This window comes from Chrysemys picta, chromosome 16, assembly GCF_011386835.1.
Source record: "Chrysemys picta bellii isolate R12L10 chromosome 16, ASM1138683v2, whole genome shotgun sequence".
Taxonomy (NCBI): domain Eukaryota; kingdom Metazoa; phylum Chordata; order Testudines; family Emydidae; genus Chrysemys; species Chrysemys picta.
The window spans coordinates 4917145-5018463 of record NC_088806.1 but is presented as its reverse complement, the minus strand read 5'-3'; the positions used below and the strand labels follow the sequence as shown (position 1 = coordinate 5018463).

Below are 101319 nucleotides of genomic sequence, written 5' to 3'. Positions count from 1 at the left end.
ATTTGATCTTAACTATATTGTTTAATACAGTTTAGTATTTTTATAGTAATATATAATAGTTTAGCCTTAGTGCTAAGTGTTCTCGGTTTTATTTGTTGTTCATCTGCCCTGTATATTCCTCCTTGAGTGTCGGCTTTGGTTAATAGTAATCAATTCCCTCCTTTGAATTTGTATAGGGATATGAGGCAGGTATGATCATGGCAGTCCAGGGGCCAGCTTATGGTAAGTCCCCCATGTCTGAAGTGGACACTAAGAGATACTGGAATCTGTCTTGTGGGATACTTTTGATAAAATAGATATTAGAATGCTAAGAAAGTGTGTAATGTTTAGACTCTGTCGAGTGCCATGCATTAATCTTAGTTGTTCTATCTGTTCCATGTTGTAATATGTTGAGTGTGCATCGTGTGAGCCTCTGTGACTGTACGAATCACCATACAGGAGAGGGATATTAATTAGTGTGAAGGGCTGCTCTTCTACAGAAATTGTTCCCCCTTCCCCAGCCCCCCTATAGCCAGAAGGGCTATGGTTGGATCTTACAACTGGAAACTCTACATCTGAAGTGAGAAGCCATGAACGAAAGGACAAAAGACTTGTTGTTCCACTCTCATCCCCATGAAGATGAGTTCTGCGCATGGACTCATCCCATCAGCTGAGTTTAAAGCTCAGAACACATGGCAGGAGGGGGATAAATACCCCAAACAAAAGGAACTATGGATCTCGATGATGCTTGGATTCTTGGGGGGAGCAAGGTGTTTCTAGACATAAGTGAGAGATCCCCAGTTGCTTAGTGTGGGTTAGTCCTAAAGGAGAAATATGGCAGAAACTGAAGACTGTGTAACTCATTCGTGCATCTGTGTTTGCTTGCTTTAACCTTGTAAGTAACTCTCTGACTTCTTTTGCCTAGTTAATAAACCTTCATATAGTTTACTATAGGATTAGCTACAAAAGTTGACTTTGGTATAAGACCTAAAGTGTAATTGACCTGGGATAAGAGACTGGTCGTTCAGGATCAGGGCTAATCTGAATATTGCTGTGATTCTTGGTGTAAGAGACCACTCAGAGGAGATGCATGGGGGAGGGGGGAAGCGAGCATGTGGGGTCATGTGCCCCCTCCCCAGATTTGCTGCTTGGCTTGTACTGAGGATGCTCTCACAGACTGAGCATGCTCAGTAGCACTGCTGAAGCTGCCTGCCCTAATTCTGACCCCCACTATTAGTAGGCACGGGTCATCTCTGGGGCCATTTATCGCAGAGAGATGCTCACCAGGGTGGCAAGACAGACTGGAATACCCAAGGGGACTCTCTGTGACTCCGGGTTAAGGCAGTTAATATGCCTGAGGACTTTGCCCTTGGTGCAATAAGTTTAGCACTCACAAGGGATAGCTCAGTGGTTTGAGCATTGGCCTGCTAAACCCAGGGTTGTGAGTTCAATCCTTGAGGGGGTCACTTGGGGATCTGGGGCAAAATCAGTACTTGGTCCTGCTAGTGAACGCAGGGGGCTGGACTCAATGACCTTTTAAGGTCCCTTCCAGTTCTAGGAGATGGGATATCTCCATTAATTATTATAATTAATTATAACCAGTTTGCGGTTTGTGCCCTGTTTTTTATAGTTTGCTCCCCCCCCCCCTTTGCTATGGCAATGGAACCATCTGCAGTAAAAGATGAGAACGAGCCAGTTGGTAAAGGGCATCAAAATGCCTTCTGGGCTAGAAGTCAAAATAGAGTTGAATGCTGATAATATCTTGTTATAGTGGGAGGAGCCAGAAGCCTCATTAAATGTTATAGAACAATGGATTTTGGAATTTAAGTTGCTATCAGGCTTCAAAATAAACTATGATGAATCCAAAATGTTAGGAATTAATATTCCCCAAATGATCAAAACCAAACTGCCATCAGCTTCATAAATTTAAATGGGTGAAGAAATCTTTAAAATGTTTATGAATAAATATGGTGGAGAAACATACAAATCATTCTAAGGCAAATTACACTCCAATGTGGAATAAAATAAGACGACCCAGGACAATGGAAGAAATAGGAATTTTATTGGCTAGGTAAGGTAGCCTCGGTACAGAGGAATTGTCTTCCCAAAGTTGTTTTTGTTTCAGTGCATCCTTGTTGGTATCCCTGCCATGACCTTGAAAACATGGAAGTATGTGCTATTAAAATTCAGATGGAAACATAAAAGACACAGGGTGCATTCTAAAATTCTGCATAAGCCTACAATGTGGGATGGAGTAGATTTCTCTGATTTGGCTGATTATTATGATGAATCGCAATTAAAAGATGTGATCAACTGGATTAACAATTGTCCATCCAGGCACTGAGTAAAACTCAAACAAGACTGGAGCCCAGATATAGCTATTCATAGTAATGGTTGGGTTCAAAGCAAATGTAGCTAACCAAAAATAAAAGACCACCCATTCATCCAGACCACCTTAGCAGCTTTGGACCATTATTTTTTTTTAAATCTGTTGTGAAGGCCCCCTCCATTAGCTAGCTTCATTAATAATCAGGAAATTAATAACCAGCAAGGTAGGGCATCCCCCCTCTTCCCAGCACAATGAGGTGAGAAGATAGAGCAGTGATCCCCAAACTGGGGGGTGTGCCCCCCCTAGGTTTGGGGTGTGTGTGGCCACTCTGCCCCCAGGTCCACTCTGCCCCGCCCCCCAAGCTGCAGCTCCAGCCCCAGCTGAGGCTCTGCTCCTGCCTGTGGCTCCTGGCCCCAGCCTACTTCTTCCCTCCTTCCCTCTCTGCCCCCAGGCCAGCTCCACCTCTAACCCCAATCAGCAGGCAGGGTCGTCTCTGGGGATAATGGAAAATAACATGAAAATCCCCCAACCTGTGGAGGTTATAGAATGGCAGAATCCTAGAAAGGTAGCACTGGAAGGGAATTCAAGCGGTCACCTAGACCAGCCCCATGCACCGACTCAGGACCAAGGAAACCTAGATCATCCCTGACTGGTGTTTGTCTCAGCTGTTCTGAGAAACCTACAAGGATGGGGCATCCATGACCTCCACTGGGAGCCTATTCCAGAGCTTACCCACCCTTAGAATGAGAGCGCTTTTCCTAACATCTAACCTCAATGGGCTGTGCGGCAGATGAAGCCCATTACTTCTTGGCCTGTCTTCTCTGGCCAGTGAGAACCATTGAGCCATATCCTTATAGCAACCCTTAATATATTTGAAGACTCATCAGTTTTCTCCTCCTCCCACCCAGTCTTTTTTTCTTCAGACTAAACATGCCCCATTTTTTAACCTGTCCTCATCAGTTTTTTTTAACCCTTCCATTGTTTTTGTTGCTCTCTTCTGGACTCTCCAATTTGTCCACCTCTTTTTTTAACATGCGGCGTACAGAATTGTATGCAATACTCCAGCTGAAGCCTCACCTGCGCCAAAGTAGAGAGTGACAATTAATGACCACGTCTTACATAGGACGCTCCTGTTTGTACACTTGTCGTCAAGTCTCTCCTCTCCAGATCGCCTCCTTGTCTCCAGGTGCAGCACTGCAAAGATTGTCCTTGGCTAGCGGGCCATTTTACCATTCTTGGGGCTACAACCACCTGGTCTTCTGTGTGGCTTAGCCGTGCAGCCAGGTCACTGCTCAGTTCATTCCCCTTCTTGGGTTGATAGAAAAGTCCTAAAAACAGGAAGTCTAACAGCTTCCAAGCCTGTCTCCTGTCTCTATCTTGTACTTGGCTTCTTTTATCTTTGTCACCCACTCTTCCCCCCCACCCCCCATGGTCCAGGGAAGAGGTAGGGGACCCCCAGGCCCACCCTCTCTGGGTTCCAGCCCAGGACCCTGAAATCTCAGGACAACGAAATCACAGGGAAGATGAAAGGAAATCAGAAGTAGCAGCAGAATTATTATCATGCCATGGAGGGATCATTTTGTGGCTGGGAGGAATATAAAGGGCTCGGAGATAGTAGCTCAGGCCCCACTGGGAAGGGAGGAGGTGGGAGGAGTAGGAATTGAGCTGTAGTGAGATAAGTGAAAATATTTTGGGGGAAAAATATGACTGCAGACAGGGATCTGGGGGTCATAGTGGATCACAAGCTAAATATGAGTCAAAAGCGTAACACTGCTGCAAAAAAAGCAACCATCATTCTGGGATATATTAGCAGGAGTGTCGTAAGCAAGACACGAGAAGTAATTCTTTGGGTCTACTCCGTGCTGATTAGGTGTCAACTGGAGTGTTGTGTCCAGTTCTGGGCACCACATTTCAGGAAAGAGGTGGACAAATTGGAGAAAGTCCAGAGAAGAGCAACAAAAATTATTCAAGGTCTAGAACAGTGGCTCTCAATCTTTCCAGACTACTGGCCCCCTTTCAGGAGTCTGATTTGTCTTGCATAGCCCCAAGTTTCACTTCACTTAAACTACTAGCTTACAAAATCAGACATAAAAATACAAAAGTGTCACAAAAAGAAGAACAGGAGTACTTGTGGCACCTTAGAGACTAACAAATTTATTAGAGCATAAGCTTTCGTGGACTACAGCCCACTTCTTCGTTTGTTAGTCTCTAAGGTGCCACAAGTACTCCTGTTCTTCTTTTTGCGGATACAGACTAACACGGCTGTTACTCTGAAAAAAGTGTCACAGCACATTAGTACTGAAAAAAATGTCTGATTTTCTCATTTTTACCATATAATTATAAAATAAACCAATTGGGATATAAATCTTGTACTTACATTTCAGTGTATAGTTAGAACAGTCTATAGTATAGTACAGGGGTGGCCAACCTGAGCCTGAGAAGGACCCAGAATTTACCAATGTACATTGCCAAAGAGCCACAGTAATATGTCAGCAGCCCCCTTCAGCTCCCCACCCCGCTCCCAGCACCTTCCACCCACCAGCAACCCCACCGATCAGCGGCCTCCCCTCCCTCCCTGCACCTCCCGATCAGCTGTTTTGTGGCATGCAGGAGGCTGGGTGGGGGGAGCAAGGGCACAGCAGGCTCAGGACGGGGTGGGAAGGGATGGAGGGGGTCAGGGCCCATGGCAGAGCCAGGGGTTGAGCAGTGGGTACCTCCCGGCACATTGGAAAGTTGGTGCCTGTAGCTCCAGCCCCGGAGTCGGTGCCTATACAAGGAGCCGCATATTAATTCCTGAAGAGCTGCATGTGGCTCCGGAGCCACAGGTTGGCCACCCCTGGTATAGTAGATAGAGCAGTCTAAACAAGTCATTGTCTGTGTGAAATTTTAGATTGTACTGACTTTGCAAGTGCTTTTTATTTATCCGGTTGTAAAACTAGGCAAATCTCTAGATGAATTGATGTACCCCTGGAAGACCTTTGCATACCCTTGGGTGAGAACCACAGTTTTACACCACATGGACGGTGGCTTAGCTTAAATCTCTGAAAGCCAGGAAATGAAGAGTGAAGGTACACAACACCTCTTCAATGCAACTTTAACTTTACCCCCACTCCCTAATCCTGGAGCTGGCAGGAGCCACTGGGAATATGTCAGTACGGGTGGAGCAAAGGTTTAAAACTACCAAAGGAAGTGGAGGAGTCTCCATCTCTTGAAGTCTTCAGGTCAAGACTGGATGCCTTTCTGGAGGAGGATTTAGTCAAACACAAGGTATTCAGCTCAGTAAAGCACTAACTGCATGAAATTCTGTGGCCTCTGTTGTACAAGAGGTCAGACTATTCCCTCCCAGCCTTTCACCCTCCCCCCCAAAAAACAAACAAACAATGAATCCATAATAGATATGAGGACAGACTAAGAGAATATGTCATTGTGTTGTGTTCACAGATTGGAATACCAACATATGTCCTCATGCCCTCCTGTGTGCACTGGTCAGGTGTAGCTGTCACTGAATGGGGGAGGGAATAGTTTGGTAGAGCTGTGACTGTGATATCAAGACAGGTGCATGTGAAATGTGAAGGAGCAACTAGGCCTCATTTCAGAGCTGAGTGTTGTCAGTAATGGTGCAAAAGATTATGCTCTTGCCATGAGGATTGTCAGCAGGCTTATTTGTCTTAATGCCTTCTTCGGTGTCTCTCTCCCTTATCTCCTTCGCACCTCTAGATGGGAGATGTGGTCAAGGTAATAAGAAGAGGGCCTGAAACATAAGGACTTGTATTAGAGGCTTGGTATGAGGCCTGAGGCCTGGGCTAAAGTAATGGTCATAACTTGTTAATATAAAGCAAAGTTAAGTTGTGAGCAAGAGGCAGGCCCTGCTCACAGAATCTGGCAGGATCAGCGCTGATAGTGCAGAAACACACATTCCTAAGTAGTGCTAGGCATAAGAATATATACGCAAACACATTCCAGAAAGGTGGTACCCGAATACCCCGATGGACACATTCCCCAAAGAGAACAGGAACATGCTGACCCATCTTAAGGATAAGGTCAGGATGACGGCATGATGGATAGAGATGGTTTGATCAAACCTACAGGTACAAGGCAATGGGTGGTGCCCTAATACGTCAGAGGGTGGCAGCCAGATACGTCAGGGGCAATAGGTCATTTGTTTGTTTGTATTGGTGTATAAAGATGTATCTCAGAGGGAGTGTCTTTGGCCAGCCGAGGGGGCAGTGGAAAGTCCTGCCACTGACTGAGTTGCATCCATTGTCATGCACGTACATGTTTTAGTATCCTTGTAGAGTCTGCCAGGTGCTATTACTATGCTTCGTCAGCAATAAACCTGGCCTGGCGCCTTCACACTGTGACGTTATTGACATAAACTGGGACCATATAGATCATTGTTGCAACCAAGGTCCTGTAGTGGCACCCAAATCTTGTATAAAGGGGGTCAAATGGGGTGTCTAGGACAAGGTTATGGTTTACTGGTTATGATTATGCTATCTATATGTATGTATCAGTTTTGTAGTCGAAGTTATGAATATTGGCTCTATACGGTCTGTATGGCAAACTTATGCTATGCTTCTGGGTGACATCCCAGACAAGCTGAGATTAGCTCTGCCTAGCCTGCTTGATGGCCCATTAAGGACCATCAGCTATACAATGGACCCATTGAGAGAAGGCAGATACGCCTTGTACCTCAGCAAAGTATGCAGGGACTGGCCCATGTGACTCCAGACTCCATTTTGCTGTAATTTTCCACAGTAAGAACAAAGAGGTGTTCTTACACCTGGAAAAGACTATATAAGGCTGATGCCTGATTTCCATCTTGTCTTCAATCCTGCTTCTTACCTCTGGAGGGACTTTGCTACAAACTGAAGCTCTGAACAAAGGACTGAATGACCCATCCCAGCTGGGGATGTATTCCAGAGACTTGATTTGAACCTGCAGTTTATTCCATCGCTGCTGCAAGCCTGAACCAAGAACTTTGCCATTACTGTATGTAATTGATTCCATTTAACCAATTCTAACTCTCATCTCTATCTTTTTCCTTTTATGAATAAACCTTTAGATTTTAGATTCTAAAGGATTGGCAATAGCGTGATTTGTGGGTAAGGTCTGACTTGTATATTGACCTGGGTCTGGGGCTTGGTCCTTTGGGATCAGGAGAACCTTTTTCTTTTACTGGGGTATTGGTTTTTATAACCATTTGTCCCCATAACGTGTGGCACTGGTGGTAATACTGGGAAACTGGAGTGTCTAAGGAGATTGCTTGTGAGACTGGCGGTTAGCCAGTGGGGTGAGACCGAAGTCTTAGTCTGGCTGGTTTGGTTTGCCTTAGAGGTGGAAAAACCCCGGCCTTGGGCTGTAACTGCCCTATTTTAGCAATTTGTCCTGAGTTGGCACTCTCAGTTGGGTTCCGCCAGAACCGCATCGTCACACACACCTTAACGGATCTTGTGGTCATTGGGCAGTTCGCATGGGATCTGCTGTGCCAGCTATCTGCGCAGAGCTGGGACAGCACATGGGGAGAACACACATGCAGCCAAACATCTGACGACACCTGCTATACTGTGAGAACATGAAACCTGTCCTCTGCCCTCTAGACTGGCTTCCCATAGAATTTCAAGTCAAGTTCAAGTTCTAGATAATATTTAGTCCTGCCATGAGTGCAGGGGACTGGACTAGATGACCTCTTGAGGTCCCTTCCAGTCCTGTGATTCTATTGTTCCTCATCTTCAAAGTAAAATATCACCTAAAGCTTCTGAAGGATGTGTGGTTGACAGATGTGCCCCTCTGGTACAGTGAAAATCTGCATAATGCAGGTAAAGCTCATAGGAACAGCCATGTTGGGTCAGACCAATGGTCCATCTAGCCCAGCGACCTGTTCTCCAACAGTGGAGAATGCCAGATGTTTTAGAGGGAATGGACAGAACAGGGCAATTAGTGAGGGATCCATCCAGTTGCAGCTTCTGGCAGTTGGAGGCTTAGAGACACCCAGGGCATGGGGTTGCCTCACTGACCATCTTTGCTAATAGCCATTGATAGACTTGTTCTCCAGGAACTTATCTAATTCTTTTTTCAACCCACTTATACTTTTGACCTTCACAACATCCCCTGGTAGCCCATTCCACAGGTTGACTGTGAGTTGTGTGAAGAAATACTTCCTTCTGTTTGTTTTAAACTTGTTGGGAAGGCCAAAAGTATAAAAGATGCTCTGGGATACAACCCCATGCACTGGGTGTTCCTAAAACTCTGACTGCCAGAAGCCAGGACTGGACAATAGGGGGTAGATCACTCAATAATTCATTCCTACTGGAGCATCTGGCAACAGCCACTGTCGGAAGACAGGATACTTGGCTAGATGGACCGTTGGTCTGACCCAGCATGGCCGTTCTTATGTTGTTATGTATAGACAGGTAATCCAACCCTTCAGTCCCCTGGCAGCTCTGAGGTTGGGGATATTAGGCACACAGCAGAGACACCGAGTCCCTGCCCCATGGGAGGATGCATGGAGGGGCCAGTCTCTCCCACTGGGGTGCAGGGCCCTGTGCTGATGTGCCATCCCCTCAGCAATGAGAAAGGAGAAACACACCAGGCCCTTGCCCGCTGGGGAGGGAGGGACCAAAGCAACAGCTGCCAGTTGCCATATGGCCCTGTGAGAGGGTGGCCCTGCAGGGAGCGTGTGACACTGAGCCGAAAAAGGTTAAGCAACTAGCAGGCTAAACTACCCAAATTCAACCTTTAAAGTCACATTAGAAAAGTATGTAAATGGTAATTAGGTCTATTCCTTATCAATAGCTAACGTAGCCATGTGCCATAGACTAGAGCTTTGAAATGCAGAATTGGAGGCAATACTAACTGTATGTGTTTACTTATATCTTGTTAGATGTTAGCCATGTAAACAGACGGTTCCTGTCTGTCACTATATTCTATTGATTCAGAGATCAAAAAGGGAATATTCACATTTAGATGAAACTTGGGTGTAATGTCACCATCTTCATTTCTCTTTGAAATTTGTAGTAAATGGTCTATGAACTGCTCAATGGAGAATTACCTTATGCTGATGAATGCAACTGTGAATATGTAGGAAATAGGAGGTTTTATGCCAAAGCCACAATGCTGCACCCAAGGAATGCCGGCTGTCAAGAGGCTGCCAGAGAGCTATAAAAAGAACTCTTGGGTCCTGATCCTGTTATTGCAGGTCTGCTTAAGCTTCATTGGGGAAGTTTGAGTCACAAGGCTGAGGTCTCCAGCTCCAGTCTGGGTCACCCCGATATTGGACATTGACCTATAACCTATTAAACTAATCCTGGAATAACTATTTGCAACTCTAAAGCTCACCATCTCTATCAGACTGACCTAAGAACTCAACTCATATCTGTATGTATAAAGATCTTTTAACCTATACTGTCTCTCTTTTCTTTTTCATAAATCTTAGTTTAGTTAATAAGAATTGGCAGTAAGCATGGATTTGGGTAAGATCTGATCTATTCACTGACCTGGTGGGTAATGTATCCAATCCTTTGGGATTGGTAGAACTTTTTATAGGATGAACAAGATTTTCAGTAATCCTCAGCATATTTAACTTGGCTGTTTGGGTGGGAGGCCAAGGCTGGGTTGCTTTAAGGGAGCTGTGTTACTGGCTTCTGGGTAGCCGGGAAGGTATTGTAGAAGCTGTTTTGTTGTTGGGTTTGTGAATTTAAGTATTAGAAATAACCACCGGTTCCGGGGATTGTCTGCCCCATTTGTTGCAGTTTGCGCTGACTGAGCAATCTCAATGCAGTGTGGTTCCCCCCACTCCCCCGGACCCTAGTCACAGAGGGAGCTGCAGAATATTACCCAGGAAGGTGCTCTGGGAAAGTGTATTCATTGGTGCTGTGCCGGTCATCCTTATTCATTATTACCCTGCAATATTGTGCTGCGTATTACTGAGCAGGGTTGTGGCGGGGATGGGGATGTCTTTATACTAGCATCCAGGCCCTTAATAATCTTCTTTCCCTTAGCAAACAGCTCCCCAGAAATTCCTTTGCTCTCCATCACGGGGTTGACTACTCACTGCCACCGGTGCCTCCTCCTGGCCACTCCGGGGATTAGTTCTTTTCAGCCCGATGCCCTTGTCTTGTGGTTTCTCGGCCCATCGTCTCGCTCTGCAGCCCCTCTCTCGGGACTCATCTGCTGTCACTTCATGGCTTGGCGTTCCAGCCAGGTCACAGTACCCCTCCCCTTCTGGGGTTCTGTCAAAGTCCTCCACGGCATCCCAGGCAGTCCTTAAATCCACTGTGCTAGCTAAATCATTGCCTCACACTTTCTTTGCCACCCGTCTCACTTCAGGGTATGCCTTTCCCTCATGGCCAGGCTCCTAGGCTCCCTCCTTCCCTCTCTAATGCACAGAGGATGGCTGCAGACTTGCTCGCTGCAGCCCTTTCTGCTGCCAGCTTCCTGGCTTTATCCAAGCCCAGCCCATACCTGCTCAGTTCAGCTCCACCCTCTAGTCAGGGATTGCTCCTCCTACCTAATCCCCTCATTTGGGGCCCTATCACACTAATTGGCCCTTTCTGAACCCCCTTAACCCTTTCAGGGTTGGAGTGGGGTGAACACCCCACCACATCTCCAGGCAAACATCCGAGCTTCCGTGCAAAATCATCTGAGTTTGCTTTAGAGGTGTGAGGGTGGGAAGAGGAAACAGAGCAGGGTCAAAATTTTCAGATGTTGTTGCTGTTTTAAAAAGTAGTTAAAAGGACGTGATACTAGAGTATTTTAAACTCAAGATTTAATTCCCTCCGCCCCTCCCAAGAGATCTATTCTATTGCAGGCAGGAGTTATTTCAGGAGAGTTCTCTAACGAAAGAGGGACAAACCCTGAGCTGAAGCCAAGCTGAGTCCTTTAGAGACCTCACAGCAGCTAATAACAGAGGGGATGGGAATCCTTACCCAACGAGGTCACGTTCTCACAGTTCTCCTGCATGATGCCTCTCTAGAGAGCTCTCTGAGTGGGGTCCAGCAGAGCCCACTCTTCCCTGGTGAAATACACAGCCACCTCCTCGAAGGTCACCGGCCCCTGAAAGAGCAAGAGTCCAACACTCAGTGCCTGCTGCCCCACTCACAACCCCACTATTCACGGAGGAGAGGGACCTAGCAGATGGAAGCTCTGGGAGGCTCACAATCAGCAGGTCCCTCCTCCACCCTGCTCAGAGGAGCCAGCAGGCCTCAGAGTGAGGCGAGAAAGAGCATCCAGGAGGCATGAGGGTGAGGGGATAAGGAGAGAGCCCATCGTCCTTCCCAGCAGATCGTGAGGGCAGGGTCTTCATATTTATCACACACCTACTAGCCACAAACTGATACAGGAGATGGGGCTCCTAGCAGGGTCCAGGGAGAGTTCCGTGGTAGGAAGCCCAACACCCTCCTCATTGTGAGGAGCTGGATATGAAGGGAGGGGCAGCTCCCCTAAGCCTGACTGGTGGGTGCCCCCTTCATATCTCACAGCAGCTGTTGGTTAGTCGGGTCAGGCTCCAGCACTGGGAACCTGGTCCGTTTTCCTACCTAGGTGGGTTGTTTCCTGTTCCATAAAAAGAGAGGAATTTCCACCTCCCACCCCCCTGAGTCTTTTCCTAGAATCTAGCCACCAGGTTAAACAAGTCTCAGCATGTTTGTTATACTTTATCCCCCTCCCTTTCTCTAGCCTGTGTATTTTCTGCCCCCTCTCCACCAGCTCTCACCTCCTATCTATTTACCCCCTGCAGCAGGAGCCCTCCCAACAACTTCCTGATAACAGTGGAGCTACTTCAAGCAGGGATTCTCGTCCCCGGTACTCAGGGCCGACGAGAGAGGGGGGGAAGCAGATACAAATTACTGGGGCCCGGCGGTCCGGAAGGGGGCCTGGGGCCCAGCTTCCCTGGCTTCGTCGGCCCTGTTTAGCCAGTCCGTCCTTGCTGGGGGGCCCAAACTTGCTCCCGGCGGCCCGGTAGTGGGGAGGATGGGACAATCTCACCCAAAACGTGGGTGTTGTTCTGCAGCCCCTCAAGGGCAAAGGGGTGACTAAAGATATTTCAGCAGGAGCTTTTGACACCCAATTTCCCCCCAGTCTCTTTCCCGGCCAACGGACCTTCTAGACTCCACCTTGCTGGGCAAACGCACAGTTGCTTTTTTGCAGCACGGACCCAACCCTTTGCACCTGGGCTAAACCCACTTAGACTTTTTTAAACCCTCACAGGAACAGAGTCTGAAGAAAAGAAGCAGAAACATTAGAAAGGAGCAGAACCAGAGGAGCTGCTTTGAGGTGGCTCCCTCAGCCGTAGTCCTTGGCCACTCTCCCGCAGCGGCAGGAACTGGCTTTTCCTCCATCTGCTCCTCACTTTGTTCCCAGGAACATGATGCTGCAATGTGTGTGTCTAGGCTCGTTTGAGAGCTGGGATCTCTCTCCTCACTTATTTCTCCTGCTGCCTCTTTCAGTGTCTCTCTCCTTTTTCCCCTTTCCACCTCTTTCTCTCTCTCCACTCTGGCTGGGAGATTTGATCACTGATCCATTTCCAGGGGTATTCGATCTGCAACTGGATTGGCTCCTGCAAGTTCTAACGGGAGCGAGATCCTGTGGGCGTCAGTGACAGCAGCAGCTCTGGGAGCTGAAGACACACGAGGAGCAGAGACGGGGCAAAGAGGGGCTGTCTGTGCAGAGAGTCACTGTCCCCAGCACTTTCCTCAAAGTGTCCCTCAATCACCTGGAGTCTCTGGCTCCGGAGCTGGTGTCAGCAGAGCCCGGGGCTGCACTAGGGACTAGTCCTTGCTGGAGAAAGTCCCCACCTTGGCTGGGCACAGAGGGAGCTTTAATGAAGGTCTCTCCCAGCATTCCCACTGGGGGACCAGCAGCTGTTCGGTCCCAGATCCCACATCTCAATGGAAGCAGCATCTGACTGTTGACTAATATATGCTGGCTAGTCCCTCCCTGCAGCTCCCAGCTCCTTTCACTGCCTCTCCAAGCGGAGCTAACACCTGGGAGCTGCAGGGAGGGGCTGCTGAGGTTAGGAGAGGGGTGTGCCGGGGGGGGGGAGGTGTCATTCAAGCTGTTGGGGGGCTGAACCTTTAAATTGTGCCCCGGCACTCTCAGCATGCACCAGTCATCTCTGGCAAAAGCCTCTAGCCCCACCACCCCACTGCAGGGCAGAAACCCTGAGCCTCCCCTCCCCCCAATTCTGGTAGGCCGAGGATGGGGGGAGGGTGTGGGGGCTCTACAAGCCAGACTTTAACTGTAAAAGAGCCACAGTTTGGCCACCCCTGCCTTATAGCAACAGGCAGGCAGTTACCCTCACAAACCTATTTATCCAGGTACAGCCCAGGTGGGGTTTTTGTACCCCTTAGTGCCTGGAATGCGTGTGCCCAGAGCTCAGATAAGGGTGCACCAGGACCTGGGATGCATGGTGGGTTCAGAAAAAAGAGAAGGGGTACACCATGGTACCAGATAATTAAGATAAAACATAATTAGTTGAATCTAGTTTGAAATGACTTATATGGGACCTTTTACTGGTAAACCAGTAGGATATAAAAAGATAGCTTTAGGGATGTAACTTTGGCATAAGGTGACTATAACATTATAGGCGGTGGGTATCACAGGCCAGGGGAGGTTGAGCTTCCCCAAACAGCCAGGTGTGGCCCTACCAATGCTCCGCCCCCAGACTCTCTCCCCCATCCCCACCCCAGAGGTATCCCACTCTTCTCCCATGGCCCAGGCTGGGGATGGGGTGGGTCGGCCTGCGGCCCGGGACTCGGGATGGCTGGGATCGGTGCTTGCACTGCCTGGTGCTCTAGGGCTGGGGACACTGGGGCCACCTGGGGCTGCTCTGGGCTCTGGCGGGGTAGGGGCATTGGGCAGAAGGGGCGGGGCCGGGGGCTAGGCTCCCCGAACGGGCAGTTCATGTGCCGCCCTGTGTAACATCACGGTACGGGATGGGTCTTCAGACACTGGTATCATACAGAACCTTTGTCCTGTACCATATTCATCCACATGACTGACATTGGCTATTTGGTCTCTTGCGTATATTTCATAATGAACCAAAACGTGGTCAAGCAGCAGCTATGCAATTTATCATTATGACACTGGAAGCTCAATCCATATATCCTAAAAATATAGACAGAGGCAGAGCGATTGAGAAGTCTCCATTCCCTTAAAAATGATGGCAGGTAGCTAATGAAACCACCTCCCACCAATACAGAACTGTTCTCCGTCCCAAAACCTGAACTTCCTGCAGTTTGAAAGAGAGGAAAGTGGAAATATCAGAAGGAATTTATATCAATAAATAGGTAAAGTGATCAACTTGGAGTGGCATTCATAGCAGTATTCGAGCATTAGAGAGGGACAAAATTGGCCAGAATTTTCTATCATTATTGGAATTTGCCAGAAGATTGAAATCGAAGGCAATTTTGTTGATGCCAGATAATCAGAGAGATGGGGAAATCGCAGGGGATATTAAATCAGTAATAGATAACGAGAGAGAACAATGGGGTGATTTTTTAGGGTATTTTACATCAGTCTGTGAGAATGGGGGAGGAAAGGGGTCACGCTAAATATCTGACAGAAACCCACCAATATCTGTGGGGATTGTGTAGGGATAGCCAATAATCAGAGGGAAAAGTCAGAACGTTTGAGGAGGCTGTATAGGGATGATCAGTAATTAGACAGAAAGGGATGGTTTCCCTGCTGCCCTGCCATTCACATGGGCAGCAGGGAGACCTGGGAAAGGAGGGGTGAGGAAACCCCAAGTTTACTTTGCAGCAGGGTGGCAGTAGCAGCAGGGTTGGGCAGGTGACTGGCAACTGGTGGGAGCTGCGTTGGGTAGCAGTCTAAACTGGCTAACCTGGGGCTGGGCAGTCTCCATAGGGGTCATTGGCTCCTCCCTTCCCTTCCTGCGCCCCTGCCATGCCCTGTAGCTGGCAGAGAACAGCCACCCCATCCCCACCCCAGAGGCAGCCATGTCTCAGGGGTCCCCCAGACAGCACCTGCTAACTCCCGATCCCAGTTAGGGAATGACTCAGGGCAACAATTTCCCACCTAACCAAGGACAAAGCACTGCACAAATCCCCAAATCTGAGGAGACCTGAAATTGACATTTGAGACCTGGAGAGGAAATGGGACACAATCTGAAAGGAGAATAGAGAAAAGGCGGATGGCTTGAGAGCAAAGGGGAGAAATCGACAGATTGTATTACCGAGATTCTGCAATGGTGGAGAAAAGGGGCAAAACTGGGCAGGGTGGGAATTTTATCAATATTTGAGACCGAAAGGGCAAGATCTGAGGGAAATTCACTGCCCCCATTTCTCTCCCTGCTCCTCGCCCTAATTTCCAAAGACTGCAATTCATACGGCCCCTCCCCCATCTCTATCTTATTTTTTCATCTCTTCCCTCCCTGACACCTCCACCATCAGACACACAAAGGGGACACACAAAGGGGAACCCCCCCACACACACACTGGGGCCCGATCTCTTTCCCCTCCTGAATCCCCCTGTCTGCTTTGCATGGGGCAGGGGGCTTTAAGGAAGGGCTCTCCCCAGCACAGACCCCACTGGGGAAGCAGCAGCAGCTGCTCAGCTCCCAGCTCAGAATGGAGGCAGCAGCGTCTGCTCTTTTCCAGCCTAGGAGCTGCCTGAGGTGAGGTCTGATGATCTCGGTTCTTCTCCCCAGCTCCTGCCTCCATCCTCCCAGCACCCACTGCAGCCAGCTGCTCCAGCCCCTTCCTGTGCCCTGCAAACCCCACCCGGGCTGGGGCTGTCTGCAGTGGCTGGAACCAGCCCCAGCTCTGCAGACACCATCTGCTGAGCCAGGCACTCCCGCTAATGGAGAGAGAGCTGGGGGGGGGGGGGGAAGTTCTGGGGATGGGACAGGGATCAAATCTCCCAGCCAGAGGGGGAAGGAGAGGTTAGACAGGGAAGAAGGAGAGAGAGACACATTGGAAAAGGCCTACCGGGGAAATACCTGGGGAGAGAGGTTCCCAACTCCCAAATCTGCCCTGCTCCATTTACTGCCCAATCCGTGGGTTGATCTGTGCTGTGCTGTGGGGCAATATCTCCAGTGTCAAGCATATCACATATCATCTCTGTCAAGCGAGCTTGTATAGGGGTTTCCTTCATCCCAGGCACCCACCTAGCTGAGTCAGTGCATACATAAGAATGGCCATATTGGGTCAGACCAAAGGTCCATCTAGCCCAGTATCCAGATATGCTGGAGGGTAGGGATAGGATACAGAGGGACCTATACAAATTAGATGATTAGGCCAAAAGAAATCTGATGAGGTTCAACAAGGATAAGTGCAGAGTCCTGCACTTAGGACGGGAGAATCCCATGTACTGCTACAGACTAGGGACCGACTGGCTAGGCAGCCGTTCTGCAGAAAAGGACCTAGGGGTTACAGTGGACGAGAAGCTGGATATGAGTCGACAGTGTGCCCTTGTTGCCAAGAAGGCTAACAGCATTTTGGGCTGTATAAGTAGGGGCATTGCCAGCAGATCGAGGGACGTGATCATTCCCCTCTATTCGACATTGGTGAGGCCTCATCTGGAGTACTGTGTCCAGTTTTGGGCCCCACACTACAAGAAGGATGTGGAAAAACTGGAAAGAGTCCAGCGGAGGACAACAAAAATGATTAGGGGGCTGGAGCACATGACTTATGAGGAGAGGCTGAGGGAACTAGGATTGTTTAGTTTGCAGAAGAGAAGAATGAGGGGGGATTTGATAGCTGCTTTCAACTACCTGAAAGGGGGTTCCAAAGAGGATGGATCTAGACTGTTCTCAGTGGTAGCAGATGACAGAACAAGGAGTAATGGTCTCAAGTTGCAGTGGGGGAGGTTTAGGTTGGATATTAGGAAAAACTTTTTCACTAGGAGGGTGGTGAAACACTGAAATGGGTTCCCTAGGGAGGTGGTGGAATCTCCTTCCTTAGAGGTTTTTAAGGTCAGGCTTGAGGAAGCCCTGGCTGGGATGATTTAGTTGGGGATTGGTCCTGTTTTGAGCAGGGGGTTGGACTAGATGACCTCCTGAGGTCGCTTCCAACCCTGATATTCTATGATTCTATCCTGTATTCTGACAGTGGCCAATGCCAGGTGCCCCACAGGGAAAGAACAGAACAGGTAATCATCAAGTGATCCATCCCCTGTCTCCCATTCCCAGCTGCTGGCAAACAGAGGCTAGGGACACCATCCCTGCCCATCCTGGCTATGCCATTGATGGACTTATCAGTCATCGGTGCTCCTCTCCCCTGCTGCTTTCAGAAGGACTCATCTGTCATTAGTTTCTCTACTGTAGGAGGCAGGGGCTGCATCATTTATCTGGGAGCAGAGGTGGGAAACTCGCACACTTTTGCACTCTGTTAAAATCATACAATCGTAGGACTGGAAGGAACCTCGAGAGTGCATCTAGTCCAGTCCCCTGCACTCATGGCAGGATTGAGTATTCACTAGACCATCCCTGACAGGTGTTGGTCTAACCTGCTCTTAAAAACCTCCAGTGATGGAGATTCCACAACCTTCCTGGGCAATTTCATGGTCATATGAGGAGAAAATATTGCTTCTTGGATACGCCCAGGGGTGGTGTGTAATTTCCCCAGATCACTGGGTGGGGTTCAAACTGGTTCTGTGTTGCATTGTCAAATGGAACCCCTAGCTACTGAACCTGGCAGAAGGGTTACACATAGATAATGCGGCACTGTTGCAGTTTTCATAGCTACGATGCTACGGGGTTAAAAAAAAAATTAGACACATGCACAGCGGATAGGTACATGCATGTGTATTAGCCAGGATTTGCCTGGGAGTGGAAAGTGGTGGGCAGATGGGCGACGGGGTCTGGGGGAGGGGGCGAAAAGGTGCGTGGGTATGGTGAGAGGCTGGCTGGCTGGCAGGCGGAGGGACCTTGGGGAGGGGGCAAAGAGGCGCTTGGAAGTGGTGAGGGGCTGGTAAGCGGGTGCAGTGGGGCCATGAGGAGGGGGCAAAGAGGCATGTGGGAGTGGTGCAGGGCTGGCTGGCTGGCAGGGGGACCTTGAGGAGGGGGCAAAAAGGCGCTTGGGAGTGGTGAGTGGCTGGCTGGCTGGCTGGCAGGCGGGATGGGGTCAGGAGGAGGAGGCAAAGATGCAGGTGGGAGTGGTGAGGGGCTGGCTGGCCAACAGGCGGGGTGGGGCCAGGAGGAGGAGGTGAAGTCAGGTGGGAGGCTGGCTGGCCGGCAGGTGGGTGGAGGGCCCTGGGGGAGGGGGTGAAGAGGTGCACAGGAGTGGTGAGGGGCTGGTAGGTGGGCATGGTGGGGCCATGAGGAGGGGGCAAAGAGGCACGTGGGAGTGGTGAGTGGCTGGCTGGGGGACCTTGGGGAGGAGGCAAAGAGGTGTGTGGGAATGGTGAGTGGCCGGCTAGCCAGCAGGCGGTGGGGCCATGAGGAGGAGGTGAAAGAGGCACGTGGGAATGGTGAGTGACTGGCTGGCAGGCGGGGGGACCATGAGGAGAGGGCGAAAGAGACGTGGGAGTGGTGAGGGGATGGCTAGCAGGTGGGGGGACCTTGGGGAGGGGGCAAAGAGGCACATGGGAGTGGTGAAGGGATGGCTGATAGGCAGGCGGGGGGGGGGGGATGAGGAGGGGCGAAAGAGGCACGTGGGAATGTTGAGCCCTGGAAATAGGGACTGAAGCTCCATTCTGTATCCATGGCAGGTTCAGAGTGACTAAAGAGTTGGCAGTGGTGGGATTCAAACCTACACCTCCAAAGAGACTAGTACCTTAAACCAGCACCTTAGACTGCTCAACCACACTACCAACTGGGAAAAGCTAACTGTCTTGTCCTCTAGGTATGAGGGCTTGTCTACTTAGGTCAACACTGTAGAGTGGAGGAGGGACCCCCCAGCAGCTCAGGGGAGGTTCTCATAACAGAAAAAATTTCTTGCTCACAAAGATGCAGCAGAGAATCTGATGATTTCAGGAGCCTGGGGGGAGATGGACTTGGGGAGACAGGTCAGGTTGCTAGGAAGATAACAGGATGCTGACCCCATCAGGAAAGGGATAGATAAGAAGACAGAAAAGATCCAATTGCCTCGCCCCCTTGCTACAAGTCCTCTGGAAGGGCACAGTTCAGGGGGGAATTAGCCCGGGTGTGACATTGCCCTCTATATGATTTTATGAAAATATGCTAATGAGTGTGAATATAATGTAACTGGAATATACTTCTTGCAAAAGGCCTCTTATAAGGTATCATTACAAAGCTTATAACACTGGTCTACAATTTTTGAGAAGTCGTCTGCTTCAAAGATAAAATGTGCTATTTATTATGTATTTTGATGTGCTGAATTCAAATATGACAATTAAAACAACTGATTGGCTACTATTTCTAAGATATTTAAGTTTTTATATTTTATGTCTATGTATATTGTGTAAATACTAGTTTTAATCATAAATCGTAAAGCTAGGTCTTTTCATGTGTTTATGGTTGCTTTACATGATAATATTTCACCTGTCCTGTTTATGTAACACTTTAAAAATCAGTAAAAGGGTTATATAAATAAAATTTATTATGAAACAAAAGGCAAAAAACTATTCTGTACATAGTTTAGTCCTATTCAGTGTCTACTCGGCGCTTCTTGGCTTGTCTCTTGTATTCATTAAATGGAGCATCTCTTGTCACTGTCCAGCAATAGTCTGCAAGCATTGATGGGCTCCAGTTGCCCTGATAGCGTTTCTCCATTGTTGCAATGTCCTGGTGAAATCGCTCGCCGTGCTCATCGCTCACTGCTCCGCAGTTCGGTGGAAAAAAATCTAGATGAGAGTGCAAAAAATGTATCTTTAGTGACATGTTACAACCAAGGCTTTTGTATGCGTTGAGGAGGTTTTCCACCAACAACCTGTAGTTGTCTGCCTTGTTGTTTCCGAGAAAATTTATTGCCACTAACTGGAAGGCTTTCCATGCTGTCTTTTCCTTGCCACGCAGTGCATGGTCAAATGCATCATCTCGAAGAAGTACATGAATCTGAGGACCAACAAAGACACCTTCCTTTATCTTAGCTTCACTTAACCTTGGAAATTTTCCATGGAGGTACTTGAAAGCTGCTTGTGTTTTGTCAATGGTCTTGACAAAGTTCTTCATCAGACCCAGCTTGATGTGTAAGCGTGGTAACAAAATCTTCCTTGATTCAACAAGTGGTGGATGCTGAACACTTTTCCTCCCAGGCTCCAATGACTGCCAGAGTGGCCAATCTTTTTTGATGTAGTGGGAATCTCTTGCACGACTATCCCATTCGCAGAGAAAACAGCAGTACTTTGTGTATCCAGTCTGCAGACCAAGCAAGAGAGCAACAACCTTCAAATCGCCACAAAGCTGCAACTGATGTTGGTCATAGTTTATGCACCTCAAAAGTTGTTTCATGTTGTCATAGGTTTCCTTCATATGGACTGCATGACCAACTGGAATTGATGGCAAAACATTGCCATTATGCAGTAAAACAGCTTGAAGACTCGTCTTCAATGAATCAATGAACAGTCTCCACTCATCTGGATCGTGAACGATGTTGAGGGCTGCCATCACACCATCGATGTTGTTGCAGGCTACAAGATCACCTTCCATGAAGAAGAATGGGACAAGATCCTTTTGACGGTCACGGAACATGGAAACCCTAACATTACCTGCCAGGAGATTCCACTGCTGTAGTCTGGAGCCCAACAGCTCTGCCTTACTCTTGGGTAGTTCCAAATCCCTGACAAGGTCATTCAGTTCACCTTGTGTTATGAGGTGTGGTTCAGAGGAGGAGGATGGGAGAAAATGTGGGTCCTGTGACATTGATGGTTCAGGACCAGAAGTTTCATCCTCTTCCTCTTCCTCGTCTGACTCAAGTGAGAATGATTCTGGTGCATCAGGAACCGGCAGTCCTTCTCCGTGGGGTACTGGGCGTATAGCTGATGGAATGTTTGGATAATGCACAGTCCACTTTTTCTTCTTTGACACACCTTTCCCAACTGGAGGCACCATGCAGAAGTAACAATTGCTGGGATGATCTGTTGGCTCTCTCCAAATCATTGGCACTGCAAAAGGCATAGATTTCCTTTTCCTGTTCAACCACTGGCGAAGATTTGTTGCACAAGTGTTGCAGCATATGTAGGATTTGTCCTGATCTCCAATTTTGCAGCCAAAATAAAGGTGATAGGCTTTCTTAACCATAGTGGTTATACTGCGCTTTTGTGATGCAAAAGTCACTTCACCACAAACATAGCAGAAGTTATCTGCACTGTTCACACAAGTACGAGGCATCTCTGCTCACTTTGGCTAAACTGAAAGTGTCCCTTTGCAAAATCAAACACTGACAAATAAGAGAGCACGACACTGTATGATTTCTAGAGCTGATATAGGGCAATTTGTTCAGCAGAGTGATGTAAGCTTCGTTATGATTGCATCATCCATGACTTCTAGGAATAACATGATGCAATTCATATCATGTATGACGCAATACCAGCTTCAGATTGCATCATTCATTGTTTTGCCTAAAAAGCAAGTACTGTCCAAACCCAGTCATAGATTTATTCATAGATCCAGTCAAAGATGTATTTTAGTCATTTCTGGTTTAAATTGAGATCCCTTCCCTTTATAACTCACTTATCCTCCGCCATTCCCACGTCAAGGGTCATATATACTGACTCAATAGCATATCTTGAAAACTAGAGCCAATCAACAATTTTAAGCATCATTTTCATTCTCAGTGACCCAGAATTAGTAAAGTTTGACTACATTTATTTCAGAAGCATTTTGGCTGTAGAGCAGTGTAATCTACTGAGTGTGGTCATCCTATTTGTATAAATGTATCACTCTTGTATCTGAAACTAGAAATATGAAAGAAAACTCTGAGGTCCTATTGTAGCTATGCAAAGTGTGGGCCATTAATGGTGGTTTGGAATCTTGATGGCTCCCATCAAACAGGACAATTGTCTGTAGATGGCTCTGTTTGCTTGCAGGCCTTCCTGTGAGTCAGGCTGGGAGGAATGAGGGCTTGGAGTCTTACAGTGACATGTGATCATGTCACCTGGCCTGGAATCCATCTTTAACCTGGTGCTTTTCCATTTAGAAGGAGGGGTGGGAACCCAGAGAAGGGCAAATGATTCCCGCCTTATGCAAAAGATATATAAGAGGGTGGTACAGAACAAAGGGGGCTGGAATCATGAGAAATCCCCTAGCTACCACCTGAGCTGGAACAAAGACTGAAGCAGGGGAAAGGATTGTGCCCAGACTAGGAAGGCATCCAGTCTGTGAAAGAAAGTTACTGAAACATGTTTGAGGGTGAGATTTTGTTTGTATTCAGTTTTCTTACTGTATTAGGTTTAGACTTGCATGTTTTATTTTATTTTACTTGGTAATTCACTTTGTTCTGTCTGTTATTACTTGGAACCACTTAAATCCTACTTTTGTAGTTAATAAAATCACTTTTTATTTATTAATTAACCCAGAATATGTATTAATACCTGGAGGGGACGGGACAGCTTTATACAGGGTAAAACGGATTTATTTGGGGTTTGGACGCCATTGGGAGTTGGGCATCGGTGTGTTGGAGACAGGAACACTTCTTACGCTGTTTTCAGTTAAGCCTGCAGCTTTTAGGGGACGTGGTTCAGACCTGGGTCTGGGTTTGTAACAGGCTAGCGTGTCTGGCTCAGACCAGGCAGGGCACTGAAGTCCTAAGCTGGCAGGTAAAACAGGCTCACAGGTAGTCAAAGCACATCAGGTGGCAGTTCCCAAGGGGGCTTCGGGGATCTAACCTGTCACACCTGGGGTCTCTTCCACTCTGCAGGGTAGCACAGTACTGAGGGTAGGGTCCCCTGGCCCTCTGACAGGGTGGGGCACCAAACAGTTACAGAGCTCTGGCCTACAATCAGGGTAGAGCAGCAGAGTTCATAAGCAGGCAGGGCAACAAACAGTTAGGAGGTTCTGGTGCATTCAGGACAGTGCAGTAATGGGTCTATATGCCCAGACACTCAAACAGGGCAGAGCAGCAAACAGATGGGGGACCTGGCTCTGGCGAACTGCGGACAAACACAGCTCTCTTGGCCGAGGCTGGGGAGGTTGTCACCCCAGGGGTGGGATGGCAGGGGATGCAGGGCCACCCGACTGCACCACATCCCAGCCCAGGGTCTTAACAGTAGTGGAGTATTCCACCACTGGGTCAATGGGGAAATTCGGCTGCAACATGCCGGCCGGCCATCAGTCACCAACTCAGCTGAGCTTTATTCGGCTCCCCAGGGCTACTTCCTACTCTCCCGTTTGGGGGGAGTGGGTTACCTGGGTCCCAGGGTCGTTGTTTGTCTTGCCGGTGTAAACAGTCAAGGGCAGCCCCAGCAACTCTTTGGTGTGACCCAGGGCCAGCTCCAGATTTTTTGCCGTCCCAAGCAGCCGCGAAGAAAAAAAACCAAACCGATTGAGCGGCCGCCGAAGTGCCGCCAAAGAGGAAGCGAAGGACTGACGGACCTGCAGCTGAATTGCCGCCGCAGTCCCGGATGTGCCACCCCAACAGCGGATGGAGTGCCGCCCCTTTCTATTGGCCGCCCCAGGCACCTGCTTCCTTCGCTGGTGCCTGGAGCCGGCCCTGGTGTGACCGGCAGCTCTGGCAGTCCCTCCTGGTCTCGGGCACTGTCAGGTCCAAGCTCCAGCCACGGATGGGAGATGTCCTTGCCCTCCAGCGGCTCATCTTCAACTGAACTGGAGGTCTTGGGGAATTTGAGCTGCAATAGGAATCACACAGGGGAAGGGTTTGTGGTGCACAAGCCAGGATGCAGCTGGATGGGGAGTGAGTCTGGGGTCCCAGCTCACAGTAATGTCCTGAGCTCCCCAAGTCCCATTGACAACTGAGCTCTTCCTGCCCATTGAAGCCTAGAGAGACAGTGGGTGGTGGGTGAGTTTGTAGCCAAATATCTGACAGAGCCAAGCAAGGAGCAAAAAAAAAATGTTTGCTTCAGTCACTGGGTCTCTGTTTCTATTGCTCACTCTCTCTCCACTTCTCTGATAATGAGCAACAGGAAGAGAAGAAGAGGTTGAAACATGTGCTAGGTGGTGGCTAGCTTTGGATGACAAATTTAAAACCATCACAGCGCCCTCTAGTGTGACACTGACACTATCAGATTCTGACCTTTTATTGACGTTTCATTAATAAATGTTTCCCTGAAGTAAGTTGCTATGATTATTTCAATGGCCCCTACACTGATACCTGCTGCCCCTTCTGGCTGGTTCATTGCACTATTTGGAACCTGCACCTAAAATTACCCCCTTCCTGGGAGCAAAAGTCAAAACTGCCCAAGGAAACCCAACTGAGTTTCAAGTGCAACACGGGCAGGAAGGCAAGGAGACAGCACAGGAGTCTCTGAGCTCCTCCTTTGTCACAGGGAGTGGGGTCTAGTGGGCTAGAGCAGGGGAGCTGGGATTCAGGACTCCTGGGTTTCATTCCTGGCGGTGGGAAGAGAGTGGGGCCTAGTGTGTTGGGGGCCTGGGAGTTAAAGAGAAAACACCTCCCTTTTCAGCATCAATGCACATTGAAGAATCACATGGCTTCTCATGACTTAGGTTCTGGCGCCACCATGTGGCCAATTTCTTTTCACTTCTTATTGTTAAAACTTTTGGGTACTTTGCACAGAAACGTTATTTCCTGGTAAGAGTCCAAGGAGTGGATGCTGCATTGATTTAATTCTATAAAAAATATATACATAAAGGATTAAAATATTCCCCAGAAAGCTCTCTCCCACCCGTCTTCCCTCACTGCTGCCAGTAAAGCTCAGTTCTGTCCCACAGCCCCAAGAACTGTGGGGTGCAAGTCCTGGGGCTGATTTACAGTAAATGTAGGGGTGATTCTGCCTGCCTAGACTTTTCAGTAGAAAAATTCAGACACAACCCCATGTCTGGTGAAGGAGGTTCAGATGTGCTATTTGATTGTTTTTCTCATTTTAAATGTACTTGATCATTTCCATGGCAAAAATATTTGTACAAGACCATGAAAAAAGGAAGAAACCGTGAAAATACCCATGGGAGAGAGGGGGGGTTTCTGAGAGCTGGGGTAGAGATGGAGATTTTCATGAAAGGGGGAGAGGCCCTGGAGCAAAAGGGAAGGTTTTTTTGTACAGTTTCATTTTAACCAGCACCCCCCCAACATGTGACCTAGAGCCTCCCCCCCGGCAAAGCCACCTGTGACAGCCCTACTGTTCTGGCTCTCCTCCCCACTGCAAAACTGCAGCGCCCCCAGTCTAGCTCTCCCTCTCCTAGCTGGATCCCCTGGCAGCCAGAGCTCTCCGCAGAACTGCCACGGTTGCTCTCCTGGGTGTCTGGTCAAGGGCAGCTACCGGCTTCTCCTGAGAATGCAGCTGAGAAATGACTCACCCTTCTCTAGATTCTCTCCTACGGGCTCTGAGAAGCAGGATGAGGCCTGTATGATAAAGTCCCTGTAACATTCCCCTTTCATCCCAGCCCTGGTATGTCGCCAGTATCCTGCTGTCCCCTGGCAGCAGCAAAGGATGTTTCCCACCATCCAGGAGACAGGGCCAGCTTTAGGAAGTACGGGGCCCAATTTGAACATTTTCAGTGGGGCCCCAGCAGGGATGACTACCAAAAAAAAATATATGTAAAAAAAAAAGCCTTTCATTTCTTCCATGTATTATTTACTTTCCATAACTATATAAATAATAAAATTATATATTATGTACATTGTGTCATATATGCTGTTGATCGGTTATTAATGAGCTCTGTTTCACATGTGTGGGTCCCCGCCACTCCCTGGGGGTGTGTGCACATGTGTGGGTCCCAGCTACTCCCTGCCCCCCTCATTGAAGCAGGTGTACAGGGTTACTGCCCTGGGAACTGCAGGGCACCAGTGGACATGGGGCTGGCTGGAGGCAGGGCAGGGGCTGACTGGAGGTAGGGTCTGGCTGCAGGCAGGGCAAAGGGTGTGGGGCTGGCTGGAGACAAGGGTGTGTGGGGCAGGCTGGCTGGCTTCAGGCAGGGTCGCAGGGGTGTGTGGCAGGGCTGGAGACAGAGGAGTGAGGGACTGGCTGGCTTCAGGCAGGGGGATGTGGCAGGGGTTGGCTGGAGACTGGGCAGGGGGTGCAGGGCTGGATGCAGGCAGGGCAGGGAGTGCAGGGCTGGTGCAGGCAGGGGTGTGTGTGGGACTGGCTAGCTTTGGGCAGGGCTGCAGGGGGGTGCGGCAGGGGCTGGCTGTGGGCAGGGGTTGCAGCAGGGGCTGGCTGTGGGCAGGGGGTGCAGGGCTGGCTGCAGGCAGGGCAGGGGGGCGGGGCTGGTGCGGGCAGGGCAGGGGGGGCAGGGCTGGTGCAGAGCTGAGGGCAGGGGGTGCAGCAGGGGCTGGCTTCGGGCAGGGGGTGCAGGGCTGGCTGGAGACGGGCTGGCTGCAGGCAGGGCAGGGGTTGCGGGGCTGGTGTGGGCAGGGGATGCAGCAGAGGCAGCTGGAGCCCCGGCCCTTTAAATAGCCCCTGGAGCCCCCCGCTACCCCAGGGCTCTGGGGGCTATTTAAAGGGCCCGGGACTCCCCTGCTTCTACCGCCCCCTGCTTCTCCTCTCTCCTTTCTTGGAATCAAGTTCACATTTTTACCAAGATTAAAGCAGCCCCCCTGAGTCTTGATCAATGTAATAGAATATCAGAGCTGGAAAGGATGTTAGAAGGTTATCTAGCCCAACCCACTGCTCAGAGCAGGACCAATAATCCCCAGGTACATTTTTGCCCCTGATCCCTAAATGGCCCCCTCAAGGATTGAGCTCACAACCTTGGGTTTAGCAGGCCAATGCTCAAACCACTGAGCTATCCCTCCTCCACAAAATACTATCACAAGTTCCCAGTGTCTCCATGGAAGACAATTTGTTAAATCCCAGATGAGGGGAGTTAAATCGGTTCTCAGCCTGAGTCCTTTGCTCTTAATCCTGAGGATGTTGTCCCACCATGGGGCTATTTCAGGGGTGGGCAAACTATGCCCTGGGGGCATGATTGGCTCTCAGAGCTTCTCATGAAGCTTAAAGAAATTTGATGAGGTTCAACAATGACAAGTGCAGAGTCCTGCACGATGGAAGAATCCCATGCACTGCTACAGGCTGGGGACTGACTTGCTAAATTCTGAAGAAAAGGACCTGGGGATTAAAGGGGATGAGAAGTTGGATATGAGTCAGCAGTGTGCCCTTGTTGTCCAGAAGGCTAACGGCATATTAGGCTGTATTAGTAATGAAAATGATCGGGGAGCTCGGGCACATGACTTACGAGGAGAGGCTGAGAGAACTGGGCTTGTTTAGTCTGCAGAAGAGAAGAATGAGGGGGGGATTTGATAGCAGCCTTCAACTACATGAAGGGAGGTTCCAAAGAGGATGTAGCTCGGCTGTTCTCAGTGGTGGCAGATGACAGAACAAGGAGTAATGGTCTCTAGTTGCAGTGGGGGAGGTCTAGATTGGATATTAGGAAACACTATTTCACTAGAAGGATGATGAAGCACTGGAATGGGTTCCCTAGGGAGGTGGTGGAATCTCCATCCTTAGAGGTTTTTAAGGCCCCGCTTGACAAAGCCCTGGCTGGGATGATTTAGTTGGTGTTGGTCCTGCTTTGAGCAGGGGCTTGGACTAGATACCTCCTGAGGTCTCTTCCAACCCTGATCTTCTATGATTCTATGATTATAGGCCACTGGATGCTCTGGAAACAGGAGGGCTCTGAATGTAACACCTGATAAGTATGGCCTGTCTGGGGTTGTAGCTCTGTGGTAGAGCACATGTTTTTCATGTATAAAGCTCTGGATTCAATCCCCATCATCTCCAGGTTCTCCTTTTGCCCTGCTGCTTTGCTCATAGCCAGTGGGGATGTGGCTGAGCAATCTCCCTGCACAAGTTTCAATCCTGAGCAGTGAGGGTCAAGTGCCAATCATATGGAAGGTCTGTTTGTGGGAGGGTGTTTCTGCTCCTAAATCACCTGCATGCTTTTAAGATTCCCATTCACTGGGCTGCTTGATGAGGAAGGAGAAGGGAGAATCAAGGGTCCCATTGGCACAGACTGAGGGGCAAGGAAACGGAGGAGCAGTCAGTGCCGAGGGAGGAGAGAGGTCAGTGATTTACACAAGACAGGGGACACTGTCTCTTTTCAGGGACAGGAGGCGAGGGCAGATTGTTTGGGATGATGCTGATGATGAATAGAAAAAACGCTGGAGTCAATGAAAGATGAGATCATAGAAGGGGCAAGAGAAGGGCAGCCCCATAGAGGGCCATGGGTGCTCACACAACGCACAGTTAACACGGGGAACTCTCTGCCAGAGGATGTTGTGAAGGCCAAGACTAGAACAAGGTTCAAAAAAGAACTAGAGAAGTGCATGGAGGATAGGTCCATCAATGACTATTAGCCAGGGTGGGCAGGGATGGTGTCCCTAGCCTTGGTTTGCCAGAAGCTGGGAATGGGTGACAGGGGATGGATCACTTGATGATTACCTTCTCTGTTCATTCCCTCTGGGGCGCCTGGCATTGGCCACCACTGGAAGACAGGATAGTGGACTAGAATCATAGAATATCAGGGCTGGACGGGACCTCAGGAGGGAATCTAGTCCAACCCCCTGCTCAAAGCAAGACTAATCCCCAACTAAATCATCCCAGCCAGGGCTTTGTCAAGCCTGACCTTAAAAGCCTCTAAGGAAGGAGATGTCACCACCTCCGTAGGCAACCCATTCCAGTGCTTCACCACTCTCTAGTGAAAAAGATTTTCCTAATATCCAACCTAAACCTCCCGCACTGCAACTTGAGACTGTTACTCCTTGTTCTGAGAACAGTCTAGATCCATCCTCTTTGGAACTCCTTTCAGGTAGTTGAAAGCAGCTATCAAATCCCCCCTCATTCTTCTCTTTTGCAGACTAAACAATTCCAATTCCCTCAGCCTCTCCTCATAAGTCAAGTGCTCCAGCCCCCTAATCATTTTTGTTGCCCTGTGCTGGACTCTTTCCAATTTTTCCATACCCTGGATGGGGGGATAGCTCAGTGGTTTGAGCATTGGCCTGCTAAACCCAGGGTTATGAGTTTAATCCTTGATGGGGCCATTTAGGGAACTGGGATAAAAATCTATCTGGGGATTAGCCCTACTTTGAACAGGGGGTTGGACTAGATGACCTCCTGACGTCCCTTCCAACCCTGATATTCCATGATTATTACAGTACTCCAGATGAGGCCTCACCAATGTTGCATAAAGGGGAACAATCACGCCCCTCGATCTGCTGGCAATGCCCCTACTTATACAGCCCAAAATGCTGTTAGCCTTCTTGGCAACAAGGGCACACTGTCAACTCATATCCAGCTTCTCATCCACTGTGACCCCTAGGTCAGGCCTGCACAACATACGGCCCGCATGGGCTCACTGTGTGGCCCGCATGGGGTGAGTAGGCAAGCTGGCAGGTGGGCAGGGTGATGAAGGGGCCAGTGTCAGGCTGGACTCTGGAGAGTGAGGGTGAGCCAGTGACAGGAGGCGGGGGCAGCGGCAGAAGGTAAGAGGCCAGGCAAGTGAGCTGGCGGTGGGGTAGGGGGGCAGGTGAGCCAGAGCGGGGGGCTGAGGAGGCAAGCAGGGGGACAGGTGAGCTGGAGGAGGGGGCTGAGGAGGCAAGCAGGGGGCAGGTGAACCGGAGGGGGGGCTGAGGTGAGGCGGGGGGGCTGAGGAGGCGGAGGGGGCAGGTGAGCTGGTGGCAGGGGAAGGGTGGCTGAGGAGGTAGGTGGGTGGGGGCGCAATTGGGAGAGGGAGGTTTTTCTGTTGTTACACGGGCAGCTGAAGAGGCGAGCGCGGGGGGGGGCAGGTGAGCAGGCGGCAGGGGAGAGGTGGCTGAAGAGGCAAGCGGGGGCGGGGGCAATTGGGAGAGGGAAATGGCAGAATGCCCCCTGCCGGTCCCAAATGTTCAAGTAACTGCCCCAGGGTGGTAAAGAAAACTGGGTCATTAAGGCTTGACAGCCTCTGGGGGGAATCACTGCTAATCCCAGGACCAGACAGGCTGCTGTGTTTGGATCAGGGGTTCATGTGGCTATGGTCACTGCAGGAACTGCTTCCATGGAAAAGCCACCTTAGGAGGACCCTTAAATGTATATTTAGCTTCTTTCTATCTCGCAGTCAGAAGAAGCTGGCCCCATGTGCACACACCCAGCTCTGTGGACTCAATCCCACCACACTTTGGGAACCTGTGCAGCCGAGTCTGTCCCCAGCAGTGCAAAGGCAAAGTGAGGACAGGATCAAATCAAATGTCCATCCCCGCATTACAGAAGAGAGAACTATGACATACTGCACATAAATCCAAACCACTTCGTTAGCTGAAGAGTTAAGCTGCAAATTTTAGAGGAGCCCAGTTAGCCCATCAACAAATCTCACTTACAAATATTCGACAGCTTCCCTAGAACCCCAAAGGCAGGACAGTCTAGAAATGAACAGTTCAGGGATCCAACCCCACAGCCATATCATTCTTCCCTGTTCCTCACCATCCCCCCAAGAATCCTAGCCACATCCCACCCGATCCAGGGCCCCACCTCTTCCTCTGCAGAGCAGCCCTTGCCGCAGAGCCAGGACTCAGCAGAAGGGCAGTTTAAATAATTTACAGAGTTAATGTTATAAACATGACACAGGTCTTTGTGATCCCCCAGCTCTCCCCCAGTAACACCCAGAGGCCCCCGTCTGACTCAGCCAGACACCTGGTGTTTGGGGCCAAGCCATTTTGGGGGTAGGAAGCTAGGAAAATGTTCAGAAAGGGAACGATGGATATTTGTGAAATACCTTAATTGCAAAACCCCTTTTCTGAAGGTTACCAAACCTCCCAGACAAATCCTACCTGGCCTAGGAGAGCTCAGGGGATCTGGTAATTTTTGGGAGAAGTTACACGGAAGTTAAAAATGGATCTTAGTTGTATGTTAGGATCAGTCTGAACTATGGAGTGGCTACCACTGGCCATTTACATCCTGGTGAGTGAGCAGCATTGGGCCTGATCTGGTCTGGCTCCCATCCTCTCTCCAAAGGTGGCAGCTGTCTGGAGGTGCTGCCTTCCACGCCTTCCTCTTTCACATCTCATTCATTCAACAGGGCAATTGATTACAAAGTGGGGGGAAGATCTTATTCTACTTCTAGCAAAAAGACATTTTTCTTTTACCTTTATTATACTACCTCAGGGGCCCGCTATAACATATTACCAAGGTTCAATACAAAGTCATATAAAAGTTATACAAAAATGCATAATGCAGAGATTTATCTACAACTGCATTGATTGACTGCTGTGTGCAGTAATATAGTGAGGCTTTATACTGGGCGGGGGGCGGCGAGTCAGAGGTGAGCAGAGAGCCAGTAGGGGTTCTAGGGGCGGGCATGGGGGTTTCTGGCAGGGGAGGGAGGAGGTGAAAGGAGGCGAGTGGTGGGTGGGGGACTGACTAGGAGGGACACAGCAAGCCAGCTCGGTTCCCAGCCTGTAGCAGTGCATGGGATTCTTCCATCCTAAGTGCAGGACTCTGCACTTGTCCTTGTTGAACCTCATCAGATTTCTTTTGGCTCAATCCTCCAATTTGTCTAGGTCACTCTGGACCCAATCCCTACCCTCCAGTGCTTGTATTCTTTATGTGTTGTCACAGAAGGAAAAGCACATGTTCCATAATTTCATATGGCAGAGTTTTAGGGCTATTTTGATTCAGGGAACTATGCTAGTGGGTGCTGTGGAAGCAGAGAAAGAACTGACAGGAAGGGGATTGCAATGCATGACAGTTTGTTAGCAAGAGTCGGGCTAACTGTGACCCTAAGAACACGAGATTTGTAGAAGCGAGGATTGTGTGAGGCAAGTGGGAAAGAACTGTGTGAGAAGTTGTTGCGACCTTGTGTACATAATGTGTAGATAATATGGAATGTAGACTAGAGTCTAAATAAGTGAGAAAAATAAGATATCAGGATGATCTATGTATAAACAAAATGCAGCTGTTGCTTATTATTGTCTGTAACAAAAGGTATAAATGCTTGCTGTAATTGTTTACCTGTAAAGAGACCTGCCTAGGATGGGGAGACCCTGTGTCCTAGTGCACTCTCTCCCTCTACGCAATTGCTTGAGAAAATAAAATATCTGACTTTGCTTCACCCAACCAAAAGAGTGAGAACTCTGTTTTTCTCTGATAGTGCCATCCCTGTGTGAATTTGACAGGTGGATCAACATACGTGCACCTTGTGACCCTTCTCAGGATGCTGAGGGTTGTGAGTCTCCTTGTTGCCACCAGCCACTAGTAAGAAGGATTTTTGCATTTGGCAGCTGGATGTTTGTGACCAAACTCACCCAGCCTGTCAGGTACTCAAGCACCCTCTTCTGAGCTACAGCAGCCCTGGCAGTTGACAATAGAGGCACCCTAACCCCTGAGTCCCCCTCTGATCTAGCACCGATCACTAGATACTCAGAGAAATCCCAGTCTCTCTCTGCCCGAAGCAATGGTATATCCCAGGTTACCAGTTTTACTGTAGACCACTGCTCCTGTATCATACACAGCACTTGAGTACAGTTATTGAATAAACGGAAATTTATTCAACAAGGGACAGAGATTTAAACAGAAACAAATGTAAGTGATGGAAACAGTTACAAACAAAACAAAACAACAAAATGCAACCTACACTATTTAATAGTTACCTTTCCCTAACTAAGTAGATTCTCACCTCACACCTCAGTCTAGTGCAGTGATTGCTAGTCCCTAGGAGCCAGGGCCCTGCCTTTCATGAAGCACCACTGGTCGTTAGGGATCTCCTTGGTGAATGGACCCAGAATATTTTTCTCCACCCTGTTATAAACTGAATCAGTCTTTTGTCTTTATTCACAGAAAGGACGATCTCCTCATTGTCATATCGTTCTTTTCACTTCCACAGGGTTTCGATGTTTATAGTTTGTCTGTGATAGTTTTCCGTTGACTTTTCTGGGCTGGTGCAAAGGTTGACAATGGAGCAGTACATCGCATAAGTGGCTAACAAGGGAGGGGTGACAATTCCCTCCCACTGGAATGGGCCATCCCCACCAAGACCTATGATTGGGGTGACTTATTTTCATGACAATACCATATGGGCATAATTTTCCATGTACTTACATTACTCCTTCAGTATGACTCGTACACACCTCTCATAATGATTAGGAGTAACAATAATTTACAAGCTTTCAGTAGAGATCTCACTGCTATGCTTCCTAGATAAATACCATAAAATCAGTGTATTAGGTGTCATGAGTGTCTCAAGTCTGAGACAGGAGTTGCTTGTGATTAACAGTGACCCCTTTGCCAATTGGCAGATATGAGCTTTTGTCACATGTGCACTGAGCTATACGGAGATGTACACTCACACCCTGAAATAATAGAAAGGCCAGCACAAAAAACAGAGAAAGGAACAATAAGATTCTAAAATGACAACGGTTGGAACTCTCCATTTCTCTCAGTGTTTGGATTGATGGGCACTGAGAGCTGTAGCTTCAGTTGAGGAACCAGGCGATCGGACAGCTGGCTCAGCCATCCATACTAGTACCTTTCTCACATGCACGGAAATGAGTCAAAATTGGAATTGATGTCATGACTTGCTTCCCATAGGAGATCAATCTGTCTAAGGCTATGTCTACACATCAAATACTGGAAGTATTCTTCTGACAACCTAACACTGTCTATACTGGGGCTCAGGTCACATTAACTACTTCTCTCAGTGGAGCGGATTTTTCACACAACCGAGAGATGTAGCTTTGTCAACATAGCTTTTCAGTGTAGACCAGCCTTTAGATGGCTTATTGACCTGAAAGGCAATGGACTTCAGCCTTTTCCTTGATATTGATGGTTGACGATGGCAGCTTTCCTACAAGCTGGACACATCCTATGACAGATGTCATGCCTTTCCTTTGCAAATTAGAGAAGTGGGGAAGTCAGTAACTTTTTACCCACTGTCAGGGTCATACACTTGTCTCCTTGAGTAGTTTTCCTTTTCATAGAAATTGATTTTGAAGCTAAGCAAAGTAAGTTCTATTTGAAATACAAAAATTTTAAAATCTATACTGGACCAATATTCTCTTATACACTCTCTCTCACAAATATTCTTCCACCCCAACCATTGGAGTGAGGTTTTCTACCAGAACTCCTTACACAACAGGGGGTAAATTAAAGCAAAGTAACTTTTCAAGATTAGCCATCATTTCCTGTACGACTAACAAAATAAAAACCAAGACAACTTTCAGTTTTCCAAAATAATTCAGATTATCACACAATTAGTCTCTTACTCTTTAACCAATAACTTCACCTATAATTTCATTTTCATTGATAACAACATATTCAAAGATCACAAATTCTTGTCATATATGTTAATTTTCTTTTATCCCCATTGCCAACAACTGAACCTTGGCTCAAGTTGTGGTTTGTCCCAACGTAGGTCCCAGCCACTTCTGTGAGTTCATAAATCTCTGGTTCTTCTGCCATGTGTGTTAGTGCAAGGGATTTCCTATGTGGGAGTGTTTGCATCACGAGGAAAAATACCTCTCTTTTCACACTTTTTAATCTTTCAAAGTAGAAGGAGGTAGAGGAGAAGTGATGTAAATGCATACAACACAAGAGAAAACTATCTGGTCTACACTAAAGACATTTATCGTATAACTATATTGCTCAGGGGTGTGAAAAATCCACACTGCTGAGCAACGTAGTTACACAGCCCTAGCCCCCTGTGTAGATAGTGCTACATGAGCAGGAGAGCTCCTCCTGCCAACATAGCCACCGCCGCTTGTGGGGGCTGGACTAATAAAGTCCGATGGGAGAGATCTCTCCCATTGGCTGAGCGCGTCAGTAATAGCAGTACTACATCAGCGCAGCTACATTGGTGCAGCTGCGCCAACATCAGCTTTATTGTGTAGCCATAGCCTCAGACACAAAACCATAGAATCAGGGCTCAACATGTGAGTATCTGGAAGTCTGAAATTGGAGCCTGATACATTTGTTGCCTCATTGATTGTCATCATTTCTACAGCCTGAAAGTCCTTGTTACCCAATCAAGCAGCTAGTTTGGGATCCACCGGGAAGGAATGTCCTATGAAGCACTCTCTCTTTGGATCCAAACGGTGAAGGATGATTGTTCTCAGTCTAACCCTGGTATCCTTTGGAACTGTAATCAGTGACACTGCACTAGTAAGTGGAGTTGTACAAACAATTTTCCTTGGGTGATTGGTTACCATAGCTTTCTTTACTGGGATGGAAACCAAGAACTGGATGTGGACTCTTTCAACCCCAGTTCTTTCCAAATCCTTGGCCTTAGTTAGGGTAAATTTACACTTCTCTGAAGTAGAATCCTTTACAAAACCACTCAAAATCTCAGCAGTGTTAGTGAGGAATGGCTTCCTGAAACATGCCCAGTTTTTTTTTAATTTGGTGGCACAGGTCCAGGCAAGGGACTGGATACAGGCCTGGATCAGAATCTCTGTTAGTTATCAGAGCTGGAGTTTCTATTCAAAAATAGCTATTTTTCTGCAGCTATTAGATTTCCAACACTGATTTCATTTTATACGCATTTTTAGCACCTACAAAGGATAAATTCAACAAAACTTCCACTTCTATTTCTTCAACGTCTGCATCCCATAGCATAGGATTAGCTAGGAGAGATCTTCTGTGGAGCCTGGGTTACAAATGCTTTGGGAACCAAATACATGGGTATTTTGCCTAGTTCAAAATCACTTACCGTGGAATTCTCTCCCCACATCATCTGTGACAAGATTGACTTCAACAACTGAACTACACTGTGATCATATGCACTTCCTTCAGTTAGTTGGGATTCTGCTGTTGTTCACCATTTCCGAGTTGAGATTTTAAATTACTGCTGTTTCTTTGTTAGTATGTCGAGTAAATTGGAGAGTTCTCTCCTGTTGACAGAACTGCACTTGAACTTTTTCCATGTCATCATGGAGGGATGGGGAAAACGCAAAGTTGAAGAAATGATGAGCTGAGAAATGATGACTTTAGCAAATGGTCATTTGTCTTAAATTCTCCAATAAATCTGAGCTACATCCTATCAAACTGAACTAATATCCAATTGGGTGACCAAACAGCCTTCAGGAAAGATAGAAACCCACATCACAGAGAGATAGAATACATGACAATGAAAGTGTCAAGTGAAATTCCAGAGTAGGTTACATCTATTTATATGGAAGAAAGCAAAGAAGGAAGAAGTAGGACCGCTGAAGACTATAGCCGGAGAGGAGATTAAAGATAACCTAAGCATGGCGCAATATCTCAACGAATATTTTGCATCGGTGTTTAATGAGGCCAATGAAGATATTAGGGATACTAGCACCGTGACAGAGGGGCAAACAGAATGGGGGATTACCGTTTCCGAGGTAGAAACAAAACTCGAACGCCTTGATGGGGCTAAGTCAGGAGGACCGGACAATCTTCATCCGAGAATATTGAAGGAATTGGCGCGGGAAATAGCAGGCCCCTTAGCGATAATATTTAATGAATCTGTAAACTCGGGGGTGGTTCCGTTAGACTGGAGAATAGCTAATGTGGTTCCTATTTTCAAGAAAGGGAAAAAAAGTGATCCGGGTAACTACAGGCCTGTTAGTTTAACATCTGTAGTGTGCAAGGTGCTGGAGAAAATTCTGAAAGAGAAAGTAGTTGAGGACCTCGAGGTTAATGGCAAGTGCGATAAATTACAACATGGTTTTACGAAGGGCAGATCGTGCCAAACGAATCTGATCTCCTTCTTCGAGAAAGTAACGGACTTATTAGATAAGGGAAATGCGGTGGACCTAATATACCTGGATTTCAGTAAAGCGTTTGATACTGTACCCCATGAGGAATTATTGGTTAAACTGGAAAAGATGGGGATCCATATGAAAATTCAGAGGTGGATAAGGAATTGGTTAATGGGGAGAATGCAGCGGGTGGTATTGAAGGGTGAACTGTCAAGTTGGAGGGAGGTTACCAGTGGAGTTCCTCAGGGATCAGTTTTGGGACCCATTTTATTTAATCTATTTATAACTGACCTCGGAACCGATTGCAGGAGTGGACTGATAAAGTTTGCGGATGATACGAAGGTGGGAGGCGTTGCCAATTCGGAGGAGGATAGGGATATTCTGCAGGGAGACTTGAATGAGCTTGTGAATTGGAGTATCAGAAATAGGATGAAATTTAATAGTGAAAAGTGTAAGGTGATGCATTTAGGGATGACTATCAACAATTTTAGCTACAAGCTGGGGACGCATTGGTTAGAAGTAACGGAAGAGGAGAAGGACCTAGGGGTTCTTGTAGACCGCAGGATGACTATGAGTCGACAATGTGACGTGGCGGTGAAAATCCTAGGGGTTCTTGTAGACCGCAGGATGACTATGAGTCGACAATGTGACGTGGCGGTGAAAAAAGCCAATGCGGTCTTGGGATGCATTAGGCGAGGTATATCTAGTAGGGATAAGGAGGTGCTGCTTCCGTTGTATAAGGCACTGGTGAGACCTCATTTGGAGTACTGTGTGCAGTTCTGGTCTCCCATGTTTAAAAAAGATGAACTTAAATTGGAACGGGTGCAGAGAAGGGCCACTAGGATGATTAGAGGAATGGAAAACCTGTCGTATGAAAGGAGACTGGAGGAGCTCGGGTTGTTTAGTCTGACAAAACGAAGGTTGAGGGGGGATATGATTGCTCTCTTTAAATATATCAGAGGGATAAATACAAGGGAGGGAGAGGAATTATTCCAGCTTAGTACTAATGTGGACACGAGAACGAATGGATATAAACTGGCCGTGGGGAAGTTTAGGCTTGAAATTAGATGAAGGTTTCTGACCGTCAGAGGGGTGAAATATTGGAACAGCCTTCCGAGGGAAACGGTGGGGGCGAGGGACCTGTCTGGTTTTAAGATTAAGCTAGACAAGTTTATGGAGGGAATGGTTTAATGGTAAAACATATTAGCTGAGGAATACCGAGCAATGGTAGGTAAACAGTATAATGGCTAACAAGGGTCAGGCTGGAGACTCTTGCCTACATGCTCGGGGTCTTACTGATCGCCATATTTGGGGTCGGGAAGGAATTTTCCTCCAGGGTAGATTGGCTGAGGCCCTGGAGGTTTTTCGCCTTCCTCCGCAGCATGGGGCAGGGATCTCTAGCAGGAGGGTTCTCTGCCAATTGAAGTCACTATGATACAGGATTTGGGGACTTCATCAGCAGAGTCAAGGAAAGGGTAGGGATGGTTTTGTGGCCTGCAGCATGCAGGGGGTCAGACCAGATGATCATAATGGTCCCTTCTGACCTTAAAGTCTATGAGTCTATGAGTCTATGATTATTCAGAATCAGGACAAGAGATTCTCCCATCACATTCTCCTCTGATCCATTCAAACCTGCTTCACTCAGCACTGTCTCAATAGTCAGTTATGTTATTTAATTTTTTTTTAGTATCCTAGCATCCCCATAATGGGGGACAAAACAGTAACCTTGACAGAAGTGGCTTTACCAATAGATGGAACCTGGGATTTAAACTCCAAATGATCACACTGTGTTTGGGATCCATTTTAATTCCCCTTCCGGGTCTTTGACCTTTCATCTCCAGTCATAGTGACTCTGATATAGGATTAAAGAAGTCACAGCATCATCTCCAAGCACAGACAGCTGATAACACTTCATCACATGACACTTTGAGAAGTGGATGGATAGAATGTGACGAAGACAAACTCTGCATGGATCAGATAGGAGGTAACAGTTCTGGAGTGATGGGGAAGGAGGGAATCTCTGAGTCACCCCATCTCCTTCCAGTGTCACAGAGGCTGAATTGACACCTTTTTTCCTGCCCCTGCTTCTCTTCATTTAAATATAATTTTAAAAGTTCCCAATATAACTGCTCTTCAGCACAACCCAGAGCAACATGAGAACAACTAGCAACGATACAATCTGCATCATTGGTGACTAACAATAAGTCTGCAATAGGAGGAATGGTATAAATGTGATGCTCCCTGGTTCCCTGTAGGAAGGGCACATTCGAATTACTCATGAGCCAATGGAGTTGATAGAAAGGACAAATGGGTCTACCTCGAAACAGGGTGAACTGCAAAAGGCAAAAATAGGTCACCCATCTGGACAAGCTGAGGGATAACGGTGCTGCAAACAGTTCAAACAGCTTTAAAGGTCACTATGGGGGAATCAGCCAAAGTATTAAAGAAAAAAAAGAAGTCTTGATAGCCCTAGAGGCTATTATGGTGTTGATCTCCCTTGCAGATTCTCTGATGCCTAACATGGGCTGAGCTCCAAAAAAAGGTTTTCCGACAGTCCCTGCATTCATAGGGTTTCTCACCTGTGTGCATTCTCTGATGGGTAATAAGATGTGAGCACCGAATGAAGGTTTTCCCACACTCACTGCATTCATAGGGCCTCTCCCCTGTGTGGACTCTCTGATGACTAACAAGGCTGGAGCGTTGACTGAAGGTTTCCCCACACTCACTGCATTCATTGGGTTTCTCTCCTGTGTGGATTCTCTGATGTGTAATAAGATGTGAGCGCCGAATGAAGGTTTTCCCACACTCACCGCATTCATAGGGCCTCTCCCCTGTGTGGATTCTCTGATGTTGAAAAAGGCCTGATCTATGAGTGAAGTTTTTCCCACACACACTGCATTCATAGGGCCTCTCCCCTGTGTGGATTCTCTGATGATTAAGATGGGCTGCTCTGTTAGTGAAACTTTTCCCACACTCACGGCATTCATAGGGCCGCTCCCTTGTGTGGATTCTCTGATGGGTAATAAGGTTTGAGCTGCGATTGAAGGTTTTCCCACACTCACTGCATTCATACGGCCTCTCTCCTGTGTGAATTCTCTGATGGGTAATAAGGTGTGAGCTGCAATTGAAGGTTTTCCCACACTCACAGCATTCATACGGCCTCTCTCCTGTGTGAATTCTCTGATGGGTAATAAGGTGTGAGTTGCAATTGAAGGTTTTCCCACACTCACTGCATTCACAGGGCCTCTCTCCTGTGTGGATTCTCTGATGGGTAATAAGGTGTGAGCTGTGATTGAAGGTTTTTCCACACTCACTGCATTCATAGGGCCTCTCCCCTGTGTGGATTCTCTGATGACTAACAAGGCTTGAGCGTTGACTGAAGGTTTTCCCACACTCACTGCATTCATAGGGCCTCTCCCCTGTGTGGACTCTCTGATGACTAACAAGGCTGGAGCGTTGACTGAAGGTTTCCCCACACTCACTGCATTCATTGGGTTTCTCTCCTGTGTGGATTCTCTGATGCGTAATAAGATGTGCACGCCGAATGAAGGTTTTCCCACACTCACTGCATTCATAGGGCCTCTCCCCTGTGTGGATTCTCTGATGTTGAAAAAGGCCTGATCTGTGAGTGAAGTTTTTCCCACACTCACTGCATTCATAGGGCCGCTCTCTTGTGTGGATTCTCTGATGTTTAATAAGGGCTGAGTAGTCACTTAAGTTTTTTCCACCCTCAGTGCATGTATTTTTTCTCTTTCCCATGAGGATTTCCTGCTGGATTGTGGTTTCCTTGAGGTTCTCCTGAGTTCCCTGAGAATAAATATATTTACCCACTTTCTCTCCTGGCTGGTTTCCCTGTTCTCTCTCTGGTCTGTGCTGAATCTCACAGGATTTTCCCTGCTCATGACTCCTGAACACATTCCTTTTCGATCTCTGCGATAATGCTCCATATTTAGCCACTTGCTCAGCATCTTCCTGCTGAGAATTCTGCTCATTCTCACAAAGAATTGCATCACCTGCTGTGATAGAGACAGAAACCTCAAATAGGGATGGAAAGGGGAAGAGCAAACCAAAACAAGTGCTGGAGAGAGGTCAAATAAAAACCAGGAACTGAACTCCCCCAAACTCTTCCCCCAAATAGGAGAGAGGAGGGGGTCAATTCAGCCTTCACATCCCATCCAAATACGCAGGGGGAAGGGAGGAAGCTACTCCCTGGTGTCTGCTAGGACCTACAGGAAGCCATGAGCTATGGTTATCCTGAGGATATGACCCCTGCTAGGGACAATAATGAACTGAGAGACCTCCCAAGGGCTTTGTAGGGCATCCCAGATGTTTCCTTCAGGCACTTACAGATTCTGAGTTGGTTTAATGTTTCCTCACCTGTGCAGGGAGCTCTCAGGATCTCTCTTTCCTCTGAACCCTGGAGGTCTCGGACCCATGACTCTTCTCCTTGTTCCAGCTGGGAGATCACATCAGGTTGGGAAACTGGAAACCCTGCTCAGATTAAAGAAAACAAAGGAGTTCAGGTGATTTCATAAAAAAACATTCTATTAATTTAACTTCAGTACTTAGTGTGACCCAGTGTGCCTGGGGCGCTCCTCACTGAAAATGCCAAGGTCAGGGCAGGTGGACTCAATAGGTGTATCCCCTTGGTCTTTTCCATGGGTTCATTGTACAGCTCAGGGGTGGCCAACCTGTGGCTCTGGAAAATATCTTCAGAAGATAATATGTGGCTCCTGCAAGGAGCTGATTCTGGGGAAAAAATGGTAGTTGCTCAGCACCCACCAGCAGCCCTATCAGCCCCCCTTCCCTCCCCCAGCACCTCCCACCCACAGACGGCCTCCCCGATCAGCGCCTCCTCCTCCCTCCCCTGCGCCTCTTGCCCGCTGCAATCAGTTCCTTTGCAATGTTCAGGAGACTCTGGGGTGGAAGGGTGGAGAAGTGAGGACGTGGCATGCAGCCCCCTTCTTCCCCTAGCACTGGGGGGTGGGTGGGAAGGAGGAGCAAGGACACGGTGTGCAGCCTCCCTCCTTCCTCCCCCAGTGCCTCCCACCTACCACGATCAGCTGTTTTGCAATGTGCAGGAGCCTCAGGGGGCGGGGGAGGAGCAAGGACACAGCTAGAGTCAGGGGAGGGGGCAGGAAGAGGCGGGGGAACTTAGGGAAAGGGGTGGAGTCGGGGACAGGGCCTGGGACAAAGCCAGGAGTCCAGCACCCCCTGGCCGGCACCAGTGTCTCCTTGAATAAAGCATACAGTGATTAGCTGGTGTGGAAATTTTTAATCAAATTTTTTCTTACACCATCTAACAATGCGCAAACAGGAAAGAAAATACAGAGATGAAAATCGAGGCTTCCAACTGGAGTGGGAGAATAAGTACTTTTTCGTTGAACGTAATGGTAAGGCCAAGGTTCTGAACTCTGCACTTTAAAACTGAAAATTTTGAAAAAACAAACAGATGTAGAAGCCCAGTTTTCCCAACAGATGTGCCAACCGATCACAGACTGTAACATTAGCCTCCTATTAGGTGGCCTGGTACACAGCCCATGTGAAAAAGCCCTACTCTGAAGGAGGGCTTATAAAAAATTGCCTCATTGATGTGATTTCAATCCTGTCACCAGAGAACGAGAACCTAGAGAAGAAAATTTCTGGCCTGCAGCTTTCACACCACACAATAGAATGCAGCATCTCCAACCTGAACAGTGACATCAAATCGCAACTGCACTCGCAACTTCAGCAGTGTGAGTATTTGAGCATCGCTTTGGATGAGTCATGCCATGCACAGGATAAACCTTATTATTGGTATTTGTCCACACAGTGTCTGACGACTCTTTAAAAAAGGGAAGGAGGAGGATCTGGGGAACTACAGGCCAGTCAGCCTCACCTCAGTCCCTGGAAAAATCATGGAGCAGGTCCTCAAGGAATCAATTCTGAAGCACTTAGAGGAGAGGAAAGTGATCAGGAACAGTCAGCATGGATTCACCAAGGGCAAGTCATGCCTGACTAACCTAATTGCCTTCTATGAGGAGAAAACTGGGTGTGTGGATGATGGGAAAGCAGTGGATGTGTTATTCCTTGACTTTAGCAAAGCTTTTGATATGGTCTCCCACAGTATTCTTGCTGGCAAGTTAAAGAAGTATGGGCTGGATGAATGGACTATAAGGTGGATAGAAAGCTGGCTAGAGGCTAAGGTGAACAAGTTTTCTCCCTCCTCCTTATGACACCCTTTTAAATACCTGAAAACTGCTATCATGTTCCCTCTCAGTCTTCTCTTTTCCAAACTAAACAAACCCAATTCTTTCAGCCTTCCTTCATAGGTCATGTTCTCAAGACCTTTAATCATTCTTGTTGCTCTTCTCTGGACCCTTTCCAATTTCTCCACATCTTTTTTAAAATGCGGTGCCCAGAACTGGACACAATACTCCAGCTGAGGCCTAACCAGAGCAGAGTAGAGCGGAAGAATGACTTCTCGTGTCTTGCTCACAACACACCTGTTAATACATCCCAGAATCACGTTTGCTTTTTTTGCAACAGCATCACACTGTTGACTCATATTTAGCTTGTGATCCACTATAACCCCTAGATCCCTTTCTGCCGTACTCCTCCTTCGTATTCTTCCATCCTAAGTGCAGGACTCTGCACTTGTCCTTGTTGAACCTCATCAGATTTCTTTTAGTCCAATCCTCCAATTTGTCTAGGTCCCTCTGTATCCTATCCCTACCCTCCAGCGTATCTACCACTCCTCCCAGTTTAGTGTCATCTGCAAACTTGCTGAGGGTGCAATCCATACCATCCTCCAGATCATTAATGAAGATATTAAACAAAACCGGCCCCAGGACTGACCCTTGGGGCACTCCGCTTGATACCGGCTGCCAACTAGACATGGAGCCATTGATTGCTACCCGTTGAGCCCGATGTCTTGTTCACACCTTCCCCCTGCTGGAGAATGGCTATTTCACTAGCTGTTTGCCTTGCTGTCTCTGAGGAACTGGTCTGTGGATGTTCCCCAGAATTGTAACTTTTTCAGTAATACCATACAGTAAAATCTCATCACTTTACATACAGTGTTGCTACACATATTTTAACAGGAGGAGAATATTCAGTAGATTGAGTTTTCAAACGATATCTCACAATCCATACTTGTTCACTGGTTTACTAAGCGTGACACTGTATAGAATTGTGAGACACTTTATATTATTATTATTAATACCAATATTATAAAATTGCAATGAATCATGCTAATATACCATGTAAGGTATCTGTTATGATTGTTATGATTTTCCAAGTATGAGACTCTTGTTTCTATGTTTATATCACTTTTGTATTGTTAGTTATAGATATACAGATATATCCATATCTGCATTTCCAGACTTGTGCAGTGTTTCTGGGGGACACCCCCAGGCAGAATGGCATTGGCACTACCTAGCCTGTTTGATGGCCCATGAAGGGTCATCAGCTGTAGCAAGGGTGGCCAACCTGAGCCTGAGAGAGAGCCAGAATTTACCAATGTACATTGCCAAAGAGCCCAGTAATATGTAACGATTATATACATATATCTATATATGTGTGTGTGTGTATAGATAGATAGATAGATAGATAGATAGATATGGGACTTCTGGAAATCTTGGCTTTCAACAATTCCCTTGAAGTTTGGATTGTGTTCAGTTGTGCTCACATGCAGCAGTTCTCTTAAGTGACCGTCTGTCAAGACGGATCGGTGCTTGGATTTCACATGTTTGAGTATCGAGAAAACAGACTCCCAAAGATAGGTCAAGGCAAACATCAAGATTAATTTTAGGGCTGCACCTCTGATGTTGGGGTATTTATCCTCTGGTACAGATTTCCAGAAAGTAAGGGTCCCCCTGTGTCTTCTGAACAGATTTTAATCTGTCATCTTCCAAAAGTTCTATTATTTCCATCTGGGATGTGGCTTCCTCAGTGACTAAAGGGGGCTTCAGACAATTGGCTTCAGCACTAAAAGGGTCAATCAGAAATCTGTTTGAGGTCTTCTCTGCTGCAAATCATGGAATCTTTCCTCAAAACTGTCCTTAAGATCTTTAATTAGGCTCGCATATCTAGTTGTGCTCCATTTTAGGGGTTCTGCTGCATCTTATTTTGATCTGGCTTGAAGCTGTGACATTGAGGGAAAGTATGTCAGCTCTCATGCAATGATGTTTTTTAGGTCAGTCTTGACAAAGCCCTGGCTGGGATGATTTTGTTGGGAATTGGTCCTGCTTTGAGCAGGGGGTTGGACTAGATGACCTCCTGAGGTCCCTTCCAACCCTGATAGTCTATGATTCTATATTCTATGACTCATTTACATTGCATCACAGGGAAGACTTGAAGCTCACATCCACAACAGACAGCCTGTCACCATAACTCAGGTAAAAATTGAAGATGTTTCTAGTACAAAGGACTGAATTATAAAAAGAGGTGGGGAAAATGCTTGAGACTCTCTCCTCCCACTTTTCCCTTTCCTCATGACAACAATTCCTGAAGAACTGAACTTGGGCGGCAGGGGTGGGTTAGGGGGAGTCCTGGCTGAAAGGAAAGCCAGCACATGGTGAGAGAAACATTTGCTTTGAATCCATTTTAGCTTGTTAAGTTAGATGTTAGTTTGTGTTTTATCTTGCATTTCTTTTGTAACTAAGTCTAACTTTTATGCCTCATTACCCGTAGTCACCTAATATCTTTTTTTTTTTTTGGTAGTTAATCTTGTTTTATTGTTTTATCTAACTAGTGTGTTGTATTAAAGTGTGTGGGAAATTCCATTTGGGATAAAAGGCTGGTGCATGTCATTTTCTACTGATGAAATGACAGATTTAATATGAGCTTGTGTTGTTCAGTAGCGTGCTGGACAGTGCAAGAGGCACACGTCTGGGGGGAAATCTGGCACTTGACAATTTGCTGATGCTCTCCTGAGGTGTAATTCATGAGTCACTGACTAGCAGAACTCAATACTGTGTAGCTGGGAGAGAGTTACAGGCTGGAGACTGTGTGTTAACTGCCCAGGAGTGGCTGTTCTCACAGTAAAACAGTGGAAAAGGCACCCCAGCTTGGGGAATTGAGGGAACACAGCTGTTCAACAGTCCAGACTGTACTGTGGTTAATGTCACAGACATTCATTATGACAGAGCCTTTTACAACACAGAGAGGGTAAATCCATGTCCCAGAAATTGAAGACTCCAGAGAGAGGGCAAGTCTCCCTGGCACTGCTTCTTGCTGACAGACAGGTCCAGAGACAAAGAGAGAGTCCTGGGGAAGCTGGGAACAGTAAGCATGGGCTGGTGGGGTTCAGTGGAGAAAGGGAACAGGAAGGGCAGGGATATTACTGAACGCAGGATCTCAGCAGTACTAAATGTCAGGATAGCACATACTGCAGCCCATTGGAAAAGTGAATGCCAACTATACATATAAAATGATGGGGTCTAAATTAGCTGCTTCCACTCAAGAGAGGGATCTTGGAGTCACTGTGGATAGTTCTCTGAAAACATCCACTCAACGTGCAGCAGCAGTAAAAAAAAAAAAAAAAAAAAAAAAGTGAACAGAATGTTGGGAATCATGAAGAAAGGGATAGATAAAAAGACAGAAAATATCATATTGCCTCTATATAAATCCATGGTACACCCACATCTTGATTACTGCGTGCAGATGTGGTCGCACCATCTCCAAAAAGATATATTGGAATTTGAAAAGATTCAGAAAAGGGCAACAAAAATGATTAGGGGTATGGAACAGATTCCATATGTGGAGAAATTAAAAAGACAGGGACTTTTCAGCTTGGAAAAGAGACGACGAAGGGGAGATATGATAGAGGTCTATAAAATCAAGACTGCTGTGGAGAAAGTAAATAAGGAAGTGTTATTTACTCCTCCTCCTAACACAAGAACTAGGAGTTACCCAATGAAAGTAATAGGCAGCAGATTTAAAACAAACCAAAGGAAGTATTTCTTCACACAACACACAGTCAACCTATTGAACTCTTTGCCAGAGGATGTTATGAAGGCCAAGGCTTGAACAGAGTTCGAAAAAAGAACAAGATAAATTCATGGAGGATAGGTCCATGAATGCCCATTAGCCAGGATGGGCAGGGATGATGTCCCTAGCCACTGATTGCCAGAACCTGGGAATGGACGACAGGTGATGGATCACTTGTTGATTGCCTGTTCTGTTCATTCCCTCTGGGGCACCTGGCATTGGCCACTGTCAGAAGACAGGATACTGGGCTAGATGGACCTTTGGTCTGACCCATTATGGCCGGTTTTATGTACTAGGGAATCTAGTGAGTCCAGTGTAAAGGGAGGGAGTATGAAAATCCCTGGGTGTGGAGAACACTGGGAAATTAGAAGCAATAATTCAGGAGTAACAGACTCTAATTAGTCTGGAAAAGCAGAATGTGAAAAATAAGAATCAGGTCATGTGACTTCAGGACTGATGCACTCCAAGATCCGAGGAGCCTGTAGAGAAGAGAGATTGTAGCTATTACACATGGTGGTGGGGGAGCAAGACTCTCCATGTCTCAGGAAGTTTCACTACCAACCTAGGCCATTTTCACACGCATGGGTGCAATCCAGACCAGTGAGGAGTTCTGTCATCTGTAATCCTGGGTGAGTTTCAATGTTCTGCTGCTGGAGCTCCGTTGTCTGGATACCCCCAGCCAGCATTCAAGAACGCACGGAGTGTCTGTGTGATAAGTAACCCTGGACCAGCAGCTCTGACTCCAGCAGCCTGCTTGTTACACCCCAAGCACATTCTGGTCTGGGTGGAGCAGGCTCAGGGTTTGAGAGAAGGTCGGGGTAGGAACCTTTGGTTGGTTATGCTGGACTTAACTCCCAGTTTTACTTGAGCAAATAGGAGATCTTGACACTGTGTAATACTGCTCCTGTGCTCTGTTCCCAAAGTGTTCTGCAGCAGGGAAGGGTCTTTGGTAGTGTGTGTGTCACTGGCATGTTGGGGTGATGCTGAAAGAGGACAGAATAGAGGTGGCATTGAGGGACTGACATGAACCTTATCTCTTCATTTCCCCTTCTAATAACCGACGGGACAGGAATCCTTACCCAGCGAGGTCACATTCTCATAGTTCTCCTGCATGACGTCTCTGTAGAGGGCTCTCTGAGTGGGGTCCAGCAGAGCCCACTCTTGGTTCGTGAAATACACAGCCACTTCCTCGAAGGTCACCAGCCCCTGAAAGAGCAAGAGTCCAACACTCAGTACCTGCTGCCCCACTCACAGCACAACTATTTGTGGGGGAGAGGAGCCAATCAAATGGAAGGATGCGATCAAATGCGATCTGGATGGATCACAGTCACAGAGTCCCACCCCCATCCCACTCAGAGCATCCAGGAAACACCAGGGTGAGGGGACGAAGAGAGAGCCCCTTGTCTCTCCCAGCAGATCCATCATATACCTACTAGCCACAGACTGATACAGGAGATGGAGCCACTAGCAGGGTCCAGGGAGAGCTCCCTGGTAGGAAGCCCAACACCCTTCTCATTGTGAGGAGCTGGATATGAAGGGAGGGGCAGCTCCCCTATAAATCACTGGTGGGTGCCCCCTTCATATCTCACAGCAGCCACTGGTTAGTCGGGTCAGGCTCCAGCACTGGGAGTCTGGTCAGTTTTCCTAGCCCCATGTAGGAGGGTTATTTTCTGTTCAACGAATTAGGTCATTTCCACCTCTGAACCTCATGGGTCTGTTCCTAGAATCTAGGCTGCTTATTAAACAACTCCCAGCGGGGTTGCCAAACCCTGTTCTCCTCCCTTTCTCCACCCTCTGCATTTCCTGCCCTGCTCCAACCTCCAAACCAGACTGTGCAAACCTTCCCATCTCCTGTGTATTTGCTGTCCCTGTCCCTCTCCCTCCAGCAGGAACCCACCAGCACCCCCCCAATAATCCCTACCTGAACGGGCTCCTCTGCAGCCATTTCTCTTTCCTGTCCCACGGGAGGATGGGATGAGCTGGAGCGAAACATGGACGTCATTCTGCAGCCTGGCAGGGTGAGAAGGGCAGTTGTGGAGGTTTCAGAACAGGCTTTAGTTCATTTCACATCAGAATTCCCCCAGGCCCTTTCCCTGCAGACAGACACCCTAGATTCTGCCATGCTGGGAAAATGCTTAATCTCTTTATTACAGTGTAGACCTGGTACCTCCTGCCAGGCTAAGCCCACAGAGAGATTTTTAACCTCCCTTCTCCCTCCCCTTACCCTGTAACAAAGTCTCTGAACACAATGCTAGAAAAGAGCAGAACCAAAGGAGTCACTGTGGGGGATTCCCTCTAACACTGACCCCACGGCAGCCACACCCCAGCAGGGGGAATATGGAGTCAGGAACTGGTTTTTCCTCTGTCTGATCCTTTTGTTGTTCACTGGAAAGTGATTCTGCCCAGGGATGCTGCAATACATGTGTCGGTGTGGATTAGATAGCTGGAAAGCTCTCTCCCCACTCATTTCTACCACTGCCCCTTTCAGTCTCTCCTTCCCCTGTCCTCTCTCCCTCCCCTCTGTGTTGGATTAAAAGTAATAATTAATACATTAATTATTTTTGGGAAAATATGGTACAGTACAGACCCCGGATTTGGCTTGTATTATTAGAAAGAAATATGTCTCTCAGCCAGGGCCGGCTCCAGCTTTTTTGCCGCCCCAAGCAACAACAAAAAAAAAAAGATAAAGCTGCGATCGGCGGCACTTTGGTGGCAGCTCTGCCACACCACTTCATTCTTCGGTGGCAATTCGGTGGCCGGTCCTTCCCTCTGAGAGGGACTGAGGGACCCACCACCGAATTGCCACCGAAGACCTGGACGTGCCACCCCTTTCCCTTAGCCACCCCAAGCACCTGCTTCCTGCACTGGTGCCTGGAGCTGACCCTGCTCTCAGCCTGCTGAGTTTGTGCTAAGTGAAGCAGGCCTGTTAGTTTGCAAGGTCTGTGATAATTGTAGAAAAACATTCAGAGACAAAAAGTTTGTTCTAAAGGTGATAAGAGAACAGCAGTCTCCCTGAAGTCAGGAACAAGATTTGTTAATCCTCCACTTTTGCACTTCTATCTCGCTTGTTTTCTCTTCATGTACAACAAGTCGCATGGATAGATTCATTGGAGTCTGTCATGACCCAATGATTTGAGAATGGTTATGTTAAAGAATATATGGGTAATAAAATGTAAACGTGATAGGAAGCAGGTTAAGTAAAATAAAGCAGGATTGCAATTGTGTGTTTGGATGTTTGGATGAGTAATAAAAAGGTTGAAGTGCCAGCCTAATAAATGACTGCACATTGAGAGGAAGAACTGACAGGCTGAAGAATGCATTGGGTGAGATAGCCCAATGATAACCCTGAGGGCACACCGGAATCCACCCACAACTGCCCCAATGACGGGGGGGCCGAAGAACCGAAGAATAAGATAACAAGAATTGCCGTGCCATCTGCGTGATTGACCATCACTTCAAACGTGAGAACAGCATGATGAAGCAAACCCTATAGACCTGAATGAGGACAAATCCTTATAAAAACAGGCCCTGAAGACTGAGAACTCTGGGTCTGATTCTGCAACTAACCTCCAGGAACATCAGATGCACATCTGACAAGGCCCTGCTCCCTCCTCGTGTCTTGGCCACCTGGCCAGTGACTTGGCATGAGCAACCTCCAAGATGGTAACTATAACAACCTTGCAGAACTCTGTGTGCATGAGTGAATGAATGTGTGAGAGAGTGAAATGTTACAGCTATAACTGATTGCTTACTTTAATTCTTTCTGTATTCACAATAAACATGGCGTATTGCCTTATCCCCTAAATAAGATCCTGCTGGTTTTTATTTTCTAAGTATAACATCAGGCTGGGACAGTCCCATTCCTGGGTTCTTTGCTCTTCCATGGCTGGATCTGTCAATTGCTAATGGGAGGAGAAATGAGGGGGGGCTGTTTGTGCAGAGTCACTATAATGCCAGACCCCAACACTTTCCCTGAGGTCTCTTTCAGTTACCTGGAGTCTGTGGCTCAGAATTTAGTATTAACAGGGTCCAGGGCTGCCCTAGGGCGCTAGCACATCAGAACCACCCCCGAAATCCCAAACCTCCAGAACCCACCAACCTAACCTGCCACCCACCCACCCAGAGGTACCCCCTGCCCAGCCACCCAGAGGCCTCCCCCTACCACAATGCCCCTTCAGCTCCAGCTGCAATCTCCCCACACAGACACCACCTCCCCCCCAGCAACAATGTTACCTCACAGTGTCTGATGAGTGGATAGAAAGTTATCACCACCCCGTGCTGGCCAGTCACATAGGCACAGGGAGCCCTGCGGGATGCTTCTTTAACAGGAGAATGGAAGGCCTGGAGGGACAAAATAGGTAAGAAATTTCCATGCCCTGTCCCTAGCAAATAATGGCCACCATGTATCCACCCCAGACGTGGCTACATCTTAGCACTGTGAGAAGCAACCCTGCACAGAGACCATTTGTCATGGGGTTTGGGAAACTTCTGGACCCACACTGCACTCAGAGCGACATCCTCATCCTGTGCCAGTTGGAGAAAAGAAAAGGGTCCAGCCAACTCTCCTGTAACCAGCTGGGAACCACTGATCCCCCAAACAGTGGGGGCCTCTGGCTTTGATGTGTATTAAAGATGTGGATGGTCTCTTTCATCGGCAAACATTTTAACAGAGATAAAGGGGGGAACAAATTATTCTCAAAGGAGAGGGGCAAGATGATCACTGGGCAATTTAACCCCCTGCAACCTCCAGGATGGACAGAACCCCAGACCAGCAGCGGGCTGAGCGGGCCAGCGGCCGGGACCCCGCCTGGCAGGGGCCAGTGGATGGAACTCCAGAGCGGCAGTGGGCTCACTGAGCCGCTCAGCCCACAGCCGGTCTGGGGTTCCATCTGCCGCCCCTGCCAGCCGGAGTCCCGGTCCCCGGCCCTGCTCAGCCCGCTGCCAGTCTAGGGTTCTGTCTGCTGGCCCCTGTAAATGTAAAATGTATGACTGGCACGCCAAAGCTTAAATTATAGTAAATAAATGAAGACTTGGCACACCACTTCTAAAAGGTTGCTGACCCCTGGTTTAGGGTATTTTATATCAATCTTTGAGATTTGCAGAGAAAACGTGTCACAAACTACGCAATTGATAACATGAGAGAGAAGCACCAAGATCTGAGGGGATTTTATATTGCTGTTATTATTAGATATTATTATGATATCTGAGGGGATTGCTTGACTGGATTTTATATGACTGTCCAAAACATAAACAGAAAGTGATGGTTCCCCCCACTGCCACCATTCACATGGGCAGCAGGGAGCCCTTTGAGGAGCTGATTTAAGAGGGCAAGGGAGGGGGAGCCAGAAGGCTCCCTGGGTGAGGGAAGGGGGCAACAATGGGGGATGGGCAGGTGACTGGCAACTGATGGCTGTGGGCAACTGTGTTGATAGTTTGGGGGCAGCAAGTGGAATTGGGAAACCGAGGTCTGGGCAGTCCCCATGGGGGACACTTGCTCCTCCCTTCCCTGTATCTCATCCCATCCCCATTCCAGGGGCAGCCATGCTTTGGGGAATAATTTCCCACCTAAATAAGGACAAATCGCGGAAGATAAAATGGGTGGGGTAGCCCCCCACAGCTGAGAAGATTTTAAATTGACATTTGAGAAGCATGGAGAGAACAGGGGGAAATCGGGGGAGACTAGAGAGCTGATCATTTGGGGGGAATCACCCTGGATTTTATAGCCACGTATGATACTGAGAGAGAAAAGGGGGAAAACTTGAGAGAATTTGTATCCGTATGTGGGAGGAAGAGAGAAAAGATCCGATTAACTCACCTCCCCCCAGGAATTTCCGGGCTGCAGAGAAACAGTTCAACTACCCCTCCCCCCGTCCCACTGAACTTCCCCCTCCCTGCAACTCCGGCTTCCCCCTTCCCTTCCCGACACCTCCCCCCACACGAAAGGGGAACCCCCCCTCACCCCGATCCCAGCGGTGCCGGGGGCAGATCCTGCTGCAGCTCCACTGAGGCTGAGGCAGCTCCGAGGCTTCTCCCAGGTTCCCCGGGGCGGAGAGTCACTTTCCTGCCCGGCCCCAGCGCCCCCCCGGGGTCTGTCACTCACCGGGGGCTCCGGCCCGGGGCTGCCCAGGGGGCGGGTCCCAGCTGGAGAAAGCCCCTCCCCCCGGCCGGGCACGGAGGGGTTAATGCCGGGCTCTCCCCGCACAGACCCCGGGGAGCAGCAGCTGCTCAGCCCGAGCCCCGGATCACACGGAGGAAGCAGCAGCGTCTGGTCCGCGTCAGAGCCCCGCCCCCAGGAGCTGCCCCGCCCCCGGTCCGTGCCAGAGCCCCGCCCCCAGGAGCTGCCCCGCCCCCGGTCCGTGTCAGAGCCCCGCCCCCAAGAGCTGCCCCGCCCCCGGGCTCTGGGCTTTGTTCTCCCGGCTCCTGCCTCGCTGTTCTAGCCCCCGCCTGTGTCCTACAAACAGAGCGGCCCTTTGTGTGCGTCGGCAGCGGGGCCATGGCCGGGGGCGGGAGCGCAGCGCGGACGCTGCTCCAGCCCTGCAGCCCGCGGGGCAGCGCGGTGGGTCCGGGGGCAGCGCGGAGCGGGCAGGGCCCGGGCGGGGGGCGGAGACACGCGTGGGGCGGACACGCTCCTGCCGGGAGGGCCGGGCCCGGCTGTCTGGTTCGCCCCCTGCCCGGGTGGGTCCCCGAGCTCCCCGCGGCCGGAGAAGGGCTGCGGGGGAGGGGCTCGGATCCTAGGCTGGGCCCGGGAGCGAGGTGCTCGGGGGGGGGGGAATGTATCGGGGGTCAGAGCCGGCTGGGTGCGGGGGAACGGCTGGTGCTGGGGATTGGGGTTGTTGAGGGGGTGGGTGGGCGGGGACATTGGGAGCTGGGGGGTTGGGCTGCACCCCGGTCACTTCTCCAAGGGGTCCTGTGTTTTCCCTGGGAAACTTGGTCCCCGTTTCACCAGCCCCTCAGAGCTTCCTGGCTAAGGTTGAACTAGGCCTGGGGAAAAAAATTCGAAGTGCATCCCAGGGACTCTGCTCGGGCATCTGCAGGGCAGGATGGGCCTTGAAATCTAGCAGTTGTGAGGCCATTTGCAGCAGCGTGTAACCCCCTCCCCCGCTTCTTCCAGGAGCCCCCACGAGAGTGTCTGGCCCCTCTGAGAAAAGAGAGAGAAGCAGCCAAAGCTGAGGAGCAGCAGCAAAGCGAGGAGCTGCTGGTAGGTGCCCAGGGCCCGCTGCCCCTCAGGTTTGCCTGGGATCACAGTGCCCTGAGTGACAGTGAATGACGGACCCGGCCTGCCAGCCTCAGCCGGGGAACCATCCCCACTGGAGCCCAGGGAGAGGCAGGGTCAGACACGTGGGTGACATGATGCCCTTAGGATGCAAGAGGCTGCAGGGCAGGAGAGGGTCAGTCTCTGTGTTAGCCCAGAGACCCTGCCCACGGGCTGTCTGTATGTTACAGTGACTGGGGATCCTTTATTGCTGCGGCGGAGGTGGGGTGGGATGGGGAGGAAGGAGATGAAATGTGGGCTGCAGAGATGGAGGGTTTGTTTCAGTGCAAGTTGATGAGATTTAGGTGGGAACAGGCCCTCCTGTTAGTGATGTACAGCTCACCCCAGCCCTGAGCCCTCCTCCCTTCCTGGCCTAAATATATGTCTCATCCCCCCACCACAAGAGATCCTGTGCTCTGGTAAATAACTCCCCCAGCCGCTGGGAGGTGCATTTATGGTTCTCCCCTGTTACCGAGCCGCCCTCTCCCTGTGATTGCAGAAACAGATGGAAGCTGAGAGGCGGAAGGTCGTCTGGCAGTTGCAGGAGCTGCGAGGGTTTCTGGAGGAGCAGGAGCAGCGGCTGCTGTCCCGGCTGGAAGAACTAGAGAGAGCCATTGTCCAGAGAAGGGATGAGGGCGTTTGCAGACTGTCCCGGGAGATTTCCCTGCTCAGTGAGAGGGGAGGAGAGAAGGGGCAGCAGTCGCTGAGCCAGCCCCTGCAGGTCAGGCTGTTATTGCAATGATCTTAGGCGCTGTTCCTATAGGCCAGCGATTCTCAACCTGTGGGCCGCATGCAGCCCAATTAGCACAACTGCAGCCCAGCTTAGCTGTGTGCTAAAGGGGCTGCTGGCCCACCCCAGGTTGCGGGAGTCTGGTGTTGGGGCTGCCCGCCGGCTCCATGGGGTCAGAGGTCTGGGACATCTGTCCGGCCCCGCTAGCTACAGGGCAACCGGCCTGCCCCGCAAGCGCCGGGTCTGGGGCAGCGCACCCGCCGTGCGTGGCGGGGTCTGGAGGTGCTGGCCGGCCCCCGGGCAGCCCTGTGACAGGGTTCTGGGGCAGGCAGCTGGCCTACCACGTGTGGTGAGGGTCTGGGGTTGGGGCAGCCGGCAGGTACCCCGGGATCTGGGGCAGCCATGTGGCAGGAGTCTGGGGTGGGCAGCCAGATGGCCCCACACAGTGGGGGTCCGGCATCGGGGTCCAGGCTGCTGCTGCCCTGTGGCCCAGGTAACACATTGAGTAATAAGTTCAGAACCACTGCTGCAGGCACTTCTCTGCTCTAGACCTCAAAGCACTGTACAAAGCGGGGTCGGGGGCATTATCCCTGTGGGATAAATGGGGAAAGCGAGGCAGAGGGAAGGGCAAAGCCCTGCCCAAATCACATAGTAAATCTATGGCAGCACCAGGGGTGGGACCTGGGAGTTCTGGTGCTGCAACTCCAAGATTTTCTCTCCTCTCCTGTAAATGTCTGTCTGCATTTGCACTTGGAGGGTGAAATCCCCTCCCCCATGCAGAGGTCCCGAGCCAGCCTAAAGCCCCACTCCCATCAGGGGGCTTGTGGGGCTCTCAGGACTGGGGGAATTTGACTCTCAAGACAGAGAAACATTTTCTTCCTGGGGAGAAACTTTCCTCTGCGGCCACCTCCCAGCTGGGGTTTCTGGGGCTGCTGAGAGCAACTGTCCTTGCTGGTAGGGAGGGGGAGATGGCACATGAGTGTCTAAAATTCCCTAAATACCAGAGGCTCCAATTGTGATTCCCCTGCAGAACAGGAGGCTTCCCCAGCCTCGTACAAGTCCTCTGACGGCCTCTTCTTTCTCTCCCTCTCTAGGGTGCTGGGAGCACTGGGGGAAGGTAAGTCCTGTGCTCTGTCTCACTCCCCTCATGGTCTGTTAGGCCTGGTAACTGCACTGAATTCGGAGCTTCCTGGCTTGGTGCCTGTGATTGTCTCTCTCTAGGGGCTGCCTCAGCAAGGGGCAGAGTCTGTTACTCTCTGGCAGCTAATGAGGTCACACCAGGGCTATCAGACATATGGCCCCTGGGCCAGACCCAGCCTGTCTGGTGTATTTATGTGGCCGCATCACGTATTCAGAGTGTGCAGAATCTCAGTTTGCATTGTTTTAAAAGTACTTTTCTAGCCCTCCTGGTTACAAAGCAACCCTCCTAAATAGACATAGAGACAGTGTTGCCTTTTGGATTGTGCGCACAGCCTGAAACAGCGGCTCCGGGAGGTGTGACTGCCCTTGTCCTCTGTTCATCTCTTTTGCGTGTCAAATGAAATGACAACACTTTAATATCAACATTCAGTATTCCATGGCTGACCACTTGAGCAGGTGGAAGGGGGAGGGGGTGGGAGTGAAGCCTTTGAAGGGTGGGTATAGGGGGTTGCTGTAGGGAAATAAAAACAGAAGAGAGACAGACAGGATAAGGAAGCAAGAGATTAATAGAGAAAGGAGGGTGGGAAAGGAAGGGTAGAAATAGCAGGGGCCATAAGGTGATGTGTGGGAGGGAGGCTGTTTCTCCAGGCACTGATACAGATTGTGACAGTAAAGGACTTAATAAATAACAGTAACTAAAATTGTATTTCCTATACAAAGGGCAGAGTCTCTGCTCATTCTTTGTGCATGCAGGTCCCACTGAGAGCAGTGGGTGTCCTGCTGTGAATGGAGGTGGGGTATGGAGTCCTAAATTGATGCCCTGGGCCACTGACCATAACAGACAGTGCAATACAGCCCTCACCACCAAATGAGTTGGACAACTCAGGGTTACTGGTTTAGCTGAAGGGCTCGGGGCTTTTGGTGTTTAAGGGCCCACATTCATTCCCTGCTGAAGATCTGGGCTCTGCCTGTGTCCACATTGAGCATGTGGGACACATCCACTCTTTGATCTGTGTCTCCTCCCTTTCCACGTAATCCCAGTGCTGGCATCCCTTGTTGCTGGAATATCCCAGTGTGGGAGGTGGCTCTGCTCCCCACAGAACTAGAGTGTCCTGGAGAAAGCTCCTGAACCGGTCTCTGTTCCTTGCCCCAATGTTTCCCAGTGTCCCATCTCTCTGGGCCCATGGCAAGCACAGGGCTGAGGGCGGGTGACTTACCATGACAGTGACTACCTCAGGCTACAAAGCTCAGATCCAGGTTTGCTGGAATTTAAGGGTTCCTGGGCTCAGGGATTGGGGGACTGGGCCCATTTCTCACCCCTCCTCCTTTCCCTAGCAGGGAGGATGGGAGATTTCAGAGTCCGGAGCTGGGGTATGTGGAGCTGGAGAAGAGACTCAGTGATTTCTCTCTGAAAAGTGCCCACCTGCAGGAGGTGCTGCTGGGATTCAAAGGTGAATGGGAGTCTGGGGGTGGCGTCTCCTCTGGTTAGAGAGACCCCCACCCTGGGGAGGAGTTGGGGACTCTAGTGATGTCACTGAGCCCACACTCCGTCTCTCAGCCCCAACTCCATGAATCGCCCTTCCTCATGGGAGTAGTCCTGTGGGGCTGGCTCTGTCTGCAGCGGCTGCATTATCGGCCTCGGTCAGTGTCACCAGCTCATAGTTAACAGTGGATACGTTAATAACCAAGGGGAAACCTCCTCGTGAATGCGGGGACCTGAATTCTCACCTCTCCCGTCCTCTCCTTCCCCTAGAGACGCTGCGACGGGAGCTGGGGAGCGACACAGGTACGTGTCTGTCTCTGACGGGCCATAGGGACATTTCAGACCAATAAACAGGTTAGCCACATGGCATCACGGCCTCCAGTCCCGATATTCCACAGCTTCCAGCTGCACAATGCAAAGCAGGGTGAGCCCTGAGACTGATTCACTCCTGCTGTGACGTCTGATGGGGATTCAGAGCGAATCCAGATCTCGGGTGTGTTTTCCTTTGGGGAAAGGAACAACAACCCGAATGGTTGAAATAGGATGAAACAAGGACAAAATATCCAGACCTGATGAGTCTGAAAGCTTCAATGTGTGATTGAAAATGGTCAGATGTGGGCAGCAGAGTCTCGGGTGCGAGGAGGGGCGGAGCCCAGCTGTACCTTTTATGGACTGACTCTGGCTGAGCAATGGGGCTGTGTGAAGGGGCAGAGAAACTGCCAGATGGCACAGCAGGGGTTAAAGAAAACCTGTGGGTTCAGCTAGCCCCTCCTTGCTATCCCAGCAGTCAATGCCAGGCAGGGGAGAAAAGAAGGGAGCCTGGCTCCATTGCGGAGGGAGGAGCTCTGTTTGCCTGCCTGAAGGGACGGATCGGTGACAGCCAATGGAGACTTTTAGAAGGAAGTAGCCCAGGAAAACAGACCTTGACTCCCTCTGCTGGGAGGGACACCCATCTCCCCTGTTTAGGGGTTCAACTACACAGGGCTCTGGGCTGGGACCTGAAGGAGAGGGAGGGCCCAGGTCCCCCTGCACCCCCGCTGACCAACAATCTAGCCACTAGGCTGCCCTGCCACTGAAGGCCCTATCACAGGCTGGTTTGCTGCATACAGACTGGCTTTGAATGTTCATTTTGAACAAAGATGGAGCTGCTGTAGCGCATGTTGGTGTTTTGCACCCTTTTCACATTGGTGACCCCTTATTTTAAATCCTCCCCCACACCTCCTTTGGGATCCTATGACATTTACTATGACGTGAGAATAAAACACGTATCAAGCCTGATCCTATATAACTTATATAAACGCTGCACTGGATCCTTCATGATTTTGTATCCCTATTGCCTATGAATGGGAAGAGAGTGTTACATTGTATATAAAGGAATCTGAATTGGGCAGCTAGTGGCTAGAGCAGATATGGCCCAACCCTGGGAAATATTGATTTCAATGCAAGCCACATTCATAATCATTCGGAATCCCAGCTGTGATTTTAGGAGGGCCGTTCATTTTCAGTTTGTATTTGATTTAATTTTTCTGGGGAATTGATCAGTATTACCCCAACAACAAAAACAGGTGATTTTTCTGGGTAAATATGGGGGTTTATTTTGGTGGATGGAAAGAAAGGGGGGGGGGAGCATTTAGTAGATTGATGAACGGAATTCAAAGGATCAATGTGGTTTGCTGCAGAACTAAAACACAAGGCCACGTCTGAGTTTAAGAAAACAATCTAATCCCCAAATGAAACTTTTCATTTGAATGAACAGGTTTCTGTTGCAGACTTTCAACTATTAGCTATTTAATAACTGGGCTGCACCATTTGCAGTGCATACACTCAACTTCATCCTTTTCTCCTGGTTTTGTTTTTTTAAAACTTTCGAATACTTCCTTGTGTTCTGAAACATATTCTGAGACAGATTTTTGTTTTCTTTCCATTGTAGAGTATCAGATCTTTAAACCATTATCTGATAACAGTTTCAAATGTGCATGTGATGGGCACATAGATTCATCAGTACGTTCAGATGCGCATGCACTTCAGTGCTTGCATGCGTGCCTGTTTGTTTATTGTGTGTATCTTCTAGAGAAATACAGAGCCTTTCTTCAACAGGCAGCATTGCGTATACACATAGTGATGCATTACAAGAATACATTCATCTCATGTAATGGATTGTATTTTTCGAACAAGTTATTTTTTGTATATTTGAATGATACAAAAGTAGGGTGAAAATCAGAAAAGTGAATAATAGTTTATTTTTCAAGAAAAATCAGTTTAAACTGGAAATGAAGGGGCTTAGATATTAGGCAGCCTGAAGCTGTGCACAGCAACCCTTTCACTGCTCTGTCTGTATCGCAACCAGAGAGACTGACACCCCACCCGTGTTGGGCGATGAGGCAGCGTGTCGAGCCGAAATGGCATTAGCTCTTGCAGGATAGGAAAGGCCTCCAGGAATAGACAATAACCAAGTCTCTGAGCCAGGAGGGAAGAGAGAAACTGAGGAGAAATAAGTGGGGAGAGAGGCCACGGGCTTCGAAACCTGCTCAGATCCAGTTCCTGCCTCAGCACTGGTCAGATTTTGCCTGGTCCCTAGCTCTGCGTAGTTCCCCCTCTGCTGGGGGAATGTGCCGTCCGGGGGAATGTCAGGTTTAAAGGGTCTCAATGGGTTTAGTCCTGGTGGGAGGGATGGGTCTGCACTGCACAGTGCCGGAGCACTTTCCCAATGTGAGAGTCTAAAAGAGCCAATGAGACTCGGGATGTGAAATAACCTAAAGTCTATTCTGAAATCCCCCACCAATAACCCTTCTCCTCCCGACAGGCTGCAGAATAACATCCCCGGGTCCCTCCAGATTCTCCCAGCCTGCCCAGGGAAGGGAAGTGGGTGCAGCAGAGCTGTCTCAGGTAGAGATGCTGAGGAAATTGCTGGGGGCGTTCCTGCAGGAGCCAGAGGGACAGTGAATACACAGGAAGTGGGAGTTTGATCTAAGGGTGGGAGGGTGCAGACAGTGCACAGGGTGGAGAAAGGGAGGGGGACAAGGTGTGATGAACCTGCTGGGACTTGGTAAATCTGGGGTCTAGATTCTAGGAATAGAGCCATGGGGGTTGGGTGTGGAAATTCCCCTATTTTTGGAAGAGGGAACAAGCCAGCCTGGGCTGGGAAAACTTCCCAGACTCTCAGTACTAGAGAGTGAACCCACTAATCAGAGGTGGTTATGACATATGAAGGGGACATCCAGCAGAGGGGCTTAGGGAAGATGCCCCATCTCCTGACATCCAGCTGCTGGAAATGGGGAGGGTGTTGGGCTTCCTATCAGGGAATCTCTTTGGACCCTGCTTGGGGGCTCCATCTCTTGTATCAGTCTCTGGTAAGTCTGTGTCTGATGCAAGTGAAGACCTTGTTCCCTCTATCTGCTGGGAAGGACGAGGGGCTCTCTCTAGCTCCCCTCACCCTAATGCTTCCTGGGTGCTCTGAGCAGGTTCTGGGTGGGACTCTGTTGACCGTGTATCCATTTGCTACCCCATGAATAGTGGGGTTGTGATTAGGGCAGCAGGTACTGAGTGGGATATCCTTGTTCTTTCAGAGGCCGGTGACCTTCGAGGAGGTGGCTGTGTATTTCACCAGGGAAGAGTGGGCTCTGCTGGACCCCACTCAGAGAGCTCTCTGCAGAGATGTCATGCAGGAGAATCATCAGAATGTGACCTCGCTGGGTAAGGATTCCCATCCCCTCGGTTCTTAGAAGCAGAAATGCAGAGTTAAGGTTCACGTCACCTGTGACAAAGTGGGAATGTTCTTTGTTTTCTCTGAATACTGAGAGGTGCCTCAGTTTCCCCTATGCATTTCTTAAGTATCTAGGTGGGGCGATATGGGTGTGTGATTGTTGCAGAGCCCTAGAGGGCCAGTGTGATGCTGTCTGCAAAGAGAATGGCCGACACCCTGGCAACTGATGGCCTGGGCCCCTCCTTTGCAAAGGTGCCAACTGAAGGTGTTGGAGAGCAAAGAGATCAGATGGCTTCCTGGCCCGGGAAAGAGACAAAGGCCAGCGGAGGGGCTGGAGAGTTTCAGTTTGGAGCTGGCTGGGGAAATGGAGGGAGGACCAGATGGGGCTCTGGCCTCCCTGCCCCAAGATGGACCTGACTTAGGGGTCCTATTTTCTGTACCTACAAGCTCTGTTTTAGACCATGTGCCACGGACTCACAGATCGTGCCCGTTCTTGACCCAGTGCGGTCCATGGGGGGGGGGGGGTGCCCCTTTCAGTGAGACAGCCCTTCTCGGGGGTCCACTCTCTCTCGGGGTTAGGCCTCTCCACCTCCTGGAGCCTCACCTCTCTGAGCCTTAGCACGCCTGTCTCTCAGCGTGGGCCCCCTCAGGGAGTCCACTCGTTCTGGACCCCTGGGGCCTCCACCCCCCGAAGGAGATGATGCCACCCTGTTCTCTAGACCGGAGTGACTCTCAGCCAGCGTAAAACAGGAGGGTTTATTGAGCATTGAACATAGCACAGAAAACTCTCAGGGCCTCAGGCCTGGCCTCTCTTAGCAAAGCATATCCCAGTCTCCCCTGCATCCAGGTGGACTCTACCTGCTCCCCCTCTCCAGTCCCGAGCCCCCCTGCTTCCCAGCTGGGCATCTGCTATCACCGGCCCCAAGCCCCATCTCTGTCCATTGTCTTCTCTGCAAGTAAACAGGGTCATAAACCGGGTCACCTGGGCCTCCTCTCCTCTCTTCTGTCCTCTGGCCCCCTCTGGCTGGAACCAGCTGGTTAAGTCACCAGGGTTCTCTCTTTACATTCCATTGTCCTCCCACTGGCCAGAACCGGCTGCAACTCCTGAGCTGGGCCTCCGGGTCGTCAGATCACCAGTCACTGAGGTATCCATCCTCCAGGCCATTGGCTAGGGTCCCAAGTTCCCTCTCCAGTCCTCTGTAACAACAAACTCCCTCTCCCCTCACCTTGTTAAACCAGTAACACCCAGGGAAACTGAAATTTGCTTCTTGGCCTTTTGGCTAAGATCAAGTGTAGTTGGAATGAGGAACGACGGGAGCTGGGAATATTGATACCACGGATCGAGTCAGAGGACAACGCCATCATTGCCCCCGGAGCCAGAGGCATGCTAGAGAGATCCCTGAAGGCCGCCGTCCACGCGCTCTACATAGACACCCTGAAGAAAAAGACAGACCAGGGTAAGGTCTTCGAGGTGACCAGCAAGTGGGACTCCAGCAACCACTTCCTCCCCACAGGCAGCTTCACCCGGTTCGCCGACTGGCGGTTCATACACCGTGCCCAGCTGAATTGCGTCCCCCTCAACAGAGCCGTCCGCCACGGGAACCGGGACAAGCGCTGCAGGAAGTGCGGGTACGTCGCCGAAACCCGACCCCACATCCTATGCAGCTGCAAGCCCCACGCCAGAGCCTGGCAATTGCGACACAACGCCGTCCAGGACCGCCTGGTGAAGGCCATCGACCCGCGCCTGGGGGAAGTCAGCGTTAACCGCACCGTCCCCGGCACCGACCGTCCCCTGTGCCCAGACATCGTCATCACAGACGAGGTCGGAAAAAAGGTCATCCTGGTTGACATAACGATCCCGTTTGAGAACAGGACCCCAGCCTTCCGTGAAGCCCGAGCCTGCAAGCTTGAAAAATATGCCCCCCTGGCTGACACCCTGCGGTCAAAGGGCTACGAGGTACACACAGACGCTCTGCTTGTCGGGGCCCTGGGTGCCTGGGACCCATGCAACAAGTGAGTGCTGAGGACCTGTGGAGTGGGCCGTCACTACGCACGGCTCATGTGATGCCTGACGGTCTCAGACACTATCCGTTGGTCCCGGGACATCTACACGGAACACATCACCGGCCACCGCCAATACCAAGAGCGAGCCCATTAGACCTCGCCCACCTGCAAGGGAGAAGGGACTCGCTAATCCCCCTCCCCCCCCCCCCACTGGGCCTTATCCCCTGAACCCACCCAACCTCACCAGCTGCCGCCAATACCGAGAGCGAGCTGGGGAGACCTCGCCCACCCACAAGGGACCTATCAACCCCCCCCTACTGGGCCTTACCCCCTGAGCCTCGAACCTACCCAATCCCCGCTGGACCTTACCCCCCCCCGTCCCCCAAGCCCTGAATCCGCCCAACCCCATTGGCCACCGCCGATAATGAGAGTGAGCCGAGGGGACCTTGCCCACCCACAAGAGGGAAGAGGCCTATATACCAAACCCCCCCCCCCCCCCCCCCCGATGGGCCTTATCTCTTGAGCCCTGAACCCACCCAACCTCACCGGCCACCGCCAATGCCAAAGAGTGAGCCGGGGAGACCTCACCCACCCGCAAGGGGGAAGGGACCTATTAACCTCCCTCCCCCCCCCCCCCCCCCCCACCGCCGGGCTTCTTTCCCCTGAATCCCAAACCTACCCAACCTAACTGAATCCCACCTCGTGAGAGTCACCCCATCACCATTACCCAACCCACCTACTTGTACCTATGGCTGTTTGTACCCCCTGTGTGGATGATTGACCCTCACCGCTTATCAACTGTGTCTTACCCCCCCCCCCATTGGAGACTCTACAGTCTGTATGTATTACGTGTGCTGCCAACCCCAACATAACATCCCCCCCCACACTCTGTATGTTCCCCCCAATGATCGACAACTGACTCCTCAAATCATTTGTACCGTTTATTTTTAAATGCTCTCTATGAGCTAAGATCTAGTCTTGTGGTCTACCCAAGGCTGTGATCAAGTGTCTTGATGTTTTTGATCTTCTGGCCTTCAGATGAAAACCTTGTCTGTGTTTCTGGGACCCAGGTAAACGGAGTCCCACCCGCCACTACATGCAAACCATTGGAAAAACAAGAAAATCCCATCACACCATGTTCCTGTCATCTAATAAACCTTCTGTTTTACTGGCTGGCTGAGAATCACGTCTGACTGCGGAGTTGGGGTGCAGGGCCCTCTGTGGGAAGCGCATGGTGGGGCAGGGGACGCTGAATGCTCTAAGGTCAGACCCAGGAAGGCCGAAGCCGTGTAAGCTTCTTGCCCTGGAGACAGTTTGCTCAGAGAGAAAAGGCTCCCCCAGAGTCCTGACTGGCTTTGTATGGAGTAGTTCCAGAGCATCGCCCGGTGACTCTGTGACATCACCCCACAATGCAACCTCTTCTCTGCCCTGTTTCAGCATCACCATAACATGCTAGTGACACACACTCTAGCACTCTGCCCTCTCCTGCTACAGAACACTCTGGGAACAGGAGCAGAACAGCACAAAGTCTAACAACTTCCCTTTGCTAAGGGAAAACCTGGATTTAGGTCTGGCATAGCAAACAAACAATTTTCCAATCCCTGACCTGCACTCAGAGATTGAGCCTACACCACACTAACCATCACAGACTTTCGGAATATTAACACACATTTGCCCGCCCCCTGAGGATTCCGTCTGAGTCACCCTCTCTAAGCCCTGGAGACCACTAAGCATGTATGCTACCAGAGTGCTGACAATGCTTATGGAAAGTGTCCACCCCCTGCACATTTATTGTTGCAACCTTCAACACTGAAATGAGGCATTCTTGGTCCTTCAAGGTTCACGTGCACCTCCCTTTATATCACAGTGACAGCTCTGCCAAATTGCTCTAACTAATCACTCCATCATCCAATTACAGCTACAGCTGGAGGGCATGCAGATAAATGTTGGTATTCCCATCTGTGAACACAATGCAAACAATGGCATGTTCTTAGTCCTTTCTCCTATCTATTGTAGATTCATAGATTTTTTTTAAGGCCAGAAGGGATGATTAGGTCATCTAGTCTGATCTCCTGTATCACACAGACCATTGAATTTCATCCAGTTACTGCTGTATTGCGCTGAATACCTTGTGTTTGACTAAATCAGAGGTCGGGACCCCTCAGGGAGTCACCAGTTTATTACCTGGGGAGTCGCGAGCTGTCAGCCTCCACCCCAAACCCCGCTTTGCCGCCACCATTTATAATGGTGTTAAATATATAAAAAAGCTTTTTTAATTTATGGGGGGGGGGTCACACTCAGAGCTTTGCTGTGTGAAAGGGGTCACCAGTACAACATTGAGAACCACTGGACTAAATCCTCTTCCAGAAGGGCATCCATTCTTGACTTGAAGACTCCAAGAGAAGGAGAATTCCCCATTTGCTTGGTAGTTTATTAACCGTTGCACCACCCTTACTGCACCATAGTCCATGGCTAATGCCAGCTCGGGGTAGAGTTAAGGTTGTGTTGCAGGTGTGGTATGAACTTTCACGCTTCATTCCCCGGTTTTCAGAGCTCTAAGTTTAGTCCCCATCCAGGTTCTGCAAGGGCCCACGGCAGCACTTGGCAACCTTACTTCTGTATTACAGAAGTTAATTAACTGTGCCTACACTTGAGATTTTGCTTTTAAAATTTTTTTGGTGTGATTCTTCACACCTGGGCAAAGCTCCCAAGAGGAACTCCTGGAGAATGCAAGAAAAATGCTCCTCTCTCACAAAATGGGCAGAGCTTCTGGGAAATGCTGGTGGACATTCTGGCAGTATTTTCTGACCCACTGAATGCACCTGATAGAGATAATGATGGTGCAGGAGGAGGAGGATGATACGGACATGGGATGCTCAAATTGGCTGCTGCTACCCATGGCTCTCGGTGTAGCTGCTGATATCCTCTCCCTCCGGCACTTCTGGAGCACATTGGTGGGATCACATCGTCATGCAGACTTGGGGTGACCAGCGATGGGTGCAGAACTTTGCGTGAAGAAAGCTACATTTCTGGAGCTTTCTGAGCAGCTTGGCTTGACCCTCCAGGATCATGGCACACACAGCAGCCCTACCAGCCCAGAAGGGGGCAGGAGGTTGCCCTGGAATGTATGCAAGAGGCAGATTTGTCCTGTCCAGCTACTTTTAAGCCCTGGTTACATGGGCCACCCAACCATGATGTTGGCCAAAGTGTTGCTGGGATGCATTGCATGGTGCCATGGTGGGGGTGCAGCAGGAGCCTGCCCTCTTGTGGTGGTTAATGAAAACAGCCACTCAGACAGGTCTTTTTGCTGCACTCTGACTTCCTTCCTCAACCAATGTGGAACGGCAATGCAATTGTTGGGAATCATTAGGAAAGGGATAGATAGTAAGACATAAAATATCATATTGCCTCTGTATAAATCCAGCATGCACCCATGTCTTGAATACTGTGTGCAGATGTGGTCGCCCCATCTCAAAAAAGATATATTGGAAAAGGTACAGAAAAGGGCAACAAAATGAGGCGGGGCAGGGAACAGCTTCTGTATGAGGAGAGATTAAAAAGACTGGGAATTTTCAGCTGGGAAAAGAGGTGACTAAAGGGGGATATGATAGAAGTCTATAAAATCATGACGGGTGTGGAGAAAGTAAATAAGGAAGTGTTGTTTACCCCTTTCATAACACGAGAAGTAGGGGTCACCAAATGAAATTAATAGGCAGCAGGTTTAAAACAAACAAAAGGAAGTATTTCTTCACACAACGCCCAGTCAACCTGTGGAACCCCTTGCCTGAGGATGTTGTGAAGGCCAAGACCATAACAGAGCTCAGTGCAAAAGCGCAGGAAAAAAAAATACTGGTGGAATCTGAAAGAAAAATTGGATATTTTGTGAAACTGACCTTCAATATATTGTGAGAGGAATGCTGTAGATCCCAGAAGCTCCATGGACACTACTGCGTTAATCGCAATGAAAAATCCATACAGAAAATGGTAACTTGAAAATCACAATTTCGCTTAAAATTACTGAACATTTTGGGCTCTGGGGGAAGCGACATGGTCATGACCTACTCCATAGGCCTTCTCTGTCATTTCAAGCATTCCGCGTTTGGGAGGACACAACAGTTCTTGTGGTTTCTGAATGGCAAAGAGAGATTTTATTCCATGCCTTTGGTGGCAAGCCAACCATGTATGCCATCAAAGAATGCCAACTTATGGTGACTGAACATCACATCTGTAAGGGAAGTGGGCTGATCCGCTGCTGAGGACACCCTGGAAAATATACCCTTCCCGGAAATGTGACTCTATATCTTGAGTGTCTGATACGGGAAAAGTTTGAAGCACTTGGGACTGGGGCAAAATTCATGCGGGAATCAGCAGGATACTGTTAACATCTGCATGCCTTATGGCCTCCCGATGGCTTTGAATACAGGCTTTTATGGCTTCATGCAAACACATAAGCTATGAGGTATTCACAAGGAACTCTGCGTAACCCGCCCCTCCCCCCCCATGGTTTTGTCACCCATGGACTCCATTTCAGCTCCCCACCCCGTACAGTTCCCTGTTTACAGGTGGCTCTCTACACAGCGGGTTTGGGACAGAGCAGCGTACTGATAGCGAAGGCAATATCAGGTTTTTATTGTTAACGCCTTAGCAAGAATATGAGTTTCTAGTAATGTTTTATTTTTAATGCTTGTTTCAGTGTTTGTGCTTCCCAGTCTCCAGTTTGAATTGCACATGGTGGTGGAGGGGGAGGCCAAGGTGTGCTGGTGGTGGTGGAAGTAAAGGCAGGGCGGGTGCTCCAGGAAATGGGGGTGCTAGCCGTGTGGGAGGGAAGGGACACTTTTTGGCAGGAGCTTCTGGGAGGTGGGAGTAAGGACTGCTTGGGGGAGAGGGATGCAAAATGGTTGGGGAAATAGGTGCCGACTGCCTGGGTGCTCTGGGGCTCAAGCACCCATGGAAAAAAAAATAGGGGGTGCTCTGCACATGCCAGCCACAGCTGTTGGGCGGCCCTAGGGCTGGCTACTGATCAGCTTTTCGGCAGCTGGTGGGAGGCGCTCAGGAGCGGATGGAGAGGAGCCAGTGGTGGGCAGGGAGACCTTGGGGGATGGGGCTGAGGTGTGGGAAGAGGCAGGGTGAGAGCAGGGCCTCAGGAAAAGGGGGGGGGTGGGCTTGGGGTGGAGCACCCACCTGGAAAAATAAGTCTGTGCCTATGCTTGGGGAGCAGGAAATTTGAGATAACTGGTAGAGGGCAGGGCTGCAAGACATGGGAAAGGACGAGCCAATATAAGGAGTGAGTGCTTCTGGGGTCCCAGGAGGTGGAGAGGGGCGTGGGTGTATTGGTGAATGACAGGGCTAGCTGAATGTCCATCCCCTTCCTCAGCTCTTTGAGTCCCCCACCCCAATCAGGCCTTGTGCCTGTCTCCCTCCTGGAGTGGTATTCTGCAATTCTCCTGCTCCTAGACCAGGCCCTGGGCTGCAGTACCCAACAGATGACGCATGCTTACCCAGCAGGCCAGGCTGAGTGCAGACACTTTCATCCGTCTGCGATCATTTGTGTACGGTCACAAAGCAGCCCTCTTCACGCCAAAGTTGTGTCCATTTTGCAGTAGGAATCAAGGGTAAGAGAAAAAAGGATTTTAAAATAACAATCTTCACGTCTGCTTGTCTTACTGCTTGTCAGCTAGGCAGGTGTGACCCAGGGGAAATTGTGGTGATAGTTTTATGATGCCGATGCCTGCCTCAGTTTCCCTGCGTCCTTTGCATTGCTACCCGGGGTGAAAAAAGGACTGCTCTGCTCTTGGGGCAGGACCGGAGATTTGAGTTGTTTGCGTCAGGTAGCTGGCTGGGTGCACTGAATGAGTCATTAAAGGACACACTGAAGCCAACCCAGATCAATGCAGAATCCAAAGAGACAAAGTCACCCCCTATGGCCAGGACATTTCCACATGGCAACAAACAAGTGCAAGGAAAGAGAATCCCCCGCCCCTCCTCTCAGCAGGGAAGCAGGGCAACGGGCTGAGCTGGAGAAGGAAGGGGAAAGCTGGCAGGCAACTGGGCTCTCTCCTGGGACTGACCGAGAGACTGACATGGATTCCAAACCAACTTGGCTGGCTACTTGCACTGGTCTGCCTTAACTTTTGCTGCTCTAGGCTGGAACGTAGACCAGACCCTGTGGATCCGTGAGAGCAGATCTAACTTCTTCAGATACCCCATTGGGCCCCCTGTGTCTCTGTCTCTTTCCCCTTTCCAGTTACTTGAAGTGGACTTCCTTTTTCCACTGCTCCAGTTTGGCCCAGACTTTGGCCCTGCTCATCTAACCCAGTTCTGCGAGTTAGCTGGAGCTGGCAGATGCTGATAGTTCCTGCATTGTCTCATAACAATTTTCAAGTGTTTGCCAAAAGGTGGCTAATTTTGAGCCATTCTTCTTCCCTTCCTGCCTGTGTTCCATCCCTCCCTCCCCCGCATTAAACTGAACCAACAACTGTAAACGTCCCAATAGCCAGGTCAGCATACAGTATTCAACAATGTTACGGAGCAGTTCCAACTCCCATCTCAGGGGTCTGGAGCTACAGGCGAGGGCCCTACCAAATTCATGGCCATGAAAAATACGTCATGGACCGTGAAATCCTGTCTCCTCCATGAAATCTGTATATTGTAGGGGGGCTGTGGTAGTGCCACCCTTACTTCTGTGCTGCCTTCAGAGCTGGGTGGCTGGAGAGAGGCAGTTGCGGGCCAGGCACCCAGCTCTGAAGGCAGTGCCGTCGCCAGCAGCAGTGCAGAAGTAAGGGTGGTATGGCATGGGATTGCCACCCTTACTTCTCCATTTCTGCTGGTGGTGGTGCTGCCTTCAAAGCTTGGTTCGGGGCCAGCAGCTGCTGCTCTCTGGCCACTCAGCTCTGAAGGCAGCACAGAAGTAAGGGTGGCAATACCATGGGCCCACTACACTAGCCTTACGACCTCCCCCCCATGACCCTCGTTTGGGTCAGGACCCCCATGGTTACAACACCGTGAAATTTAAGATTTCAACATCTGAATCAGTGAAATGCAAGATTTTTAAAATGCTCAGACTGTGAAATTGACCAAAATGAACCTTGAATTTGGTAGGGCCCTAGATATAGAACTAAGGGGCACTTGGGAAAGGGGGAGGGTTTGTTCATTTGGAGGGAGTGGAGGGAAGGTTGTGGGGGAGCTGGAGCTGCTGGGATCCTACCCCATTAACACAGAGTCCCTACAGACCCCTCGCTGATTTAGGAGCTACACCCCATTCCTATTGCTGCCCAGTTTCACTTTATCTACATTTTCAAATATCGTTTTCACTCTTCTTTCTCCATTGCTGAGTGCCTACCCCCACACCACACTCACCTCTTCCATTCCTCCCAGCAACAAGATGACCCCTTCCCTGGTGAAAAGGGGTCTTTCTTGGCTGTGTCCTACGTTGGGAGTAATTCTGGGGATGCAGAAGATTGTCCTTCCTCCTCCCTATCTGTAGCAGCCCCGATCTCTCTTGGCTCTTTGAGTCAGACCCGCCTGATGTCACATGGCCCAATTCCTATTAGAATCATAGAATATCAGGGTCGGAAGAGACCTCAGGAGGTCATCTAGTCCAACCCCCTGCTCAAAGCAGAACCAACACCAACTAAATCATCCCAGCCAGGGCTTTGTCAAGCCGGGCCTTAAAAACCTCTAAGGATGGAGATTCCACCACCCTAGGGAACCCATTCCAGAGTTTCACCACCCTCCTAGTGACATAGCTTTTCCTAATATCCAACCTAGACCTCCCCTACTTCAATTTGAGACCATTGCTCCTTGTTCTGTCATCTGCCACCACTGAGAACAGCCGAGCTCCATCCTCTTTGGAACCCCCCTTCAGGTAGTTGAAGGCTCCTATCAAATCCCTCTTCACTCTTCTCTTCTGCAGATTAAATAAGTCCAGTTCCCTCAGCATCTCCTTAGAAGTCATGTGCCCTAGCCCCCTAATCATTTTCATTGCCCTCCGCTGGACTCTCTTCAATTTGTCCACATCCTTTCTGTAGTGAGGGGCCCAAAACTAGACACAATAGTCCAGATGTGGTCTCACCAGTGCTGAATAGAGGGGAATAATCACTTCCCTCGATCTGCTAGCAATGCTCCTACTAATACAGCCCAATATGCCATTAGCCTTCTTGGCAACAAGGGCACACTGTTGACTCCTATCCAGCTTCTTGTCCATTGTAATCCCCAGGTTCTTTTCTGCAGACCTGCTGCTTAGCCAGTCGGTCCCCAGCCTGTAGCGGTACATGGGATTCTTCTATCCTAAGTGCAGGACTCTGCACTTGTCCTTGTTGAACCTCATCAGATTTCATTTGGCCCAATCCTCCAATTTGTCTAGGTCACTCTGGACCCTATCCCTACCCTCCAGCATATTTACCTCTCCTCCCAGTTTAGTGTCATCTGTGAACTTGCTGAGGGTGCAATCCATCCCATCATCTAGATCATTATTTTTTATATTCTCCTTTTCCAAAGAAACTAGAATCTGTTGCTCTTGAATTATAGCATCTAATTCCCCAGCCTTCTTCAGACCCTAGGGGATTTTCATACTCCTTCCCTTTTTGCCTGATTTACTAGAGTTCCTAATTGAATGGGTGGCACGTGAACCGCCGGCTCAGGGAGGCTAGCCCCCGCCCCTTCTGCCTGAGGTCCTGCCCCTTTTCCACTCCGGAGCCCAGAGGCCTCCAGGGGCCGCTGGCCCCTACCCCAGCCCTGGGCTACCCAAGCGCCTCCAGCCCCAGAGCGCCAGGTGATGCGAGCACTGGCTCTGGCCCTCCAGAGTCCCTGGCTGCAGCCTGGTCCCCCCCTAACCCCAGCCCAGGGCCTGGGCCACAGGGAAGAGCCCCAGAGCACTGGCAGGAAGCAGGAGGAGGCCTGGGGGCAGAGTGTTGCCTCAGCCTCTCCTGCCCTGTGATACCTGCCGCCCATGCCTCAATCCTCAAGATGTGCTTTCCTGACATCTAATAATACACCTGAGATACCGTGCTCACTCCCTCCTATTGCTTAGTCTGCTAACCCCCACCAACACATGCTCACTGTTCCCAGCTTCCCTGGGACTCTCTCTCAGAAAGAAGCAGGAGGTTTCCTTTCCCACTGCCATCTTCCCTTTCTAGGCCGTGGAGTTAGTCTCTGTGTTTTAGGCCTCCCTTTGAGGAGATTGTCGGGCAGTGTGTTTTCCCAGCAGAGATAGGGTTAGTTAAATCCCTCTTTCAGCAGAGCCTCCAACATGTTTGAGCATGTAGAGCAGGGATGGCCAACCTGTGGCTCTGCAGAAGTTAATATGTGGCTCCTTGTATAGGCACCAACTCCGGGGATGAAGTTACAGGAGCCAACTTTCCAGTGTGCCAGGGATGCTCACTGCTCAACCCTTGGCTCTGCCCCTCTCCACCCCTTCCCGCCCCCTCCCCTGAGCCTGCCATGCCCTTGTTCCCCCCATCCCCGCCCCAAGCCTCCTGCATGCCATGAAACTGCTGATCGGCGGTGTAACGGTGCCCTCCATAAGGCTTCATGGAAATATGCTTATGAATGTATATATGACATAACTGGAATATGTTTTATGCTACATATGCTATGCCCAATCAAGAAACACTTAAAGGACAATGAATCTTGGAAGGCTCCTATCCACATAAGAAGTCTACCTGAGGATGTTCAGGGTAGGATGTAAACAGTGGCTGCTGCCTGTAAAAACTGTGGCTTGCCCATGTGACTCCAAAACTCCATCTTGGAGCTGGACTTTGCATACAAGAGAGGAGGGGGTCTCCACCCACAAGAGAAAGTCTATTTAAATCCTTGGGAACCCCCTCCATTTTGTCTTCAGCTGGCTCAAGAGATAGCCTCTCCACCTCTAAGGATACCTGAAAGAAACTGGAACAAAGGACAGTAACTACAGGGGGTGTGAGTGATTGCTGGACCCAGACTAGAAGGAGACTAGTCTGTAAAAGGAAGCCTGACTAACCTAATTGTCTTCTATGAGGAGATAACTGGGTCTGTGGATGAGGGGAAAGCAGTGGATATGTTATTCCTTGACTTTAGCAAAGCTTTTGATACGGTCTCTCACAGTATTCTTGCCGGCAAGTTAAAGAAGTATGGGCTGGATGAATGGACCATAAGGTGGATAGAAAGCTGGCTAGATCGTTGGGCTCAACGGGTAGTGATCAATGGCTCCATGTCTAGTTGGCAGCCGATATCAAGCGGAGTGCCCCAAGGATCGGTCCTGGGTCCGGTTTTGTTCAATATCTTCATTAATGATCTGGATGATGGGATGGATTACACCCTCAGCAAGTTTGCGGATGACACTAAGATGGGAGAGAGGTAGATATGCTGGAAGGTAAGGATAGGATACAGAGGGGCCTAGACAAATTGGAAGATTGGGCCAAAAGAAATCTGATGAGGTTCAACAAGGACAAGTGCAGAGTCCTGCACTTAGGACGGAAGAATCCCATGCACTGCTACAGACTAGGGACCGAATGGCTAGGCAGCAGTTCTGCAGAAAAGGACCTAGGGGTTACAGTGGACGAGAAGCTGGATATGAGTTGATAGTGTGCCCTTGTTGCCAAGAAGGCTAACGGCATTTTGGGCTGTATAAGTAGGGGCATTGCCAGCAGATTGAGGGACGTGATCATTCCCCTCTATTCGACATTGGTGAGGCCTCATCTGGAGTACTGTGTCCAGTGTTGGGCCCCACACTACAAAAAGGATGTGGAAAAATTGGAAAGAGTCCAGCGAAGGGCAAGAAAAAATGATTAGGGGGCTGGGGCACAGGACTTATGAGGAGAGGTTGAGGGAACTGGGATTGTTTAGTCTGCAGAAGAGAAGAATGAGGGGGAATTTGATAGCTGCTTTCAACTACCTGAAAGGGGTTCCAAAGAGGATGCATCTAGACTGTTCTCAGTGATAGCAGATGACAGAACAAGGAGTAATGGTCTCAAGTTGCAGTGGGGGAGGTTTAGGTTGGAAATTAGGAAAAACTATTTCACTAGGAGGGTGGTGAAGCACTGGAATGGGTTCCCTAGGGAGGTGGTGGAATCTCCTTCCTTAGAGGTTTTTAAGGTCAGGCTTGACAAATGATTTAGTTGGGAATTGATCCTGCTTTGAGCAGGGGGTTGGACTAGATGACCTCCTGAGGTCCCTTCCAACCTTCATATTCTATGATTCTGTGATTCTTACTGTATTAGACTCAGACTTGCGTGTTTTATTTTATTTTACTTAGTAATTCACTTTGTTCTGTCTGTTACTACTTGGAACCACATAAATCCTACTTTCTGTATTTAATAAAATCACTTTTTGCTTATTAATTAACTCAGAGTATGTATTAATACTTGGGGGGCAAACAGCTGTGCATATCTCTCTATCAGTGTTATAGAGGGCGAACAATTTGAGTTTATGGATTTATTTGGGGTTTGGGATTCCATTGGGAGTTGGGCATCTGAGTGTTAAAGACAGAAACACTTCTTAAGTTGCTTTCAGTTAAGTCTGCAGCTTTGGGGCACGTGGTTCAGACCCTGGGTCTGTGTTGGAGCAGACTGGCATGTCTGGCTCAACTAGACAGGGTGCTGGAGTCCCAAGCTGGCAGGGAAAGCAGGGGCAGAAGTAGTCTTTGCACATCAGTTGTCAGCCCCAAGGGGGTTTCTGTGATCCAACCCATCACAGGCGGGGCTGCCAGTGGGCAGGAGGTGCTGGGAGCGGAGGTGGGGGGAGCTTATGGTGGGCTGCTGATGTATTACGGTGACACGGTACATTCTGGCTCCTTTTCAGGCTCAGTTTTGCCACCCCAATCTAGGGAGCTCACACCAGCATATTGCAACTTCCAAATGGGCTGGTTAAAATAATAGAATTTTGTTGTGTGACAAATCTCTTACAAACCCACCGGATTTCCTTTCCCTCTGCAGAGTTTCCGCTTTTCAAAACTGATGCGATCTCCCATCTGAAACAAGAGGATGAGCCAGGGGTCCCAGATCTCCATGATTCAGAGGAAAGAGAGATCCTGAGAGGTGCCTGCATAGGTGAGAAATCATTAAACTAATTCAAAACCTGTCCGTGTCTGAAGGACACAGCTTGGATTCCCGACAGAGACCTCGTGAGTTCTCCGAGTTCAGGATTGTCCCCAGCAGGTTTGTATTCTCAGGACAGATGTTGCTCATGACGTCCTACCCATCCTGAGTGACACCTGGCAGTAGCTCCCTCCTTGACTTCCCTTCCCCCTAAGTGTTTGGATGGGATTTACAGGAAGAACTGATCTCCCTCACCCCCGTGGGAAAGACTTTGGGGAAATTCAATTCCTGATTAATGTCCATCTCTCCAGCACTTATTTTGGTTTGCTCTCCCCTGTTTCTGAGGCGTCTCTCTCTATTCCAGCAGGTGATGGGATGGTGAGTGAGAACGAGGAGAAGAAACCTCTGCAGGAAGATGCTGAGCAAGTGGAACCATGCAGGGCCTTGCTGCAAAGATCTCAGGAGGACGTGTCCAGGAGTCATGAGCAGAGAGAAGGTTGTGAGAGTCAGCACAGGCCAGAGAGGAAGCAGGGAAACAAGCCAAGGGAGAAAACAAATAGCTCCATTAATTATTGGGGACCTCATGAGTACCTTGAGGTAACCATAGCCCAGCACAAAATCCACACAGCAGAGAGAAATAACCCATGCAGTGAGTGTGGGAAAAACTTCAGTAGACGCTCTGACCTTATTAAACATCAGAGAATCCACACAGGGGAGAGACCTTATGAGTGCTGGGAGTGCAGGAAAACCTTCACTCGCAGCTCAAACCTCATTGCACATCAGAGGATTCACACAGGAGAGAGACCCTATGAATGCTGCCAGTGTGGGAAAAGCTTCATTTGGCGCTCAAGCCTTATTACACATGAGAGAATCCACACAGGTGAGAGACCTTATGGGTGCTGCGAGTGCGGGAAAAAATTCATTGAGAGCTCAAAGCTTAGGAAACATCAGCGAATCCACATGGAAGACAGCCCCTTTGAATGCTGCGAGTGCAGGAAAAACTTCATTCAGAGCTCAGACCTCATTGCACATCAGAGGATCCACACAGGAGAGAGACCCTATGAGTGCTGTGAATGCGGGAAAAGCTTCGCTCGGAGCTCAGACCTTATGAGACATCAGAGGATTCACATGGGAGCCAGACCTTATGAGTGCTGTGAGTGTGGGAAAAACTTCGCTCGGAGTTCAGACCTGATTAGACATCAGAGGGTCCACACAGCCTAGAGACACTGTAGATGCTCTGAGTGTGGGAAAGCTTGTCTCAGAACTCAGCCCTTACTTATCATCAGAGAATTTGCAAGGGAATAAACACCACAAGAACTTTATCAAGGGCTGACAACAGGGTTTATTTGTTTTTTTCTTTACTAGTTTTTGCTAATTCCCTCTTAAAAGCTCTTTGAACTAGGTGGGTTTCCCATTTTTCTCTTTTGTAGCTCAACATTCTTTGGGATTAATCCTCTGCTCCAATCTATCAACTCCTTTGTTCTATGAGTCATGGGAACATGTCTCCCTATTAGCTCCAGGGGACGGGGTGACCTAAACTAGCTCCATCAAGAGAAAATTACCTGGCCCTCATCTCCACTCGGTTTCCCATGGCCTTAGCTAGCTTAATGTAAAACCACAACTATTCCTACAGTAAAGACATAGCCTGTCTCATAGTAGTTGGGGTGTCTAGCAGATTTACTCAGAACTTCACCAGTGCTCCATCAGTTTTCCTTGTCTAAACAACCCCGGAGCGTCTCATTTCTACTGTTCCTCCCACTGTAAAGGGATCGTTAGAGTCACCAAGTTCCCCTTTGGGAACCAATTCTCTTATTCCCATTTTTCTCACACTGCTGTGGATTGTGCTGAACATCAGTTATTTGTTGTACCATTTTCTCACTTAAAATATATTTAATTATAACAAAGTCTGTGACACCCAAAGACAATCAGGTGTGGCGGAGGGACAGTTTTTCCTAATATCCAACCTAAACCTCCCCCACTGCAACATGAGACCATTACTCCTTGTTCTGTCATCAGGTACCACTGAGAACAGTCTAGATCCATCCTCTTTGGAACCCCCTTTCAGGTAGTTGAAAGCAGCTATCAAATCCCCCCTCATTCTTCTCTTCTGCAGACTTCCCATCATCCCAGCAGTGTTTCCTTCTGTCTCAGCTGTATAGAGTTTATCTTCTTCATATTCTATCCCTCCACCTTCCATCGTTTCCCAAGACACAGTGTTCTGAGCTCTCCATGCTTGGGAATCATGGTTCAATTTCTTTGATCCTAAATCAGACTCATTAGGTTTGGAGGTGAAAGTGTCCCGGAAGGAGATTTTTTAATGGATCTAAAACCATGTGATCATTCTTAGTTTAAACTCCCATTTTTCATCTATAGGCAAAGCCACTTCTTGTCTTTTTCCTTCTGAGTTGGGATTGTTTTAAGATGGGAAGGCTGATTGTTTTTTCCCATTATGATGATGCTAAAACTTTCCTAAATCACATGACTCAGTAACTGTGAGACAGCATGGAGTGGGAGGGATAGCTCAGTGGTTTGAGCATTGACCTGCTAAACCCAGGGTTGTGAGGGGGCCACCTAGGGATCTGGAGCAAAAAATCAGTACTTGGTCCTGCTAGTGAAGGCAGGGGGCTGGACTCGATGACCTTTCAAGGTCCCTTCCAGCTCTATGAGATAGGTATATCTCCATATTATCTCGAAGCAGGTTTTAAAGGATGAGAGGAGATGATGATGGGAGAATCTGTTGTCCTGATTCTGAGTCATCAGGGGTGTCCTGCTCTGGAATTTAACTTTCTGTGGAACCAAAAGATTCTTACCCCTAGGTGAGAGGTGGGTTTTTCTCTCTCTCCAGAAGGCCGTTTGGTTACATAACTGGATATCAGTTTTGTTTGACTGAATGTAACAGATTTCCTGGGGACTTTGAGCCAAATGGTAAAAAAGATTTTATTTTTTTCTTTTGTTTTTGCTATTTTCCCACCCTGCCATGATGATATGGAGAAAGTCCAAATGCAGTTCAGTCAACAGGAGAGAATACTCCAAGTTATTGGACATGCTAACAAAGACATAGCAGTGTGTTTAATTCTCTGCTCTGAAATCGTGATCTACAGCAGACTCCAAACTGTGCAACTAACTGAAGCAAGTGCAGATCATCACAGGGATGTTCAATTGTTTAGGTCATTATTGTCTCAAACGATCCATGGAGCGTAAGTGACATGGAACTGTGCCAAATCCCCTTGTATTTGGTTCTCAAACTGGTTGGGTCCCAGGTCCTACAGGAGGTTACTCCTGAAGATCTCACCTGGCTAATCTTGTGAATTGGGACATAGACTCATAGACTTTATAGACTCATAGACTTTAAGGTCAGAAGGGAACATTATGATCATCTAGTCTGACCTCCCGCATGATGCAGGCCACAAAGCCGTCCCAACCCTTTCCCTTGACTCTGCTGTTGAAGTCCCCAAATCCTGTGGTTTAGAGACTTCAAGTAGGAGAGAATCCTCCAGCTAGTGACCCCTGCCCCATGCTGCGGAGGAAGGCGAAAAACCGCCTCTGCCAATCTACCCTGGAGGAAAATTCCTTCCCGACCCCAAATATGGCGATCAGTAGAACCCCGAGCATGTAGGCAAGATTCTCCAGCCAGACCCTCATTGGCCATTGATACTATTTACCAACGATGGCACACTGTTCATTTGACTAAAATCATGTTATCCCATTAAACCATTCCCTCCATAAACTTATCTAGCTTAATCTTAAAACCAGACAGGTCCTTCGCCCCCACCGTTTCCCTCGGAAGGCTGTTCCAATATTTCACCCCTCTGACGGTCAGAAACCTTTGTCTAATTTCAAGCCTAAACTTCCCCACGGCCAGTTTATATCCATTCGTTCTCGTGTCCACATTAGTACTGAGCTGAAATAATTCCTCTCCCTCCCTGGTATTTATTTCTCTAATATATTTAAAGAGAGCAATCATATCCCCCCTCAGCCTTCGTTTGGTTAGGCTAAAGAACCCGAGCTCCTCGAGTCTCCTTTCATACGACAGGTTTTCCATTCCTCTGATCATCCTAGTGGCCCTTCTCTGTACCCGTTCAAGTTTGAGTTCATCTTTTTTAAACATTGGAGACCAGAACTGCACACAGTACTCCAAATGAGGTCTCACCAGTGCCTTGTACAACGGAAGCAGCACCTCCTTATCCCTACTAGATATACCTCGCCCAATGCATCCCAAGACCGCATTGGCTTTTTTCACCGCCACGTCACATTGTCGACTCATAGTCATCCTGCGGTCTACCAGGACTCCAAGGTCTTTCTCCTCCTCCGTTACTTCTAACCGATGCGTCCCCAGCTTGTAACTAAAATTGTTGTTAGTCATCCCTAAGTGCATCACCTTACACTTTTCACTATTAAATTTCATCCTATTTTTGTTACTCCAATTTACAAGGTCATTCAAGTCTCCCTGCAGAATATCCCGATCCTTCTCCGAATTGGCAATACCTCCCAACTTTGTGTCATCCACAAACTTTATCAGCCCACTCCTACAATTGGTTCCGAGGTTAGTAATAAATAGATTAAATAAATGCTGTCCCGAACTACGCAGGTGTGGAGGAAAGAGTAGTGCTTTGCTGAACTCACACTTTGTAGTTGCTGCAATTGTGTATAAAATGAAATCAGTGTTGAATGTGAGACAGTTGCAGAAAAATAACTATTTTCTAATAGAAACCCACCCCTGGTAACTTAGTGAGACTTGGATTCAGGCCTGTAATCTAGTTCCTAATTTAGATCTGTGACACCATCTTAAAGAAATTAATTGGGCATGTTTGAGAGGCCATTCCTCACTAAAAGTATTCAGATTTTGGGTGGTCTGGTAAAGGATTCTACCACAGAGAAGTGTAAATTTACCCTGACGCAGGTGAAGGATTTGCAAGACTCGGGTAGAAATAACAGGCATGCACTTGTTCATTTTCACCCCAGAGAAGAAGTTTTGGTGCATTAGGACCCAGGTAAAACTGTTTTTGGAACACCACTGTCTAGTACAGTGGCACTGATTACAGCCCCAAAGGATGCCAGGGTTAGATTGGGAACAATTGTCCTCTAACATTTGGATCCAAAGTTCCACGAGGCAAAGTGAGAAAGTTGATGCCTTCAAAGGACATTCCTTTCCCATGGATCCCAGTCTGGTTGCCTTGTCGGACAACAAGGACTTTTGTGCTGTGGAAGGGATGGTAACCAATGAAGGAATGAATGGGTCTGGCCCAGAGTTCAGACTGCAGCATTTACAGATCTTGTCCCCTGATTCTATGCTTTTGTCTCTTAGTTTTGCTCTTGTGTCCTATGCTTTTGGACCACTTCTCCTCCACCTCCTGCTACTTCGGAAGATTACAAAGTGTGGAAAAAAAGTACAGGTGTTTTTTATCATTATGCAAACCTGCCCTCCTAGGAGACCCTTTCTACCAACACTTATGGCAGAAGACCCAGAGATAAATGAACTATCAGAAGTGGAATGCACCTATATTGGGGTAAACCATAATGGCTCACTTAGTTTCCTTTGAAATCCCAGTTGAGACCAACACATATCATAGAATCATAGAAGATTAGGTTTGGAAGAGATCTCAGGAGGTCATCTAATCCAACCCCCTGCTCAAAGCAGGACCAACCCCAACTAAATCATCCCAGCCAGGGCTTTGTCAAGCTAGGCCTCAAAAACCGCTAAGGATGAAGATTCCACCACCTCCCTAGGTAACCCATTCCAGTGCTTCACCACCCTCCTAGTGAAATAGTGTTTCCTAATGTCCAGCCTAGACCTCCCCCACTGCAACTTGAAACCCTTGCTCCTTGTTCTGTCATCTGCCACCACTGAGAACAGCCAAGCTCCATCCTCTTTGGAATCTCCCTTCAGGTAGTTGCCGGCTGCTATCAAATCCCCCCTCATTCTTCTCTTCTGCAGACTAAATAAGCCCAGTTCCTTCAGCCTCTCCTCATAAGTCATGTGCTCCAGTCCCCTCATCATTTTCATTGCCCTCCGCTGGACTCTCTCCAATTTGTCCACATCCTTTCTGTAGTGGGGGGCCCAAAACTGGATGCAATACTCCAGATGTGGCCTCACCAGTGCTGAATAGAGGGGACTAATCACTTCCCTTGATCTGCTGGCAACGCTCCAACTCATGCAGCCCAATATGCTGTTAGCCTTCTTGGCAACAAGGGCACACTGTTGACTCATATCCACCTTCTCTACCACTGTAATCCCCAGGTCCTTTTCTGCAGAACTGCTGCTTAGCGAGTCGGTTCCCAGCCTGTAGCAGTTCATGGGATTCTTCCGTCCTAAGTGCAGGACTCTGCACTTGTCTATGTTGAACTTCATCAGATTACTTTTGGCCCAATCCTCCAATTTGTCTAGGTCACTATGGATCCTATCCCTCCCCTCTAGCGTATCTACCTCTCCCCCCAGCTTAGTATCATCTGCGAACTTGCTACTGGTGCCATCCCATCATCCAGATCATTAATGAAGATGTTGAACAAAACCGGCCCAAGGACTGACCTCTGGGGCACTTTGCTTGATACCACCTGCCAACTAGACGTGGAGCCATTGATCACTACCCATTGAGCCTGACTATCTAGCCAGCTTTCTATTCACCTTATAGTCCATTCATCCAATCCATACTTTTTTAACTTGCTGCCAAGAATACTGTGGGAGACCGTATCAAAAGGTTTGCTAAAGTCAAGGTATATCACATCCACCACTTTCCTCATATCCACAGAGCCAGTTATCTCATCGTATAAGATTTTGCAATCTTTAGGTGTGTCACTGGTACCAATGAAAAAGAAATTAAACATGAATTTATTGGTTAAAGAGTAAGACGCTAATGATGTGATAGCCTGAATTATATTGGAAAACTGAAGTATATGTTGTTGTTTTTTCCTTTGTTACTAAAATAGGCAATGGTGGTTAATCCTGAAAAGTTTATTTGCGATAATTTATCCCCCTTGGACAAAGGAGTTCTGACATCAAACCTTACTCCAAAGCTTGGGGTGGGGAAATATGTTAATGAAGTAATGGAACTGAGAATACAAACTCCATAGAGAATTTAATTATTTGTATTTCAGATGGAATTCATTTGGATAAGGGCTAAAGTAAATATCTGTAAAGAGGAAAACAACTTAAGGACACAATTTGTGTGACCTTTTCCCTAGTTAGATTTTAAGGATCATGGAGTTCCCACCTTCTCTTGTTTGCAAAGGAAAGACGTGAGATGTGTCATGAGATACACACACTTATTAATAAGGATTGTGATGGATGCATGACACAGTGAGTATTTTATCTTTTAAAAATTCCTGCAACCCATTTTTTTTTTTTTTTTGGTGCTGAGATTCCTTTTCCTTTTGAGGATGATAGCTCTTAGAGGAAGGGTATTTAACCCTTAGGCCAGGTTATGGAATCAACTCAAAACACACATTGTTTTTCTTTTTCTTTTCTCTTTCTTTCTTTTTTTGTTTAATGTATCTTTGGGGTTCGCACATCCACAATTGATGTTTTTCCAACAACTGCTATTTTAGGAAAACTGCTGAGTTAAAGGAGACTTTTCCAAACTGACAGCCCAAAGTCTGCCTCATTCCAACAGGACTGATGTTAGTTCTTGTTATTGATAGTCATACCATCAATTCTGTATTTTTATATATTCTCTTCAACAAAGAGTATGTCTGAATTCGAAGCCCCAGAACACAGGTCTTGACCAATGTGTAACCCTATTCAGGAATTTATTCATCATGCTGTATTTAATAACTCTAGGGTGCCTTCATGTCTGTAAAACTCTTGATATTCTTGGAAACCATCTCCTTAACATATATATAAAATGCTAACATAGGCATATATAGATTAGGGACACTAATAAGAGATTATTATTATAGCAGATGTTTTCTGTTGGGGAAATCAACATGGAAGAATGATTGTGGGGTAGGAAAGACCCACTGAGAGAGATTAACTTGAAGAATTGTTAGTCCTCTCAGCTGTAAATAATCATGCCTTCTCCCATGAGTCGGGTAAACTGAGAATGGACAGAAATGACACCAGAACATATGTTTCTGGGAGAATATTCTTGGCAACTAGGTTTCCTTTGTCTGAAACCCTATACCATGATACCAATGTGGGAACTTAGTTGGGGGGATGAAAACTGCGCAGATGCAGGAGAGACACAGATCCAGCTCTTAATCTGACAACAAAGGGCAGTAATGGAGCTATTTATTTCTATATTCTGTATAGTGCTGTACTAATCTCTGATTAATAATTTAAGATTAAATCATTTCAATTGAGCCTGTTATTTTGACAGTCTCAAGTCGTTAACTCAGACACACAACAACTGGGCATGTTGTCTGTATCCAAGGCATAGTTCATATCAGATTTACCTGGAAGCTCTCAGAGGAGTCACCATAAATTGGGATAAGCTGGAATCGTCATCCACAAACACCAAGGGAAAGGCTGAAGTCCTTCTCCTTTCAGGTCACCTGGGGGTCTAAGAGAGACTGGGAAGGAGCTCACATCATCAATGACAGCATATGCCTGTATTCTCTGCCTAATAAAACCTGCTAGTGGGGAGTACTAGGCCAGCTACCCCATTGCTTGGTTCCTTGACTGCAGCTACAGCTCCTACCACACAACTCCAAAGGCTGAAGGGGCTAGAGAGTTCCAACCCCTTCTCATTTTAGTATCTTATTTTTCCTTTTTCTGTTTTTTCTCTTTTCTTTGCATTAAGTGGGAGATGTCCTGACCTTTCTATAACATTAGGGTGTGACACTGTGGCTCAGTGCATGCCCCTGTGTTGATCACGCCTAAAATCCACAAAGGAAGGCATTAGATAGAATAGTTTTTATACCCCTAAACTCTCTCCGATGAAATCGCTGAGTGTATGCATTTCATTTGTCCCCCAGACCAGGGAGATGAGGTGGATGAGACTTTCTTCAGGCAACTAACAGAAGTTACTAGATCACAGGCCCTGGTTCTCATGGGAGACTTCAATCACCCCGATATCTGCTGGGAGAGCAATACAGCAGTGCACAAACAAGCCAGGAAGTTTTTGGAAAGTGTAGGGGACAATTTCCTGGTGCAAGTGCTGGAGGAACCAACTAGGGGCAGAGCTCTTCTTGACCTGCTGCTCACAAACAGAGAAGAATTAGTAGGGGAAACAAAAGTGGATAGGAACCTGGGAGGCAGTAACCATGAGATGGTCGAGTTCAGGATCCTGACACAAGGAAGAAAGGAGAGCAGCAGAATACGGATCCTGGACTTCAGAAAAGCAGACTTTGACTCCCTCAGGGAACAGATGGGCAGGATCCCCTGGGAGAATAACATGAGGGGGAAAGGAGTCCAGGAGAGCTGGCTGTATTTTAAAGAATCCTTATTGAGGTTGCAGGAACAAATCATCCCGATGTGTAGAAAGAATAGTAAATATGGCAGGCGACCGGCTTGGCTTAACAGTGAAATCCTTGCTGATCTTAAACACAAAAAAGAAGCTTACAAGAAGTGGAAGATTGGACAAATGACCATGGAGGAGTATAAAAATATTGCTCAGGCATGCAGGAGTGAAATCAGGAAGGCCAAATCACACTTGGAGTTGCAGCTAGCAAGGGATGTTAAGAGTAACAAGAAGGGTTTCTTCAGGTATGTTAGCAACAAGAAGGTGGTCAAGGAAAGCGTAGGCCCCTTACTGAATGGGAGAGGCAATCGAGTGACCGAGGATGTGGAAAAAGCTAATGTACTCAATGCTTTTTTTGCCTCTGTCTTCACGAACAAGGACAGCTCCCAGACTGCTGCACTGGGCAGTACAGTATGGGGAGGGGGTGACCAGCCCTCTGTGGAGAAAGAAGTGGTTCAGGACTATTTAGAAAAGCTGGATGAGCACAAGTCCATGGGGCCGGATGCGCTACATCCGAGGGTGCTAAAGGAGTTGGCGGACGTGATTGCAGAGCCATTGGCCATTATCTTTGAAAACTCATGGCCATCGGGGGAGGTCCCGGATGACTGGAAAAAGGCTAATGTAGTGCCCATCTTTAAAAAAGGGAAAAAGGAGGATCCAGGGAACTACAGGCCAGTCAGCCTCACCTCAGTCCCTGGAAAAATCATGGAGCAGGTCCTCAAGGAATCAATTCTGTAACTACAGGGGTGAGAGTGATTGCTGAACCCAGACTAGAAGTAGGCTAGTCTGTCAAAGAAACTCATTGGAACATCTCTGAGGGTGAGATTTATCTGCATTTAATTTCTACTGTATTAGGCATAGACTTGCGTGTTTCATTTTATTTTGCTTGGTAATCACTTTGTTCTTTCTGTTATTACTTGGAACCACTTAAATCCTATTTTTTGTATTTAATAAAATCACTTTTTACTTATCAATTAACCCAGAATATGTATTAATACCTGGGGGGACAAACAGCTGTGCATCTCTATCAGTGTTATAGAGGGCGAACAATTTGAGTTTACCCTGTATAAGCTTTATACAGGGTAAAAGATTTATTTGGAGTTTGGACCCCATTGGGAGTTGGGTATCTGAGTGCGGGAGACAGGAACACTTCTTAAGCCATTTTCAGTTAAGCCTTCAGCTTGTGGGGGATGTGGTTTAGACTTGGATCTGTGTTTGCAGCAGGCAAGCGTGTCTGGCTCAAACAAGGCAAGGTTCTGAAGTCCCAAGCTGGCAGGGAAAACAGGCTCAGAGGTAGTCCCAGCACATCAGGTGGCAGTCCCAAAGGGGTTTCTCCGATCCAACCCGTCACAAGGGCACAGCACAAAAGAGAATTATTTCAATGTAGGCATGGAAAGGACTTGAGAGGTCATCAACTTAAGCCTCCTGTGATGAGGCAGGACCAAGTATGCCTAGATATTCCCAGACTGGTGTACCTCTAACCTGGTCTTAAAAGCCTCCAATGAAGGAAATTCCACAACCTCCCTTGGAAACCAATGCAACTCAAACACAGACCAAAACAATGCTGTACACACACAAGATGGGCTTGGGGCTAAGGGGAGAGGCAAGAATTCAAACAATCTGGGTTCAGTTCCCAGTTTTGTCCCAAATTCTCCATGCAAACTTGAGCAAATTACTTCAGTTCTCCAAGCCTCATTTTCCCCATCTGTAAAACGGAGAGTCGCCTCCCACCATTTGCCTATTTAGCCTTTGAGCTTTTTGTGGCAAGGACTGTCACTGTGGGCATGTCTACACTGCAGTGAGACACCGGTGGCTGGCCCGTGCCCACTGACTTGGGCTCACACGGCTCAGGCTGTGGGGCTGTTTAATTGTGGTGTCGATGATCTGGCTTTGGCTATAGCCCAAGGTCTGGCACCCTCCCATCTCGCAGGGTCCTACAGCCTGGCCCCAGCCCGAGCCCAGACATCTACACTGCAATTAAACAGCCCTTCGCCTGAGCCCTGTGAGCCTGAGTCAGCTGGCATGGGCCAGCTGTGGGTTTTTAATGGCAGGGTAGAGATACCCTTGGTGTCTGTTCAGCACCTGTCACAATGGGGACCCTGATCGTGGTCAGTGTCTGTGCAGAGCCCTGCACAACAGGGGGCCTGACCTCAGTCGGGGGCTCTGCAACTCCCGGCATTACAGGATCCCTGATTTTGGTTGGGATCCCTGCAGTACCTGGCAAAATGTGGGGGCAGGATCTCTGTCATGGTCTGTGCAGTGCCCAATAGTGATGGGGCATGTTCTTGGTCGGGGTCAGTGCAGGGCCGGGGCCCAACGGGGACACAGATCTCAGTTGGGGTCTCTGAAGTGCCCAGCAAAATGGAGGCAGCAATCTGGGCTGCAGTCGTGCACTGCCTGGCATAAGGGTGGCTGTGATCTCAGTCCAGGTCTCAGTTTTACCTGGCAGAACAGGGTCCAGATCTCAGTTGGGGTCTCTGCAGCTCCAGGAACAACAAGGTCCCTGATTTTGTTTCCCGTCTCTGCAGCACCTGGCACAATGGGAGCCTGATTTCACTTCATGTTGATGCAGGGCCTGGCACAACAGGGGCCCGGAGCTCAGTCAGGGTCACTGTAGCACCCGGCACAAGGTCCCTGCTCTCCATAGGGATCTGTGCAGTTCCTGGCACAATGAGTGCCCCAAACTTGGTCAGGGTTTGTGCAGTGCCCAGCACACTGGGGGACCTGATATCAGGCAAGGCCTGAGCCATGCTCAGTATGACAAGATCCCTGATCTCAATCAAAAAGAACAGGAGTACTTGTGGCACCTTAGAGACTAACAAATTTATTTCAGCATAAGCTTTCATGGGCTACAGCCCACTTCTTCAGATGCATAGAGTGAAACACACAGACAGAACATGAAAAGGTGGAAGTACGCATACCAATTGTAAGAGGCCAATCAATTGAGATGGGCTATCAGTAGCAGCAGAAGAAAAAACTTTGAAGTGATAATCGAGATGACCCATAGAAGGTGTGAGGAGAACTTAACATGGGGGGAAAAAATTTCAATTACTGTAATAACCCAGTCTCTGTTTAGACCTAAGTTAATTGTGTCTAATTTGCATATTAATTCGAGTTCAGCAGTCTCTCTTTGAAGTCTGTTTTGAAGTTTTTTTGTTCATGTTTTCTGTATGTATAAATATCTTCTGTGTGTTTCACTCTATGCATCTGAAGAAGTGAGCTGTAGCCCACGAAAGCTTATGCTGAAATAAATTTGTTAGTCTCTAAGATGCCACAAGTCCTCCTGTTCTTTTTGTGGATACAGACTAATATGGCTGCTACTTTGAAACCTGATCTCAGTCAGACACCTGGAGAGAAAAGCAGGAAGATTTTCAAGAATTTGATATCAGTATTTCAGAACTGAGGAGAAAATGGGGCGCAAACTAAATATTTGCCCACATAAGAGAGAAGCACCAACATTGCGGTAGTTTTTATGTCACCATTCAACAGTTCAAGAGAAAAGAGGAGAAATTTGAGGGGATTAAACAGTGATAATCAACAACAGAATGGGATGGATTCTTCTTGCCTCACATTCACATGGCCCGCAGGGAGCCCTGGTTGATGTCACTTTCACAGGGGAAAGGAGTGGGGCTAGAGTCAGAAGGTCACTGGCTGTGGGGTTTGGGAATGTGACTAGCAGTAGTGGGGGGGGGGGGGGCCTGCTGGGTTGGGCAGGGTGGGGGAGGGGAAGTAGCTGGGACTGGGCAACCTGGGGCTGGGCAGTCTCCATGGGGGATGCTTGCTACTCCCTTCCTGGGCCTTTCCATGCCCTGTTGCCAGCAGAGAGTGCCCCCCCCCCCCCCCCCAGCCCAGCGGTGTCCCTGTCTCAGGGCTCTCCCAGCCTCTGCCCATTAACCCTCTTCCCAGTTCAGAAATCACTCAGGGGAACCATTTCCCACCTAAACAAGGACAAATCACTGCAGGTAAAAATGGGGGGAAACACCCGAAACCTGAGATTTGAACTGGACATTGGCGAAGTGGAGAGAAAATGGGGCACAATCGGGGGAGGGGAACAGAGACCTTCTCAGGGATTTAAGGGAAGGGGGGGGGGTCACCCTGGATGTTGCTCGTTGCTCTCTAGAGAGAAAGGGGGCAGGGCTGGAGAGGATGGAGGGTCCCCCCGGGAGGGGGCAGCGGTAAATCCGAGGGGATCTCACCCCCCCTTTCTCTCCACGCTGCTCGGGGGTCACCTGCTCTTCTCCCCGCCCCCCCGCCCCCATGTCCGGGCCGCACAGACATTTTCCATGGAGTGAAGGATACTGCTCCTCGTAGGAATGTGCTACCGGCAGCACACTCCGATACTTATAGATGTTAGAAGCTGCTATTGTATGGAACTGCTACCGGATGTAGCAAATGCCGACAGGTAGCCGTTACTTGCACTATAATAGATGTGAAATTGCTACGTGGAGAAATGTGCTCTCTGGCGCCAGGGAGCAGCAGCGGGTGAGCGCTGCCTCTGCGCATGCGGGTCTCTTCCCCCGCCCCCCCGAGCTGCGCATGCCCAGAGCCGGGAGACACAAAATTCTTCTCCGGCCGCGGGAGAGGCTCCAACGGCCACGCACGAGCCAGGCAGCGCCACAGCGCCCCGCGCGCGTTTGCAGCCCGGCTCGTCAGGTCCCCCTGCCCAACGTCACTTCCTCTCCCCGGAGAGCTAGGAACTACATCTCCCAGCCTGCGCCGGGGGGGGCGCTACCGCCCTCCCCAGCCCAGGTAAGGGAGGGCTCCGGGGTCAGCCTGACCCTTCCCCACTCCAGGGGCTGCTCCCGGCGGCCGAGCGGGGGAGGGGGATTGTACCGACTGGAACAAGGACACTAGCCCAGCAGCGAACCCGAGCATGAGCGCTCCGCGCTGCTACCGTGAGAAGACCCCTGCGCTCGCGCCCGGAAGGGGCGGAGCGAGCGCCGATCGTTGGGCTGAACCCTCAGCCCCTCCCCCGGCTCAGGCAGCACCTGCTGCCCGGACAGCGCGCGAGCGCCCAGCAGCGACACAGGCCCCGCCCCGCAGCCTTCAGGCCCCGCCCGTCTGCTGCTGGCCCCGCCGGGCGGCTCACCTGGCGCCCTAAGCAGTCACAGGGGGGCGCCGGTTGCGTTGCTCAGGTGGCCTTCGTCTCGCGAGTCCTTCCCCCGGCGCCGCCTGCTCCTGCTGCCCCTGCGCGGGGCTCGCGGCGAGGGGGGCCGGGCACAGAGTCCCCTCGGTCTCCCCCCGCCCCAAGTCCGCCGGGCGGCTCCCCCGGGCCCTCCCCGTCCTCTCGCTCAAGCGGGGCCTGGCCCCGCCCACATCCAGCCCCTCAGCCCGGGGTGCGGGAGGGGCGAGGTGTGCTCCCGCGGCAGCCACAGGTACCCCCTGCCCGGCCCCTGGGGCGTAGCGCCTCCCTGCTGGCTGCTGCCTGCACGGCATCCCTCCTAGCCTCGTGCCCCCAGAGCGCTTCTGCCCAGGGACAAGGCCTGATTCGTGGGTAAGATCTGATTTGTATATTGACCTGGCTCTGGGGCTTGGTCCTTCGGGATCCAGAGAACCTCTTTTCTTTTACTGGGGTATTGGTTTTCATAACCATTTGTCCCCATAACGAATGGCACTGGTGGGGATCCTGGAAAACTGGAGTGTCTAAGGGAATTGCTTGTGTGACTTATGGTTAGCCAGTGGGGTAAAGCCGAAATCTTCTCTGTTTGGCTGGTTTGGTTTGCCTTGGTGTGCAAAGGAACCCCAGCCTTGGGCTGTAACTGCCCTGCTCTAAGCAGTTTGTCCCTAATTGGCACTCTCAGTTGGGTCCCACAAAAGTCAGCACCCTCCCTTTTTATAGTATCAGTCCTGCCCCTTTGAAAACCATTCCCAGTTGACAAAAAGTCTGTAGGGAAAGCTCTTCCCTGCTGCTTTTCCTCACTTTTTGCAATCCAAGTTAACATTAGGCCAATGTGTGCTTCTGGGAAATGGAGTTGACCGGGATAAGGAGGTTCCACTTTTGCCAAGGTAAACTAATTCAATGGTTTTAGGAACAGTTCATGTCTGGCGATGATGCAGCATAGCTGGTGCTTCAGAGGAGTCAGTCTATTCTTACTTTGGCATTTAATCCAAATGCCAGTTTTGTTGGGGGGAGGAATGAAATCATACTGTGGTTCACTATGGTGTTTGGATGACTCCTACGGAATCAATTTTTTTTTTAAAAGTACCTTTTAGATTGTTCACCTGGCACTGTTTAATATTCATAATCCAACAGGCCTCATGGTTCCTCTTTGCTATTGCATCTGTGTAATCCTGCTGTTCACTAAATAAAAGGCATGATAATGACTTCAAGAAGTTTTGATCCTTCCCAAATCTGATTATCCACTTAAAATCTGAGGCTCTTTTGGAGTGAATCACAATTAATTTGCCTCTACCTTAATTTGATCTCTTGAATGCTTTCTGGGCTTGGTCTGTCAATCATGCTGCTGATGTCCAGTCTAGAATCAGTTGCTGCTACAAGAAATGTCCTAGCTTAGTTTTCTGTTGGTGGAACAATACTACCTCTAGAGACGCTGGGCAAGAGGTTCTGGCTCCCTGAGCATGCTCGGTTAAGGTCATCATCCAGAGCTGGTGTTTTATAGAGCATCCTCTTTGAGCAATGGATGTACTGAGTTGGGTCGAGCCTAAAAGCAGAAAAACCTTCAGAATCTGAAAGGGGTCTTGCTTCAAATGTTAAAATGCAATGTTAAGTACACTTCCAAATGGCTAAATAGCTTTTTGGGGAGATCTGAGACAACTTTCTTAGTGAAAACTCTCTTCAGTTCACCTTTAATGTAAACTTTAATTTTCATGTTGACATATTTTGCTTCAGCAATACCTTGTCTTCCACCTCCTGATATCACCCATGGAGCCCATAACGGTCAGAGTGGACAAGAGTTTTCCTTTGGCTCAGCAGTAACTTACAGATGTAACCAGGGCTTCTCTCTTGTTGGAGAGGCCTCCATTTATTGTATAACAAAAGATAATGTCAATGGAGAATGGAGTGGGCCTGCCCCTGAATGCAAAGGTTAGTAGCATCTGTTTTTTATCCCCTTCTTATTCTACTATCTCCTCTTAGGAAAAACTATATTTTCATTGCTAAGTAAACCCATAAACCTGAGGAAATTCAGTTAATGCTTAGTCCCCTTAAATTTGTATAATGAAAACTAGTTACTGTTGGAAAACTAAAGAATGACGGACACTTCATAAATCATTCCTGGAAACCATTTTGCCCCTAATATATCCTGTATTTTTTGTCTCCCTTCAGTGTTCCAAGATTGCAGTTAATTCTCATGTCACAAACAGTTGATTTTTTAGGTGGAGATAAACTCTTAAACTAAGGTTTTGCTTTTATGCCAGTACCCTACTATTCAAGTGCTAAAGGAGAGATTACAAGCAGGGTTGTTTGGAAACCATATTTTTCAGAACTCTGTGGGAGGGCTCCTTGGCAGTGAAGGCTCCTGCTTTTGTGAGTTCATATCACAGCCATAAAGTTCTTAGGAGGGGGAAATAAAGGTCATTATACAGTCCTCATTTTGGTAACTACAGTGCTCACGCACACTATTGCATTTAGCTAACAATGCATTTATGTACTTGGTATTCAAGCAGCTGCAACAACTTGGTAACTCAGCAAGAATAAAACCCCAGCCTAACAGCTGGGAGTGAGGCTTTTTCAGAGGCATTAGGCAGGTTCGTCACCTCACTACTTAATATTAACTCCCCCAAAAGCAGGGACGTTCTGTTCCAGAATGTCATTGTATGTAGATCTCTTATAGCTTGACCCAAATTCCTGATGGCTTCATACAATGATGTTTAACTCATGCAGTTTACTGGGAGGGCGGGGAAGGGGCCTGATAGCCATACAGTTGGGTGCTGTGCTATATGTAGATGAACATCTTATTAAAGGGAAAGATCCAAAGTTGTATAACTTTATTTTAAAATATGTTTTGATACCTGCTGTAGTCAAGTATCAGGGCTTTCTCTTCTTTCCTTTACCCCTCCCCCAACTAAATGCTTCCTATGCAAAACGTTCTTATGCTGGCACTTTTAATTTTCAGTGGTTAAGTGTCCAGAGCCAGAAGTCAAAAATGGAAAAAAGCAGTCTGGGTTTGGATCTGACTATTCAAATGGAAACACCGTAATATTTGAATGTGATTCTGGCTACACTCTGAATGGTAACAGTTCAGTTAAATGTGAAGCTAACAATTCATGGGTTCCATCTTTGCCCACCTGTCTACGTAAGTATAAGCAATTGTGTTGAATCTTTTATATGCTAAATGTTTTAATGTTTATTGCTTCTGAGAAGCCATGTTAGAATGATATAAAGTTTGAATGTCTGTGTCCCCTGTTTGTAATAGGCATAACACACACACAAATTTGTATTCAAGCTAATGTTGGGGGAGGGGGGGGGAAAGGTATATAATACATAGGTTGGGAAAAGTGTCTGTACATAGAACTGAAAGGGACCTCAAGAGGTAATTTAGTCCAGTCCCCTGCACTCAAGGCAGGACTAAATATTATCTAGACCATCCCTGACAGGAGTTTGTCCAATCTGCTCTTTGTGCAGTCCCCATCATTGGGGATTTTTATCTCCCTAGGCCTGGGGAGAGTGTGAAATAGGGCAGCCCAGGCTTTGCTCTTCCGGTGTCCCAGCACCCTGGGCACTGGGGAGAGGGCATACCTGGAGGCAGGGAATGGAACTGGGCTGGGCAAAGCCACATCTCTTTCAGTGGGGCAGGCATTTCCTCTCTGGAGCAGAAGACTGGGAGCTGGGCAAGCAGTTGCTCAGGGTGCCCAGGGTGGGGAAGTGGCACTGCCTGACCATTTCCTTAACCTGCCATGCTAAGGTGAGTGCCTGCCCTGCTGCCCAGGCTCTCTGGGATTGTCCACACAGGAATAAAAAACCTGGTGACTGGCCTGGGTCAGCTGACTGGGGCTCGCAGGGCTCGGGATCCGGAGCTGAAAAATTGCTGTGTTGATGTTTGGGCTCGGGCTGGGGCCCTGCGAAGGGAGAAGGTCCTAGAGCTTGGGCTGTAGCCTGAGCCCCCCAAGCCTGAGTCAGCTACTTGGGCCAGCCACGGCCATGCTACAAGCCCTTTACCCTGTGTAGATGTACGCTCTGAGCCCAAACCTCAGCCCCCCACCTTTTCAAGTCAAGTTTCTGCTGCTTTTGAGCCAGTGTGGAGAGCAGAGGACAGGTTTGATGTGCTCCCAGTAGCCTTCCATATTACCTTATTAAGAATGAAGGAGAAAATCATATGTTGTTCTTTGGGTGGAAAAATAAATACATAAATAAAACCAGATTATAAGCAAATACAAGATTTCATTTATAAGGAGGCAGCATTGCATGTGCTAGTTCATCAAATGGATTATACGGCGCTCTGACTGTGTAGTTACAGTACATGGTGCTTTAAAACAGGTATGTAAACTAAAGTAATTGCGTTTAGTATATTTCATGAAGAGCTTAATTGTGTTTAGTATATATCGGGGTCCCCAACGCGGTGCCCGCGGGCGCCATGGCATCCATGTGCGCCCGCCTACTGGCTGCCAGAAAAGCAGCCGCTGAGAAGCGGCAACGTCAAGAAGCGCTACCGCCAAAATGCCGCCGAATTTCAGCGGCAACGCCTCTTGATGACGCTGCTTCACGGTGGCATTTCGGTGGCGACGCCTCTTGACGTTGCCGCTTCATGGCGACATTTCGGTAGCTGCTTGTCTGGCGGCCACGGTCCTCAGCGGCTAGTCATCTGGCGCCTGCCCCACAGAAAAGGCTGGGGGTCACTGATATATATCATAAAGAAGCTCACATGGACTTTATAAGGACTATACAGTATTTTACATAGCATTCACATGGTCCATTGTTAAATAAGAATATTCAATGTGACTAGATACTGAAGAAACTAATATCGCGCTATAAAAATGTTGTTTATGTAAATATACAGAGGTGTCCATTCCTGGTGCAGAGTGGAACTTCTAGAGGAATGTTTTTCCACTCAGCATTTTTTTTATAATGGGGAGAAGAGCAGATTCATAGATAGCCTAGTTCTCCGTTAGTTAGCTTGTGTAATTATCAACACTTACATTTTTTGTTGTTTGTCCCTTGCAATTACGACCTCTACTGACAAATTAACCCTAGCCCTGACACATCCATAATGCATGTTTTCTCCTGCTTTTTCGAAGATTTTGCCACTAAGAAAATGCCATAACCTCTGCTTTAACCTGAAATGAGTTTAAAATGCTTGTTCTATGCAGTTTCACATAATACAAAAACTAGTATTTGTTCCTGACAATACATCCAGTGAAAAGTTTAGTTTAAATGAGAACTTTGAAGTCTAAAGAAAGATGTGTGTAAGACTGAAGTACACCTCTACCCTGATATAACGCAACCCGATAGAACACGAATTCGGCTCTAATGCGGTAAAGCAGTGCTCCGGGGGAGGCAGGGCTGCGCACTCCGGCAGATCAAAGCAAGTTCGATATAACGCGGTTTCACCTATAAGTAAGATTTATTTATTTATTTGGCTCCCGAGGACAGCATTATATAGGGGTAGAGGTGTATATAACTATTTATTTATCTTCCTTTTGCAGGATACATGACTGATGCTGGCTGATGGCTATGGTTTACAAATTAACAGACATTGGAAGAAAAACATGGAAAATTTAGGAGATAAATGTCATGCATTTGTACTAAAATTTCTGCCCTCTCAGGCAACTGGTGTTACTTTCACTACAACTTCTTTCCTCTGTTGAGCTGGACTTGTAGTAGGAATCCACTGCATTTGAGTAAAGCAGAAAGACAGGAGGTGAATTATTGCTCTTGCCCTTGAAAATGGCTTCTGAAGCAAGCAAGGCAGTTGGCAGCATCAAAATTACTTGCTCTTCTGAATATGCAGCTGGTTCCTTATTCAGCCTCTCCATGGTGCTAAATGTTTCCCCTTAAAGAACATAGTCACCATCAAAGCGTGGTATGGTTTGGATTGTGAGTTGTGGCTTTAACTGCAGACAGCAAGAGACACTGTTCAGATCCCTGCCTACAAGCTGCCTTCATCGAATGCGTATTACTCTTTAAACACAAATTTAAAGATGCCAGACACTAGGTGGAATGTTGTAAATTCTTCATAAAAACATCCATACTGGGGCAGACCAATGGTCCATCTAGCCAGGTGCTTCAAAGGGAATGAACAGGGCAGTTATCGAGTGATCCATCATCCCCTGTCAGCCAGGCCCAGCTTCTGGCAATCAGAGAGTAGGGACACTCGGAGCATGGGGTTCAGGGCCGGCTCCAGGCACCAGCCCACCAAGCTTGTGCTTGGGGCGGCACCTGGAGGGGGGCGGCGCGGCGCTCCGGCCCCCGGGGAGAGCGGGGACACGGCCAGGCTCGCCACCCTCCCCCCGGCGCTCCGGCCGCCCTCCCCCCCGGTGCCCTCCCCCCGCGGGGGTGGGGGGGGCGGCTTTTTTGCCTGGGGCGGCAAAAAAGCCAGAGCCGGCCCTGATGGGGTTGTATCCCTAGCTATCCTCCATGAACTTCTCATTCTTTTTGGAACTCAATTATAGTTTTGGTTTCATGTGATCTTTCTTCAAATTTACTCTCCATTTACAGATTTTTTTTTTTAACGTAATACTACAGAAAGAAGCCAACTCCCCTGTTTACAGCTCTGTTTGCTGGCTCCTATGCCACTGCAGCTGTCTGAAACTATAATCGAAGATGCCCGTTATTTATTTGGAATAGGCCTTTTTCTTCAATAAAAGGGATACTGACTAAAGACTCCAGCATCCTGATATTTTTACCGTACCTGTCAATAGAAACTGTCTCATTAACTATTTAAAAGTGATGTTGAGACCTAGCCCTGTGCTCTCATCTAATCACTAGCTGCTTACAGAACAGAAAGAAGTTCTTTCCTTTCCTCTTGCAGATAAGTATCTTTACTACTGTGGAGGGATTTTTGTAACACGTGTCAGAAGTTGACTCAATTCTGCGTAGCCAGACTCCTGGGGGATCGCTGTCAGAGGAAGGAGATCCCCACTGCTCAGAGCTGAGATCAGTGCTACGGCCTCCACTATGGCTGCAGTCCTTCCCCTACCCTCACTTCCTCTTAGGGTGTGAACTGGCAAGGCAAGATGCCACAGAGCATTTAACAGTGGCTTTGTCAGACAAATTTTGGTGCTGTGCACTAGACTACAGCTAGGAGGAGCTCAGTGAACTAAGATCAATTTCTCTCCTGCTTTCAGGTGTTCCTTTGCCAGGCAGTGGCAAAAACAAATGTTAAGAAGGTTGGAACCCTGAAAACAGTCCTAAAACTTCTTCTAGGTAGGGAAAAAGAGTCGTGCAGCCTGCCCCAGTGGTCAATAAACTAAGGACATTATGGTTCAAGTATCTCCCTCTTATATGTTGGCTTTGGGAATATGTATTTTTATGTGAAAGGCCATAGATACAAATTTAAGGAGTGGGATAGGCTATACAACTTGTTCCAGCACCCCTGCATCACTGGAACTGAGAATGCTCAGTTGCAGCTGCTGCCCTTGTCCTGCCTCCCTTGGTGTAGCAATCTGCTCCCTGTTGCTTATGGGCAACAATCAGAGGGGACAGGTGGGGAGAGGCCAAACTGGCTGCACAGCTGGAAGCAGGGGAAGGAGAGGGGTTGAAGTGCAAAAACAAGGGACAGAGTTGGGGGTAGGAGCCAGGATCAAGAACAGGATCGAGGCACCACCGGCTAGTAGCAGAGGGGAAAACCCTGGCCCAGGCAGTGGCGGAAGGGTTGAGCCACCCCAGATGGGATGAGCCACCTGCTGTGTTTGCAAAACCCTGGTGAGTGGGCAGAGGGGCTTTTTTATTTCACCTCCCACAGGATGGTGTATCCCAGCACCTGCTTCCCAAACACTCAGTAGGGCTCTGGATTTTGTCATTCAGGTTCCTGCTGTTTGCACACTGCTGAGTTGATCAGACTCAAGCGTAGTGGGTGGGGATAGGGTGTACCAAACATCCAAAGTTACATGGATGACCTCTTCCTCTGTGTATGTTTACACATTACATTGCATTTGCTATACAGTTAAATCACACATTTTTGGATTGGCTTAGTTACTTTGCAGGAACCAATCTGTGTACAGCATGCTCTGTCCATGTGAAATCAGATCTTTACATTCCAGGTTTATCTTGTCCATACCCCCAACCATCAGGGTGTTGCTGCTTATCTTAGCTAGCACAGACATTCTGACTCCAGCATACTGTTTGTCAAGCCCCTATTTACAACTTAACCTTCCATTCACCCTCCCAGTTATTCCCACTAAGACATGAGACAAGTTAGTTACGTCAAGCCAGGCCTACACACTGCCTATGTTTTTACTGTGATTTTTAATTTTTGTTCTTATTTCTACACCACAAATTTGCGTCATGTGACTTCCAGGCTGATGGATTTCCTTGACTGGTCTCAAAGCTTTTCTTCATTTTCATTTGATCCACCAAGGGGATTGCCTTTCTCAGTGGTTCCTTTGCCTCTCAATCCAGCCCTCAGTGCTTTTTCATGTCACTGCCTGTGCGTAGGACTTGGCTCATAAATATTCACTAAAGGCAGTACACTATTTCCTATGAAATCCTTCTCAAAAGCAAACGTCTGCTGTAATTTTTGCTGAGCATACATCTCCAACTCCAAAATAGATTGACAACCACAAGAATTCAAACAACATGAGTTACACTAACAAGGCATGACTTTCTTTTTTATATATATATAAAAACTAAGAATTTTGGGTTTTTATTTGTCTTTTTGTTCTTTAGGGTGCAGTAGGCCCAGAGCCACCAAAATAGGAGCCCAAGCTCTGGTCCACACTACAAACTGATATCAGGATAAGGACGTCACTCAGGGCTGTGAATAATTTGTACTGACTAAATCCTTACTGCAGACTGTGTTATGCCGATGAGAGAGCAGTTACATGAAAAATAAGTATAAATTTAAAATATTACCACCGCACCATGCTATAATGTAACTTTATTTCTCAGTTATGTTATCCTGGGTATCCATGGTCATGCTGACGGCCATGAGTGCTTACCTCAGGGCAGACTGTCAGATGCGAGGCAGACCCCCCAAAATTGTAGTGAGCAATTTTTACAAAAGCAATGTTCCCTCTCTTGGTATTGATACCTCCTCCTCAATTATTGGGAGTGGACCACATCCCCCTGACTGAATTAGTTGTGTCAATACTGCCTGTATAGTTATGCCTGTATCTGTAATTTTCACTCCATGCATCTGAAGAAGTGGGTTTTTTAACCTACAAAAGTTTATGCCCTAATACATCTGTCAGTCTTTAAGGTGCCACCAGCCTCCTTGTTGTTTTTGTGGATACAGACTAACACGGCTACCCCTCTGATACCTAGTACCAAGAGACTGTCAGGCCCCCAGGTCGATTTGCATCCTAGATCTCAAACCAAAGACAATGCTGGTAGACAATTCTATAGTAAACTAAAGGTTTATTAGCTAGGGAAAAGATATGAGAGTTATTGAGCAGTTAACCCTAGTAAAATATGTGTACAGCTGCATAGGTGTCAACTCTGTGGGTGCTCTGGGGCTGGAGCACCCATGGGAAAAAAATGGTGAGTGCTGAGCACCCACTGGCAGCCCCCCTATTAGAACCTCCCCCCAGCACCATCTGCCTGCCAGCAGGCCCCACTGACCAATGTCTGTCCCTCCCTCCCTGCACCTTCCACCCACTGCAATCAGCTGCTTTGTGGGGCATGGGAGACTGGGCGGGAGGGGGAGGAGCAAGAATGAAGCACGCTCAGGGGAGGGGGTGGGGCAGGGGTGGGAAGAGGTGGGTGAGGGTGTGGCCTGGGGCACATTGGAAAGTCAGCACCTGTATGTACAGGTGAGTCACAGTCTATAATTCCAAATGGTAGCAGAGATGTAGTCATCTGCCAGTTTCCCAATAGTCTTTTAGGGCTACCCAGAGTAACACTGGGGAACTCTGTCTTCTCATTTGATTATTCTGTCCTGTAAGAGTCCAGAGATGAAGAATTTTTCCTTGCATCCATACGTATAGCTTCTTCTTACAGAAAACAAGCTGACAGGCTCACTATCCACACTAGGTGTTTCTTCGATGAGGGAGAACAAGGAATGCATTTAGTGTCTTTGATCTCCGATCATCACACACAGTGACTACTGGCTTTGAAATTAGCACTTTTCTGTTAAAGTTCTTCCTTTGCACTACACAAGGCTTCTTTCTAATTTGATGGATTAGTTAGTTACAGGGGTATATACAATGTAAATCTTTGCTATTACATTGTAACAGAATAGAGATAAAAGTGAATGTTCAATGAGTTCAATCTTTGAGGGGGTCATTTAGGGATCTGGGGCAAAAACCTGTCTGGGGATTGGTCCTGCTTTCATAGAATCATAGAATATCAGAGTTGGAAGGGACCTCAAGAGGTCATCTAGTCCAACCCCCTGCTCAAAGCAGGACCAATTCCCAGCTAAATCATCCCAGCCAGGGCTTTGTCAAGCCGGGCCTTAAAAACCTCCAAGGAAGGAGACTCCACCACCTCCCTAGGTAACGCATTCCAGTGTTTCACCACCCTCCTAGTGAAATAGTTTTTCCTGATATCCAACCTGGACCTCCCCCACTGCAACTTGAGACCATTGCTCCTTGTTCTGTCGTCTGCCACCACTGAGAACAACGGAGCTCCATCCTCTTTGGAACCCCGCTTCAGGTAGTTGAAGGCTGCTATCAAATCCCCCCTCATTCTTCTCTTCTGGAGACTAAACAATCCCAGTTCCCTCAGCCTCTCCTCATAAGTCATGTGCTCCAGACCCCTAATCATTTTTGTTGCCCTCCGCTGGACTCTTTCCAATTTTTCCACATCCTTCTTGTAGTGTGGGGCCCAAAACTGGACACAGTATTCCAGATGAGGCCTCACCAATGTCGAATAAAGGGGAACGATCACGTCCCTCGATCTGCTGGCAATGCCCCTACTTATACAGCCCAAAATGCCGTTAGCCTTCTTGGCAACAAGAGCACACTGTTGACTCATATCCAGCTTCTCGTCCACTGTGACCCCTAGGTCCTTTTCTGCAGAACTGCTACCTAGCCATTCGGTCCCTAGTCTGTAGCAGTGCATGGGATTCTTCCGTCCTAAGTGCAGGACTCTGCACTTATCCTTGTTGAACCTCATCAGGTTTTTTTCGGCCCAATCTTCTAATTTGTCTAGGTCCCTCTGTATCCGATCCCTACCCTCTAGTGTATCTACCACGCCTCCTAGTTTAGTGTCATCTGCAAACTTGCTGAGAGTGCAGTCCACACCATCCTCCAGATCATTAATAAAGATATTAAACAAAACCGGCCCCAGGACCGACCCTTGGGGCACTCCGCTTGAAACCGGCTGCCAACTAGACATGGAGCCATTGATCACTACCCGTTGAGCCCGACGATCTAGCCAGCTTTCTATCCACCTTACAGTCCATTCATCCAGCCCATACTTCTTTAACTTGGCGGCAAGAATACTGTGGGAGACCGTATCAAAAGCTTTGCTAAAGTCAAGGAATAACACATCCACTGCTTTCCCCTCATCCACAGAGCCAGTTATCTCATCATAGAAGGCAATTAGGTTAGTCAGGCATGACTTCCCCTTCGTGAATCCATGCTGACT

General features: G+C 48.6%; 2 protein-coding genes and 1 long non-coding RNA gene across 9 annotated transcripts; 2 read left to right on the top strand and 1 right to left on the bottom strand.

The window, feature by feature from the left end:
• Window positions 1-32794: 32794 nt before the first annotated feature.
• LOC101932120 (zinc finger protein 883-like) lies at window positions 32795-53245 on the bottom strand. 6 transcript variants are annotated; one of them, XM_065569756.1, is made up of 7 exons: window positions 53057-53244; window positions 51190-51297; window positions 49263-49367; window positions 48878-48966; window positions 48036-48162; window positions 41362-41475; window positions 32795-41000 (listed from the first exon to the last, which is right to left on the bottom strand). In XM_065569756.1, the coding sequence occupies exons 4-7, from the start codon at window positions 48956-48958 to the stop codon at window positions 39454-39456; spliced, it is 1869 nt and encodes a 622-aa protein (XP_065425828.1). In that variant the 5' UTR covers window positions 48959-48966; window positions 49263-49367; window positions 51190-51297; window positions 53057-53244; the 3' UTR covers window positions 32795-39453. The 6 variants fall into 6 exon arrangements, with proteins under 6 accessions (XP_065425828.1, XP_065425830.1, XP_065425826.1 ...); XM_065569758.1 differs by lacking the exon at window positions 49263-49367 and having other exon boundaries at window positions 32795-40997; window positions 53057-53245; XM_065569754.1 differs by lacking the exon at window positions 49263-49367 and having other exon boundaries at window positions 53057-53243.
• Window positions 53246-53319: 74 nt separating this feature from the next.
• On the top strand, window positions 53320-85648 carry LOC103306860 (zinc finger protein 829-like). Of its 2 annotated transcripts, XM_065569903.1 has the most exons (10): window positions 53573-53709; window positions 54068-54154; window positions 54708-54929; window positions 56033-56055; window positions 57414-57529; window positions 57832-57864; window positions 60365-60447; window positions 61128-61254; window positions 75178-75291; window positions 75644-85648. In XM_065569903.1, the coding sequence occupies exons 3-10, from the start codon at window positions 54714-54716 to the stop codon at window positions 76498-76500; spliced, it is 1569 nt and encodes a 522-aa protein (XP_065425975.1). In that variant the 5' UTR covers window positions 53573-53709; window positions 54068-54154; window positions 54708-54713; the 3' UTR covers window positions 76501-85648. The 2 variants fall into 2 exon arrangements, with proteins under 2 accessions (XP_065425976.1, XP_065425975.1); XM_065569904.1 differs by lacking the exons at window positions 53573-53709; window positions 75178-75291; window positions 75644-85648 and adding exons at window positions 53320-53512; window positions 62779-64441.
• Window positions 85649-89429: 3781 nt separating this feature from the next.
• Window positions 89430-96453, top strand: LOC101932862 (uncharacterized). Its single transcript, XR_257221.5, has 4 exons — window positions 89430-90168; window positions 91525-91719; window positions 92750-92929; window positions 95277-96453. It is a non-coding gene; the product is annotated as an uncharacterized LOC101932862 (long non-coding RNA).
• Window positions 96454-101319: the final 4866 nt, after the last annotated feature.

Coding starts and splice junctions, on each gene's coding strand:
- LOC101932120 (XM_065569756.1), bottom strand. CDS start 48,958: ATGACGTCCATGTTTCGCTCCAGCTCATCCCATCCTCCCGTGGGACAG. Junction 48,163..48,877: donor CTGCAGAGGAGCCCGTTCAG/GTAGGGATTATT, acceptor TTGCTCTTTCAG/GGGCTGGTGACCTTCGAGGA. Junction 41,001..41,361: donor CCTGAGAGCTCCCTGCACAG/GTGAGGAAACAT, acceptor TCTCTATCACAG/CAGGTGATGCAATTCTTTGT.
- LOC103306860 (XM_065569903.1), top strand. CDS start 54,714: ATGGAAGCTGAGAGGCGGAAGGTCGTCTGGCAGTTGCAGGAGCTGCGA. Junction 57,865..60,364: donor GGAGCTGGGGAGCGACACAG/GTACGTGTCTGT, acceptor TCCTCCCGACAG/GCTGCAGAATAACATCCCCG. Junction 61,255..75,177: donor TCAGAATGTGACCTCGCTGG/GTAAGGATTCCC, acceptor TTCCCTCTGCAG/AGTTTCCGCTTTTCAAAACT.